The following is a 144,179-nucleotide window of genomic DNA, read 5'->3' as shown; positions in this document are numbered from 1 at the left end:
TATTTTGATTCAAATATCAGATTTCAAATCATTTCACCCATAAGTATTTCAGTATGTACACCTAGAGGATAAGGATAATACTACCATCACACCCAGAATATTGTCATTCCCTAATATTATTATTAAATAACCAGTCAGCATTTAGATGTCCCCAATCTTGTATAATAAAAGCCTGATATGCAAATTGTCCCCTTGGGCGGTCGTTCGACTGCTCGCTATGATGTGCGCTGACCACCAGGGGTGGCACAGAACATGGCGACATGGCGCTGGCAGTTGCGGGGGCGGGAGGGGGGGCATGTAGTAGAGGCGCTGCCGGCCCCAATGAGAGCGGGACCGTAGTGGGATGGTGGAGAAGGTGAGCAGGCGGCACCAGGTCAAGGCGGGTGTGAGTGGGGGCCCAATCACCCTGCCAATTGCCCTGCAGACTGCCACCAGCAGTGGCAGCAGAGGGTGGGGCCACCGCCCGGCTCCCAGGCAATAAGGGAGCTGGGTTGGGGGCCTGGCCCTGATCGATCATCCCACAGGCAGGATGGTGGAGCAGGTGAGGGGGTGGTGCCAGGCCAAGGAGGGGTGCCAGGCGGGGCTGCGGGGCTGCGAGGCTGGGGTGCACGCTGGGGCCCAGTCTCCGCAGGCCACCCGGAGGGACCCCACCTGTGCACAAATTCATGCACCAGGCCTCTAGTTACATTATAAACATTTTTCTTACTGTTTATTTGGATGCAGACTCAAACAAGTTTAAGGACGTATTCTAATTGGCTTGGTCTTAGTTATGTGCTCATACCTGTACTAGTCTCATTGAGGTGTGGCCCACTGTGATTGGCCAAGCGTGAGTCAGGTGCCCATAGCCATAGTCAGGGGGAGAGGATTTTGATCATTACATAATGTTTTGTTTTCCAACGAACCTCATCAGCCTGCCCCTATAATACAGTTACATTTCCTCTTTAGTGTCAGATTGACTGATGGCTAGTAATAGCCACTCTGAAGAATCCCCACAGCTCTTTCTGAGACTTTTCAGGGTTCTCCTCCTGTATATTCCAGAATGAGCTCCTCTGGCTTTTGTCCCTGTCACGGTCATACCTTGCTGCCGCCTCTGGTTTGGTGCCCTCATGGTATTGTGACTCTTGGGAAGAGTCCTGCATGAGTGACCGCTACTTTTACCCAGACACCTCCCCGGGGGAAGGGACGCTGCTCTCTGACTTGGTGGCCAGGCTCTCCAGCTGCTGGGACAGTGGTTACTCATGGGATCTTGGGTCTCAGGCTTACTAGCCATACGTCTGTGTTTTCATGCAGATACCTTACTGCTAATCCACCAGGTGTCTCTAACTAATCCTTACTTATCCCTCATGTGCTGACATGAAGTGAACTGTCTCTGAACAGGTTTTCTCTCGCTGTAATCTCTGGTCCCAGCAAGTCTCTTTAGTCACCAATCTGACCACACATTTCTCTTTCTCTGCGTCAGCTTTCACAAGCGTCTACGCAGCCTCCATTCCAGATTAGCTTTATATATGGAAACTTCCTTTAATATTAATGTGTGCAATGATTTACTAACTAAAGATCAAGTATTCCCTGAGAGTAAAGAGTAAATCAGGAGCTGATCAGACGTGAATGCAAACCCGAGAGTTCATTTTGACTTTGATCCGACTGTCTCTGGTAGCTGGTTAGTAACAGTCCTCAAGTATGAGGACTTAAGTAAGATTCTACTACTTGGGGAAGGTTCTAACGACTTTCACACTCTGATGATCAGGAGAGAAAACATCAGCCTCAATGAAGGAAGGAGAGGGCAAGGAGCTGGGAGCTGGCTGCCTCATGGGTGTGGGACCGTGCAGCTGTGCTGAAGGGCCATGGTTTGGTTTAAGGCTCTGCTGTCCTTGTCTTGAAATTCTTAGTAATTTTCAACAGATGGGCCCACATATTATTAACCTCAAATTATGTAGCTGGTCTTGTAAGGGAAACACTTTGAAAAGAGGGTGTGAGCCTTTCAGTGTTTGACCAGATGGTGTGTTGGCTAGAATCTAGCACTGACCAAGTTCATATACGGTCAGAGATATTGACCCAAATGCCACCCACAGGAAAAAAAAATTGTTTATGCTAAACTATGTGACAGTCAAAGAACAAAGTGAAGTGAAAAATACATATTCTGTGGGGGAACCCTTCTGAACTAATAAAGACTTTGATTCATTATCCTTCCTCTAAAACCCTGAATAATTTACAGGACCTGGAAAAACAGCCTGGGGTTATTATTCTCTTAACACAAATCTTCAGTTTGCTCAGCCATCAATTTTTCTTAGGGAGAGTTGCCATGGTGAGGTCTGTTATATCTGCCAATCACTTCTACACACCATTCACTCAGAGAGTAAGTAGCTGAAATTTATCATAACAGGGAATACAAAGAACAATCCTTTTAGCCATATCAAGTGAATCATCCATCAGGATGAAAATGTTCAAAGTAGCACAAAGTCAACATCATAATTCCACCAGTTTTTACTCAGTGCAGAACATGAAAGTATCATGGCATTGGGTTTTTTAAAACTGGAGTTTCTAGCATGGACCAAAGAGACTGGTGTTTCCAGGCAGTTTCAGGCGGCTTTCAGTTTGGGTGAAGGCAGACACTCCTGTGGCAGAGATGGAAAGTTACTGTGGGGAGGTGCGAAGCAAACCAAGAGAATGTCTTATCCCTGCAGGCACTGTAACCGTGCTTCACCTGGTTCATAGGCGGATGCTCAGCCACCGTGCCATGCCGGCCGGGCAGGGGATATTTTTTAACTTGTTAAATATTTTATTTATTCTGATAGCCAAACACTTACTTTCCATCCACTGTGGTTCATCGCTTGTCGCCTAAAGATGTCATATACAAGATCACTTTGTCATCAAATGTGCTTTTTTTCTATAAATCTAATTTAATTTCCTATTCCTATTTTTAAATGTAGGAACATATATTTGTACCCATTCATCTTTGGTCTTCCATTTGATTGGCATGCTGGTCTTTCTGGGAGGGGTGCATGAAATGAGCCTGCACCCCTTTGCCTCTGTTTATATGTTACCCACTACTCAGTAGCTGAGGTTCTGAGGGGACAAGAATAGCCATTTCCTGGTTTGGTTGAATGGGAAGGTTTTCATGTGCGGCTTGCAGCCATCCCCAAGTGCTATTTTGACTTTGGCGAAAGGCCCAAGTTATAAAGCATTCTGCAAGTCTCTCTCTGCGAGGGCACCCCCCTCCTATCTAATTACATAGCAGAGAGGAGAGTGGCTCTGGAGAGCAGTCCACAGATGCTGAGAGCAGCTAATGAATCACTTCTGCACCACCACCTGTTCTTCACTCAGGACTGTTCTTCAACATGGAATTCCAGAGCAGACGTGATTTCCTCTTCGCTTTTGTTCTGTAACTGGGCTGCAGCTGCTTGCTTTTTGTTTGCTTTTTAAATCTTTTGCAGTTGCCTCGCTTTTTCACATGATGCAGTCTAAAAAGTCACAGTTTACTGAAACTCTGTAAGTGACTATGTCCTGAAGAAGAAGTTTAATTTCTATTAGAGTATGACCATTAGGCCATCAGACCTGAGTATAACCATCAGGCCATCACTTAAATACCTCTCAAGGATTTGTGAGTCAGATGTGTCAAAAGATAATTCAGCAGACACCCCATATATATGTTTGATGTTAATATAGTCATAGTTAATACCCAGCTTTCTTATGACGAGTAGGTGTGTGGTAACTCTTTTTCTAACTGGTTACTTATAACCTATCTGAGTCTTTATATTTAAAATGAGTTTCTGTAGACAGCTTAGAGTTGGTTCTACTTTCATTAGCCAGTCTAGCAATCTATGCCTTTCAACCTGGAGTTGTCCGTTTTACATTTAATGTAATTTTACATTTTTTTAAAAATACATTTTTATTGAATTCAGAGAGGAAGGGAGAGGGCGAGGGAGATAGAAACATCGATGATGAGAGAGATTCATTGATTGGCTGCCTCCTGCACACCCGCTACTGGGGATTGAGCCCACAACCCAGGCATGTGCCCTTGACCAGAATCGAACCTGGGACCTTTCAGTCCACAGTCCGACGCTCTATCCACTGAGCCAAACCAGCTAAGGCGTAATTTTACATTTTTTTTTTTTATGGTTTGATACTACCAACTAAATATTTGGTTTTCATTTGCCTCATCTGTGCTTTGTTTCATTTTTCTCCCCTTCTTTCTTTTGGACTAAGTTCTTTTTAGTATTCCATTTTATCTCCTCCATTGCCTTATTTAGGTGCATCTCTTTATATTAGGTTTTACTATTTTTATGCTTTTCTTTAAATCCTTGAACAGATTTATAATAGCTCTTTCAAAGTCCTTGTTTACTAATCTCGGATCTATTTCTATTTATTGATTTTTCTGATGGGTGTGGATTCTATATTTCTGCTTCTTCAAATCGTTTATTAGATACTGGGCATGGTGAGTTATTCCTTTATTTAATATTCTATTATCAGAAAGATAATTTACCTGTGAATCAACTTGATGTCATTGAGGCTTATATTTAGGCTTTGTTAGAGTAGTCTTAGTTCTCAAAAAGTTTAGCCCAACTCCTTAAATGTGGCCTTTCTGGTGTCTCTTTTGAATGCTCAGACATTCAACCAGGCATCCCCGCTCTGGCTGGTTAGAATTTAAACATCTCTTAGTTCTGTGGACACTCGAGTATTTGTTCAGTGTTTAACTCCCTACTTGCTGTTCCTTCCCTAGTGTTTTTTGACCAGCTTCCTAGAGTCTCACTCTGTACATGTGCAGCTCTGTATTCAGCTAAAGACTCCTAAGGATCCATTTGCAAATTCCTAAAGCTCTTTCTCTGCATAGCTCCCTCTTCTCCAGCTCTTAGCAAATTCCAGCGGCCGCAGCTTCCTTGAACACTGGCCCTTGTCTCTCCAGCTCAACATGACCATGGTGCCCCACCTGGCCCTCCTTCCCTGAAGCACAATCCCACACAGGCTTCCAGGCAGAGAGCTGGGCAGTCATGCGGTTACCGTTTCCTTTCTCTCAGGCATCACTCCGCTGCACTGCCTACTGGGCAATGTCTGAACACAGTTGGTTCATGTATTTTGACTCAATTTCTAGTTGTTTGCAGTACTAGCACTAGCTTGGTCCCAGTTACTCCATCGTGGTTGGAAGCAAGAGTCAGTCAAATTTCAGAACCATCTGCCTGTTGACTCCTGCCCCCTCAGTACCTCCCCTAATACCTGGAACAAAATAGGCCCTCAATAACACCTGTGGAATGAGCGAGCTCCTTATGAGTCAGGAGAATGAGGCTACCTTTGGAGTGGGCAGGACTCGCAGGGGCAGTTTGAATGATCTGGACCAACTCCAAAGTTGCACGTTTCTGTACCAAGAACGGGTGCTTGGTACAGCTGTTGCCGCCTTTACCTCTGATAATGATTACTGGTTCCCGGGTACAAAAATAACAGCAATAATCATAATGGCTACCATCTATTTCAGATTCACCCTGTGCCAGGCCTTGTGCTTGATACTTTACACATATTATTTCATTGAATTCTCACAAGAGCACACGATCATTCTCATTTATAAGGTACGTAAACGATGGCTCAGATATGTTAAATAACTTGTCCAAAGCAAGATCACTGGACCGGTAAGTGTGAGTTCAGTTTGAACTCTCAGATTGCAGAGTTCATACTCTGAAGCATTATGATGTACGGTTGGTACCAAACTTCTGTTCCACCGAAGGGAGAATCATAGGGAGAAGAAAGTATAACAAAGACAGGTGGCTGACTATGCCAGAAAATTTTATCTCCTGGTGAAGATAGTGAATTGTGATTCTTTTCCCTTGCCTCATGGATTTTGGGGTAGTAATCATAAAATAATTAAGGTTAGAAATGTGGGGATGTGACAGTGACAAACCTTATATAGAGAGGGGAAAGATCCTTTACAACAAATTATAATCCACCTGACATTTATTTCCATAGGTTGTCAGGATTATTAACATCTATAAATATATGTGAAGATGCTAGAACAAACATTTAAAATGGATGAAACAAATTGAACTAATCATCAAATAAAAGTACAATTTGCTATAGAAAATATTCTTTATTGAACTTTTTGCAATGACCCGAATTTAATCAGATAAAATACTATTAGAGTTTTTGGAATGGAAGAGTTATCTTTTAATTTGGAGTTTGTACATCATTTTAATGATGGGACACAATGTCCTTAGCTTAGTTATGTTTCATAGGTCTTTTAGGTACAACATTTTAAATATAAATCTTAAAAGAAAATACAAAATTCACTTTGAAGGGAAAGAGTGCAAGTAAAAACCACTCTCATACAGACTAATGGGGGTAAGTCAACTCAATTAGTAAAAACAGAAAAAATTAATTCATTTTAATGTTACCGCTTTCCATTATAGAAACTAATCGGAAGTATTACCACCTTTACATCATTACACCACGAGGAAGTTTGTTAGTGCAGCTCGTTAGCTTTGCAGATCTTTCTCTCTACAGTGGCTTGATTGGCAACGCTACAACTAGAACACAGCACTCCTCCTCCGAGATCTTAGCCCAGATGACTCTTTTTAAAATATATATATATATATATATATATATATATATATATATATATATATATATATATATATATATTTTATTGATTTCAGAGAGAAAGGAAGGAGAGAGAGAGAGAGAGAAACGATCAATGATGAGAGAGAACCATTGATAGGCAGCCTCCCGCATGCTCCCACACTGGGGATCGAGCCTGCAACCCAGGCATGTGCCCTTGACCAGAATCAAACTTGGGACCCTTCAATCCGCAGGCCAACACTACACTGAATGGCCAGATTATTATGATCTCTGAACGCATAATAATCTGGCCACTCAGTGTATATCCTATATAATAAAAAGCTAATATGCAAATTGTCCCCTCAACCAGGAGTTGGACCAGCAGGCAGGCCGGCCAACCGCCCATGTCCCCTCCCCCTGGCCAGGCTGGCCGGACTCCACCCATGCACAAATTCATGCACCTGGCCTCTAATACACACACACACACACACACACACACACACACACACACACACACACTGAGTGGCCAGATTATTATGCGTTCAGAGATCATAATAATCTGGCCACTCAGTGTATATCCACTGAGCCAAACAGGCTAGAGCAAACCAGATGACTCTTGACCACGATCCATGAGCCTCTGCAATCTGTGTCCTAGACTTCCAGGAGCCAGGTCTCAGGCTCAGGAGATCAAGAGAGGGCTTGCAGCTGGAGGGAGAGATCTGAAGACCCTAGCCACAGTGGAAGCTAGAGAAGTGGGTAAAATTTTTCAGGGAGAACGTAGAAAAAAAGAACCCCCATACATAAGCCTAGAAAATACCAGAATTTAAAGGGAAAAAGAATACTAGGACCTTGGCTGGCATGGCTCAGTGGGTAGAGTGTCAGCCAGCACACTGAAGGGTCATGAGTTCAAACCTGAGTCTCAGGTTCGATTCCTGCCAGGTTGGGGCATGTAAGACTGGGGCATATTCAGGAGGCAACCAATTGATGTGTCTCTCTCACATCAATGTTTCTCTCTCTCTCTCTTTCCTATTCATCCCCTCCCTCACTCCCTCCCATTTTCTCTAAAAATAGAAAACATCATCAGGTGAGGATTTAAAAAATAAAAAGAATACTAGGAGTCCATAAAGAAGATTAAGGTGAAATAAATGGTAGGAAAAAAATGGGGAATCCCAGAAATGGAGGTAGGAGGAAGCTTTAAAAAAAATGTAAAAACAAATTTGTATTCTGCTGAGATGGTGCTCATGGCATTTCTGAATAAATGTAGTTTGAAAAAAGAGTCATTTTTAAAAGATTTTACTTAGGGTAGTAATTGGGATCTAGGAATATTGATTGATGTTTGCAAATGTCTAAAGCTTGTTTATTTTTGGATGTAATATATGCTATACAGAGTAAAGAAGCATTAAAGTTCTCATATTTTTTCCAGTTAAATTTTTTTTTTAAGATGTGAAGGTTTTTCTCAAAAGGTCAGCCTATTACCTTCATAGTCAACAAAACAGACTGCATTTATTAACATATTGTTGTTTCCTGCCAGCTTTTTGACAAATTCAGAAAGAATATATTACCCTATAAAATTCCTACCTCCCACTTCCTACTCTGCCCGTTAAAAACCACAGTCTGCATGACAAGAAGGCTGTGCTATCCAGCAGGAGAAGATTGTTTGCATTTGCTGGAGTTAAAACAAATGAAAGGCAGCTACTTGGTGGTATGAGAAGAAAAACATCAAGTCAGTTCTACTTTCCTCCTGCTTTGCTTCCTAGCAGTCATTCAACAGATGTTTAAAAGTGTGTCTTGGTGACAGTCACCGAGCTAGAGATTGGGAAACTGAAAATGCCCAGCTGGCGTGGCTCAGTGGTTGAGCATCGATCTATGAACTAGGGGATCTATGAACCAGGGGGTCACACTTAGATTCCCCGTCAGGGCCCGTGCCTGGGGTTGCAGGCTTGATTCCCAGTATGGGCTGTGCAGGAGGCAGCTGATCAGTGATTCTCTCTCATCATTGATGTTTCTATCTCTCTTTCCCTCTCTTTCCTTCCTTTCTGAAATCAATAAGATATATATATTTAAAAAAAACACAAAGAAGTGGGTAGATAGAGATATGAATTTGAAGAAGTGACAGAGGAAGAGTGAACACCTCCACTTACTGAGGACCTCGTGTGAGCCAGGCCCTCTGCCAGGCCCTTCATGTACCATATCACCAGGCAAACCCGGGATTTTGCAGGCCTACAACATCCCATTTGGGGGTCTCCCTGCAAAAAGCAGACACAAAAACAAACTTAGGTACAGAGCCTTAGAAGAGGCTGGAATCAGATCACATTACTATGTAATAAAAATGTCTCCCAAATTTAAACTTACTGAGGAATAATCTTGAAGTAGGAAATGTGTCTGATGAAGTGTGAAAAGGTAATAAGCACAGCCCTTTGGGGAGGAAAAAAATTAAAAAGCACTTGGCAGGTTGATGAGCCTTACACATTAGATTAGCAATAACACGATTTCTTCAGCTCAGGTCATTCTCTCTGTATTTCTTCATTTTTCTTTTGCAAATAGATATAAACTGGTTACCAGAATTGCTCTGCTGAGGATGCTGTTCAACCATCAGTGGTAATGTTTCAGAAAAAGTCTAACAGAAAAAACCCCAACATACTGGAGATCCAGTCCTCCCCAGAAACCGGGGTGTCCTTGGGATTGGGAATGAGACCTGGAGAGGGGCAACTCATCTGGACCCTTTTTCATGTCCATCTTAATGATTGAACTAAAATTATTGAACTCCTAGGGGTATCTAATTGTAAAATATACCAGGATTAGGCTTCTTGCCACTTGGACTTCAGTCCTGCTGAGTGGAATGACATGTACAGTGAGATGTATTCACTAGTAAGGACAGGAAGGAACAGTCCAACAAGAACAGATAACTGAAAACCCAACCTCCCATTGGAACTAGTGTCCCATCTCTCTCTCTCTCTCTCTCTCTCTCTCTCTCTCTCTCTCTCTCTCTCTCTCTCTCTCTCTGGGTGTGTGTGTGTGTGTGTGTGTGTGTGTTGGAGTTGTGATAAAAAGTAGGTCAAGGGGAGAGACATGGCAGTTCCAAACTGGGGGTGAGGGGTGTGGTGGGTGGACCAGGGTTTTGCTCCAGTGCTTTCAAGTGAATTGATTTTCTCATCTACTAAAGTTCCATATATGCCTGCCTACCTATGACCCAGTAATGCCAGCCTTATTTACTCTAGGTCAGTGGTCGGCAAACTCATTAGTCAACAGCGCCAAATATCAACAGTACAACGATTGAAATTTCTTTTGAGAGCCAAATTTTTTAAACTTAAACTTCTTCTAACGCCACTTCTTCAAAATAGACTCGCCCAGGCCATGGTATTTTGTGGAAGAGCCACACTCAAGGGGCCAAAGAGCCGCATGTGGCTCGTGAGCTGCGCTTTGCCAACCACTGCTCTAGAGCAATGAGTGCATATGTCCTCCAAAAGATATCTATAAGACATTATATATGAGTGATTACTTATGATTTAAGCAGGTCAGAAAGGTTTTACAGGGAAAGAGATTTTCCCAATTTGAAATGTCATCAATAGACACAGGTAAGTTTTTGTATACTCATAAATAAAATATAACAACACATCAGTGAAAAGAGGTAAACTACATCTGACATGGTTCAGTCTTAGAGACATAATGTTGAACAAAAGCTGTTGCACTGGAAAGAATATGTCCCATATGGTTGCATTTATATAATGTTTAAGAAAAGGCAAAACTAATCGACAGTGAGAGAATCAGAACAGTTGTCAACTCAGCAGGGTTGAATATTAATTGGGAGAGGGTATTTAGGAGCCTTCAAAGATGCTGGAAATATTTTATTTTTAATCTGAATGGTAGTTGCATACACACACACACACACACACACACACATATATATATATAAATTGAATTATGCACTTAAAAATTTTATACATACCTGCATGTATGTTATAACTCAATAAAAATACTTGTTATAAAGCAAGGATAGAAAATACAAGCAGCGTAGGGTCCATCAAGTTTGAGAAACTGCTATAGCAAATACACTATATTTATGCACAAGAGAAGAAAATATTAATATTGAGAAAATTATTTTAAAAAGGAACTATAAATGCATGATGTTAAATATGTATTATTTTAAATGGTTAATTAAACAGAAAAATTATTGACATTATAAATATTCACTGTTAGAATACACTTAACATATTTAAATGACATTTCCAATTCTCTTAGAAATGCAGTTGGTTTCATTTGCATAACTTGACTTTCCTAAGGAGCTGAATTCTACCCTGCTCTTCTAAAATAAATCTGACTCTGCATCCTTTTCACTTCATTAATTAACATCTAATTTATAAGCATCTCAACTGTCGAAGCATTTTCGCAACTAGGGCAAACTAAAATAACTATGGATGTACTCAAACATCTTGGCAATACAAATGGTCCTTTCCCGTTTGATTTAATAATTTCAAAATCTCTTTCCCTGTAAAGCCTCTCTGACCTGCTTAATCACAAGTAATCACGCCATTCTTCATGTTCCTGTAACATTTTGTTCTAACCTCTATCATAACACCTGTCTCTTTATAAATTATATTTGCTAAGCTGTGAGTTCTTTGAGGACAGAGAACAAACCTATGAATCTTTTAATGTCTTTTGCCTTGCACACTGTGGGCATTCAATAAATGTCTATTGAGTGGCTGAATGCGTTAATAGACAGTTCTCTCTAGAAACTGTCCCTGAAAGATTTGGGATGCATTTATCAAGTCTAAAATTAACTCAGCCATCGATTTCCCGAACTCCACACCTCTACTCCCACTGTCCCTTCTGCCTGGAGTGCCTTTATCCTACACACCCATCCCCAGCGACCCTCTCTTAAATAACTCCCCTTCGTTCTTCATGATTCTCAGGAGCTGAGAACATCGGATCTCCCACCACACACTGGATTAGGTGTCACTGGTGTGTGCTCCCACAAAGCATGTGTGGATCTCTACCCAGCTTGACCACACTGAACAGCTATCTGCTTTTCTATCATTTCCCTGGTGTGCTCGGCCAGACCTCAAAACTCCAGGTCAGGGTTGAGGTCCCGCAAAAAAAGTGCAAAGGATATTCAGAATAAAGGTACAATTAAGTAGCAGATACTGCTTCCTGGTACCTCATTCATTTTCAATGATGTGCATCTGAAGTGACAGAGACAATCTCCCCTTCCCCGGGGTGGGGGGCGGGTGGATAAGAAACCCTGTGGGTTGGAGATCTCAGAGCCACAGGCTCAGTCTCTCCTCTCTCAGTGGGGGGAGTCATGCCAGCACTCAACGGGCTACCTTGTGCCAGACAAGGCACATTTTTGCCACTGCTTCCTTTTGTGGGGACCTGAGGATAAGGTGCTCGGCTCACACTGTCACTGGCCACCCACTTCCAGGGACCACCTGGAAGTCCAGTGTTCCTTATTCAAGCTCATTTTGCATCTGTGCGCCCAGGGGGGGAGGGGCACACTCTTCTTAGCCTTGATTCATCTTAGATGGCATCGCTGTGGTCACTCTTCGTGCCTGTTGCTCTAGCAAAGGGCTCAGCTTCTTTCCCAAGCCAGGCGTCCGTTCATAACTGACCAGCTCCACCATCTGATCGTGGCAGCACCTCTGCTGCAATGGAGGCTTCTCACCAGCCTACTAGCATGTCCCGGTTACAGTGCAGTGGACAGTTCCCACCAATTCTGCGTTAGCTGCCTGCTGCATGCCTAGATTGGTGCCAGTCCTCAAAGAGAGAGGCCACCTCTGCTGGGACTCCCCTTCCCAGGAACCTTCCATGGAATGAATGGGAGAGGGACCCCTTGATTTCAGAGAAAGGCTGTGATAGCATGGTTGTTGGGACAATGCTCAGGAAGGGGCCAGAGAGAGACTTTACTGGTACTTAAGCGTAGGCCTCTGTTCCTAACCTTTGAACCATGTCCTCCTCCACCCAAGCCTTCTCTAAATTCATCTGTGTTTTGGTTCCATTTGGTAATGGCCAAGGGAGAGACTTGGTTGTAGCAACAGGTCTTCTACCTCAAACTCCTCCCAAAATGTCCTGTGCATTTAGGGCACAAGTTCAGCTGCTCCAGGCTGGAATGCTGTGGGCTAGAATCCAGCCTCCATGGTGGCTGGGAGAACTGACCTTTATCCCATCTTCTCTCTCCCTGCCAAAGCACAAAGCACTCTTGCCAACCCTATTGGCTCCCTAATGAGCTGCACCAGGCAATAAATGGCTGGTCCGAGATCAAAGACGGGAAAGAATGACAATTAAAGTTGTTTTCACTCATGCCAGTAATGGGGCTGTGTAACAGAGCTAGATATAGGCAATCAGGTGTGTGGCCTTACCTCCCACTGCCGCATTCAATCCTCATAGAAGTGTCCCAGCAGGAATCTCAGGTGGGAAGAGGAAATAATCAGTCATGAGCTTGGTAGGAAGTTCATGAGCTTGCCTTTCAAATATTAGCCTGGGCTCCAGGCTCTACCTACGAGCAGATAAGACAATTCTGTGTTCTCCTCCTGAGGCCTACAGAAGGCTTGGCCCTGGCCAGCCGAACCCCTCTATCCTTTGAGCTCCTTGAAGGAAAGAGAGCCATGTCTTGTATTTCTGTGTTCCCAATACTTACCACTGCACTCTCCTGAGAGGTGGCACCCTGAAAATGTTTGTTAATCACGTGAATTCACTGATTTGCTTTCAGTTCCACACCCTAGGGTGGATAACTGTCTCCAGAGAGGGTGAACGAAATCCAGAAAGTTCCATCAGAGGGTCCTGAGAGTTTCTCCTTTGCTCTAACATCCTAAGGTCTCAGTCATGTAAGAACGGGAGCCTGAGCTTTCCCACTTGTTCCTTTGTCTGGAATAATCATCACAAAGACCCTGCCAGTGTCCAGGAGCTCAGAGAAGCCCCTTCTATCTACTGGAGGGGAGGAGCGAAGGAAGCGAGGCCTTGTCTGGTAGCTGTGCCTGGTCCCCGGCTCCTGCGGAACCTGGAACCCTCTGTGCCGCATCATAAAAGCTTCTCTGAACAATTAGGTTGGCAAGTTGGAGCACAGGGCCATGGAGGGCAGCTCAGCTCTCAGGTGTGCAGTAGGCTCTGGGGATAGGACCAGGAGGCTACCTGCCCCCAACTAATAGCGAGAAAAAGTGGTTTTCTACCTTTCTTTCTCTCTAGCTAACCTGACAGTGGGGTCCACTCGTGACCTGTGAGTCAGAGAACCGGGCTCATTATTTCTGCTCTATAAAAACTCCTGAGCCCTGGCTATTTCAGTTGCGCTTTTTTGTTCAGTTGAACATAAAATGTCTAAAGGGAGCTAAGCCCACACTAATTCTAAATGCTAAGTGGATGCACTTGATGTACGAAAGGGAGCATATTTCTGGGCTCCAGGGTATAATGAGCAGTTCAACGTCAAGGTGGAGGATCAGTGATAAATAAAACACAGAACACTACATGTGTAAATTTAATTAGCATCATTAGCAAACTCGCCATATCCTAGGCAGCACTGTTATTAGACCACAAACAAGGATAAATAAATCACAACCTAACATCCAACCAACCAACGGACAAAACAAAAAACAAGGAAAGATCAAAACATAATTTTAATTGATTTCTTAGAGCCAATGCTCTGTAGCTTAATAACATCGCCACAAAATGAAGCTATTTGAAAAATTAGATCTCTGCTGTATTTCTAATATTGTAGTGAGGGTTGCAACGGCTACAATTTCAACCAATACTAGGGAAAGTACAGTTAGCATTGTCGAATGTGAGTCAGTATACTTTTCTTCTTCTCCCTAAAATTACTATCTAAAGCCTCCTACTGTTTTAAATGCTGAATTTTTGCTCCAGTTGATGATATCCTAGGCAGACCTTACTCAGAGTACCCGATACAGATCTGATCACGTATAGTTCATTCACTCATTCCTTCCATTCAAAGGAGGGTCCACTGTACATGAGACACTCAGGGACCAGTTTCCAAGGACTGGGTTCTGGATCCACCTCTTCCACTTATTGTGACTCTGAACTAGTTACATCACCTTTCTGAGCTCAAATTCCTTCATTTGTCTGATTGGGGGAAATGGGAATGCAAAGGTTTATTGCTCCAACGAATTGTAAAAGAAATGGCATTTCACTAAATGGGAAACCTGGTTCTATCTGCTACATTTAGATAAATATAAATAGGAGGCTCTCATCTATCCATAATTTCATGTGCTACTGCTGGTAAACTTATCAAGGCAGTGGGTCAGGGGTGAAATGGTGAAATTATATCACAAGTGTTCCATGTACCAGTCTAACAAACAATGTAGTATTAACCCTTTATAAGGAATTCTTTCCAAAGCCTTTGAGTTTTTGTGTTTTTAGAGTTAAGAATTTATATTTCTGACTTCAATAAGTTGTTAAATGTCTTCAAAGTTTTAACAAGTTTATGCATCTCTTAAAAATTCCTTCATTTGTGAAATTATATGTAAGCTTACAGAATGCTATAAGAGCATCTCCAGGTAACTTTTTTTTTTTTAAGGGAGGGTGGGGGATGGGAAAGGCAAGGGTGTGCTCTGGGGAAGGAAAGTGCCTCTCCAGGTAACTTTTACACTATGAAATTACTGAATTCCACGTCGAAATTCTCTTTAATTACTTAGACACTAGGGAGACTGCATTAACTCTATCTGGCCACAAGACAACTACCAAATACAACTCATTGTGCACCTGAGACTCTAATACCAATGCTCAATGATAAACAACTTAATTATCTGCCAAAAGTGATGGTAATAATAACCCTGTCTAAAGTGTGTGGTACTTTTCTTTAACATTAGCAATATAATATAGTAGACACTACTCTTCCTATGTATCCCCTTTATTCTCACACGACTCCCACACTCACAACACTTCTGACACCAGATGTGTGGGTGGTTCTCCGCCACCAAATAATTCTCTGCGACACCAGCCGAGTGTCCTACAGTTTCACTCAAATCTGACACTACCCGCCCGGAGACAGCGTCAGATCCCACAGGTTACGGGCTTAGTCCCACAAGACTTCCCTCCCACCTCCCCATGTCAGATGCCCATACCAAGTTCAGGTTGTCACCTGTGCTTCTGACTAATCGGATCTAAATCAGAGGTTCCCATACCCTCTCCTGGGTTCCATTAGTTTGATAGAGCAGCTCACAGAATTTAGGAAAACAGTTTACTTACTGTTTATCAGTTCATTACAAAAAGATATGATCAAGGATGTCGATGAACATCCAGATGGAAGAGATGTGTAGGGCAGGAATGTGGGGAGGGGTGTGGAGCCTCTATGCTCTTGCCGACTCGCCACTCTCCCAGCACCCCCACCTGTTCACCAACCTGCAAGCTCTCCGAACCTCATAGTATTGCTTTTTTTTTTTTTTACTTTTTTTTTTAATTGTTTAAGGTATTACAAATAGTAGTATATGTAGGCATGACTGATCATTAACTCCATTCCAAAGTCCCTCTTCCCGCTCCATAGGATGTGAATGGGGCTGAAAACACCAAGCTTCTAATTATGGCTTAGTCTTTCTAGTGATCAGGCCCCATCCTGGAGCCCACCAACAGTTACTTCATTAGGACCAAGACACTTCTCTCACCCAGGAAATTCCAAGGGATTTAGGAGCCCTAGGACGGGAACAGAGTGGGTCAAAGATCAAATATTAGAACAAAGATGCTCCTACTTTTGTCATCACTTAAAAAATTACAAGGGTTTTAAGATATATACATATATTTTCTTCTATTATCTCCCAGTAGCATCATAGAAATATCAGCAAGTTTCTAACAAAGCAATTAATGACCCATGTGATACATGTCAACTCATTCCAAATTAATTTTTCATGACTCTTAAGTTGACAATTAATTTTACTGCTTATGATATGCACACTATTCTGCTCATTATAAAGTAAAAAAGTCCATCAAATTGATTTATGAGTAGATTATAAAAAACTGATTTCTGTGAGCTGGTTACTTATTGATGAATATCAAGCCCATCGATAAGAGAAATTACTTCTGACAGTGTGAAAGTAGTTCTTACTTTACCTTAATCTGCTTTAAGGTAACAATTAATATTACTTTAATAAATAATATATTAAAATAGTATTTTCTTGGCAGTGGCTAACTTCCTATTCAGAGAAATTTAGCAAAGGTGTGGTAACACTCCATCCAGGAAAAATACCTGAGGAAATCTGCCCATTGAGAGTTTCACGTTCCTTCCATGAGTGACAGGCACTTCAGCTAGTCAGATGTCATGTCACCCTCCAGACAGAAATCTCAACTTGTTTTAAAACAAAAGGGCAGTATCTGAGTCTTAAGCATATTGATCATATATCTTTATCTTCACATACATCATAACTTTTATAGCAGGATACAGAAGGGTATCACAGATTCCTTTCTGTGACTGTAACTTGTAACTCTTCTTTTCATTAATCACAACCTTCCAATTATTTGCCTAAGAGTAAAGGACAAAGAGCTAATCTACACCACCCATGTTTATAATAAACTAGAGGCCTGGTGCACAAAATTTGTGCACTCAGGGGGTTCCTCAGCCCAGCCTGCGCTCTCTTACAGTCTGGGAGCCCTCGGGGGATGTCCGACTGACGGCTTAGGCCCAAGCTCCTTAGCACTGCCATGGAGGCAGAGAGGCTCCCGCCACCACTGCTGTGCTCGCCAGCCATGAGCCAGCTCAGGGCTTCTGGCTAAGTGGCACTCCCCCTGTGGCAGTGCACTGACCACCAGGGGGCAACTCCTGCCTTGAGCATCTGCCCCCTGGTGGTCAGTGTGCATGATAGCGACTAGTCATTCCACTGTTCAGTCGATTTGCATATTAGCCTTTATTATTATATAGGATGATACGAAAAATATTTATCTGATGTATAATATGTACCAGACACATCCTACTTCCTTGCTAACTGAGCTATTGCTATCTGAGGATTTGTTGTAATGCCACACAAAAAGCCCTACAAATCAAAACAGAAATCCTGCAAGAGTGGCTCCAGATGTGCATGTCAGTGAAAACATTGAAATTATGTGCACATGAGATAAGCATGTGTGCACACACATATCCACACGTGCACAAACATGGATCTGTCTGAATGTATATACAAACAGCTATGCCTGCAGAGAAAGAGGCCTGGAATGAATGATACCTTGGTAGAGAAAGTACACCTACCATCAAGACTATGATTTCTTTTTTTCTTTTATTTTTTTTGTGCTCCTTTTTTTTTTTTATTAAAAAATAGATCAAGAAAATATACACACTTCAGCCCACCTGCCAGAGTGAGCTTTGTAAAGGCCAAAGTGCTGTAGGGAGGGGTGCCAGCTCTGGGTGCCCAGGCTTTCTCCTTTGGAGAAAAGAGGTGTCCTTGCCAGCATGAGAGATCATAATCTGGACCACATTGTGGAGCAGGGCAAGGGCAGACGGAATGGGGGGGGAGAGGGAGGCGGGGAACAGCTAAAGCGGAGATGGCTGAGGGCAACTGGAGGCCCAGATGGAAGGACAGAGCCTGCATAGCACTGCCACCCACACAAGGTCCTTGGCCTTGTCCTCCAAGGACTCTGCACTGCCTGGCCTCCTCTCCCCTCTGCCATCCACAGGCCCCGGACTCTTTCCAGCCAGGGCAGCTGCAATCAGGCATTGAGAGCCTTCCAGCGCTCACTGTCTGTGCTGTTGATGCTGCCGGTATGGCAGGGCATGGAAGCGATGTCATCCAGGTAGGACACTCCGCTGGCTGAGTCGAACTGTGTGCTGGCAGCACCTGCTCCCTCCGGGCCCTCCCGCCGGGTTACAGCATAGGGATGGGGCAGATGCATGTCTGGTTCCTCAGTCTCATCCACTTGGCATTTGTAGGAGAAAAGGATCTTGGGCTCCGAGCCGAAAAACCCCCGGAGGAAGGCCACGTAGATGAGGGGTGCGAAGAAGCCGAAGTAGAGGAACGTGGTGGCGTCCACACAGAAGGCAGGGAGATGCGGTCCTTCAGAGGGGTCTTGGGAAGCACAACCACCAGAGAGTACACCAGAAAGAAGAAGCAGGAGCTGACCAGCCAGAAGTGGCGGCCCCCGTGCCCATAGATGTTGAAGTCCTCAGCTGGGAGGTGGGCATCAGGGTACAGGATCTCCAGGGTCCCCTGGGTGACAGAGTAGGCCAGGGACAGCACAGTGGTGATGGCCAGCACACGCTTGATGCTTGACTTGCTCTCCAGGTGACCAAAGGCAAGGCCCAGGATAACCACACTCAGCTCAATGGCCAACAAGAAGAAGCGGGTAATCTCCCACAGGATCTTATCAGCAACAGTTGCAGCATCCGAGGTGCTGACCGTCATGCTGACCACGGCCCGGGCAATGCCCACTAGTGCCACCATGAACACCAGGATATTGAAGGTGATAAAAATGGGGCTGGAGGTGATGCAGATCTTGGCCCGAGCAAATGGAAGCTTCCAGAGCAGGAAAATGAAGAAGAGCACATTGGGGATGAGCAGCAAGAGGTCCCAGTCCCGGACCCTAGAGGTGCCAATGTCCTCGTACAGCAGCAGCAGGCAGCGATGTGGCACACTGATGTTGGGAGCCAGGGGCGGGGACAGCACTGTGCTCCCGTTGGCCCAAACCACCTCCTGCACGGTTTCCATCTTGCCAGCACCCAGCCTGAGGGCTCCGGGCCCGCGATCAGGCCCCGCTGCCACAGTGGCCCATCCGCAGCCGCTGGTGCGCAGACCCGGCACAGACCGCGGGACTCCAGCCTCCAGCACCTGGGGCAGGCGGCCGGCTCCGCGGAAATGACAGGTCAGAGGGGAAGGCGAGAGGTGGTCAACGAGCTGGGCCCACCGGCTACCAGGACACCATGAGGCTCCTCCTCGCAGCGGCGGCCCGGAAGGAAGGAGGACCATGATTTCTAAGGGCATTGTCTGCCCTTCTTTCTTTGAAAACCAGGGAAGACCCTGAGATGTATGACCCTCCCCCACTTCGCTTAGCAGGTAGGCCAACAGATGAAAAACTAGAGGCCAAGAAGTGCAACCATGACACAGAGCTAGTAAACAGCTGGGCTGAGACGTGAATGCAGCTCTCTCTGACTCAGCACCCCGCCTCCTATGGTTGATAAGCTCAGCCTCTGTCCTGCTTCAAACCAGCATGGAGGAGTTTATGTTGCTAGGCCGTGTTCACTACTGGCTTACCAATCGGTGGTGCCCCCCTTATCTGTGGGCAATCTGATTATCCTTACGATTTAAAGGAATGTGAGGAAGCTGGCCTAGCAAAACCTTGTATTTCAAAGTCATTTCTATGAGATCTGGCATTTTATACAACTTAGAGGCTTTGGGATAAAATATGAATCACAAGAAAGAAGTCATGTATTTCAGGTAAAAAGCAGGGTTTTGGTGTTTTGTTTTTGTTTTGTCTGAAATCCAATAAAATGAGTAGGGTTCAAATGATACTTCCAGAATCTGAACACTCCCTTCCCCCATGCTTCTCCTCGGTCTGAGCCACCTCATCTCTCCCAGCATTATCTCAACAGCTTCTCGGTTAGTGACCTGGAGTTCCTCCTTGCCCTCTATACTCTACACAGCCACCAGATCAAGTCACCCCTTTGCTCAAACCTCTCCAATGTCCTCTAATTTCTATTGAAGAAAAAGCCTATGTTCGGACCATGGCCCCAGCGCATTCCAGGATCTGGATGCCTTCCCTTGCCCCTCAGAGCTTTCCTCTTCTGCTCTCTACACTTGCTGCTGCCTTTGCTGGGAACATTCTTCCCCAGGTATTCACATGGCTACCTCTCCCCTTCAAGTGTTGGCTCTGGTGTCACCTCTATGCCTCCTCCCTTGACTGCTGTACCTAAAAAGCACCCTGAACTCCCTAGCACCTTTCACCTTCCAACATACTACATCAACTTGTCATGTATTGTCTCTAGAAGATAAACTCCATGAGAGCAGGGATTGTGTAATTTGCTCCCTAAGGTAACCCCAGTGTCTAAAAGTGCCTGGCCCATTGTAGGTATTCAAAATTAGCTGATGAAGGAATCAAGAATGTGTGAGTAGTAAGCCACTTCACCTTTAATATTAAAATTGTGATTTATACAGAGCACCTTCTTCATAAAAGGCCTTGGTATACTTTTCTTTCTTTCTTTTTTTTTTTTTTTGTCAAAACAGTACTATCTTTACCATTGCAAATACTTTTCCTAATATTGTCATTTCTTAAACAAGCACCATTGGTCATTTCTAAACTAAAGTCAACAGATACTGATGTCTTCATATATTTAACAAGAGGCCCGGTGCATGAAATTTGTGCATGGGCGGGGTGTGTCCCTCAGCCCAGCCTGCACCCTCTCCAATCTGGACCCCTCTGGGACCAGGCCTACCGGGATTGGGCCTAAATGGGCAGTCGGACATCCCTCTCACAATCCAGGACTGCTGGCTCCCAACTGCTTGCCTGCCTGCCTTCCTGATTGCCCCTAACCTCTTCTGCCTGGCAGCCTGATCACCCCCTAACCACTCCCCTGCCAGCCTGATTGGCCCTAACTGCCCTCCTCTATAGGCCTGGTCACCCTTAACTGCCCTCCCCTGCAGGCCCAGTCACCCCTAACTGCCCTCCCCTGCAGGCCTGGGTCTCCCCCAACTGCCCTTCCCTGCAGGCCCGGTCACCCCCAACTTCCCTCCTCTGCTGGCCTGCTCACCCCTAACTGCCCTCCCCTGCAGGCTTGATCGCCCCCAACTGCCCTTCCTTGCAGGCCTGGTCCCCCGCAACTGCCCTCCTCTGCAGGCCTGGTCCCCCCAACTGCCCTACCCTGCTGGCCTGATTGCCCACAACTGCCCTCCCCTGCAGGCCTGGTCCTCCCCAACTGCCCTACCCTGCAGACCTGGTCCCCCCCCAACTGTGCTCCCCTGCAGGCCTGCATCCCCCCAACTGTCCTCCCCTGCTGACCTGGTCTCCCCCAACTGGCCTCCTCTGCTGGCCCAGTCACCCCCAACTGCCCTCCCTTGCAGGCCTGATCCTCCCAACTGCCCTCCCCTGCTGGCCTGATAACCCCCAACTGCCCTCCCTTGCAGACCTGGTCCCTCCCAACTGCCCTTCCCTGCAGGCCATCTTGTGGTGGCCATCTTGTGTCCACATGGAGGCAGTCATCTTGTGTGTTGGAGTGATGGTCAATCTGCATATTACTCTTTTATTAGATAGGATAGAGGCCTTGTGCATGGGTGGAGGCCAACTGGTTTGCCCTGAAGGGTGTCCTGGATCAGTGTGGGGGTTCTCTTGGGGCATGGGGCGGCCTGGGTGAGGGGCCTGTGGTGGTTTGCAGGCTGGCCACGCCCCCCAGTGACCCAAGTGGAGGCCCTGGGATCTGGGATTTATTTATCTTCTATAATTGAAACTTTGTATTCTTGAGTGGAGGCTAGAGCTGGCCAGGAAGTTTAGCTTCCTCCATCGCCGGGGAAACCCAAGCCTCCTGCTCACTCCAGGCCACAGCCATTTTTGTTGGGATTTATTTATCTTCTATAATTGAAACTTTGTAGCCTTGAGCAGAGGCCTGGGCTGGCCAGGGTGTGCAGGAAGCTTGGCTTCCTCCATTGCCAAGGAAACCCAAGCCTCCTGCTCACTCCGTGGCTGCAGTCATCTTGGTTGGGTTAATTTGCATACTCGCTCCTGATTGGCTGGTGGGCATGGCTTGTGGGTGTAGCGGATGTACGGTCAATTTGCATATTACTCTTTTATTATATAGGATGCAAATATGTGATGTTCACAAACATCACATTGATAACTTGACCTTTGAATTGATTTCACTGTATCTTCCATTTCTTTCATTCCAGAGTGGGTACAAAGTGTTTATAACAAGATGTTGCTTACCACTTGCAAATTGTTTCTGTCATCCTGGTAAGATACTTATTTTTAAAGTAAATGGTCTCATGATAACACAAAATGATGCTGCCAAAAAGGTCTATGTTGTTGATGCTGCTGTTTTTGTTTTATTTCCCTTTTTTTTTTTTTTTTTGCAAGGTTTCCCTCTAGTCATTGGTTCTTTTGAGATTTGATTTTAGGTCTACAGGCCATTCAAATATGTAATAATATTCTAGCATTGGTTTTACAAGAGAATTTACAACTTATTTGCATATATTATCCAGAAGCCAGGTTTTATGTCATATTCATGTGTACTGTTGCTCAGCTAAGAAATAAAACTGTATAACTTCGTCTCTTCTGTAAAACAGCATTAATAGAAAATGCAAGGAAATAGTGCTCAGCGTGGCGTGGCATCACACTCAGCTTCTATGGGAGGGTTTTATGCGTCACAATCTGTCATGAGAAAGAGCAGGTGGACTGTAGTTTTCTAACTACCTGCAAACATTCCTTAGTCAAATACTAGTCCTGATATTGCTGGAAAGATACTGTGCTTTTTTAGATATAATTGACATTGACAATCACTGGACTTTAAGTAAAGCAGATTATCCTCTGTAATGTGCTGGGCCTCATCCAATTTATTGAAGGCCGTAAGAACTAACACAGCGGTTCCCTAGAGATAAAGGCACTCTGCCTTCAGGCTGCAACACAGAAATTCTGCCCAAGTTTCCAGCCTCTGACTGCAACGTTGACTCTTACCTGAATATCTAGCCCACCAGCTTAGCCTACAAATGTGAGACTTTCAGCCCCCTAATCACATGAGTCAATTCCTTAACACAGAAAAATAAGTGCTTGGTAGACAGATGATAGATGATAGATAGATAGATAGATAGATAGATAGATAGATAGATAGATAGATGATAGATAGATAGATAGATAGATGATAGATAAATGATAGATAGATGATAGATAGATGATAGAGAGATGATAGATGATAGATAGATAGATAGATAGATAGATAATAGATAGATAGATAGATAGATAGATAGATAGATAGATAGATAAGAGAGATCCTCTGGGTCTTATTTCTCTGGAGAACCTAATGAACCACGTCAGCATGTCCCACTTACACTGATCCTGGGTACTGCTTCTGGCCATTAAAATAAGGCCACCACCACCCTGCCAATCTCCGCACTGAGGCCACTCTGTCAGAAATAAGGGCTTCGCCCTCACAGGTTTATTTACCTTAAACTCACTCAGAGAAATCAGGGCTTGCCATTGTTCCTGGATTCATTCTGCCAGCAAGACCAGCTTTAACAATGCCAAATCACAGGACATTGATGTCACCAGGTCTCAGGGACAGCACAAAACCAAAGTCTATTCAATAGCTTAATTATTCAATGTAACACCAACTCCTCAAAGTGAACTCAGTTACCACATTCAGAAGGCAGTAGCTGACAGCCTTTTGCTTTTCATTGTCTCCCAAAATGAAATAGTAACAAACAGCATTTAAAAATACCCTACAGGCAGCCTGAATGCAACGAAGTGGGAACTGGCCAGAGCTTTATTGCATCTTATTCCAGGGAGACAGGAGGTGTATTACACAGATGCGTGGGAAAAAGAGCAAGGATGTGCACTCAGGTGTGGGTGCGCGAAGGCCACCAGCTTCCTTGGGAAAACAAGCTTCCTGAGGGACCAAGAGAAAAAGATGGTTCGTCGTGTTTTTGGAAAATTCAATAAAGAAGCTTTTTCTAGGATGCCCAGTGTTACTAGCAGTAAAGAGAAATATAAATTATAAAAAAAAGAAAACATGCCCTGACCGGTTTGGCTCAGTGGATAGAGCGTCGGCCTGCAGACTGAAGGGTCCCAGGTTCGATTCCGGTCAAGGGCATGTACCTTGGTTGCGGGCACATCCCCAGTAGGGGGTGTGCAGGAGGCAGCTGATCAATGTTTCTCTCTCACTGATGTTTCTAACTCTCTATCCCTCTCCATTCCTCTCTATAAAAAAATCAATTAAAATATATTTTTAAAAAATGAAAACATCACCACCTATCAGATTTACACAAATGAAAACACTGGTTACATGCAGTGGCGATCGGGATGTGGTAAAGGCAGCACCTTCGCACACTGCTGGTACCGGTTTCAAGGATGACATTTTGAAATAGAAATCTGCCACTATCATTCCTAGTAACATCTACAGTGCGGTCACTGACCTGACCATCACTGGGAAATGAAAGCACCGGAACGTAAGGATCTATGTACCAGGACATTTATGAAAACATATGTGTAGTTTTATTTTTAATTTTGTCTCTTTTAAAATACATTTTTATTCATTTCAGAGAAAGGAAGAGAGATAGAGAGATGGAAACATCGACGAGAGAGAAATATCATCCATCAGCTGCCTCCAGGATGTCTCCCGTTGGGGATGGAGCCCAAAACTGGGGCATGTGTCCCTACCGGGAATCAAACCATGACCTCCTGGTTCATAGGTCAGTGCTCAACCACTGAGCCACACCAGCTGGGCTGTGTACTTATTTTTAAAAAACTGAAAATAACCTACATGGCTATAAAAAAATGGTTGCATAAATTAAAATATCCTTATTATAAAATGTGAAGCATCTACAGGGTGTCCCAAAAAATGCATACACACTTTAACAGCTGATAGCTCGATTTTGAAAATGAAATGTATTTTAATGAACACTGCCTTTATAATTATTCAAAGTGTGTGTGTATATATTTTTTGGGACATGCCATATTAAAAGTAATGAGTTATTTCTACAAGAATTGGTGTGGAAGGCTGTTCACGAAATGTAGTCGAGTGAAAGCATAAGTAGTAGAGAGATGTATAGAGTGTGAGTCCATGATTATTTTGAGAATCCGATATTTAAGTCCACATGTGTGTTTGCAGATGTTTGCATAGAGAAAGGTGGGGAAGAGAACATTCCCAAGTGGTAACTTGATTCAGAGGAGATGGAATTGCCTAAGGCGTGGGGGAGGGATGTGGGTGAGATGGCTAATGTTTCATTGTTATGCTTCTGAATTGTTTGGCTTTGCATTGTTTATGTTTATTAATATTCTATATGTTGATGTTCTGAGATCTTTAAACACTTTTCTGGCTGGGGAGGAACTGATCCTCTCTGGACTATCCAATTCTTTTTTTTCTTTAAATATATTTCTTTATTGATTTCAGAGCTTGGAGAGAGAGATAGAAACATCAATGATGAGAGAGAATCATTGATCGGCTGCCTCTTGCACGCCCCTTACTGGGGATCGAGCTCACAACCTGGGCATGTGCCCTTGGCTGGAATCGAACCTGGGACCCCTCAGTCCGCAGGCCGACGCTCCATCCACTGAGCCAAACTGGCCAGGGCTAGACTATCCAATTCTTAGAGACAGCAAAGGGCTCAGCAGGACAGTCACCCCTCCTCTGTCTGGCCTTGCACCCCAGGAGGCAGTATCTCTGCCTTCATTACCCCAGGACCAGGTGCTGGGCATCTAGAACCACCTGTACAGCTTCGACATGCAGGAATTACAACAGTCCCTGCTTATCTGAGGGACACGTGCCAAGATCCCAGTGATGCCTGAAACCACAGATAGTATCCAACCCCTTATATACTGTTTTTTTTTTCTATGCATACATACCTGTGATAACATTTAATTAATAAATTAGGCACAGCAAGCCATTAACAAAAATAACTAATAATAAAATAGAGCAATGATAATAAATACTGAAATAAAAATAGTGTGAATGTGGTCTTTCTCTCAAAATAGCTTATTGCACTGTTCTCACCCTTCTTGTGACGATGTGAGGCGACGAGGTGCCTGATTACATGGGAACTTTCACCTTTCCACTTCAAGGCAGCACTTTGGGGCTTCTTTCTGGCAAGTGCCAGTTGCCAGCATCCGTGCTCTCACACTTTGGGGCCGTTAGTAAGTAAGATAAGCACTGGGATCCCCCTCCAGCCTACCTGATAAGGGACCTGCTGTTACGTGACAAATGCAGAGGAAGCGTCCACAGGGTGGAGACACTGGACCCGGGATGGGTCAGGCCTGGATGTAGGGGGACTCCTGAGATTTCACCAGGAGACCCAGAAGTACACGCCATTGAAAGCATACGGATTATTAAAACGTATGGGTATTCCTTTGGAGTCCCTGGTATTCCCATCCATATCCCCACTGTAAAGTTCAGCATTTCCACCCTTTATTCTAAGGCTGTTTTACCGATGACAATGCAACTACAATGAAATCACCGTATTGCTGAAGTCTACAGTTTCCAGGAAACTTCCTTCTCCTTCTGCCGAAGCTTTGCTCCCCGATGGGCTGGAAACAGGCATCTAAAACGGGTTTCTGCGACACCTCTACACTTCAGCTGAGGATTTCTGGTCCTGTGGAGACACCTGTCCTTCCCAGCTCCGATGACTGGTTTATAAATTAGGCACACCTCGAAGTGGATGTGTTCACAGAGAACTTTTCAATTTCAGAAATCAGAAGAGGCAAGCTGGTGACCTTAGTAACAGCAGGTCCCACTGCCACTCACTAAGGACAAGAACAGCTAAGGTTGGTCATGTCCAAGGACATTTTACTGTGCAAGTGGGAGACGCGTTCTCGGGCAGAGTGAACAGGTGCTTGCCTGTGGATGCAGACCTTCAGACTCACCCTCTCCCCGAGCTGCTGGTGGAGATGCAGCTCTCTCTGTCTGTCCACCCCTCCCCCAACCCCCAGCACCTAGCCCAGAGCTGCTGAGAGGAGCCTGAGGCAAACACCTGGCTGTTTGTACAAACCCTCGCTCTTATACCCACCTTGCCTATGAATGGACTTCCTTCATGTTGAACAGTGAGCTATGACCTTTGGGTTTGGGATTGGGGTGAAGCGGGCAGGCACCTGTTTCAGTTCTAAGCAAAAGGCAAAAGGAAATGCCTCAGGCTCGGCCTTTTTCCCTAGAGCACTACTCGGGATGGAAATAAAACACTCCTTTGCCTTGTTTTATCTATGTGGATAGACCACCTCATGAAGCTGCTGAGATATTCAGTCATATCTCTTATTTATGAACTAGCATCCCCTTTTAAAATTCTCTGGAGCAGCTTTCTAATAATCACTTATTATTTAAAAATGGGTTCCGAGTCCAGTTTTCAGTAATAGTAAATAGTAATAAAAATAAGGTTTTAACATAAAGATGCTTCGATCTTGCTAAGTGCAGTTATAAAATATGGCCTTAAAAAGTTTTTACCAAACCACTGTGATATTTCATAAAGAAAGATGGATCTATTACAAAATTAAATCCTGGTAATATTTTTGGGTACAAATTTTTAAATTACCCTCTTTATGTTACGCTGAAATATATAGAAGAAGACAATAAAATTAAATAACATACATTAAAGCTTTATTTGGTCCATTTATATCCTTCTGCATAGATGGAGAGGAGACTGCTATTCCTGATGAGCCACCAGTGACCCTTGTACCATTTTCTGAGTTTTCATGATGAGAGTCTCACCCCGTGGTATATGAAAAGGAGAGTGTGGCCCAGCCAGCATGGCTCAGTGGTTGAGCATCCACCTATGAACCAGGAGGTCACGGTTCAATTCCTGGCCAGGGAACATGCCTGGGTTGCAGGCTCCGTCCCAAGTGTGGGGCGTGCAGGAGGAAGCTGATCAATGATTCTCTCTCATCATTGATGTTTCTATCTCTCTCTCCCTCTCTCTCTCTGAAATCAATAGAAAAATATTTTTTTAAAAAAAGAGAGAGAGAGTGACTGAGATGGTTGAAGCAGTTCACTTGGGGCGGGCAGCACATCACCATCTCATCCAAGCTCCGGAGCAGGACTGTGAAGCACGGATTTGACTTTATCATCCTCATCTTCCCTACCCGTCTGTGACCCCATCCCTGCTCCTTCTATTCCTGTTTGGTCTTCTATTTCAGCTGTCAAAGTGGGTAGAAATCGCCTGTGATCCCCTGTGGGGATTCTTGCATTTTAATAGTGGCTTTCCAAAATAGAAAGACCTTTAAGTTGTATTAATTTTATCACCAAAGCGATAAATGCTGACATTTCAGGCATCAGGTTAAGGGAGGCCAGTGAGAGAACAAAGTGGAGGACAAAGTGCACCCCCTTTCGCTGGGAGGAGAGAGGAGGAGGATAAAATGGGAGTGGCTACAGAAGCCTTGTGAGGCCTCTCTCCAAGGTGCCCTGGCCACCTAACTGTCCCTCCCCACGAAGCCCTGGATACAGAGCTATCATTAGAAGTATGAGCTGCTGGTGGAGATGCCTCCCATCCTTTACTTTTTGTATGATTCGGCCTCTTTGTCTCGAGCTTTTGGCTTCATTTTAGGAAGCAGATGTTTAACCTCCTGTTTCTTGAGCTGCTAATCTCTATAATTAAGAGTTCTGAAAGAGTACGGGAGGGGCTGCAACCTAGTTCTTGGATAAAATTATATCTGTGCGTGGGAAATGTGTTTCCTTCTGATTACTTTAATTACCATCTTGAGGGTCTATAGCATTTGTTTAGCATTTAAATTTTAACAACATAGCTTCACTTGGAAAAGATTGCAGAGATTCTTGAATGACTTCTTTCCAATAAAATTTCAGTTACATACTTGTAGCCAGTGAATTTTAATGGACTATTTTCAAGTTTTAAATGTTTGACAGACTAAGTTGGGCAATGGCTCAGCTCTGCCACATCAACCACTCAACCCTGAAATTTTAGTGGCTTTGATAAAACTGCAGCTTCACATAAAGTGAGGTGAATCCGTTGTCTGTCTCCCAGTTTGAAATGACATCGTCTGGGCATGGGACCTCCAAGGTCACCTTGGCAGGGGAGGAGAAGACAAAAGGAGTGTGTGACATCTTTTATGCATGGGGATCTATAGTAACTCACTTCTTCCCAGATTTTAATGAGCAGACCTTCAGTCCAACATAACTGCAAGGGAAGCTGCCATAATTAGTAGAGTTGATGGATGTTTCTTAATCCAAAACATTCACCCAAAGGAAGCAGCAAGGGATGAAAGACAAGAGGGGAAATATATTTAAGTACCATCAGCTTCTAAATTAAACAGAAGTGTTTAAAATAAGTCCACAAAAGAGCAGGAGGAAGACTATTTTAGCAGTGTTTGTTGGACGTTGCTTTAACACTATATTGAAATCCACTGAAGATATTGAGGATGGCACTGATTTTTACTTAGAACACATGAAACAGTTATAATTGGGTGGCTATGTATGGAGCAAGCAATGAGGATGGGTTCGGAATGAAGTGGAAGTTATGAGTGGCCCCATTAAGGAAAAGACTGAAGGAGCATAGGCAGCAGAGTGGGGTATGAAAAAGAGAATAATGTTCAAGTTAGTGGTTTTCTAGAAGGGACAGAAGTAGTTAGATTTTCAGACTCAGCAACTTTCCATCACACATTGCTTCTTCCCTCATTCATATACCCTACTAGTGGCCTGGTGCACAGATTTGTGCAGATTGAAAGGAAATTAATTAGAATTTAGAATAAATATTTTAATATCAGGCTTCCTCCTCTCTGGTTCCCGGGTGTGTCACTCAAGAACCGCTACTGCCAAGTCATTGCAGCTCAGCAGTAAACCAGATTTGGGGCTGACAGTGCCCCAACAGCAACATAACCCACAGCCAAAGGTGGAATCACACAGCCCTGTGAGGAATCAGGCTCCCTCCTCTCTGGTTCCGGGGTGTGTCACCCGAGAACCGCTGCTGCCAAGTCACTGCAGCTTGGCATCTCCTGCGTTGAGCGTCTGCCCCCTGGTGGTCAGTGCGTGTCATATGTACCGCTGGTCAGCCAGTTGGCCAGTTGGACACTTAGCCTTTTATATATATATAGATATTTGCCTCAATATTTCTTTTTTCTTTTCTCCACTTTCCCTGCTTCTCCTAATTGGTAACAATTTTTAAAAATGAAAATTAATCCAAAAAAGACAAGATAGAAGATTAGTCTCTACAAGCTAATGTTGCCCCAATTTTTATAAAGGAAACAGAAATACATCCAGAGACCTCAGAAAACTAAGCCCGTGGTTCACTTCAGTCATGAATAAAATATAGTTCCTTTGCTGAAGTAGCTCACAATTGGATAGAGAATGTGAACCATGACTATCACATAATATGACATAGGACCTTAGAGCACAAAGCACAATGGGAGTATAAGGAGGAGAGTGAACATAGCTGCCTGGGAGAACAGGGACTTACCATAGAAGAGATATCTGAGTGTGTTTCAAAGAAAATGAGACACATGCAAAGTTAAAGAAGCCTGAACTAACACGGCTTGGTCTATAAGCATGAGCCAGGTTGGATGTGAGAAAATGACAGGGGACAATGCTGGGAACATAATAGACTGGGATCACAGTGACCAAGTTCCCCAAAATCCAAATTGCATATTTGAGCATTATCGGGCAAATGATAACCAGCCATCACAGGTTTTAAAGTAAGAAAGTAGAGTGGTTATATGAGCAGCTTCCCAAACTGGTGTTTGTAGGACAATGTTCCTCACCAATGTCAGTGGTCAACATGGCTTAGGAAACACATCATAATACTAGTATATCTTCTTGGAGACTCACCAAGAACTCTAATGGGCGTAATACATGTTGAGAATTCCTAAAATAAAGACCCTTGTTAACTTTGTTTAGCTCAGTATTTCCAAAATAAGATTATGTGTATTTGTTTTCTATTGCTGTGTAGCAAATTACCACAAGCACAAGCTTAGCGACTTTAAGACAAAACCTATTTCTTAGCTCATAGTTCTGTAGATTGGAAGTCCCAACTTGGCATGATTGGGTTCTCTGCTCAGGTTAAAATCAAGGACCCAGGCTGAGTCCTCATCTGAAGGATCTGGGGCAAATCCACCACCAAGCTCTTTTATTATTTATTTATTTATTGGTTAATCCTCACCAGAGGATATTTTTCCATTGATTTTTAGAGAGTGGAAGGGAGCGGGAGAGACAGAAACATCTATGTGAGAGAGACACATGGATTGGTTGCCTTCCACACAGGCCCTAACCAGGTCTGGGGATCAAGCCTGCAACCAAGGCACATGCCCTTGACCAGAATAGAAACCAGGACCCTTCAGTCCACAGGCCAACGCCCTATCCACTGAGCAACACCATCTAGGACCCAAGCTCATGCTTATTGCTGGCAGAATTCAATTATTTTCCATTGCAGAACTGACATCCTCAGCTCTCAGCTCCTTCTGGTTCCTTTCAGGCTCCTCCCACATAGTCCGCCCCAACCTCAAACAGTTCACAGAATGGAGGTTTGCTTTCTTCTAAGCCAGCTGGGGCACCTGTCTCTATTCTCCTTTCTCTGACAAGGGGGCTCATATGATTAGGCCAGTCCCACCAGGATAATCTTTCCCTCAAGGTCAACTGATTTGGGATTTTAATTACATCTGCAAAATCTCTTCATAGTAGTAAGCAGATTAGTGTTTGATTGAATAGCTAAAGGCCAGGAATCTTGAGGATCCATCTTAGAATTCTGCCTATAACAATAAGCAACGTTTTCTTAAATGAAAATTTTTTTAGGATACTGAAAAAAATAAATGTTCCACAGCTGCCTAGTTTGATTAAAAACTGGATTGAAGTTGTTGAAAGAATACTCCGCAGAAAGCACTGGAAATTAGAGGTGTGAAAACATGGAAATGGGCTAAGAGGCCATTGTGATTATCAAAACAAAATGTATTTGGAGCTAGACTCAATGTAACTGGATGAGCAAACAGGTAAAGTAGGAAATTAAAAACGTTTAGGTTTTTAGCCCAAAATATTGAGTCAATTGTGATGGTATCAAACATAGTAAAAATTGAGGACAAGAAATGGGATTGACAAGGAAAAGATCATGAGTTGTTTTTTTTGTTGTTTTTTTTTTGTGTTTTTTTTTTACAATGTTTCATTCGGTCCAATGCATGGGAGAGGGCTTCAGAGTGGTTAAAAGAATGGCTAGTAGTTTCGGGGAGAGGCTCAGGCAAAAGCCAGACCCCAGGGGGACGCGGAGGGGCCCCTCAAAGGCCTCTGGGCTCCAAAGGCTCCTAGTGGTGCTTGAGGTGAGCCTTTGGGAGAGACCCGCCCAGCCCAGCCTGGGGCAGCCTGCGGAGGTGAGTCAGGTGTCGCCCATCTCCTTGATGAGTTTCACCTCCTCACCCCGGAAGTGGTTCTGCAGGAAGTCACGGAGAGGAGGGTCTGCGGGTAGAACTGGGGCCTGCAGCTTCCGAAGGGCCTGGGTCAGGCTCCTCTCCAAGGCCAGGCGGCCTCCAGGGCGCCCTGAGCTTTGCCCACTCGTCCTGGGGGGGCTTCAGCACGTCCTGGAAGGGAATGTGGCCCCCGCGATGCTTTTGCATCTTGGAGCCGCTCAGCGCCCTCATGCTTCTCCGCCAACTCCAGGAAGAAGCAGCCCAGGCCCTGGAGAGCCACATCCTCACGGTGGGAATAGAAGCCCCGAGAGAGGTGGGTGTGGAGGCCGCAGAGGCAGGTTGGCCAGGCAGGTGACCGCAGCCTCCACTGGGTGGAATAATTGATGAATTTGGGAGCTCATGGTTATTCGGCAATAAGGAGTTAAGGTAGAAAAAACCCGGTGTGTTGGCTGGTCCCGGAGGTGGTTCTGAAGGTGGTGACTGGATGAGATGCAGGAGAGAGGCCAGAGCTGGAAGAAGGGTGTCCCTGGGTCTGTTTCGTCCAAACACTATTGAAGCAAGAGACAGACCCGGGACCACCGAGGGCCCTGCCGAGTTTGTTTTTAATATGTTGAGTTTGAGGCTGTAGGTATAAATGGGAAGAGAAAAATTTGAGACTTTGAGGAAATACAGGGACTGATGATTTATATTTGGAAGTTATCACAATGAATAAGATTTTCTAATTTGGGTAAATAGAGGAAGAATGGAATAGGACTGGGGATGGAGTAAACAAACAAGTTCATTAAAATATAAGCAATGCCAGGTTAAATCCATAAAGTCATTTACTTATTCAGGCAGGAGAATGCTATAGTCAAATTTATCTTAACATTAACAAGGAATTTATAAACTATCCGATGAGATCCCTGCAGATTGATGAAAGTAATATGGGGGCTTTAAGAGCTGCATAGATATCTTCTTTAAAGCCATGATGATTTATTATTCATTGTCAAAGGAATCAGTAGAAAAGAGCACTGGTCTTGGAGTCAGGGAAGACTTGGACTTTTCCACTAAAAATGAATCCACATAATAGATTAAACAACACACACGTGCACATGCACACGCACACACACATACACTCACACACACATACACACACATACATACACACACACACATTTCTTGAATAAATGAAAAACTAGTTGTATGTCCTTGAACCTTTTAACCCACTTTCCAGATCTCTGTTTCTCATCAATATACATGTTGCATTAAATAGTCTGAAAAAATCCTTTTATCTCCAGAACCGTAAGGATTATAAACTGCTGGGGGTGGGGTGCCTCCTGCAAAGCTCGACACAGTTCTTGTCTTTATTCTGCCCCATTTAACATTTTTATCTAGGATTTGGATAAGTACATTTTTAGCAGTTATGCAGCTGGACAAATCTGTGAGACCACTAAGTGACAGATGGTTGGCAAAAATCTGGAAACAAAAACACACTTAATTAGCCATACTTTGACTAAATAAAGATTATTGTGGGAACCTAGACCATACTTCTCAATAACTATAATAGCAAAGATTGTAACATGTGCCCGGCTGGCATGGCTCAGTGGTTGAGTGTTGACCTATGAACCAGGAGGTCACAGTTCAGTTACTGGTCAGGGCACATGCCTGGGTTAAGGGTTTAATCCCCAGTCAGGGGCATGCAGGAGGCAACCAATCAATGATTCTCTCTCATCATTGATGTTTCTATCTCTCTCTCCCTCTCCCTTCCTCTCTGAAATCAATAGGGCATGAGAGAGGGGGAAATGGGGGGGGGGGGTAATGGGGGAATAAGGACACATATGTAACACCTTAATCAATAAAGAAATTTTAAAAAATATATTGTAGAGTGGTTTTCAGACAAAGCTCTAGCATTACCTCAGCTCACGTGCAGTGGGGCGCCAGGAAGAGCTAGCAGGGGCATTGCCCCCCTCTCCCCTCAGTGCAGGCCCTGTATGCTGCCCTCCACCCTACTGTTCCCGTGCTTCAGAATCACTTACTCTCTCATTGTCTACATGGCCTTCCCCTTGAACCAAAAGTTAAGTTTAAAATACAAATGGGACCTAAGACAGAAGAGATGATTTGTTTTATATGTATTTTTTTGAATTTTTATGATAATATATTCCTGCATTATTTCTCAACCTCTGTCTCTAAAAATTTTCAAAAATAGACCAAAGCAAATTAATGCATGCTCACCGTAAACGTTAATTCAGAAACACAGTTAGTAAAGATGGAAAGTCCTTTCCTTTGGCCCTCGGCCAGTGCATGGTTTGGAGTGGAGCCTCACAGACCGCTCTCTATGCTTATACAAATACACGCATACATAGGCAGGGTCAGGTCACCACAGAACCTATCAATCTAACTGGGACACTTTCAAAAGTGGGAGGGAGCACTATTAATCACTACACGTGGGGAAAAGGCACAAACCAAGATGATTCTGGCAGACCTGGAAGGAAGGTCAGTCTGCATATGCACATGTGGGGTTTTGCCATTGTTGTTGTTTTCTACATCAGTGAGATCCTACTCTCCATGTTGGACTGGCACTATTTTTTTTTTCATCAGCCTCACCTCTGGAATCCTTTTTCATCAGAAGATATAGGTCTTTCTTACCTCACCCTTCCTAATGGCTGCAACATATAGCATGGTGTAGACGTATTACAACTGACTTAAAGTCTTACTGATAGGCATGACCTTTAAAAAAATTTTTAAACTAGTTATTTGGTTTTCATAGAAATGATACCTCTACATGGTGGAAGAAGAAAAATCAGACATCTAGAGTGGAAGTTAGAGTCTCCTCAACTATTTCCATTCCCCTGAAATAATCATATTTACCTGCTTTTATTTCAGTGCTTCTGGTGGTTAATTTCATAACCTAACATAATTTCATAACACCAATGCCTCATTATATTGAGAAATTAAAATGATTCAAGTCCCACTAATACATGAATGAGTGTAGACCTTCATAGCTACCTGCATTTCAAATGTCTTCATGCAGCCCTGGCCAGGTGGCTCAGTTGGTTGGAGCATTGTCCCATACACCAAAAGATTGTAGGTTTGATTCCTGGCCAGGGCACATACCTAGGTTGCCGGTTCAATACCCTGGGTAGGGCATGTACAGGAGGCAATCAATCAATGTTTTCTGTCACATCAACATTTCTCTTTCTCTCTCTCTCTCTCTCTCTCTCTCTCTCTCTCTCTCTCTCTCTCTCTCTCTCTCTCCTGTTATCTCTTTTAAAAAAAATTTCAATAAGTAACATATCCAAAAAGGAGGACCTATGTAATACTTTCTATATATATAAAAGGCTAATATGCTAAGTGTCCGACCATCTGGGTAATGATGGCACATAGCAAAACCTGGCTTCTTCTCCCTAGTGACTAGCCTCCTCGCAATTTCTTCAGCCCAGGAACATGACTTGCTTCATAGCCAGGTGGGAACATCTTACACTGTAACCAAATGTCTGTGAAGCATTCTCCCGTGCTTCATCTCATTTGATCCTCACAGAAGTCCTGGAGTAGGTAGATAGGAAATTTGGTGGAATCCTATTTTCTTTTTATTAGCAGGAAAATGAAGATTTAGAAAGCTTAGAAACTTGATCCAACTGAAAAGAAGTAAGAAATGGTGGACCTTGAAAATGACTTCAGGTTTCCTCACTGTGCAGAATATAGTCAAACACTGCTGCAGTTAAATATTTTACCCTTTTTTCTCCCTGTGTGATCTACAATAATAATCGGCTTGGTGTTCGTATTTACTGCTGTGTTGCTGACAATTACCTGAAAGAGAAGTTGGGGTGCTTCACTGGGCTGGAAAAAGTTTAGCTACATCAGAAAGCAGGTCTAATTAAGCAAATTTATTCAATATGTATAAAAGGCTAAGTTGACTCACGCATGCGTGATACATATAAAGCTCTTGCTGGCACCAATTGCACGAGTGTGTTTCCATCTGTCATTGTCAATTGTGAATTTGGTTGACACTTCTATTATAGAGAAAGGGCAAATAGCAATATTAAAATATTTCTTCTAATCAATTTCCTTTCAATGTGCATGAATTCATGCACTGGGCGACTAGTAATAAATAAATAACTAACATAACCTTGGGTATTTAAAAAAAAAAATGTCTTCATGCAAACTGATTGGCACAAAAAATGTCAGAGTTTTTGTCCAGAAGGATATCCTCTGGGGAGGCTCTCCCACCTGGGGCAGCTGTTCATTCCTCCCTGGAGAGGCTGTCTTTCCTACTTCCTCCAACCTCATCGCCCTCAAACACAAGGTCATCTTTTCTGAGATGCTTCTTGTAGGCTGGATGGATTGGTCATTTGTGTGGAATTTTTATTTATCAGCTGGGACTCTCTTTACCAATATGTATCTGCCTATCCACTTGTGGAGAGTATGGGGAAAGGAAAGAAAGACTCCCCCAAATGCACACCTGTAGGCAGCACATCTGCTTTTGCTGAGTCTGTTTTTCTGAAGTCAAAACCTGTGAGCACTACTGATACTTCCTCTTTGCCTAGAGGGAGGGTGGTACCTAGTACAAAATTTCCCTATCAGAGAAGGAAGGTGACTCAGGCCCTAAGCTTGTCACAGTAATCAGGTTTAGAATTGAATGATTGCATTAAAGGGATTAAAAATCTTTTCCATTTCCCTGATTTAATCTCTTCTATTAACTTAATAGAAATCTTGGTCAGGGAAATCAACCAGGAATACAATGTCATTTGCTAATGAAAAAATTGCATCAAAATAACAAGAAGGTTATGATCCAGCTGAATGTATGTATAAAGCTCCCTGCACAGTGTAGGAATACTCTGAACAGATGAAGGAAGGAAGGGAGAGAGGGAGAAAATAAAGAAAAAAATAATAACTCAAGAGGATATATGAGCCATCATAACAATTGATTTATGCAGCTAAAATTATGCCTCACTTAATTCATCCCTTTAGTGAGAGTGAATTGCAATGTAATATCCTAGAAGTTTTATGTCCATGGACTATCTTTTTTTTTTTTAATATATTTTATTGATATTTTACAGAGAGGAAGGGAGAGGGATAGAGAGCTAGAAATATCGATGAGAGAGAAACATCGATCAGCTGCCTCCTGCACACCTCCCACTGGGGATGTGCCCGCAACCACGGTACATGCCCTTGACCGGAATCGAACCTGGGACCCTTGAGTCTGCAGGCTGACGCTCTATCCACTGAGCCAAACCAGTTTGGGCTGGACTATCTTGATTCTATGGCTTTCACGTGGATGTATCCTGGTAGGCCTGTTTATACATGTGGAGTTTGATTGATGGCCCACGGAGCATGTTGACTGAGTTGAGAGTTTCCTTACTAAGAAAATGCCAACAGACCATGTACCTTGGTCCCAAACCTGTGGACCCTGGACACAGAGAGGAGCATATTAAATTTGGAAGGTGGTATTTAGAAACTAGAGTATATAGCCCTGAAACTAGCATACTTTGTTTTCTTCTGAAGAAACAGAAGGTTTGCGGGGAGGAGTGGTCTGAGTATTTTTACATAGAGACTTTCAGCTAGCTTCTGGAGATGTTAAGACCTAAATGTAAGAGTCTTATTCCAAAACCATAAACAACTTCGGTGGACTCTAAATTTTGGATCTTGGTTTCTTCTTTATGCTTAAATATTTGTTATTTCTACTGTATGTAAGACACTATGCTGTGGGTTCCAGGGACTTAAAAAAAAAAGGAATACAGCAGAGACCTTCATCTCCAAGGGGAGTGTGGGCGACAAAACTGAAGTGCAAGGAAGGAAACAGTATTTGGGGTGATTGGTGGAGGGCAGAGATGTAGAGTGATGGCTGAACATGACTTAGCAAGCCAAATGTTCCATATTAGAACCCTATTAGGTAGAAGAAGCTTTAAACATTATCTCAGTATTTGGTTGTTAATGGAGTATTTTCCAGATACCAGGGCTGAATAGAAGTTTGAGTAGCGAAGTGAATTTAAAAATCCATTCCAGTAGATCCAAGGTGGCGGCAGAGTCAGTAAATGTTACACTCCCCTCCTCCCAGGACCACACTGGAATTACAGCTAAACTATAGAACAATCAACCAGAATAACCAACTGTAAGTAGCTGAAGAGAAGTCTTCACCAAGGATTAACATAAGAAGCCACATCATGCCCTGACCGGTTTGGCTCAGTGGATAGAGCGTCGGCCTGCGGACTCAAGGGTCCCGGGTTCGATTCCGGTCGGGGGCATGTGCCTTGGTTGCGGGCACATCCCCAGTGGAGGGTGTGCAGGAGGCAGCTGATCGATGTTTCTCTCTCATCGATGTTTCTAACTCTCTCTCCCTCTCCCTTCCTCTCTGTAAAAAATCAATAAAATATATTAAAAAAAAAAAAAAAAAAAAAGAAGCCACATCGAGACTGGTAGGAAGGGCACAGGTGCAAAAAGGGCTGACCCTGCTCCCATGGGTGGCAGCTGAGATTCTGGAGGGACAGCTCAGCTGCCAAGATTCCCCCTGAGAAGTGTGGGGTCTCAACCCCACTCTGGGCTCCCAGCCCAGAGCACCAGGGCTGGGAAGAGACACCCACATGACATCTGGCTGTGAAATTCAGTGGGGATTCTGTCCACCTGGGAGAGATGGGAGTCCACTAGAGACACAGACACCCTCTTAAAGGGCCAACACACAAAATCCCATTCACAGTCACTCACCCTGGGCTCTGGCAGAGGAAGAGCAGAGCACACTAGAATCCTGTAAGGAAGGACTAGGGTTTGTGGCTCTGGGGAGAGAGCTACAGGGACAGTCGACAGGATCCTAAGCTGAGTTCTTCACCAGCACCACAGACACCATCTTTCTTGGGTGGAGCACTCCCCTCCATACAGCATCAGTCTGGGGCCGCGATTTTCAACTGGTGTGCCGCAAGAATTTTAAAACATGCAATACTGACTATTCAGTCAGGGGCATGGACCTCTTTTCCCTTAGATTGTCAAATGACAACAGCCAACACAACCATAAGCATCCAGTGTGAATGAATCAAGATTATATCTATTTTTTTGTCACATTGGCAAAAAATATTATATGGTTTTGGTGCTCCACAGAATATTAGTAATTCATTTCGGTGTGCCATGAGATGAAAAAGGTTGAAAATCACTGACCTGGAAGAATGCAATAGCACCACCCTCTGGTGAGGATTTTAAAAAATGACACACTAGATCTGATGTATTTAATTGATACCTTCGGAGTATTTCACCCCAAAGCAGCAGAATATACTAGTACATTCTTTTAATGTGCACATGGAACATTCTTTAGAATAGACCACATTTTACGACACGAAACAAGTATCAATAAATGTAAGAAGATTGAAATCATATCAAGCAGATGAGTGGGTAAAAAAGCTGTGGTACATTTACACAATGGAATATTACTCAGCCATTAAAAAGAAGGAAATCTTACCTTTTGCAACAGCATGGATGGACCGGGAGAGTATTATGCTAAGTGAAGTAAGCCAGTCAGAGAAAAACAAGTACCATATGATTCCACTTATATGTGGAACCTAATGAACAAAATAAACTAACAAAGTGGAAACAGAATCAAAGAGACAGAGAACAGACTGACAGCTGTCAGGGGGGAGGAGGTCGGGGGGCTGGGTGAAAAAGGTAAAGGAATTAAGCTAAAAAACAACAACTCATAGACACAGACAACATTATGATGATTATCAGAGGGAAAGGGGGTGTAGGGAGAGGTAGAAGAGGATAAAGGGGGAATAAATGGTGAAGGAAGGAGACTTAACTTGGGGTGATGAACACAGAATACAATATATAGATGATATAGGATGTACACCTGAAACCTATTTAATTTTATTAACCATTATCACCCCAATAAATTTTAAAAAAATAAATTTAGAATTTAAAATAAATAAATAAATAAATAAATAAATAAATAAATAAATAAATAAATAAAGACCCACTCCAGTGTCTGGGTTACAGGTACTGAATCCTTCCAAGTGCTGTCAATATCTTGAATCAATAGTTACCTCCCATCTCTGTTGGAAGGCAAGTGCTTCAAATGTCATATGCTAAGAGCTGGGTGATGAGGAGTTAAGAGAAGGATCTGACCCTCCACTGAGTCCTCCAATGAACTGTTTTCACTTCAAGGTCTTCACAGACAGCTGAGATAAATGCATTTTGACATGTCCTTGCTGGAATTCAATGGACAAGGGCATCTCTGTGAAATTCCTGGAACCATAAGACTAATAAACTGAAATATTTTACTGCTGTCAGGTTGAAAGGCTCTTGGAACATTGAATTGAAGCAAGAACATTAAGTTTAGGCTTTTTAATCTTTCGCTACGGGGTAGGACCTGACTGATTAGGACAATGAGATGGAGATGAAAATATACCAAAAGAGCTTTTTAGATCATCTTTATTGTACTTTGTCCCATCAGCATATTCCCCTATGTTTGGCATTCAGGGCGACCAGTACAAGTAATCGGAACATACTTGTGAGTCCTTTTCAATGGTGTTGAGAGGACAAGGACCAGCAGGACAAGTAAGACTGCTTATTTGGGAACGCTCTCCCATCGTGGGTGATTGATTTTCCATGATTGTTCTCAAACGTAAAAAGATAAAATCATAAATCACAAAAATAGATCTGGAAGTTGGGAAGAATAAGAACTGGTTTTTTAAAACATATTTTTATTGATTTCAGAGAGGAAGGGAGAGGGGGAGAGAGACAGAAACATCAATGAGGAGAGAGACACATCGATTGATTGTGTCCTGCATGCCAGGGGCCAAGCCTGCAACCGAGGCACGTGCCCTTGACCAGAATTGAACCCGGGACCCTTCAGTCTGCAGGCCAAGTTCTATCCACTGAGCCAAACCGGCTAGGGCAGAACTGATTTTTATTGATCACATACCATCTGCTAAGCACATCACGTTTCATATCTCATTTAATCCCCCAAACACCCATACAGGTAGACAGTCTTACAATAACTTGTTATATGATGCAAGTTAAATATCTCTGTCCTTTAAAACCCCTCAAGTGTTACTTGAGAGCGTAAATTCTGATTACCTGAGGGTGTCTTTTGATCTTGAGATGGGGTGAAGTAGTGTATATATTGGAAATTCGAGTGCAAAACTCTGCTTAAGATGGAGAAAAATCAAAAGGATAAGAAGGGTGATGAAAAAGAAGGGAAAGAAGAAGCTGTTTGTTTCAGCAATAGAGATTTTTTTTAAAAAGAAGGAGAAGGAGGAGGAGGAAGAGGAGGAGGAGGAGGAGGAGGGGAAGAAGGAGAAGGAGAAGGAGAAGGAGAAGGAGAAGGAGAAGGAGAAAGAGAAGGAGAAGGAGAAGAGAAGAAGAAGCTGTTTGAGTGATCTGACGATGGAGGGAAGGAAACCTAGAGGCTGGCCACTGAGAAGACACATCAGGAAGGAAAACAAATGTTTATAGGATTTTAAAAAATAACAGCTTACATGCTAAAGGCTTATACTATAAACCATTTCCTCCATTCTTACTCCCCTTCTGCCCCCCTAACCCCCTACTTTATAAAACCTACACTGGACTCGCTTTGTAGATAAATGTTAAGTCTTACTTTAACGAGAGCATGACTGAGCACAGAGGTTGCCAAGGCCAGAGAGGAGAGGAAGCAGCAACTTCGAACTTCATAGAGTTGGGGCAGTTGAAACACCAAGAGTTTTAGTGACTTACTCCCTAAAGTCATAGCTAGGGAGTGGAGCCAGGACCTGACACCAGGCCTGTATATCACAGACTTCATCTCCTCTTATGTCAATACCAGTGCTTCACTGATGTAGTCCCTGGACCAGCAGCAGCCATGCAAGGGGACCTGTTAGAAATGCAGATTCTCGGACCCACACCCACTGAATCAAAACTTGGGTGGGACCCAGAAACCTGCATTTTTAACAAGCCCTTCAAGCCCTTATTCATGCTCAAGTTTGAGAACCATTGTTCTGCAGTATAGACTCTCTACCACACTGTCTTCCCCAGGGACTTGGAACCATCAAGGTCAACCTCTTCATCCTGCAAACAGAATGTTAAGATTCAGACATGTGAATTGACTTTTCCAAGGTCAAAAAGCTAGTTTTTAAAAAAAATAGCTGAAACTAGAACTCCGATTTTTAAAAAGTTTTAAGCCAATCAACTCTCTGCATGTTTGTCAAGGTCTCCAAATAACTCCCTCTTGACAAGTCCCGTAGGAACTTCTCAATTCCATCTAACCAGTCCTCTTGGCAGTGTTTTAAAGTATTGATCACTCTTCCCTGGAATCTTTTTGATCACTTGGCTTTGATGACACCTTCTTGGTTCACTCTGGTTTACTCTGAGAAAGAAAAGAGCAGCCCCTGACATCAGAACCCAGCCTGGTGTTCCCGGTCAGGCCCTACTGTTCTCTTCTTAATCATAAACAGTTTCACAGAACACAAACCTCAGACAAGGCCGCTCTGTGACCACTAGACATCAAACCAAAACAAAAAAAAACTGCTTCATAGTGCTGTCTTAATATAGCCCTACCTGTGAACATTGTCCAACCCTAAAAAGGCCAGATACACCCCTATCTTGGCTAATCCAAGAAACTGCTACTTCTTTATCAATTACAGCTCTACCTTCTCTGTAGTCTTCCCTTATTCTTCACAGGTTTATTCAGAAACCCAGTAATAGCCGAAACTGGTTTGGCTCAGTGGATAGAGCATCAGCCTGCAGACTGAAAGGTCCCAGGTTCGTTTCCAGTCAAGGGCATGTACCTTGGTTGCGGGCACATCCCCAGTAGGAGGTGTGCAGGAGGCAGCTGATCAATGTTTCTCTCTCATCGATGTTTCTAACTCTCTATCCCTCTCCCTTCCTCTCTGTAAAAAATCAATAAAAAATAAAAAAAAGAAACCCAGTAATAGAATTATCCTCTCTTCCTGAGAGCACCCAATCCAGACCAAAACTCTGCTTCACTCTCCCCTCCCCAAACCTCCTAACACACAAGTCTAAATCTGCTGAGTCACTCTAACATCCCCTTATTGAGACAATCTAGCTCCCCTTGGTGTGTGTGCTCCCTTGTTTCAATGAGTAATAAACTCAACTTTGTTTAATTAAAGCTATGTTCCAGGTGTCTTTTTAAAAATATTTTTATTGATTTTCAAATATATTTTTATTGAGAGGAAAAGAGAGGGAGAGAGATAGAAATATCAATGATGAGAGGGAATCATAGATTGGCTGCCTCCTGCATGCCCTTTACTAGGGATTGAGCCCACAATCCAGGCATGTGCCCTGACCGGGAATTGAACCGTGACCTCCTGGTTCATAGGTCGATGCTCAACCACTGAGCCACGCCAGCCAGGTTTCCTGGTGTCTTTGGTTGGAAAGTGTCAACACTGCTGCTTTTCTTTGTCTCTTTTGCTGAATCATCTTTCTCTTCCAAGTGTCAGAGCTTAGTTGATTTTTTTCTTTTCTTTTCTTTCTTTTTTTTTAATAATTCATTTACTTTTTTGGTGGAACTCCATTTTTGCTTGGAAGAGCAAATGACAAAAAAAAAAAAAAACTGTGGTTATTCAGACTTCGGTATTTGGCTAACATTTTCTTGAAAATAGGATAAAGTATGCCTGTTACTTCAAAGAAAACCAACAGTGTTTATTGCTAATGATAAAATTTAACTTTTATTTAAAAACTAAAATTTTGAAGAACTTGTATTCACCATAATGAGCTTGTCAGCTTTCCAATACTTAACAACTTCTCTGATAAGATCAGTGGTTATATTAATGAGTGGATTTTTAAATTTTGTATAATGAAATGTGTTGTTAAAAAGCATGAGTGAAAGATCTATCAAAAGCATAAGACAGATTAATGGATTTTAATGAATCACTGAACAAAAATTTCATTGATAAGATTTCAGATTCCAGCCAAAACCGGTTTGGCTCAGTGGATAGAGCGTCGGCCTGCGGACTCAAGGGTCCCAGGTTCGATTCCGGTTAAGGGCATGTACCTTGGTTGCGGGCACATCCCCAGTAGGGGGCGTGCAAGAGGCAGCTGATCGATGTTTCTCTCTCATCAATGTTTCTAACTCTCTATCCCTCCTCTCCCTTCCGCTCTGTAAAAAATCAATAAAATATATTAAAAAAAAAAAAAAGATTTCAGATTCCACATTTTTACTCACCTCTATGACATTAAAACTTATCAGGTTGTAGTGTAGTATCAAAGGAAAATTTCCACACTTACCTGAAAAGGCTATTAAAACACTCTTTGTTTTTCAACTACATATCTGTGTGAGGCCAAATCTTTCTTCATATACATCAATCAAAGCACCACATCACAGCAGATTTCAGAAGCAGATACAGAAACCCAATTCTCTTTTATTAAGCCAAACACTGAAGAGATTTGCAAAAATGTAAAATAATGCCTCTCTTCTCACTATTATTGAAAATTATTATTATTTTTATAATAAATATGTTATATATGGTGAAATATAATACATCTTATGGTTATTTTTAATGAATTTAAATATTTCTAAATTTTGTTTTAATTTCTAACATGATATTGATATACATATCTCATATAAATAAAAGCTCTCAAAAGTCCTCTAATTTTTTTTATTAAGGTATTATATGTGTACATATCTTACCATTGCCCCCCCCCACTCCCATACATGCCCTCACCCCCCAATGTTATCCGTTGGTTACTCTTATATGCATGCATATAAGACCTTCAGTTGATCTCTTATTTCCCCAACCTCTCCCTAACCTTACCGCAGTAATTTGACAGTCTGTTTGATGCTTTACTGCCTCTGTATCTATCTTTTTGTTCATCAGTTTATAATGTTTTTCATTATCCCCAAATGAGTGAGATCATGTGGTATTTTTCTTTCATTGACTGGCTTATTTCACTTAGCATAATGTTCTCTAATTCCATCCAGGTGCCTACAAATGGTAGTAATTCCTTCTTTTTATGGCAGCATAGTATTCCATTGTGTAGATGTACCATAGTTTTCTGATCCAGTCATCTGCTGACGGGCACCTAGGCTGTTTCCAAATCTTAGCTATTGTAAATTGTGCTGCTATGAACATAGGGGTGCATATATCCTTTCTGATTGGTGTTTCTAGTTTCTTAGGATATATTCCTAGGAGTGGGATTACTGGGTCAAATGGGAGTTCCATTTTCAGTTTTTTGAGGAAACTCCATACTGTTCTCCACAGTGGCTGCACCAGTCTGCATTCCCACCAGCAGTGCACGAGGGTTCCTTTTTCTCCGCATCCTCGCCAACACTTGTCGTTTGTTGATTTGTTGATGATAGCCATTCTGACAGGTGTGAGATGGTATCGCATTGTCGTTTTGATTTGCATCTCTTGGATAATTAGTGACTTTGAGCATGTTTTCATGTGTCTCTTGGCCTTCCTTCTGTCTTCTTTCGAAAAGATTCTATTTAGGTCCGTTGCCCATTTTTTTATTGGATCATTTATCTTCCTTTTATTAAGTTGTATAAGCTGCCTGTAGATGTTGGAGATTAAACCTTTATCAGTGATAACATTTGCAAATATGTTCTCCCATACAGTGGGGTTTCTTGTTGTTTTGTTGATGGTTTCTTTTGCTGTGCAAAAGCTTTTTATTTTGATGTAGTCCCATTTGTTTATTTTCTCTTTGGCTTCCGTTGCCCTAGGGGCAGTATCAGTGAAGAAGTTCTTTCAGCATATGTCTGAGAATTTACTGCCTGTGGATTCCTCTAGTATTTTTATGGTTTCCTGTCTTATATTTAAGTCCTGTATCCATTTTGAGTTTATTTTTGTGTATGGTGTAAGTTGGTGATCTAGTTTCATTTTTTTGCATGTATCTGTCCAATTTTCCCAACACCATTTATTGAAGAGACTGTCTTGACTCCATTGTATGCTCATGCCTCCTTTGTCAAATATTAATTGCGCATAGTGGTTTGGGTCGATATCTGGATTCTCTATTCTATTCCATTGATCTATATGTCTGTTCTTGTGCCAGTACCAGGCTGTTTTGAGGACAGTGGCTTTGTAATACAGCTTGAAATCTGGTATTGAGATCCCTCCTACTTTATTCTTCTTTCTCAGGATTGCTGTGGCTATTCGGGGTCTTTTTTTATTCCAGATGAATTTTTGGAGAGTTCTTTCTAGGTCTGTGAAATATGTCGTTGGTATTTTAATGGGGAGTGCATTGAATCTATAGATTGCTTTGGGTAGTATGGACATTTTAATGATGTTGATTCTACCAATCCATGAACATGGTATGTTCTTCCATCTGTTTACATCTTCCTCTATCTCTTTTTTCAGTGTCCTATAGTTTTCCATGTATAGGTCTTTTACCTCCTTGGTTAGGTTTATTCCTAAGTATCTTAATTTTTTTGGTGCGATGGTAAATGGGATTGATTTTTTAGTCTCTCTTTCTGTAAGTACACTGTTGGTGTATAGAAATGCCATAGATTTTTTGGCATTAATTTTGTATCCTGCTACATTGCCGAATTCATTTATTAAGTCTGTTAGTTTTTTGATGGAGTCTTTCGGGTTTTTTATGTACAATATCATGTCATCTGCGAATAAGGACAGCTTTACTTCTTTTCCAATTTGGATGCCTTTTATTTCTTCTTCTTGTCTAATTGCAATGGCTAATACTTCCAGTACTATGTTGAACAGGAGTGGTGAAAGTGGGCATCCCTGTCTTGTTCCTGTTCTTAGGGGAAATGGTTTTAGTTTTTGCCCATTGAGTATGATGTTAGCTGTGGGTTTATCATATATAGCTTTTATTATGTTAAGGTATGATCCTTCTATTCCCACCTTGTTGAGAGTTTTTATCAAGAAAGGGTGTTGGATTTTGTCAAATGCTTTTTCTGCATCAATTGATATGACTATGTGATTTTTATCTCTCAATTTGTTTATGTGATGTATCACATTTATTGATTTGCGGATATTGTACCATCCTTGCATTCCTGGGATAAACCCTACTTGGTCATGGTGTATGATCTTTCTGATGTATTGCTGGATCCAATTTGCTAGAATTTTGTTGAGGATTTTGGCATCTACATTCATGAGGGATATTGGCCTGTAATTCTCCTTCATTGTGTTGTCTTTATCTGTTTTTGGTATTAGGGTGATGCTGGCTTCATAGAAGGAGCTTGGAAGTGTTCCTTCCTCTTGAATTTTTTGGAATAGTCTGAGGAGGATAGGTTTGAGTTCTTCCTTGAATGTTTGGTAAAACTCTCCTGTGAAGCCGTCTGGCCCCGGGCTTTTGTGTGCCGGAAGCTCTTTGATGACTGCTTCAATTTCTTCCATAGTTACTGGCATATTGAGCTGTTTAGATTTTTCCTGATTGAGTTTTGGAAGGTTATATTTTTCTAGGAATATGTCCATTTCTTCCAGGTTGTCCAGTTTGTTGGAATAGAGTTGTTCATAGTATTTTTTAACAGTCCTTTGTATTTCGGCGGGATCTGTTGTTATTTCACCTCTTTCATTTCTGACTTTGTTTATTTGGGTCCTCTCTCTTTGCTTCTTGGTGAGCCTGGCTAGAGGTTCATCAATCTTGTTTATCCTTTCAAAGAACCAGCTCTTGGTTTTGTTGATCTTTTGTATTGTTTCTTTGGTCTCTATGTTGTTTATTTCCACTCTGATCTTTATTATTTCCTTCCTTCTGCTTACACTGGGCTTTTCTTGTTGCTCTTTTTCTAACTCTTTGAGTTGTTGGGTTAGGTAATTTATTACCATGGTTTCTTGTTTTTTGCAGTAGGCTTATAGAGCTATGAACTTCCCTCTCAAGACTGCTTTCGCTGTGTCCCATAGATTTTGGATTGTAGTGTTTTCATTGTCATTTGTTGCCATGATGTTTTTTATTTCTTCTTTGATCTCTCTGGTAACCCAGTCATGGTTTAATAGCATGCTGTTTAGTCTCCATGTGTTTGATTTCTTTGGGTTGTTTTTATTGTAGTTGATTTCCAGTTTTATGCCACTGTGGTCTGAGAAGATGCTTGATATGATTTCTATCTTCTTGAATTTGAAGAGACTTTGCCTATGTCCCAACATATGGTCTATCTTTGAAAATGACCCATGTGCACTTGAGAAGAATGTATATTCTGTGGCTTTGGGGTGAAATGTTCTGAAGATGTCAATTAATTCCATCTGGTCTAGTGAGTCATTTAGGATTGATGTTTCTTTGCTGATGTTTTGTTTAGAGGATTTGTCCAATGGTGATAGTGGGGTATTAAAGTCTCCTACTATGATTGTATTGCTGTCAGTCTCTCCCTTGATGTCCTCCAGGAGTTTTTTTATGTATTTGGGTGCTCCTGTATTGGGTGCATATATGTTTACCAGAGTTATTTCTTCTTGTTGGATTGCTCCCTTTAGTATTATTAGATAAGGAAGTGGCCTTCCTTATCTCTTGTTATGTCCTTCACTTTGAGATCTAATTTGTCAGATATAAGTATTGCTACCCCAGCTTTTTTTTCAGTTCCATTTGCCTGGAAAACCTTTTTCCATCCCTTCACCCTCAGTCTGTGTGCGTCTTTTTTTCTGAGTTGGGTTTCTTGTAGACAGCAGATATATGGGTTGTGTTGTGTTATCCAATCCGTTACCCTATGTCTTTTGATTGGGGCATTTAATTCATTTACATTTAAAGTTATTATTGATAGGTACTTATTTGTCGCCATTTTTATTCTTTACCCCTGTGTTCCTTCTTCGCTTCCTATTTCTTTTCTTTTTTACAGCAGACCCTTTAGCATTTCTTGCATTGCTGGTTTGGTGGTAATAAATTCCCTTAGTCCTTTTTTGTCTGTGAAGCTCCTGATTTCACCTTCAATTTAGATTGACAGCCTTGCTGGGTACAGTATTCTTGGATTCAGACCCTTCCTTTGCATGACTTTGTATATTTCATTCCATTCCCTTCTGGCCTGATGAGTTTCTGTTGAGAAATCAGTTGCTAGTCTTATGGGGGTTCCTTTTTATGTAACTTTCTGTCTCTCTCTTGCGGCTTTTAAGATTCTTACTTTGTAGTTGGTGTTTGCCAGTTTAATTATAATGTGCCTTGGCGTCGGTCTTTTGGGGTTCATTTTGCTTGGGACTCTGTGAGATTCTTGGATTTGTGTGGGTTTTTTCCTCCCTATATCAGGGAAATTTTCTGTCATTATTTCTTCAAACAGGTTCTCTATTCCTTGCTCAGCTTCCTTTCCTTCTGGAACCCCTATTATGCGGATGTTGTTTTGTTTCATGTTGTCCCAAAGTTCCCTTAGGCTCTCCTCCTGCCTTTTAATTTTTTTTTCTAAAAGTTGCTCTACTTGGGTATTTTTTCCCACCTTGTCTTCTAGCTCACTGATGCGGTCCTCTGCTTCTTCTAGTCTACTCTTGATGCTTTCTATTGAGTTCTTTACAGCAGCAATGTCATTTTTCATTTCTTCTTGGTTCTTCTTCATTTCCTCTTGGTTCTTGCTCATATTGTCAAATTTGTCTTCCATTCTTTTCAGCCACCTTATGACCATTTCTCTGAATTCTTTCTCTGGAAGGTTGCTTGCCTCCATTTTGTTTACTTCCTTTTCTGGTGATGCCTGCTTTTCTTTCATATGTGGACTGTTTCTTTGTCTCCCCATGGTCTCTCTTCTCTGGGTGTCTGATTATGTAGTTCTCTCTCTCCTGAGTTGATTTAAAGGCACAAAATACAGCACTACCAGGTACAACACACAAGGCACTGAATAGAAATGTATTCACAATATTAATAACCTCCAATAAAGGTGACCACCAGAGAAAGGCAAATTAGGGGATAGGAGAGAAAGAAGAAGAGGAAAAAGAAAGAAAGGGAAAAAAAAGAGTGTCAAAATGAAATTGGGAAAAGGGAAAAAAAAAGTAATAGAGACAAGAAAGAGACTAAGAGAGAAAGGGGAACAAACTATATATATTGGGGATAAAACTCCAATAGAACAATCACTAATCCCAGCAAATGCCAGCAACAAGTTCCTGGGGATTAATACAAACTACAACACCAACTAATATTGAGTGAGGCAAGGGAAAACAGAAGCACAAAACAAACAAAAAATAAACAAACAAAAGAAGAATAAGCAAAACAATCTTACAAAAAAGCATAAAAATTCGATATAATCTACATTCAAGCGAACAACAACAAAAGGACAGAGAGAAAAACAATTTTTTGGATAGTTAAGACAGTGAAGAGAGAGGTGTGTATGAACTTGGAGCAGGGGATTGGAGATTAGATATGTAAGTAGGGTGAAATTTTAACAAGGGGTAAACAGAAAGAATAGGGAAAATCTAAAACAGGAAAGGGGTAAGATAAACAGGACACCGAAAAGGGGAAGGTTAGGAAGAGAGTGATGGCATAAAGGTAGAGTTGAGATAGAGTAAAACGATGCTAAAGGAAAGATAAAAATAGAATGTAGAACACTAATCCCAAAATAAAATGAAGAGAAAATAAAATGACACTTAAAAAAAAAAAAGATAAAATAGCAGTAGTAATAATACGGGTTGAAAATAAAAATGTAATAATTAAAAAGGTAAAATCAAATGAGGAAAAAAGAAATTAGTTTCTTGAGTAAAAGATGCAAAAAATGAAAATAAAAAAATAAAAATAAAAATAAAATGTGGAGTAGTGAAGGTCATTCACTTCCTCTGTTGTTCTGTTTGGCACACCTGTTTCTCAGTCCAGACAGTATTGCAGTTCCCTGCGTTCCACTGCTCTTCAGTGATGTAAGCCAGTCCTGATTTTAAGCAGGCGGTGTGTCTTAATTCGTATTCCTTTATTTTTGATTACACAAGAGTCAATTTGTGATTCAGCCCCTGGGTGGCAGTGTTTCTGGATTGACTTCCGGGTCTATCTATGGCCTCTCTAGGCAGTGTTAGAGCCTTCTTTCCCTGTGGCACTCACTACCGGTTTGTGGGAGTGGGCTGCCTCAGAGCTGGCTCTCCGATGGTCACTCCCCGCTCCGATCCCCAGGTTCCAGAAAAACAACTTTCCCCTGCAGTCTCCCAGGGTGTCCCCAACTGGGTGATCCTATGTATTGGGCTTAGTAATCAGAAGCAAGTGTTTGAAGAGGAAAAAGCCCAAGTGTGCGAACTCCGGGGCTGCGCATAAGTCTAGGCAGCCCTTGAAATTCTTAGGGTGTCCCTGCACGTCAGATCAAAATGGGTTGCTTTTTAGAGAGCCCTTCTGTTAGCAGCTCTGAGGACCCCCTTCCACATTCACAGATCACGCCAGCCCCAACAGCCGCGGATTTTTCTAGGCACAGACTTCCCTGGTCCTCCAGCTCCCGCAAAACGCGCGTTCCTCTCTCCCGCCAGGACCAGAGACCTCACCTTATCCCAGGCAAAGTCTGACCTTTCCGTGGTGGAGTGTAGAGCTCCTCTGAATCCGCGTGTTTGAGCCAACTGGGGACCGGTGTTCTGGGGCTCGCAGCTATTCCGTGGGTGCCGCAGTTGTGGATTCTCAGGCTTCCGATAAGCTCCACTTTCCCGTTCAAGATGGCACAGATACCGTGTCCAAGCCCGCAGCTCCGGGAGGGGACCCAGCCGCAGTGGGGGCTGCCAGGTCAGGGGAACCCCGTCTAGCAGTCCCCCACCTTCTTCTGGAGTTTAGCTGTCCCTTAACTTGCCAACAAACACTACTCGTGCGACCCTCAGCTGTTCTTTCTTTCTGCTCTGGGACAAGGCTCGGAACACGTCTGTCTATTCCGCCGCCATTTTTCCTCCCCAAGTCCTCTAATTTTTAAGAGCAAAAAAGGATCCAGAGATCAAGACATTTGAAAACCACCATTTTAAAGCATTTTGTCAAATTAATATATAAATTTAATACTGATGAAACTATAATGCTAATGGTTTATTTTATGCAATTCAACCAATTCTGAAGTTCATTTGGAGAAGAAAATGTGCATGAATAAACAATGAAATTTTGAAATAGTGAATCAATGAATAGGGACATCCCCACTTACACTTAAACATAATATAAAACTATAGCAATTATAACTGTGCAGTATTGGGTGCAGAGTAGGTAAATAAATCAATGGGACAGAAGAGAAAAGTACAGAAATTGACCCTTATAATATGAATGTGGAAATTTATTATGTTGAGACAGAATTGGGTGAAAACATAATATTAAATCATGTTTTGGTTAAAGTTTTTGTTGCCCCCCCCCCCCCAAAAAAAAAAAAATTCGCTCAAACTAGCTTAAGATAAAAGGAATTTGGTAAGGGTATGTGGAGTTCACAAACATTGCAGTGAAAAACTGAAGAAATAGATTCCAAGCTAAATTTCCAGGAATGATAATCAAAACTGCACCACAGGACTAAACAGCCATGTGATTTTATTCCTTACTTATTCACATGACAGCATATTTCTTGATTTTATAATTGAAAAATAAATATTTTATATTTTCTCTTCTATTTATAGAACTAATTACTGAGCCTTCAGTAATAGAGTCAGCATCACCAATTGCCACTTACCTAATTTCTCCCCAAATAAGTATATTCCTAATTTTCCATCTCCATACAAGCATGAATTTGTGAGCAATTAAAGAAACCACAAGGGGCAAGAAATGCATGATGGAAGACTGTAAAAACCCTGTGTTTCCTGAAATAATGCAGCCGTATTGATTTAGAGCAGTTGAATCATTACCATCTCTTCTGTAAATACATCAATCAGACAGAAATAGCTTATGAGAACCAAACCTCTTCCTGCTTAAAAGTGCTGTGACTGTGGGCTAACTAAGAATCATAGAAGGCTTGAAATGGCAACAAAATGAATTTAGGTCAAATTTAAATTTATATTTCCCATCTGTGAAAGTTATTAAATGTTTGAAGAATTCTAAAACTCTGATGAACACCTTTTCTAAAAAAAAAAAAAAAAAAAAAAAAAAAATTTGCACCTTTCTTCATCATCATCAATAGCACTTTAGCCATTTCATGTACATTTTTAAAATGCCTCCCATATGCCAAGTTCTGTGCCTGTCACTGGAAAGTATAAAGATAAATGAGACATGGTCCTACACACAAAGAATTTATCAAACCTGTGGGAAAAATAAACTGCACTTATTCATTCATTCATTTGTTGACAAGTATTACTAAGTGCTAATGAATGCCAACCATTGGGCAGAGACTAAGGATACAATGGTGACCAACACTCACCTATGAAAGTGCAATAAGAAAATAAACTTCGGCAATAGTTTAGAGTAGAACAAGATTATTCTGCCTGTGATATGAACCAAAGCTTTGTACAAGGGACATGTGAACTGAGTCATATGTAGGAGTTTACTAGGTAAAGACATGGAAGGAGGGAATTTCAAGTTGTAGAAACAGTAGGAGCAAAAGGAAGAGAAACATGATGGCACAGTGCCCAAGGCATAGCTGAAACTCAGTACATGGTAAACACAATGGGATATAGGCTCTAAAAAACAAAACCCCACCCCATGTCTCAATAGTTCACATCACAGATTCAAGCACCTATGAATCTAATAGGTCTGTCTCCGTACAAGGTGTGTGTGTGTGTGTGTGTGTGTGTGTGTGTGTGTGTGTGAGAGAGAGAGAGAGAGAGAGAGAGAGAGAGAGAGAGAGAGAGAGAGAGTAGGGGGAGGGAGAGGAAGAGAGAAATTATGTCACAGAAGAGGTTGCAGTGGAAAGGAATACACCACTTCCGCCCTCATTCTATTAGCCAGAAGTAAGACACACAGACATGGTCCCATTAAACTGCCAAGGAGCCTTGGCTGCTTAGTCTCCCTGTGGGCCAAGGAGGTAAATGGACCTGGTTTGTTGATCGCTTAGCATTCTTTCTGCCACAGAGACCAGATTATCTACAAACATTCATTTAAGAGAACTATTGTATGGCATTTAAGTGTTTAGTATTGAAGTATTGACACACTGAACATTATCACCATCATCATGTATACTGCAAGCAAATGTTGAATAACTGTTTTTGAAGGTGATGTGCTACGGGTAGACTCTGAAAATGCAATAAATGATAGAAGAGAAACAACACAATATAACTGTAGTAAGTGTGGAAACCCCTTTCACGTCCCGCATGGTTCAGGGTTCCAGTTCAGGGTTCGGGTTCTGGAGAAGGCCGCACACAAATGAAAGAGACTAGAAAAATATTAATTTGGGAAATGGGGGCCAGGCGGAAGCCCACCTCTAGTGGGAGGACTACGCTTTGCTTTGGCCTTTCCATCCCTTTTATTCAGGTTTGGGATACACCCATTGCCCTTAGGCAGGCAATTCTATAACAGGCAGATTATCTTATCAGTAAGGATTTACATGATTATTTGGTGGGGAAGTTGCCTCAGCTACCATTGTCTCAATTAGATAGGGAGTGGTTGGCTCTGACCTTTCAGAGCTTCAAGGTTGACCAGCCTTCCAGGTTCCTTGTCCACACCTTTCTAATTAGTGAGACAATGATCGGTAAGTCCCAAATACAGAGCCACTGACATTCTCTGGACTTCCTTCTGCAGTTTTAAGGTAGACTTATAGGCATAGAGACAGATGCACAATATTGCCCTTTGGAAACTCAGAGCTGAGAAAAAGACAACAGAGGACCTTGAACAGAGAGAAGCATTTGCTCTCGAAGGGAAGATGCAATTCCTATGGCTGTCATAGTGATTTATGCAGTAAGGCTTCTGAAGGAAATTACTTGATCTCCTGACAAGGAATGATCTCCTGATCATTAAGAATATTGGTGTTAGAGTTAGAGCTAAATTGTTTTAAGTCATAACCCCATCATTTATTGGCTTTGAGCAAGTTACTTAAACTTCCTTAAACTCAGTTTCACCATTTTTTAAAAAAAGGATAGTAACACCCATATAATAATGCTGCTTCAGGCTCTACTGAGAATTACATGAGTTAATGCATCATTGTAGTTCGTCCAACACCTGGCACATGATAAACATTTTGAAGTGAAATATTATGACATTAAAAATTCAGATTACTTAACAGCATGATAATGTAGCATGAAGATGCAATGAAAAGTAAAAATGGATGTAATGTCATCCAAATTTTGATTTTTAAAATATTAGATTGTTGACACAGAGGGGAAGAAAATGCACCAAAATGTTAACAATGGTGTCTTTAAGTGGTTCAATTATGGACTTCTTTGCTTTTTCACACAGTTTTGAATTTTCATATATTTTTAGAGTAAACATTTGTTTCTTCCATATGTACTCTATATCTCAAAATTCCTTACATCTCTTCAATTTTGTATGCACACATAATTGCTTTATTAATGTGATGTGATTATTTTATGTTATTTGTTCAAAAAGGCAAGAAGACCCCCCGAGAGATTCTTAACTCTACTCTTGCATTGGAATAATTGGCCAGCAACATTAAAAATTCATCTGCTGAGAAGCAAATCATTTTTTTACTCCTAGACTTTTTCTCTCTCAGTAAATAGTAAAGAGCTAAAATATCTCTTCAAACCCTTGTTTTTCTCCTTCTTTCTCTAACATGTACCTGGATGCTGAATCAATACATGTTGGAAAAACTCCAAATAATTTCTAACGACAATCAGAGACACACAACTCTAGAACTCCAAGCAATTTCAGATTTTTTTAAAAAAAGATGGAGCTAAAATATACTCAATTTATACATGTACTGTAGTTTAGGAATGTAGGTATAAACTGAATTTGGGCGGGGGGGGACTCTCATTTTTATTTTCATGTAAGATGGCTTTCTCTTTTGCATGAACATTTCTCTAGTCAAGTTAACCCTTGAGTGAAGATAATTCTTTTAACATGTATTCAGTTTGGATATAGGAAAATTGTGCCTGACATTCTCTTAAAATGTTCTCTTCAGGTTATACTGTTTAATTTCCGATCAGATAGAGTTGAGTTCATGAGGGAAGGCTACCTGCATTACATTACACTTGCCTGCATGTGGCCGGAATAGTAAGTGCAGAAAAGCTTTTGCCTTGGAGAATGAGAGAGCCACTGTCCAAAATGATGGACAGGATTGCTCCTGCAATAATAGAAAATGTACAGGCCCAGGACTTCCCCACCTGTCTGCCCTTGGCAGGGACTTCAACTTCTGGGCATTTCACGTGCACTCTTCCTCTTAGGGAAATATTTTTTCCTGTTTTGTTATTTTTGTTGGATAATGTCTATTTGTTTTGCTTTCACACAAAAACAAAAAACAAACAAACACACACACACACACACACACACACACATACACCACAACCCACCCCCCCCCCAAACACCTTATCTGGACTTTTGTGGTGGTTTTGATTACTTAGTTAGATTTTTATGCTTTTAATTACCTTCCTACTGATTATCTTTCTTTAAATTGAATTTATTGAGGTGGACATTAGTTAATAAAATTATATAGGTTTTAGGTGTACAAGTCTATAATAGATCTTCTGTATTTCGTATTGTGTGCTCACCACCCTAAGTCAAGACTCCTTCCCCTACTTATTATCGTTATTTGCTTATTTTACTTCCTTTTCTTCTTTCATGTTAAATGGGCAAAAGGAAGTACAAAGTCCAGGACAGCAGGTATGAGCACAGCCTTATGCCAAACCTATTCCCTCTGATTTTCTGTGCCAGCTTCTTCCTGGTCTCTAAGGCATAGTTTCTGCCCGGGTCTCAGCTGAACTCCTTGAAAAATGGGATGAGCCAATCTTTGCCACGTTAGTTTATATCTTGGCTTAACCACTATATCCAAACATAACCAGCTTCATCCCCATTATACAGAAGATGAAGCCATCCGGAGAAGGAAAGAGAAGCAAGAATTTCAAAGGCTGTGTTGTGAAAATATCAGCCTCATTGTCTGTCCACACACCTGAAGAGACTTGGTGTTCCGCCCTTTCTCAACATCCTTTGTCAACACTACCTCAAAGGATGCCAGCCCTGGACAGACTGTGAGGTGTTTTCAGGGCCTGACCTGTTCTCTGAAGCAGGATTTCCTCTGCAAACATTGGCGCCAAGTGGGCTGGCCCTTCACCTGCCTGTCCAGAGACGACAACAACAACAACAACAACAACAACAACAACAACAACAACGGTACGCCTTGGAGGAGCCCTGCTTTCAGGCAGTTTCAACTTTGGGAATCTTTTCCTCTTGTTGAGTCTCAATGTTCTTCCCTGTAACGGGCTTTTGTCTTGTTTATTCCCAGAAGATAAGAATTACTAGTAGTCTGACAAGTGCAAATATTTTTTAGCAAAATTTTCTTATTGCCCAGTTTTCTGAAACAATTGTACAGCAAGTTAACTTCTAGTAACATGTCTTAGTACCTAATTTAAAATACTAATTTTTTTCAAAAGTTGTACTCCAAAAATATCATCGGAGAAAAATAAAAACCACTTCAAAATTCACCTACCATTTCCCCCAGAATATCAAATCTCTAGTAACTACACGCGCACACACACACAGACACACACACACACACGAGAGAGAGAGAGATGCACACATGTGTACTCACGCACTCAGAGTGAAGCTACTTCTCTATTACTCCCAGAGCTGACTTTCACATAAACTCAAGGTTACCATTCGGTAGGTAGATGCAATGAAGATACTTAGCTGAGGAGCAGACATTTGATTTTACCTAACAAACATGATGTAAATACAATAAGTAATTTAGCTACAAGATGGGGCACAGATGGCTGTGTCATTCACTTACCACGGATAGCTTTTCGGTAAATAAATGCTGTGGTCATTGTGGCTTCTATACTTAAAACAGCTGGACTTACTGCCACTTCTGCTCTTGAGAATTTAAAATCCTATCCTATATAATAAAGATGTAATATGCAAATTGACCCTCATGCCCTCACGTCACAAGATGGCTGCCCCCACATCATCACAAGATGGCCACCCCCATGTTGTCACAAGATGGTCGCCCCCACGTTGTCACAAGATGGCCACACCCCACATCATGACAAGATGGCCACCCCCATGTCGTCACAAGATAGCTGGCAGGGGAGGGCAGTTGGAGGTGACCAGGCCTGCAGGGGAGGGCAGTTGGGAGTGATCAGGCCGGCAGGGGAGCAGTTAGGGGGCTATCAGGCAGCCAGGCAGGCGAATGGTTAGGAGACAGCAGTCCCGGATTGTGAGAGGGATGTCCAACTGCTGGCAGGGATCAGGCCTAAACTGGCAGTCGAACATCCCCTGAGGGGTCCCAGATTGGAGAGGGTGCAGGCTGGGCTGAGGGACACCCCTCCCCCAGTGCATGAATTTTGTGCACTGGGCCTCTAGTTTTTCTTAACGGAACAAGAGACCTTTCCACATGTTGATACTGCTTCTCACACAGTTGATCAATAGCAGCAGGCATACAATATCAATAAAGCCCATGAGGAAAGAGCTGTGGCTACAATTAGGGATAAACTGTGCTCCAAAACTACATGTAATCTCTTTCCCTCAACAATATGCAGAAGAATATGAAAATAAAAGTTCCATCACCCAGATAAAACCACTCTTAACATTCGGTATACTTGTCTAGTATTTTCTCCCAATACATGCAAATATTAAATATTTACAAAATAGCAATTCAAAAGCTTTTTCACTTAGCATATTGTTTTCCAGGTCTTTGAATTGTCTTCAAAATAATGGCTCTGTATTTTTCTATATCCTGAATGTTCACTTTTTAAAATATATGACATCCTCTGTTGTTGGAGTTTGTTGTTTAGTCTTTCTTTCTCTACTGTGCAAATATTTCATATTTCGATGCCCTGCTCATTCCAAGCCCAAAACAAACAACACATCGGGAAAATAATCAGACCTGAGATTCTCATCTGAGAGTGCTTCTGGAGAAAGAATTATGCAATAGCACCATTAAAACAAAGATATAAAACAAGCCAGGAGACCTGGGTCACTTCCTGTTCCAGCAAAAAGCTGACTCCAGAAGCTACAGGATCACAAGTAGAAGGCGATGGAAGAGCAACACGGCAGCACTCAAGAGAAAAGGATGCAGAAGCAATACCCAAATAACTACAGAGATGGAGCGGAAGGCGGAAAATGACATAAAGGGTAGTGCAGGGTGACCCCGTTTCCCGTGTGACAAAAGAAACGTTGTTTTATATCTTCAGCAAACTTAATGATCTATAAGGAAGAGGGCTCATGGATGTGAGGTGGTGAGAACAGCAAAGTATTAGTGTGTATGAGAACTTTTGCTATAAAGTAGAGGATGTTCTTGACCATGCTACTAGGGTAACAAGAAATTACATGTTGTCATGCTGGCAAAGAAAACAGGATGTGTTTGGAGATAGAACACCCATGGACTGTGGTCATGGAAACAAAAGCAAACAGCATGAAGTGGCAGTGTGCTGAGATGAGCATTTGAGGGTATGAAAGCCTGCTGTGTACTGTATTCGGTTCTGCGCCAACACAGAAAGTGTCCTGCACTTACATGTCAGAACTAGATGCATATGTTCCCTCAACAAAAACTTATTGATCATCTTCTTTTGCACAGCTCTGGGCTAAACTGAGGCCACAAAGATGAATCCTACACCATGTCCCCTCTAGGAGAGACAGGGGACACATGAGCTCTCGTGACACGCTGTAACTTGCCTTCCTGATAGTTGTTTCAGTTTGGAATCACACATTTTATGTGTAGTACACGTGATTGTGTGACTGATGCCTGTCATCCCACCAAACCGTAGGTTATAGGCAGTTAGGTATTTTACCTGTTTTGCTCACCATTGTTTTCCTAGCACAGTGCCTGGCACATCGTAAATGGTCAATGAAGACTTGGTTGAATAAATAAATGCACCAAGATAGTATCATGCTAAACTAGTTAAAATTATTCAATAAATATGGAATGACTTAGAAAGGAGGAGAAATGTGGGTAAAAACACAGCAATATTTTTCAAAGTCTTCATTATAGTAAGACTAGATAAGGACCCAGAATGGTTCAACAGCCAGTTCTTTGATCAGGGCTTTATGTAGTCGATGCTCAGAGCTGAAATGAATGAGAGAGTTACATAGCATCATGCAACCCATTTTGAGACTCATTGTAATATATGAAAATGAATGAGATCAAATATATGCATTGAGCTCTAAGTGCCCAGAACTGTGATAGGCAATGAGGATAAAATAAATAGTGGTCAAAAGCTCTAGGAAAATAACTTAGCTGAATTCCTATAGACATGCCATAATTAAGAAACCAGAAGTGTGAAGTTGAGGGCTGCATATGCTGCAGAGATCTTATGATTTTCCTTGAGCCCTGGGAGGTGCGTTGGGGCCAGGCTGTGAGGGGTGCTGTACCCTACTCTATGGGATTTCATAAGCAATGGAAAGTTGGTAATGGACCTCAAGCAGAAGGGACATGAAATAATTTGGTTTTCGTATTTACTGATTCTATTTTCTTCCATATTTCCATTACAGAAACGGTTAAAAATAAAAGCCGCTGAATTCTGGATATAGTACTTTTCATAATGGTTCCAAGGAAAAATGTTATTTTTGTGGAAAAAGATTTATTTTACCAAAAAAAAAAGTCAATTGAAAAATGTGATTTGATTTGTAGAAATGTGTTTTCAGATAACATCTCTAAGAAGGTGTCTCCTGTGTTTTATTAAGAGGAAAGAAGGCCACTGAAGGGTAGACAGGCTAACACTTCCTGTACTGGCAGCGGTAGAAACAGTCACGTGTTATCATGCGGTTGTGCTCATTGAGGTTATGAAAAAGAGAAACGGGTTATCTACACCTTACTTTGTCATGAGACTACAAGAGGAAGTAAGGAAGGGCAAGTAATAATGTCCACAGCAATGAGCGATTCAGAAGGTGTTGGAAGACCGACATGGAAACACAGCAGCCCCGGGTCCTATGGTAAGGTAAGCCGCTCAATTGTCAAGGCATCCATTGCTCCTACAGTGCCACTCGGTCATATGTGCAGCTCACTTAACTGTGTTTTTGCTTCTCCAGGGGCAGTGAACAGAGTGGGTAGGAACACAGGCCCTGGAGCACTCACCACCAAATCACAGGGGTGGGGGGGGCGGTCTGATTGGTACTGATCATCCTCTATCTGGCAACCTTCTTTGGCCTCAGCCTTGTAGGCCACAGGACAGACTAGATAGCGCCTTCTGGTGGTCACGAATCCTTGGCTGAGTTAGTCCCATGATGGGTAGTATGGCACCCTATATGTAAGGGACCACTGGCACTGCCTTTCTCAAAAGAGGGCAGGACAAGCACTCAGAGAACCATGGCCCGCAATCTGTTCCCCAAAAGCTGTGTGCTAGACACAGAGTGCATAAATGAATGGAGTTGACTAAAAAACATACTAACAATCAGATGTAGTAATATACTATACTAAAGGCCCGGTGCATGCATTCGTGCACCGGTTGGGTCCCTCGGCCTGGCCTGCGGGGATTGGGCCAAAACTAGCTCTCTGACATCCCCCGAGGGGTCCCAGATTGCGAGAGGGTGGTTCTCAGGTGAAACACCCTGGAATTGGACTCCCTCCTCTCTGGTTTCAGGTGTGTCACCTGAGAACCGCAGCTGCCAAGTCACAGCAGCTCAGCAGCTCCTGCATTGAGCGTCTGCTCCCTGGTGGTCAGTGCACGTCATAGCTACTGGTCAGATGGTCTAATGATCGGATGGTCGCTTAGGCTTTTATATATATACTAGAGGCCCAGTGTACAAAATTCATGCATGGGGGGGTGTGTCCCTCAGCCCAGCCTGCACCCTTTCCAATCTGGGACCTCTCAAGGGATGTCCGACTGCCCATTTAGGCCCGATCCCGGTAGAATCAGGATTAAACGGGCAGTCAGACATCCCTCTCACAATCCAGGACTGCTGGCTCCCAACTGCTCGCCTGCCTGCCTTCCTGATTGCCCCTAACTACTTCTATCTGCCAGCCTGATCACCCCCTAACCACTCCCCTGCCAGCCTGATTGATGCCGAACTGCTCCCCTGCCAGCCTGATTGCCCCAACTGCCCTCCCCTGCCAGCCTGGTCACCCCTAACTGCCCTCCCCTGCCGGCCTGGTTGCCCCCAACTGCCCTCCCCTGCTGGTCTGGTTCCCCCCCCCCCAACTGCCCTCCCTTGCAGGCCTGGTTCCCCCCCCCCCAACTACCCTCTCCTGCAGGCCTGGTCACCCCTAACTGCCCTGTCCTACAGACCTGGTCCCCCCCCAACTGCCCTCCCCTGCAGGCCTGGTCCCCGCCAACTGCTCTCCCCTGCAGGCCTGGTCTCCGCCAACTGCTCTCCCCTGCAGGCCTGGGTCCCCCCAAACTGCCCTTCCCTGCAGGCTTGATTGCCCCCAACTGCCCTCCCTTGCAGGCCTGGTCCCTCCCAACTACCCTCCCCTGCTGGCCATCTTGTGGCAGCCATCTTGAGTCCACATGGGGGCAGCCATCTTATGTGTTGGAGTGACATTCAATTTGCATATTACTCTTTTATTAGATAGGATAGAGGCCTTGTGCATGGGTCAGGGCTGGCTGGTTTGCCCTGAAAGGTGTCCTGGATCAGGGTGGGGGTTCCCTTGGGGCATGGGGCGGCCTGAGCGAGGGGCCTGTGGTGGTTTGCAGGCCAGCCAAGCCCCTGCCACGGTGACCCAAGCATAGGCTGGAAGCAGGTATCTGGGATTTATTTATCTTCTATAATTGAAACTTTGTAGCCTTGAGCGGAGGCCAGGGCAGGCCAGGACAGGTGGGAAACTTGGCTTCCTCCATCGCCGGGGGCAACCCAAGCCTCCGGCTGGCTCCAGCTCCTTGGCCGTGGCCATCTTTGTTGGGATTTATTTATCTTCTATAATTGAAACTTTGTAGCCTTGAGCGGAGGCCAGGGCAGGCCAGGATGGGTGGGAAGCTTGGCTTCCTCCATCGCTGGGGGCAACCCAAGCCTTCTGCTTGCTCCAGCTCATGGCTGCCGCCATCTTGGTTGGGTTAATTTGCATACTCGCTCCTGATTGGCTGGTGGGCGTGGCTTGTGGACATAGTGGAGGTACAGTCAATTTGCATGTTTCTCTTATTAGATAGGACTAAAGGCCCGGTGCACGAAATTTGTGCATGGGGGGATGTCCCTCAGCCTGGCCTGCACCCTCTTCAATCTGGGACCCCTCGGGGGATGTCTGACTGCTGGGTTAGGCCTGATCTCACAGGATCGGGCCTAAACCAGCAGTCGGACATCCCTCTCACAATCCAGGACCGCTGGCTCCTAACTGCTCGCCTGCCTGCCTGCCTGATTGCCCCTAACCGCTTCTGCCTGCCAGCCTGATCGACACCTAACTGCTCCCCTGCCGGCCTAATGGCCCCCAACTGCCCTCCCCTGCCAGCCTGATAACTCCCAATTGCCCTCCCCTGCTGCAACCTGACTCCTCCGTGGGGACCCGCCTCCTCGGGCCTGGCCTCCGCTGTGCACGCAGCCATCTTGTGATGGTCATCTTGTGACGACATGAGGGTGTGATGACCACCTAGGCTATTATTAGTATAGATATATAGATATTTATTATTACATAATTATATACAGCAATACAATAGTATATATTATATGTAATAATAAAGGAACTGACTTAACTAAGCAATATAAAATAAAGTACAAGTTTAGAAAGAAACAGAACACTTGAAAACATTGCTAACACACTTCATGATTAATTATAAGAGAAAAACCCACTGTTTCTATGGAGACTGCATTTATTAGTAATCTTATGTTGGCATCACTAGTATACTTATTATAGTTTTGTTTCCTTTTTTCCTTTTTTAATACAAAATGTTCATTTTAACAAGCTAAGTTAGGAAATGTCATAGGGTTGGTTATGTCTATCTGAGAGTAAAAATCATTTAATTTTTTTCATGAAAATTATCAAGCATCACAAATGAGGAGATAATAATATAATAACCCCCTCCATGTACCCACTTAGCATCGGCAGTTGCCAATGTCTGACAGTCATATTTTGTCTATGTCTTCCCCCTTTTGTTGAAAGATGAAAGTGAAATTCTCATGTACAAAGGAACAAAAATGTTACAAGGCCCAGCTTCAAAGAGGAAATGCTATGCTTCCAAGTGTATAAATTTTCTTTATAGAACATTTTTCTTTCCATTCCTTCAGCCATTACCCAAATTCTGTTAGTGGCCATGGAAATGCCTCCTATGATGGCCTCAAAGAAAGTAATCTCTTTATTTTTTTCCTGCCTCCAAATAAGAAAATGATAACTCAAGTCCACAGTCCTCTAGGGATTCCACAGATCTGCTTTAGCCAGTCTGTGAAATCTCAGGAAATGTATGCACATATTTTTACATTTATTTTTTTATACAGGAGAGTTCCAAAGCTTCTATCAGATTCTAACACAGTCCTGTTACCTACAAATGGTTAGGAACCTCTGCCTCTGCATGTCCTGAAAGCATGGCAAACATACTTCCTCACTTGCATTCCTTTGCCAGTTCATATCAAAATCTGGTACCTGTCACCACCTCCAGGATGCCTTCCCTGACCACCTCACCTAAAACTGATTTCCCTCATGTTTTCCTGCAGAATTTAAACCAAGCTGCTTTCGTATTTATCACATTCCGTTGAGATCTCATTCACTCAACAAGTATTTATTAGGCACCTACTGTGTATGTACCATGCACTATACTATACTCATTTAGGTGTGCTTTCTCCTACTGCACTGTTAGAAGAGGGCAAGGACTATCATGGTATCCAGTATGTATCTGCATCCCAGGAGGTATGGTTGTTGTAGCTCCATTGAATGGAAGCAAAAATGAGCAGTGGCACTTCTGTGGGCTGGCATTCAGCTCCAGAAGAACATGTAAAACCAGGCTCATGATTTTTTGCTTTTCTTTTTATATGCAAAAAGATGACATTTCTAGAAAAAGGAAATGTCAATTTGAATATCCTGGGCATAGTGATAAAGATGCCCAAGCAAAGGTTTCCTCCCCTACACCAATATACCTTGGCACTAGAGAACTATTCCAGAATCAATCTATATATGCTGACCTCCACTCCCTCTTAGTTCACCAGTGTCTATGTGAGACATACACTTATAATTGGCTCCCCACAAACACACACACACACACACACACACACACACACACACACAAACACACACACACAAACACGCCTGGAAAAACAACTCAACATGAAGTCCCCCCACAACCATGAAGTCAGGAGCATCAGCCTCACACGCCAAGGGCAGCAGAGCAGTTACTAAACATGCTAATTTTTCGATATTGGGCACCAGCATCTTGGAAAGTACACAGGCCCCTGGTCATTACTGAGTTGTTTAATAATAGAGGTTGAAGATTATCATGCTAAAGACGTGGCAGAAAGATTTTAGGTAGAACCTTCTAACCGAAGTTCCATCCCTCCTTCTGATAGATGCTACTTGGATGGGGCTAGTTTTGCAAAACTATTAACAGATGAAGCATCCTGTTTTAGTGAAAAGTCTAAGCGAGGGCACCTTGGACTTAGCCCCTTTGATGTTCAGTTATCCAGTGTGCTCAATGGGGACATTCCCCTTGAAGTAGTTGTTGGCAAGGAGCACACGTGAAAAGATGCCCTAAGGTTAAAGCGTCACGTTGTTGTCAGGTATTGCGTTGCTGCGCTCCCGGCGGACCAGGTGTATTCGCCCCGGCGTCTTCTCTGTGTAGGACGGGCCACGCCAGGAAGGACAAACCAGAAGGGCCCGGGGAGGAAGCAGGAAGGTCCCCCCCATCCCGTGGCAGAGCCTCACTTCCCGGGCACTTTTGGGCGGGGCGTTCCAACTGACTAGCGGGGAGGCGACACTCCTCGGGCTCTGCTCCACGCCCACCGCCTCTCCGAGGCTGTCCTCGGCCCGGGGCCGGACACCTCCGGAGTGGAGAGGGTGGGTCGGGGAGGCGGGGATGGCGATGGGGGCGGGGAACTGCGCTCCCGGAACTGCGGGCGGTCGCCTAGCTGCTGCCGCCCCGACCACCTGAAGGCCCCCGAGACCCCCCCCGCCCCCCCTCCCAGCAGCGCTTCCCGCGCGGGGCGTGCCCGGAGAAGGGCGGGGCGCAGTCGGGATCGGGCCACGGCAGGAGGAGGAGCTTGCGGAGGGGCCACCCCCGGCTCTGCCCGCGGATCCACTGCCCCGGAGGCCTCCCTCCAGGGCCCTGGCTGCAACTTCTCTTCTGTAGCCCTCTTCTGCGCCCGGGCGCACGCGCGCTCCCACTGGGGCCCCGGCGCCCACGGCGCCCAGCTACCCCGCGCACCATCCGTCTATTTTTCCTTACTGCTTTCATTCTCACACTCTAAAATAGGTCACGGGGTGGAAGTTACACCTGGTACAGCCTCCGCCTCTGATGCAAAAGCAGCTTTTCCTCCCCGGCTCCGGGAGAGCATTGCAACTATTCGGTTCGGTGGAGCTTCCCGCCCCCATACGGTGCAGGAAGCTCGCCGACCGCGGCTCTAACAATGGTCTGCAGAGGGGAGCGGCGGGAAGCCTGCTGTCCAGCCTAGTTCAGCCCGGCTCTGCGCCTGCCCTCCCTCGGGGACCTGGAGGAGGGGGCGCGACAGGTCGGCTCACTTGCGGAGCGCCCGCAGCTGGAGTCTGACCGCCTGGGTGAGTTTCTTTTGTCGTCCCTGTCGCCGAGAGTGACCTGTTTACCTTGAAAACTTAGACGTGATCCACACAGGCGAGCCTGCCCTGCAGATGGGGACTGCGGAATGTGCTTCCGAGGTCCACCGGGTAAATCAGAGCTCTGAGCTGCAGGGGACATGCTTGGTGTCTTGAAGGTGAAAATGAATTTGTGTTTTCCTGGAGTGCATGTGTATCGTTTCCTTTTGAAGCTCTCATTTGGGAATGGATTTTTAACTAGCAGCAGGCGGTGAACTAAGATGACTGGAAGTCAGAAAGTTTTTCAGAATATTTTTTAGTTGATCTGAAAGAACTGACTGACACAGTCAAAGAGGATGGCAAAAATACAGCTTAAGAAGGTATATCAAAACGGGATGGTAGGATTTGTATAATGTTTGCTAATATGTATGTTTGGGGGTATTGCCTGAGCTCTTTGTGATAAATGTGATGAGCTTGCAATGCTTTATGGAGAAAGGGGGTAAGGTTATAAATATAAACATCTACGTGCACAGCTTTATATATTGGTTGGCATGTGTGCATGTAACTGTTCATGGAACAGCTCATGTGGGCAAAGAGCCAGAATATATCTGTATCGTTTTGTGGTTAAGGTTATTGGCAATGTTACAGGTAACGATTGGCATTTAATCCCTTGTTTCAGCCGCTAAAAGTACTATTATTCGTGTGACTTATAATCCTATCGAGTCCTTGGATGGCGTTACTGGCTAATAAATGGTTAATTTGTTCTGAAGTTGAGGGAAGGGAGAATTGTAGATTTTTCAGTCCTTGACTTTCAGCTGGCTGAAAATGCAGTGTACCCGACTCAGATTGGTGAGGGCGGCTTTAGAGTCGCCCAAAGGGGAGAGAATTGCCCACGACATCTTCTTTTTTAATATACTTTTATTGATTTCAGAGAGGAAGGTAGAGGGAGAGAGAGATAAAAACATCAATGATGAGAGAGAATCATCTATCAGCTGCCTCCTGCACGCCTGCTACTGGAGATGAAGCCCACAACCCTGGGCATGTTCCCTGACCGGGAGTCAAACTGTGACCTTCTGGTTCATAGGTCAAAGCTCATGCCTTCTAAAGGAAACCTTGGCCATTTGGAAAGCGCCTCCTCGCTAAGGAAACTGCGCCAGAGAGCTACTGCATTATGAATGCATTTGGTCAGATTTGTGAAGGGCACTCTTTATAAACTCTTTTCTAGATTAAAAAGAAATCCTCTTTCTAGAAAGATTCAATTACTGTAACGATGTTCTTTGGAAATAATTGGTCCTTTTGTGTGTGTTCTTAATATAGCTAAAGCACCAAGGTAGTTCAAAGGTTATAATACAATTTTATTTATTGGAGGGTCTGAGGTTGAAAATGCTATCCGCCTGGTTAACTCTGCCTTGAAATGGAGGGGCAGAGGGCTGCCCCATCAACCTTCAGTCACTGTCCATGTGTACCTCTGAAGCCAAATCTTATGGTGGTTAAGGACCATAAAGAATGTATTAAATCTCAGGATATATATATATATATATATATATTTTAAATATATTTTATTGATTTTTTACAGAGAGGAAGGGAGAGGGATAGAGAGCTAGAAACATCGATGAGAGAGAAACATCGATCAGCTGCCTCCTGCACACCTCCTAATGGAGATGTGCCCGCAACCAAGGTACATGCCCTTGACCGGAATCGAACCCGGGACCCTTCAGTCCGCAGGCCGACGCTCTATCCACTGAGCCAAACCGGTTTCAGCAGGATATATTTTTTTTAATATAGTTTTACTAGAGGCCTGGTGCACGAAATTCGTGCATGGGGCGGGGGTTGTCCCTCAGCCCAGCCTGCACCCTCTCCAATCTGGGACCCCTCGAGGGATGTCCGACTGCCCGTTTAGGCCCAATCCTATCGGGCCTAAACAGGCAGTCGGACATCCCTCTCACAATCCAGGACTGCTGGCTCCCAACTGCTCGCCTGCCTGCCTTCCTGATTGCCCCTAACCACTTCTGTCTGCCAGCCTGATCACCCCCTAACCACTGCCCTGCCAGCCTGATTGATGCCTAACTGTTCCCCTGCCAGCCTGTTTTCCCCTAACTACCCTCCCCTGCAGGCCTGGTCACCCCTAACTGCCCTTCCCTGCAGACCTGGTTCCCCCCAACTGCTCTCCCCTGCAGGCCTGGGTCCCCCCCAAATGCCCTTCCCTGCAGGCCCGGTCACCCCCAACTTCCCTCCTCCTCTGCCGGCCTGGTCACTCCTAACTGCCCTCCCCTGCAGGCTTGATTGCCCCCAACTGCCTTCCCTTACAGGCCTGGTCCCTTCCAACTGCCCTACCCTGCTGGCCTGATCACCCACAACTGCCCTCCCTTGCAGGCCTGGTCCCTTCCAACTGCCCTACCCTGCTGGCCTGATCACCCACAACTGCCCTCCCTGCTGGCCATCTTGTGGTGGCCATCTTGTGTCCACATGAGGTCAGTCATCTTTGACCACATGGGGGCAGCCATCTTGTGTGTTGGAGTGACGGTCAATTCGCATATTATTCTTTTATTAAATAGGAGGATTAGATAGGATAGAGGCCTGGTGCATGGGTGGGGGCCGGCTGGTTTGCCCTGAAGGGTGTCCCGGACTAGGGTGGGGGTTCCCTTGGGGTGTGGGATGGCCTGGGTGAGGGGCCTGTGGTGGTTGGCAGGCTGGCTACGCACCCCCCCCCCCCTCCGTTGACCCAAGCAGAGGCCCTGGTATCTGGGATTTATTTATCTTCTATAATTGAAACCTTGTAGCCTTGAGCGGAGGCCAAGGCAGGCCAGGGCTGCAGAAGCTTGGCTTCCTCCATTGCCAGGGGCAACTCAAGCCTCCTGCTCTCTCCAGCTCCGTGGCCACAACCATTGTTGTTGGGATTTATTTATCTGCTATAATTGAAACTTTGTAGCCTTGAGCGGAGGTCAAGGCAGGCCAGGGCTGCAGAAGCTTGGCTTCCTCCATTGCTGGGGGCAACTCAAGCCTCCTGCTCTCTCCAGCTCCGTGGCCACAGCCATTGTTGTTGGGATTTATTTATCTGCTATAATTGAAACTTTGTAGCCTTAAGCAGAGGCGGCCAAGGCAAGCCAGGGCAGGTGGAAAGCTTGGCTTCCTCCATTGCCGGGGAAATCCAAGCCTCCTGCTTTCTCCGTGGCTGCAACCATCTTGGTTGGGTTAATTTGCATACTCGCTCCTGATTGGCTGGTGGGCGTGGCTTGTGGGTGTAGCAGAGGTACGGTCAATTTACATATTACTCTTTTATTAGATAGGATTGATTTCAGAGAGGAAGGGAGAGGGAGATATAAACATCAATGATGAGAGAAAATCATTGATCAGCTGCCTCCTGTGTGGGATCGAGCCAGCAACTGGGGCATGTACCCTGACTCGGAATCGAACCAGGACCTCCCAGTTCATAGGTCGATGCTCAACCACTGAACCACGCCAGCCGGGCTCTCAGAGCATTTCTGATAAGTGAATATATGAATACTTATATGCATTTCACTTGTAAAGAATTCCTATGTACCTTTAGAAAGCTAGTTTTCAAAATCTGAAACACATTATGATGAGGACTCTGTCACTGCTTGGAAGAAGGCATGAAGGGCCAGACAAGCTTGGCAGTAGACAGGACCTTACTGTTGGGGGAGTGGGGGGAAAGGCAACTAAATCCTTGTGTTTGCTGCATGTTGATGTCCTGAATTGTGTTTTAGATAGGAATTGAGTGAGGCTCTCATTGTCATTTAGCCCTTGGTATAATGCATTGTTGAAATGCAGCTGTCAGAACTTGTCTGTGCAATCTTTCGTCTTTACTCGTAGATAAATTAGGAAGTGTTCTGAGGAGAGTGGCATGAAAGTATTAAGACTCTGGGGATTTATTTAAGGACAGACTGAAGGAACTAAATAGCAAGCCTGATTCTAGCATAGTTCAGTCCCTGGTAGGGCTGAAATTATAGAGGTGCTAAGTGACCAGTTGAATGTCCTTCAGTTTTTGCAATTCTCTTCTTTTTTAAAAAAATATATTTTTATTGATTTCAGAGAGAAAGGGAGAGGGAGAGAGAGATAGAAGCATCAATGATGAGAGAGAATTATTGACCGGCTGCCTCCTGCATGCCCACACTGGGGATCGAATTCACAACCTGGGCATGTGCCCTGACCAGGAATCGAACCATGACTTCCTGATTCATAGGTCAATGCTCAACCCCCGAGCCACACCGGCCGGGCACAATTCTCTTCTCTTGATGTCATAAGAGTACATAGCATAGACCTCTGGCCAATAGGTCTCCAAAAGGAGTTGACCTCATTCACTTTGGGTACTTCCCTCTAGCAAGGACTGTGGAAATAACAGTGTCTTTGAAGAAAAAAACATGTGTCAATGAGGCGGGAACAGTAGGCCTGGGCTGTGACACACATTTTCTTTTTTTAGGTTAAGAATTACAGTCTCAGTAGAATTCTTAATTCCTTTGTATAAACATCTTACCTTGGATTTTTTTCAGACTACTCTATTGAATTATAAAAAGGATATTTACTATCAACTTTGTAGCTGACCAGAACCTAGACCATAATTCACTGTCAGCTCTTTGCATTACTGTCTGACTTTAGAATGATATATAGCCCTAGCTGTTTTTTTGCTCAGTGGTTAGAGCATCAGCCCGTGGACTGAAGGATCGCAGGTTCGATTCTAGTCAAGGACACATCCCTTGGTTGCAGGCTTAAGCCCCAGCCACCCCCACCCCCACCCCACCCCCCACCCCTGCGTGGAGGCATGTGCGGGAGGCAACCAATCCATGTGTCTCTCTCACATCAATGTTTCTCTCTAAAAATCAATGAGGAAAAAATATTCTTGGGTGGGGATTAACAACAACAACAAAAACCATATATATATATATATATATATATATATATATATATATATATATATATATTCTATATAGGATAGCTGGAAATATACAAAATAAGTACATTTATACCGTTTGACTCTGTCTATTCAAGAGCTTAGAGACTGATTCACTTCCGGAGTCTGGAGCTGAGAACTGCTGAGCCCCACTCGGAGAAGCTGTGACATAGGTCCTGCTGCTCCCACCCTCGGTGGATTGCCATTGGGAACATCCAGGCAAGGTCATGTGAAGAGCAGTGGTCTCAGGTCCCTACCAGGCTGTTGTCCTTAAACCCTATTCATAGTGTGTTCTCAGGATGGTACTGTTTAAATCTAACATTACATTTTCATTTGATTAATGGTAAGGGAAAAGAAGTAGTGTTAATATTTCTGTTATAGTAGCATATTAATGAACTCTAATTTCAGCATCTCTCCCCACCCCCAATTTTCCTCTATCATTCATGCAAGCAAACAGTCAAGAGGAAAAGCTGGATTTTCCTCCCTTTGGATTATAAGAATCATGAATTCTTGTCTTTAGCTTTATGGGGCTAAGTTAAAGATTAAGTGATAGGACACAACTCCTTTTATGGATCAAAAATCAAAATGACACTTTGATTTGCTAAGTGTATTATGTAATAGAAAAACATCCACATTTGCAATCACCAATGTGCTGAATTAAAGTAAGTAAAGAGAGCACAAGATTTTTTGAAAGCCAAATTTGAGGAGAACCAGGAAGACTAATATTTGAACATCACTGAATGATTTGTTTATTCACTGACTCAGGAAATGGAACCTCCTTTGTATTGGAATTGGTGCAAGATGTATGGCTCTGCCCTTGAGAGGCTGGTGGTCTGGGGGAGAGAGCAGTAAAGGGTTTTGGTGATCTGAGACTTATCACAGTGTGGAGAACAGTGGCTGTTTCCAAGAGAAAGTGGTGTGTTCTGTCCTGGTGAGGTAAAAAGTGGAGTTCATTGAAATACCAACATTCTGCTTCTTGTCTCTATGAAATGGACTCGTCTAGCTATCTTATACCAGTGGAATCAAACAGTGTTTGTCCTTTTGTGTCTGATTTATTCCACTGAGTGTAATGTCCTCAAGGTTCATCCATGTTGTAGCATGTATCAGAGTGTCCTTTCTTTTTACAGCTGAATACTTTTTCATTGTATGTATGTACCATGTTTTGTTTATTCATTCATTTGTCGATGGATGCTTGAGTTGCTCCATTTGGCAATTGTGAATAGTGTTGGTATGAACATGGGTGTGCAAATATCTCTGTGAGCCCTTGCTTTCAAATCTGATTTTTAATTGAAAACAATTATAAGTGGAGAGGGAAAAGCATCCTCTTTCCTTTACAGCAGGGGTTGGGTACGTCCAGCCTGCGGGCCATATAAGGCCTGTGAAATCATTTGCTGTGGCCCTGCCAACGCATTAGGGGTGAGTTAAGTAAATGTTTGACCCAATATAGCAGGCTAATTTTAAAGTTGATACTTTTGTGTGGCCTGCAAATGATGTAATAAATGTCCAAGTGGCCCATGGCAGACAAAAGGTTCCCCACTCCTGCTCTGTAAGATCTTTCTGGTCATACATCCTCAGCGTAGTACTCTGTCAGACAGGAGTCCTGCTATGGCTCTGCAAAATTCATCAGAAAAAGCAGCTGTTGCAGATACTATAAACAAACTGCCTGCCCGGCCAGTGGGGCTCAGTGTTTGAACGTTGACCTATGAACCAGGAGGTCACCGTTCGATTCCCTGTCAAGGCACATGCCTGGGTTGTGGGCTCGATCCCACAATAGGGGGCATGCAAGAGGGAGCTAATTGATGATTCTCTGTCATTTTTTTATGTTTCTATCTCTCTCTCCCTCTCCCTTCCTCTCTAAAATCAATAAAAATATATATTTAAAAAATAAACAAACTGCCTGCTGAACAAAACACCCAGGTTCTCAAATTTCATCCCCACACAAGAAAAGAAGCTAGTTTTCCTCTCACAAGTACCCTTATGCATTATACAAATGTTTCTAAGTGAAAGGCCAGCATCTAAAATGTCAGAATCAGGGTCAAGTGAATGATGCAAGCAAAGAACTAGGAGGTCAACAGCATGAGGTTAACAACAGAATGACCAGGGACATCTTGGTAGCACAGGGGACCGTGAACTTCCTGGAAACAGGCAACAGAACCAGCAACCACCTGTTGATTTGGCGGCTGAGAGGAAAGGACACAGGCTACAGCAGAATGCGGACCTTCTGATACAAAGAAAAATATCCTTGCTCTGGTTGTGGAAGTAGAGATCAGAATGTCAATGTCAAGACTATTAGTGTGTCTGAACTCAATTTAGACAATCCCATTATGAATATAGAAGCATCAATACATAACCCTTTGTCTGAAATTTTAAGCACTTTTATTTCCACTGGGGATTTTCAGTCCTGGCAAGTAATGTTGACATGTCTGAAATAAATAAGGAAGGTGTATTTTTTTCTTTTTTAAATATATGTTTTATTGATTTCAGAGAGGAAGGGAGAGGGAGAGATAGAAACATCAATGATGAGAGAGAATCATTGATCGGCTGCCTCCTACATGCTCCCTACTGGGGATCGAGCCCACAACCCAGTCATGTGCTCTGACTGGGGATTGAACCGCGACCTGGTTCATAGGTCAACGCTCAATTACTGAGCCATGCCAGCTGGGCTCTCTCTTTAAGTCTCTATGGCAGATGTAGCCCTCTATATAGTCAATAGAGGAAACTCATTAATCTATAACGGTACCCTTGAAGGAACTTGATGACCTTTTAGTCATTAGAAGTAACCTAGCTTCAGAAAATACATCTGCAGAAGTTATCTGTCAAATCAGAAATGATAGCTGAGAGCCAAATAGGTAATAAGGAGCTTTGCGGGGGGGAAAATGGCCCCAAAGTGAATATCTTATGCTTTCCAGAATGAATAGTGCCCATAAGTCAGCTCTCATTAGACTGCACCTGTATGGGTGAGGACTGAAAAATCAGCAGGCAAGTCCATATGAAAACCTGCACAGGGATGTTTTAGCAGCTTTACTCATAATTACCAAAAATTGGAACTAACCAAGATGTTCTTCAGTAGGTGAGTGGATAGATGAGCCATGGTATTTCCATACAGTTATTCAGCAGTGACATCTGACAAGCTACAAAAAGCCTTGGAGGAACCTTCATGAATATTGCTAAGTGAAAGAAGTCAACCTGAAAAGGTTAAGTGCTGTATGATTTCAACTCAATGACATTCTTTAAAAGGCAACACTGCGGAGACAGTAAAAAGACCGGTAGTTGCCAGGGTTTTGGAGGGGAGGCCGATGAGTAAGTAGAGCACAGGGGATTTCAGGGCAGTGATACTAGAAATGTGGGTACATGACCATTTGCATTTGGCAAAACCCATAGGATTGTATAATACCTAATATAACCTAATGAACCCTAATATAAACTATGGGCATTTGTTGGTAATAATGTGGTGACGTGTAAGGTGGTTGGGAACAGAGTGCCAAGTCAAGGAAATTCATAAATGAGAGCAATGCTGTCCGTCTAATCCCTGTTGAACATCTAACCTTCTACTCTGCACCCTACATGCACAAACTTCCCCAAGAGTGAACCCTACTATAAACTATGGGCATTTGTTGTTAATAATGTATCAATATTGGTTCATCAGTATTGCCAATATTCAACACTAATGCAAGATATTAATTAAAAATTGCTTAAAATAAGCCCAGCTGGTGTCCTCAATGGTTGAACATCAACCTATCAATCAGGAGGTCATGGTTCAATTCCCGGTCAGGGCATATGCCCAGGCTGTGGGCTTGATCCCCAGTAGGGGCTGTGCAGGAGGCAGCTGATCAATGATTCTCTTTCATCACTGATGTTTCTATCTCTCTTCTCCCTCTCCCTTCCTCTCTGAAATCAATAAAAAAAATACACACACACACACACATCTATATTTGCTTAAAATATATAATTTTAAAATTATCAGGCACTTCACCTGGTGCTAGAGTGGAAGATGTAGAAATGTTAACGTAAGGGGTCTAGGTGGTGATGTGTCAGGTGGTTGGGAACAGAGTGCCAAGTCAAGGAAATTCATAAATGAGAGCAATACTGTCTGTCTAATCCCTGCTGAACAGCTAACCATCTACTCTGCACCCTACATGCACAAATTTCCCCAAGCTCCCAGCAGGTGCGAAGATGGCACTGAATCAGACTTCTGAGCAAACTATTCCTTGCCACCCAGTTTCATGTTGGTTAAGGACCCAGACCCACAGAATTCAGTGATAGACAGGCCTGAAACCAGAGCAAATGCCAGTCCGGAGGCTGCAAGGCTGGCCATCATCAAGGCCCTCCAACCTTCTACCATTCATTTTTCCTGCTCAGACATTGACTAGATTCCCCATGCAGGAAGCCCTGGAGAGTTTGCATCGAGGTGGCAGAAATACAGACCTAGATCTTGTTTTGCTAGGAACGAATGTTGTGGTTCCTACATGACCATGGAAAAGTGGGCTACACCATACGCCATCCCCTTAAAAAAGCTATTTAAACACATGTTCACACTCATTTGTATGCAGTATATGTAGGAACCTGCAAGAAGAATGTTGAGCCAGCTGTTTTTATTTATTTTGTTATTTATTTTTTAAATATATTTTCATTTATTTCAGAGAGGAAGGGAGAGGAGAGAGAGAGAGAGAGAGAGAGAGAGAGAGAGAGAGAGAGAGAGAGAGAGAGAGAGAAACATCAATGATGAGAGAGAATCATTGATTGGCTGCCTCCTGCATGCCCCCACTGGGGATCAAGCCCGCAACCCGGGCATGGACCCTTGACTAGAATCAAACCTGGGACCCTTCAGTCCACAGAGCCAGCTATTTTTAGAGATATTTTCCTAGCCAAAGTAATGTATGATCTTTTGTCGTATAATTTGTCTATTCTACTTATTAAAATTTGGGCCTTTGGAAATGAATTGACAGTATGTGCCTGCAGAAGCTTTTTATTCTCATTGCGATGATATATTCTGGCATAAAATTGTTGGGTTTATGTATAGGATACCACATTAGAATGATAGTGAATCTTTAAAAAGCAGAAGCTGCCCTAGCTAGTTTGGCTCAGTGGATAGAGCATCAGCCTGCGGACTAAAGGGTCCTGGGCTCTATTTTGGTCAAGGGCACATGCCAGGGTTGTGGGCTCAATCCCCAGTAGGGGGGCATGCAGGAGGCAGCCAATCAATGATTCTCTCTCATCCTTGATGTTTCCATCTCTCCCTTTTCCTTCCTCTCTAAAATCAATAAAAATATATTTTAAAATAATAAATAAATAAATAAATAAATAAATAGCAGAAGCTACTAGAAATCCTACCACTTGTGCAGCTAAAAGCAGGTCAACTTAACACTCTGGCTCTTTGTCCTTGATACAAGATATGCCCTGATTCAATTGCCAGGTTATAAACTTCTAACCACTTAGTTTGGTGTTGTGAATTATTTCCAGTGTGCTGTGTGTTATGATTCATCCATTCAAACAGAAAATTGAAGACTGATTGAATAATTTAAAAATGGAGAGGAAAATTACATTATATTTTGACATGGAAATTTTATTACAGGTCAATAACAATCACTCAAGTGTTTATGCAGGTTTTTGAAAACTTTGTGCAGCAGCTACTTTAGAGAAAGCTGTGGCTGACTGACTCCTGTTTTCCTAGATCTGGTTCTTTAGACTGTGTTGTGATGAGGTGGACGCTGGGTTTATAGAATTAGCATATATGGATTCTAGTCCTTAGTCCTTAAGAAACTAATATAGTTTTCTTTCCCTTACTGGTTGACTCTCAGGTATTTGAAGCCAATGGCACTGGTTTTCACCAATATGACACGGAGCTTAAATGTCATTCCACACACAGCTGCTATTTCCCTTGGCCCCACCACGTCAGCATGATGCTACTTGCCACCTTTCGTGTTTCCTCACATCATTAATCCTTCATTTGAGAGGCACCTTCGCTGTTGGAGGTTTCTTGTTTGCTGGATGACTATTGGCTTCAGAAAGAGTAGATTCTCAACCAGCAAAATGACCATCCTGTGGAATTCAATCCATCCGGTGCCGTTGCTATGAAACCTAGTGATAGAAGCATGTGTCAGGAAAACCCGAGGGACTCGTGATATTGAGTGGGGTTGTATGGCACTCTATACAGAGGAGAGCGGAGGAGGAGGAAGACAGCAAGGCTTATGGAACCCTCTTGAAAAAGAAAAAAGGAAGTGTTTAAAGCATGAGGGCAGAAGCAGGGTCTGGGATCGGCTTGCATTTGTGTGTGGTTTTCTGTTTTTATTTAAGGAGCGGGAACTCCATCTCTGCTGACTGAGGAGCGAAGGCCATGGGGAGAGAGACTGAGGGTGGGAAGAGAGAGGACAGGCTAACGGCCCAGGAAAGAGATCAACAGAGGAGAGATGCTAGCCTTTGAAAGGACCCATAATTCTGAAACAAAAAGGATGTGTTAGCTTTTAGGGGGGAAATTGAAGAAATTTACATGTTCTTAGTGAGGCAGGAGCAGAGTTAAGGCACTATTTGTCAATATATCTGTCAATAGCTCAGGCTTTCTGGGGAAATGGAGGTAAGTTCAATCCTATATAATAAAATCCTAATATGCAAATCGACTGAACAAAGGAACGGTGGAACGACCAGTCGCTATGATGCATCTGCCTCCCTGAGAGGGAGGCGACCAGCGGTGACAGCAGAGATGGGGTGGGGGTGGGGTGGCTGGCGAGCTTGCAGGTTGCCTCCCGCAAACCAGAGGGACCCCTTCCCCCCCCCCCCACACACACACACACACACATCCGTGCACAAATTTAGTGCACTGGGCCTCTAGTGAAAACAATAAAAGGTTAAACTTTGGTTTTATATCCATTTGCCCATGTTTGACTATTTTCTCATGCAACCTCTCATTTTCTAACAATTTAGGAGGCCATCAAACAAAGATGATTGGAGCAGATTATTTGGCCTTATTCAGGTAAAAGCTACTTTAAAAAGCTCATCATTATTGTCATACGGATTATTTTTGCTATTTAATCGCTATTTATTTTAAATGTTGTGTTTATTTTTTTAACATTTCACGTTTCAACATTGGAATTGGGGTACATTATACAGTTGATGGCATATCTTTGACTTCCTTGGTAAATAACTGTGCATATTATAAGGTAGATGGTATCTTAGTCAGCATGGGCTGCCATAACCAAAGACCCAGGCAGGATGGCTGAAATGTTACCGGGGGTCTCAAGCCCACCTCACCCTGGTTCTTGTCTTGCTTGTAGGAATGAATTCTAACGAGGGACAACAAATAGCAGGCTAAGCAAGTGAAGTTTTATTGCAGAAGAAAATACACTCAAGTTTAATACAAGCAAGCACCTCAGCTGGTCTGAGCGCCCCACCTAATGGGGGTCTTAAAAGATCATATATCTATATATCTTTATTCTTTAGGTTTCTAGACTGCCCCAGATGTCCGGGCCATCTGGAAGGGTTTCAAGTCTCCCCTTCCTCATTATTGTGGCTGCCCTGTAAAAAAATGCGATATGTACTATACTGACCTTGTGCTCTTCTTAGAATTACTTTTAGTTTGGGGCATGCTGTCTGGTATGAGCTAATGTTCCCTTTTTGTTCCCCTCTAGCCATTGTAAGCAAAATAGACTTCCTCTTCTTCCCCCCCCACCCCCCGCCCTCCATCCCAGTCTTTCATCTAACTAGCTGCCTACTTTAACAGAAACACTGGAAATTTATTTTCTTACAGTTCTGGAAGCTCTAAGTCCCAGGTCATGGTACCAGTCCATCTGGTTTCTGGTAAGAGCCCTCTCCCTAGCTTGCAGATGGCCTTCTTCTCGCTGCGTCCTCACATGAGCTTCCCTCTGCGTGCACCTGGAGAGAGCTCTCTGGTGTCTCTTTTTAAAAGTACACTAATCCTATGGGATCAGGGCCCCAGCCTTACAACCTCATTTAACCTTGATTACCTGCTTATAGGGCTTATCTCCAAATACAGTTACACTAGGGGTTAGAGCTTCAACATATGAATTTTGAGGAACATAAAATTCTGCTCATGAAGGGCACCCTAGACTCCATTAAGTGTTGTATTTCTAACAATATTAATCTTAACAAGCCATCACCAAGAAATATTTCCATCTTGCATAGAAGTGTCAGATTAAATCTTTTGTCCTCTTTATTTTTTAATTTTTGAAACTTTTTACCAGATTATGATGAAACCTTGTGAAAGTTAAAAAATGGCATTTATAGTCTTAGTTAGAAATAAGAGACTATGTATCATTATAGGTTTATTTTTGGAAAAACAAACACAGTCATAGAGTAGAGTATGAAAACTGAAAAAAAAAAAATTAAACTTTCCAAAACTGTCTGGTTTATTCTGGGCACAGACTTAATAACTCCTGCTGCTAGGAGAAGTATAATTTACTGACATAAGAAAGCTTAAAATGTCAAGTATAGTCTGATAAAATACACGCAAGCTGTCTGCAGATTAGAACATTCTTTCAACTGATGTATTTCCTACTTCTGTGCAGCTTTCATAATTGTGGCACTTAGAATTGAAAGCTCTGTGCGTGATGTAAACATTCAAACCCTCCCCTGGAATTGGTTTCCATAAGTATTAAGCAGGTGTGGGTTGCTACAGACAGTGGAAGGAACTACAAGATCCAAGCTACTAGGAGCTCAGGGTAAATGAAACAGAAGTAGCGCTGAAGTGAACGCACAGCAAGGAGATGGTTTTGGGAGTCCTGGTTAAAAAGCAGAGGCAGCCCTAGCTGGTTTGGCTCAGTGGTTAGAGCACCGGCCCGCAGACTGAAGGGTCCCGGGTTCAATTCTGGTCAAGGGCACATATCTCGGTTGCAGGCTTGACCCCCAGCCCTAGTTGGGGTGCATGTGGGGAGGCAAACACTCTATTTGTCTCTCACATTGAGGTTTCTAGCTCCCTGTCTCTCCCCCTCTCTTCCACTCTCTCTAAAAGTCAGTGGAAAAACATCCTCGTGTGAGGATTAACAAAACAAAACAAAAGAGGCAGAGGTGGACAGAGGGCCAGAACTTAGCAGGAGGTCACAGGTGCAGCAGCCTTTGCCAGCCGCCAGATCATGACTCAGAACCAAGACGGGCCAAGAATGGTCAGTATAGAAATCACCATATTTATCCAAAGCTGACCCTTCTGATGACCCAAAAGTTCCTTTCTTTTTTTTATTTTAAATATATTTTTATTGATTTTTTACAGAGAGGAAGGGAGAAGGATAGAGAGTTAGAAACATCGATCAGCTGCCTCCTACACACCCCCTACTGGTGTATAGGACCAAGGTACATGCCCTTGACCGGAATCGAACCTGGGACCCTTCAGTCCGCAGGCCGACACTCTATCCACTGAGCCAAACCCGTCAGAGCCAAAAGTCCCTTTCTTCATATTTTAGGTAGAGTTTCAAAAGATTTCATTGCCCTAGCCAGTTTGGCTCAGTGGATTGAGTATTGGCCTGCAGACCAAGGGAACGTACCTTGGTTGCAGGCTCCTCCTGGGCCCAGGCCCTGGGCAGGAGGCAACCATTCGATGTATTTCTCTCACGTTGATGTTTCTCTCTGTCTTTTCCTCTCCCTTCCACTCTCCATACAAATCAGTGGAAAAATACCCTTGGGTGAGGATTAACAACAACAAAAAAGATTTCCTTGTCTGGTTTTTTGTTTTAAGCCCAAAGCCAATCAAAAGCAGCAAATGTGAAAGTAGAGGAGACAGAGTGAGAAGTGGTTGCTGACGGCAGGCAGGCACCAGAGCCTCCTGCACTTAGCAGAGATGCTGACACTGTCAGGATCCCAGGGAGCAGCGTTGCTCTGTAATTCTTGGTCGTAATGTGCCCCTGTGTCATCAAGAAAAAATGCATTCATTATAGGCTGTCTAGAAAGACATAAAAGGTATGTGGTACATATTAGAACGATTGTTATAAAAGTGATTAAAATAAAGAATACCTTGGTACTGAAAAAGGATCAGCCTCAGCTATTTCTAATGTTAAATTATGTGACACGGGCTTCTATTAAAATTGGCCTAAATATTGAGTTCAGTGCCTATTTATTTAGCATAGGACTTCTCTGACTAATACAAGAGATGGATGGCACACGCTACTGCCGTCCCCTCACCTCCCATTCCCGAATGATGCGGCGGGAGCTCAGAGAGCAGTCTGGCTTCTAGGACTGTGACCGGAGACTCGGACCCTTGGAGATGGGCTGCACCGCTTTGTTCAGGAGCCGGCACAGGGGCAGGTGCATGGCAGGGGGCTACAGCCTCATCTCCCCAGATCAGAGGAGCAAAACAGAGCTTCCAATACTTTCATTTCCCTGCATCCATTTCACAGGGTCCCTTTCAATTTTTACATTCTGAGGTTATAATCCAAAGGCATTTTATGATCAGGTAGTGTTCATCGTCAGGACCAATCCCAATGTTTAATACTCCAGAGGCATGGGAAGTATAGGAAATAAAATTTTAGGTAGTGTGAAAATAAACTTCAGAAGAAATCCTTGCCTAAGGATATGTTTTTATTGATTTGAGAGAGAGAGGAAGGGAGAGGGAGAGAGAAAGAGAAACATTGACGTGAGAGAAAAACATATATAGGTTGCCTCCCAGCCTGGATATGTGCCCTGGCCAGGAATTGAACCTGCAACCTTTTGGTATATTGTGAATGTCCCACGTCCCGCATGGTTCAGGGTTCAGGCTCTGGAAGAGGGGCCGCACGCAAATGAAAGAGACGAGACAAGAAACAATAATTTGGAAATATTGGGGGACCAGGCAGGAGCCCAGCTCAAGAGGAAGGATTCTGCTTGGGCTCCGGTCTTGCCATCCTTTTATTCAGTTTGGGATACACCTATAGCCCTTAGGCCGGCAGTTTCCAGTAACAGGCAGACTATCTCATCAGTAAGGATTTACATCGCCGTCGGGTAGGGAAGTTGCTTCAGCTACCATTGCCTCGACTACACAGTGGGTGCATAGCTCTGACCTTTGCCAGAGCTCAAGGGTCACCAGCCTTCCAGGTCCCTGTCCACACCCCTCTGCTAGTGAAGACAATGGCAGCTTCCCGCAGTGTATGGGATGATGCTCCAGTCAACGAGCCACCCTGGTCAGGGCGAACAGTACACGAAACGTTGTGTGGGGAAGCAGAAATGCTCTGTGGGTTTTGTACTCACATACTGCTTAACTCTAGGGTCCTGGGGAAGTCATTTCCTGTGTTTGTTTTCTCCCTGAAATAACCATCTGAAGATACAAATAGTGCCCTGGAATCTCAGATCCATTAAACGAAATGCTAATGTGTCGGGCAGAAGCACAAGTGAGCTATCATCCAAGGTTTTGGGAACAGGTGTGTTCCATAATAGGACTAGAGAGTGGCAGAGCTAGGACTTGGCCCCAGGACCTTAGCACATCCAGTCATATTCCTGCCTCCTGCTCCACCCTACCAGTTCCACACGGAGTCTGAACCTCAGCCACCCGCAGTGAAGTGCTTACTCCACAGGTTTTCCTTGTGATAGAGTTAACATTAAGGTGACGTTTCCCGGTTGGCTTTCGGCCAGCTCAGGCCATCTCCCTTTAGATTCTTTTTAACTTGTCTCCACTAATGCGCTGTACCTAAGTGAATCCTTCCTAAGTAAAGCGGCTCTTTAACACTGGTCCTTTCCAGGGAAGGGAAAGCCTTCTGAGTTTTCAATTTTTCTCGTTAAGTAAGTATGGAAGCTGTCACTTCCACAGTAGAATTGCAATCGTTAATCCACTTAGAATGCCAGAAGAGCGTTAAATACATTTTTTCAGAACATTGTCTTTATAGCGATTGTGAATATGAAAGTAGTAACTGGGTCTAAGCTATTAACAAATTTTGAATTTGCGCTCTGGCTGGGGGATTTAGTTGGTTGGAGCATCGTCCCATATACCTAAAGGTTAAGGGTTCGATTCTCTGTCAGGGCACATACCTAGGTTTCGGGTTCAATCCCATTGGGGCACATACAGGAGGCAACTGATTGCGGTTTCTCTCTCATCTCTCTCTCACTCTAAAGAGACAATGATATCGATGAATTTCTGTTTTAAATGGGATACTACCCAAATCACAAAAGACACACATAGTAAGAGTATAGGGGGGGCTGCAAGGAAGAGTATAGGGGGGTCTGCAAAAATGCGTGACTTCACTGGGATGCAGCCTGTTGGATGCGGATGAGGTGGGAGGGGGAACAGGGTGGGCAGACCTTCCCAGTTTCTGTCCCTTTAACCTAGAAAGCCATGGGCTTGCTCTTTGGAATGGCTGTAAATATGCAAATATTGATCCTTTAGCAATTTCTGATTTATTTGTCATAAAGAGCTAGCATACCTTCTCATTGATTACCCACATCTCTCCCTGCTCTCTAATCTGAGTTCTGGGTTTTTATGGAAGCTATCAGCTTAAGAGCAATCTTAGGGACTTTTCAAGGTGCGAGCTGATACCCACCTTGACTCAAAGTTCAGCTGCCTCCTCTGCGGGGGCAGGGGGCGGGAGGGCGAGGGGGACGGGAGAGGGTCCTCAGGATGGTAGGACAGGCAGCGCAGAAGGTGACCCTGGACCTGCACCCCCACCTCTCCCAGTAGGCCTTTTCCAGGTACTACAATTGCTGAGCTGTGATGAATTTACAACATGCCACTTCCTAACCGACTGGCCTGGCCTGACCGGCGTCCCAGAGAGACGCAATAGATCTGTAGCACTTAGGAGTCACAGAGACACTCCTACTTACCTGCTTATGTAAAACCAGAGCCCTGGCTCTGCTGATGACTCCCGCTCTCCTGTGCTCGCTGACCGAGCTGTACTTCTGTGCTCACATCGGCTTGTAAGTTTATGTGTTATTGATGTATAAATAAATACACACGCACACTGTATTTTGCTTCTGTGAACAAAATTGCATGAAAATACTAGTGACAACCACCACCAACAAAAAAAAACACAATTTTACTCCGTTAAGTTTTGTAAACATCTGTTATTGTTAAACACAGCAGTCTGTTCTTTTACTGACCTTGAACTCCTGGTTCTGAGATCTGTTTTTTATGTAAGCCTGTTTTCCCTCTGTTCTCTTTATTTCTAAAGTGGCATTTAATCAACTTTTCTATTGCACTCCATGCTTCATCACACATAACAGCAAAGAGAGTGCTTATGGCGGGGCACTCACCTCGCGTGCACCATTCTTCCAGCTCACCTCACGGCTCCGCGTCCCGTGCAAAGCACCTCTCAGTCAGCCTGCGCTCCACTGTTCAGATCTACTGTTGGGATCTTGCACTGACCTGGGCTGTCTTACGCCTTTAGACGTCAGTGAAAGAAAAGAGCCAGCTGCCCCGACCTGGTCTTTTCTGACCTTTGTCATGAACTCCAATGTGTTAGAGACGTTTAGTGCAGCTGCCAATATTAATACTATGCCACCGATTAGGGCAGCCTTGGGCAAACTACAGCCCGCGGGCCGGATCCGGCTGTTCTATCTGGTTCTCTTGCTCTCCCCTCCACTCCTTTACTTTGAATTTATATTAGTTTACACAAACACTCCATCCATGCTTTTGTTCCGGCCCTCCGGTCCAGTTTAAGAACCCATTGTGGCCCTCAAGTCAAAAAGTTTGCCCACCCCTGGATTAGGGTCTTGAAAATATCAAGCCAAGTTTAGAAAGTATTAGCTACAGCCTGGCCGGTGTGGCTCAGTGGTTGAATGCCAACCTATGAGCCAGGAGGTCGTGGTTCAGTTCCTGGTCAGGGCACATGCCCAGGTAGCAGGCTCAATCCCCAGTTGGGGGCATGCAGGAGGCAGCCAATCAATGATTCCCTCTCATCATTGATGTTTCTATCTCTCCCTCCCTCTCACTTCCTCTCTGAAATCAACAAAAAATATATTTTTTAAAGTATTAGCTACAGAAAATTATAATTTCATTCGGAACTGGAAGTAGGAATTGGCACCGGAGCTTTGTATTAGACTGCGTGCTGTCAGTCACTTCGCACTTTTCCAGGCTCAGTCTGTGCGGAGCACTGGGTTTGGGGACTGAGAGAAGAAATTCAAGTCTGGTGTAGGCTACGAGTGCTTTAAAGTTATGGTGTGCTTTGGGGATGTTAAAGCACGTTTCATATGAAAATCAGAGCCTTAAAGGAGGAAGGGTAATTTCTTTATATCTGAGAGGAAGTAACAGATACCTAGAGAAGCTAAGTGACCTGTCCAAGGTCACACTGCCAGTGACAGCCCTGGGCCCAGGTGTTTCTCTCCCTGGACAGTGTTTTTGGATCAGAACAAAATGCTCCGAGTTCTACCTTTGAAGTTTTCTTTCTGAGCTTTAAGATGTTGTATTGGTGTTTCCATTTTCAAGTTGTGTGTTTTGTTTTTTATTTATTTTTATTTCTAAATTTTTTTTTATTGATTTCAGAGAGGAAGGGAGAGGGAGAAATAGAAACTTCAATGAGGAGAGACAATCATGGATCGGCTGCCCTCTGCACGCCCCCCACTGGGGATGGAGCCCACCACCCCGGGCACGTGCCCTGACCGGGAAGCAAACTGGGACCTCCTGGTTTATAGGTTGACGCTCAACCACTGAGCCACGCTGGCCGGGCAAGTTGTGTGTTTTATGGACGGACTGTGAAGGAAAAACTCTCCTGTGTGTGTGCTCTCAGTACTCATACTGACACGCTCATCGGATGTGTGGGGTTCCCCTGGCAACCAGCCCCCTCCTTAGGGACTTTATAAAGGTCACCTCATTAACATAAACTCAATGTGTAGTAAAAAGGGACTTGTTATTTATTAATAGCAAAAGACACTCATTTCACCTTTCTGCTCCGGAGCTATTTCAGGAACTGGGGGTAGAAACAAAACATAATACGAGATGATGGCCCTATGGCTCTTATATAGGGAATTCCAAGCGTTTTAGGACCAATGTGCCAGGAACAGTGGACAAAGGCCAAATATGTATTTCTTTTTGTAAATCATATCTCACTTGAATCATTGTACAACTCTTTCATGGATAACATGCCAACATGCACAAGAAAAATATGGAGAAACCTCCACTGACAAAAATGATTAAACAAGAAAAGAGCGCAAGAAAAGCAGAAAATGGATATTGCTAAGAATTTCAGAAAGAGAGTTTTACCAAGTTCAGCTACTGATTGCCTTTCTGGATATATTTGCACATGGTTATAACTTTTACATACTCCAAGCATATTTTCATAACCAAATTGTTTTTTTGTTTTTTTTATGTTTCAATGTTTCCTATCCATTTATCTAACAAAGGTGATTGGGCACCTGCTGTGTGCCAGGCGGTGTTCAAAGAGGTGGATGCATACATCAGTGAACCCAAAACGCTCGATTTCAAGGTGTTTACAAACTGTTTATAACCAACTCCAGCAGGATGTTGAAATGGAATTCTTTCTTGTTTTCATTGTTTTGCACAGTAGTGCAAAAACATGGCAGAAAGAACTAGTCAGCATACAGCCGGGAAAATGGAAACCACCCTAGTTAAGTTGACAGGAAATGTATAAGGAGTTGGCTAACAGGATATAACAGGACTGAAAATGCAGAGGGGACAGATGAGGTAGGACAGCAGAGTCAACGGCAGTTGCCACCCTGTGTTGGGGAAACAAAGAGAACAGGCATCAGAACCTAGATGCTTGGAGGGGAGTCCCCGAGTGGAGACCCAGACTTCAGAGAAGGGGACGGTGGCCGGCTAGTGCGGATTTATGGAGCCCCGGGGAGTTGGGACACAGATCTCTTGGCTGGGGTGCTGCTTGGCCAGGCAGGTATCTCATGCAGATGAAAACTGACTAAAAGGGAGGCAAATACAAAAAAAAAAAAAAAAAAAAAACAGACATAAAAGGGTGCAAAAGGGCTGGTTCTGGGAAAGTGGAAAGCCTTGGGAACCAGCTGCTGCTGGAAACTAACGCTGCTGCCTGGGTGAAGGGGTGTTGCCGGGTAACTGGCAGGAACAGGAAGCAACCAGAAAGGGGCTGGCCCCTTCCCCCCTCCCCCTTCCGGCCTTCCAGGCTCCCTCTGATGGGCCCTGCTGGCAAAGCGGAAATGTTTGCAGAGCCCTCACCCCCACAACACAAAGCAGTGTGGAGGGACCACGATAGCCATGGGCCCAAAGGCGATAGCCATGGGCCCAAAGACGGCAGGTGCCAATTACTCTCAAGTTCTGAAATTCGCTAGAATAGCCGCCAGGACTTCAGGGGAGCCTGAAATTGGTTGTTTTTAAAATTGTGCTCAAATATACAAAACATAAAATTTACCCCAAACTCAGCTCTTCAACCCAGTGTTGGTTTGTGACAATGTTTTCATCAATCTGTAGTGGAATGAGAAAATTAAAGAAGGTTTAGTCAGTTTTCATAAAGCTAAATTTTACTCACTTTTTTTTTTAATATATTTTTTATTGATTTTAGAGAGAAAGGGAGAGGGAGAGAGAGTTAGAAACATCAATGATGAGAGAGAATCATTGATCGGCTGCCTCCTGCACGCCCCCCACTGAGGATCGAGCCCGCAACCCCAGGCATGTGCTCTTGGCCAGAATCGAACCTGGACCCTTCAGTCCGCAGGCCGACGCTCTATCCACTGAGCCAAACCAGCGAGGGCTAAATTTTACTCACTTTTAAAGAACATCTTTAAAGTTTGAAATTATGGCCTCCCAACTTTTGTGTGGGTAAATTGTCCATTCATCTGTGTTCTAATGGGGACAGTAAATTATAGGTTTTAAATGTGTGCGTGTGTGTGTGTGTGTGTGTGTGTGTGTGTGTGTGTGTGTGTGTGATGGTCTAGCCTTTGGGTAAAGAATCAGCTGGTCCCTCTGGTTCCCCAAATATCCCTTTGAAAATTTGGGGGTCTGTGAAATCCACAAGAGAGAGAAATCCTGGACTGCTAGGTTAGGGCCTAAACTCGGGGTGAGGAAATGGGGGAAACGATGGGAGACACATCAGAGGAGTGAGACACAGGTGGCATCTGTAGGACAAGATGCCTGACAGTCCAGAGTTTACTGCACTTGGTGTGCACATGACTCTTCCTGTACCTCAAATGTACAATCAGACGTGTTTATCAATAATCCCGTCAGCAGCTCTTTGGGGTCAATTGTATTGGAAACACTTTATGACATACACTAATACATAATCTGTCCTCACCTTTCCCCTTCATTCCATTCTTAGGAAAGCATCACCTAATTGGAAGTTTTGTCATTTGTAATGGACTGCCATGGTCTTCAGGTGAAACTCCTTCTTAAACAGTCGTTTGGCAGTTAAATGGCTGTGGCATTCCTTGCCGCCCACCTGACCTGCCGGAACCTCCTTTCCTAAGAGGAAGGGGGCGCGGAGCTCGGTTTCTCTGGTCTCCTTTCAGAATAACAGAGCAGCCTTCTCCCGGCTGCTGTGCTGGGCCTCCTTCATCCTCACAAAGACTGAGAGCCGGTTTGGTCAAATTGACACCAGTTTGTGGGGGTATATTGTCCATTCACGTATGTGCCACTGGTGACAAATGTTTTAAATGTGTGTGTGTGTGTGTGTGTGTGTGTGTGTGTGTGTGTGTGTGTGTGTGATAGTCTAGCCATCAAGTAAACACACTATACCCCCACAATAATGGACATTGTACCACACAATGACACCACTGAGGGATGCTCAGTGTTACATTTTCATTTATCTTGAATCTCATCTATTTCATTTCCTCATTCTTTTCTGGCCTTCTCTCATCTACAAAGTCAGAATGACTTGTAATCGCGTTCCATTGAATAGGGCCGAGTCCTCTCCTGTGGCGGAGCCACCTTTGATAACAGCTCTCACCATCAACATTGTGCTGCGAGTTCTGGTCTTTTATGTGTGTGTTGTTGTTTTTTGTATTTGCCTCCCATCACCAACTGCTCTGCCATGCACACGTGCACGCACAGTCCCCACCAAGATGGTATCACCTTCATTTCCTTCATTCAGATTTTAAAGGTGAAACCTTACTCCTAAGTGAATTCAATTTAGGCACATAGTGCTCGAACTTTTCAAGAAAAACAAAGTATTGGGGGGGGGGATATTTGATCCCTTTCCCTTAGGGTAAACTCCCCTCATTTCTTTCCACTTTCTTTCGATATCTATTTACTCCAGAGTAACCTGTTGGAAATCCAGAGAGGGTCATATTGTGCCAGTGCCACAGGTTTTATTGTTTTGAAGTCTTCAGTGTGTTCTACGCATAAGATTTCAATCAGAAATGCCAGGTGTGCCTTTCTTACCATTTCTCCGATAATCTCTCTGTTGCATCATTAAGGAGTTCTGTGTAACATAGGGAATATTCATTAGAACAGCACCCTCATTATTTAGAGGGAATAATACTCAGAGACAATTATAAAGGATAATATTGCATGCTATCTCTACTTTTCTATTAAAAACTCATATGCTTGCTGCCTACTCCTGTCATTTTTGTCATTCTTCCTCTGCATTGCTGTTGTACTAGGCTGTAGCTTCTTGAGAGTGGGGACCCGCCCATCTTTTACTCAGTAGGTTCTTGGCCCGTATATTTTTAATTAAATTTAATGACAGTAGAGACAGCACATGGCTAACCTCTCCTTTAATGCTAACATACAAGGGTCAAATATTGGTAATCCTTGATGTTCTAACCTCATTCCTTTTCTCACTCGGCACAATCTCTCTTCATTTAATCCCCTATGGTTCTAACTGCCAAGTCCTAGGGTAATGCTGATTTTTAAATGATCTCTAGTTCAATTTGTTCTCCTGGGCTTCATGTTCATCTTTTTTGGTTGTCCTTCAGCTACCATAGGAACAACACATGAACAAGCCTGAACCTCCCCTCTGATGGGAATGGTAGCACCATCTAAAGGGCCATCTTTTACATCCTCCTATTCCTTTCTTCACCTGTTCATACAGTAGACATTTATTGAGCACTCTGTAAATGGAAATACCACGCAAAGACTCAATGATCATAAGACACATTGCCTCCCCTGAAAAATGCTTAAATCAATCACAGAATATAAGGGATATATACAAGCCTATCTCATTATATAAACCTAGAGGCCTGGTGCACGAAATTCGTGTGTGTAGGGGGGGGAGCGTGTGTCCCTCAGCCCGGCCTGCGCCCTCTCACAATCCGGGACCCCCTTGGGTAGGGTCCCTAGGCCTGGCTGGCGATCAGGGCCTATCAGGGCTTTCCTTCCCCTGGCTGACAGCAGCTGGCCCCGCCCCTGCCACTGCCACTGCTTGCCATCTGTGTGGTGCTGCCTTCTTCCCCCACCACTGGTAGCCTCCCTCTGCAGGCGACAGGCCTCCCTCTGCGGGGTGATTGTAGGGCGATGGCGGGGCCCCCCAGACCAATCGCATTGCACCCACCTTGTCTGGCCTGGCACCAGTGCGTGTCGTAGTCTGGACGGGCATTCTGCTGTTCAGTCGTTCAGTCGATTTGCATATTACGCTTTTATTATTATAGATTTTTACTGATGAATATGGCATTTCAAAGTTAGTTACCAACATCTAGTCCATCTTATATCCTATTTCCTACAGGTGCATACTAAGGCAAATCTTTATTTGATATATTCAATGCATTCCCAAGGAAGGGTTTATCAGAGTTTACATATAGCATTACCAAAGTTTCCTTTTGTTTGCCTTTTATTCTATCTACCACTTTATTTTAGGATGGTGGTACACCTCACTGTATCAGCCTTATTATCACCATATCCTCCTCAGCGTGCTCTTTGCTTTAACTCTTCATCAGTCATCCATTCCTATGAATTTGATCCTCTCTCCTTAATATTTCTTGTATTTGTCCTAACGTGCTTAATGTCATGCTCTGTCTAAAGTATTTAATCAGGATCTTTCTCTGTCTTCATTGTGAACCTGGCCAGGTAATACCAGTCTACACTATTGCCAGAGAAGAGTTTAAAAACCCAAATCAAATTTTGTCATTTCTCTTGTTAAAATAATTCAGTGGTTCCCCGTTATGTTCAGGATAAAGTCCAAACTTCAACTAGGCCCTGTGTGGTCTGACTCCCACTTACCCTTCCAGGCTTATATTGCACCACTGTCTTCCCCTCCTCTTTCCCTCCACCAATTGTATAGTGAAGTGTGTATAGTTAAGTGGGTTCAAATCCTGCCTCCGCCACTTACTAGCTAGGTAACCTTAGAAAGTCACTGTGTTCTCTCTGCCTTACTTCCTTTTCTATAAAATGAGGGACCTAGTTTCTATTTCATACAGTAATTTGATAGACTCAACAATTTAATATATGTTAAATGGGTATAATGGCCTGGCTGACAGTAAATAATTAATGTATGTCGTGTTTTGTGTCTTGCTATTAATTGTTGTTAATCTACTCGAAATTCATCAGAGATTATCATCGGTTTCATTTCTTCCTTTTTGCATATGCTGTTTCCCATGCTTAGAGTCATCCACTCCACCTTTACCTGACCTACCCCTGCTGTCTCCTGAGCTTCAGCTTGGATAGAAGCCTGTCAGGGCAGCTAATTCATTTAGGCACTGAAGGTTGAAGGGAAGGTGCTCAGACAGCGTTGGCTGGTGACAGTGGAGTGCTTCAGTCAGGCCAGGGGAGAGTGATTTCAAATGAGAGCCTTTAGTTGCAGGAAGGGCACAAGGCTCAATAAATGAACATGCCTTCTCTATGATTAGAGAAGCTCTGAAAGTGCATGAGGAAAGATGAGGTCCTTTGACTAACAGCTCTTTCAAGACCCTTCTTCTTTTTTAAAATATGTTTTTATTCATTTCAGAGAGGAAAGGAGAGGGAGAGAGAGATAGGAACATCAATAATGATGAGAGAGAATCATTGATGGGTTGCCTCCTGCACACCCCCTACTGGGATCGAGCCCACAACCCGGGCATGTGCTCTGACGGGGAATGGAACCATGATCACTTAGTTCATAGACTGATGCTCAACCACTGAGCAACACCAGCTGGGCAAGATCCTTCTTAAATATTCTTCCTACAAAGTCACCCTTGGCAGTTCTCAGTGGTGCAGATTCTATACCTGCATATGATTGAGAGATGACTGGGGTTTAAACATTCCAAAGACCAGAGAGCTTTTCAGAGCATACCCAGATCATTGATTCTTAAATAGGGGCCCAGATTGGGGTGGATGGGGGACAGAAGGACGTTGGGGAAAGCCACATGCACCCCGCCATCTTGAGAATCACTGTTCATAGTAAGTACAGTTTGTGGCAGTGAGGTGCACACACAAAGGATATGAAGTCTACAAACATGGTTGAGCACTGTGATCACATGAAGGTCCATTTGCCTCACTTACAGATGAGGAATCTGGCCTGAGGTTTCACAGGATGGACTTTTCCTACCACACCAGGCAGCTCTTCCGACCTCATTCTGTCCCCCTAAGACCTCTGCATTGCAAAGTGCTTTTTGGCATACCAGGTCCAATTTTTTAAAAAATTTTAGAAACTGAGAGCTTTTTGATGGGTTTCATGTCAGACCCGCTCTGTTATGAAAAGTGCAAAAAGTAAATGTGAGCAAGAAGGATAGGAGAACTTGTCAGAGTGACATGGAAGTAGCTGATAACACAAACAAATATTGAGCAGTACTGGAATGATTTAGCACAATTTGGTAATATTGTCTTAAATAGGTAGTACATTTAATTAAGCCACTGTATTCCAAGCTGACTTTGTGTGCTTGTAATTTTTCCAGGGACAAGATGACACCATTCGATTTAATTTTAGGGAAAAGTACAGTACATCTTACAGAAAGCTTAGGAATTAAAGTCAGAAACTGCTCTTAGAGTTCTGGTGTATTCCACAGATCTTAACAGTTCGTTCTCATCCCTTCCTCTCTGGGTAATCTATGGCTAGGTCCAGAGGTGAACCTGGGCTGCAGCTGGCTCCACATTTTTATTATGTAAAATAACACTTACTGTTTGTTTGTTTTTTCCTAATAGGGCCTGTGTCCCCTGCAGAGTGGCTCATCATGTGAAGGAATCTCTACTTGATGTCACCCTACTACTTTTCACGTGCATTACACATTGAGAAGGTCATGAGCAACAACTGTCACTCTCTGAGGGTGGAAACTGCCATGATTCACAAAGACAAGAAGTAATTTTCCTGTAATCACAAGATGACTCAGGTTAGTTGCTTTCAGCTATTACTACAATTTAAATAATCTGAGGTTTTTGGCCATGTCCATGTTTAGTAAACCTAATTAATCCCAATTCCTATAATTTTAAGTTTATGACCATGATATAAAGTTGGAATTTATTTTTACACTAGGTAGAAAAAGAATTTGAAAATAGTTGTACAAAGTTAAAATTACAAGAATGTACAGTATTTAGGTTTTATTAGAGTGCAAAATGCTTTTCTAGGACTTAAAAAGCATTGCTAAATGATACTTTTTTTAAATTTCATTTTATTTTTTTTAATTTAATAAATCTTTATTGTTCAGATTATTACAGTTGTTCCTATTCCCCCCCCCATAGCTCCCCTCCACCCGGTTCCCACCCCACCCTCTGCCCTTACCTGCCCCCCACTGTCCTCATCCATAGGTGTACGATTTTTGTCCACACTCTTCCCGCACCCCCTACACCCTTTTCCCCCCGAGAATTGTCAGTCCACTCCCTTTCTATGCCCCTGATTCTATTATATTCACCAGTTTATTCTGTTCATCAGATTTTTAGATTCACTTGTTGATAGACATGTATTTATTGTTCATAATTTTTATCTTTACCTTTTTCTTCTTCTTCCTCTTCTTAAAGAATACCTTTCAGCATTTCATATAATACTAGTTTGGTGGTGATGAACTCCTTTAGCTTTTTCTTATCTGTGAAGCTCTTTATCTGACCTTCCATTCTGAATGTTAGCTTTGCTGGGTAAAGTAATCTTGGTTGTAGGTTCTTGCTATTCATCACTTTGAATATTTCTTGCCACTGCTATCTGACCTGCATAGTTTCTGTTGAGAAATCAGCTGACAATCGTATGGGTGTTCCCTTGTAGGTAATTAACTGTTTTTCTCTTGCTGCTTTTAATATTCTCTCTTTGTCTTTTGCTCTTGGCATTTTAATTATGATGTGTCTTGGTATGGTCCTCTTTGCATTCCTTTTGTTTGGGGTTCTGTGCGCTTCCTGGACTTGTAAGTCTATTTCTTTCACCAGGTGGGGGAAGTTTTTGGTCATTATTTCTTCAAACAGGTTTTCAGTATCTTGCTCTCTCTCTTCTTCTGGCACCCCCATAATTCTAATGTTGGTACACTTGAGGTTGTCCCAGAGGATCCTTACACTATCTGCAAATTTTTGGATTCTTTTTTCTTTTTGCTTTTCTGGTTGAGTGTTTTTTGCTTCTTTGTATTTCAACTCTTTGACTTGATTCTTGCGGTCCTCTATTCTGCTGTTAGGTCTCTGTATAATATTTTTTATTTCAGTCAGTGTATGTTTCATTTCTGGTTGGTCCTTTTTCATATCCTCGAGGGTCTCGCTAAATTTATCGGCCTTTTCTAGGAAATTCTTGAAAAACCTTATAACCATGGTTTTGAACTCTATATCCAGTCATTTGTTTTCCTCCATTTCTTTCATTTGTGATCTGTTTCTTTGTCTCCGCATTTTTGCTGCTTCCCTGAGTTGGTAGAGTAGCTTTGTGTGGTAGGTGTCCTCTAGGGCACAGAGGCTCAGCCTCCCCAGTTACCTGAGGTGGACACTCTTGGTGCACCCCTTTGTGGACTGTGTGCTCAGCCTTGTTGTAGTTAAGTCTTGATTGTTGTTGGTATCACTGGGAGGAATTGACCTCCAGACCAATTGGCTGTGAGGATCAGCTTTGTCTATGCTGGGAGAACTTCTGTGCTGGAGACACTCTTATGAGACAAGACTTGCAAAATTACAAAAGCCTCTGTGCTCAGCTTGGATGGGGCGGAGTCTCAGGGCAGAACAGACAGTCTTGGCTTCCCATCAGCCCTGCCCTATGAGGCCTCTGGGTCTCAGTGTCCCTCGGTAATCGCTGCAAGCACCTCTGAGAGAAAGCTGCCCTCAAGTTTCGCCTGCTGCCAGACAGTCCAGTTTCTCCTCGAATGAGTCGGGGTTCCCAGAAACTTGCCCGGAACTGGAGTTCAGTGCAGTCGGGAGCTTCTGTCTCCCTCCCGCTTTAGAAAGCCAGCCACGCACTCAGCCTCCCGTGCATTCAGTCCTCTCTGTGCGCATGCGCCTCCAGACCTCTGCCTTCCACAGCTCCCATGTCTCAGTGTGCTTTCTCTTTTCCTGACTGTCCAGATTCCCCCCGAATGAGTCTGGTTTCCCAGCGTCTTGCCCGGGACTGGACTTCAGTGCAGTCGGGAGCTTCCTTCTCCCTCCTGCTTTAGAAAGCCAGCCGCGCACTCAGCCGCCCCTGCACACAGCTGCCCATCCTCTCTGCATGCGAGTCTCCATACCTCAGCCTTTTGCAGCTCCTCTGAGTCTCAATGTGCTTTCCTCTTTTCTTCTAGTTGTAGAATTTCCACTCAGCCAGCTTTCCTGTGGTTCTGGATGGTGTCCATTTTGTCTTTTAGTTGTTTTTTGATATTGTTGTGCAAGGCAGCAGTTTAGGTGTTTACCTGTGCTGCCATCTTGGTTTCTCTCTTAAATGATACTCAGTCCGCTCAGCCCCTCCGGGGTGGCAGGCGTGCGGCACAGCTGGGCCCACCCCCAGGCAGGTCCGGCCGCTCTGCGTGCCAGCCTCTGGAGCAGTCCCCTCAGCCCCCCAGCTGCCCAGGGCCGGCCTGAGGTGCAGGCAAGCCTCGATGTCAGCTGCCCAGCCACCTAGGGCCGGCCTGAGGCCCAGGCAAGCTTCAGATGGTGGTTGCCCAGCTGACGCCCGAGGAGCAGGCAAGCATCAGATGGCGGCTGCCCAGCTGCCCAGGGCCGCCCGAGGTTCAGATAACCAGGGCCGGCCAAGGCTTGCGCTGCTGGCAGTGGCAGCAGCAGAGGTGTGATGGGGGTGTCACCTTCCCCTGATCACCAGGTCACCTCCTGCCCCTGAGGGCTCCCGGACTGTGAGAGAGGGCAGGCTGGGCTGAGGGACCGCCCCCCTCCAGTGCATGAATTTTCATGCACCGGGCCTCTAGTTAAGTATAAGTAAATTCTTTGAACTGTCCTGACTAACTTCTATTTTTACTTTAGAATTATAGTTTAAATACATCTTTAAAATGTAAAACAGTTTTATTCCCTCATTTTAAATACTGTGTCTTCTGTGGTATTTATAGTAGGAGAACAATTTAAATTTTTTTAGTGATAGAAGTGTGGCTGTTGCATGCCTAGGGTATAGCTCTAAAACAGGCCTCTACTAGGGCAGGAAATCTGTTGTCTTGCAGAGGATGCTCAGGAAACAGCTCATTGAGCCATTGATTCTAATTCTACAGTTAATTACTGAGTGACTGCCCTGGGTTCAGTTTCTTCCCTCCAGGATCTTTTAATCTAGTTGGGACATATACAGAGTATAGAGTTCAAGATAGTATCAGGATAAATGCCCTAGGAGTGACAGAGATAATAAATATGCAGCACACAAAATTACTGGGGAGATTGTTTTTAGCTATAGTTATCCATGATGTCTTCGTGGAGGAGGAGGAAGCTGTGCTAGACTTTGAAGGCCAGGTGAGATTTTGGAGGGGGTAGGCGATAGGAGAGCATTTCAGATGAGAGAGAACCACCTGCTGACTTCAGCGAAGACCTCGATGAGGAGCGATAGAGGAGTTTATTGGCTCTCTGAGTCAGGAAAAGAGTGGCTCACAAGACTTCAAGGACTAGTCTCAGGGACCGGAAGCAGGACACTATGCTGCCATGTTTTGTTTTGTTTTTCCTCTCCATTTGTCTCTTATTCTGCTTGCTCCCCTGACTCCATTTTCTTCAACTTAAAGACAGGTATTTTCCCTGTGGAAGAAAATGGCCAGTGGCAGGCTGACCTTTATGCCTTTCCTACTCTGTGATGCCGGAGGCAAGGCCAACATTTCGTTGGCTCTACACTGAGATATCTTGAGGAAGGGCTCTGATTGGCTCAGCTTTTATCACCTGGCCACACTTGAACCAATGATTGTGTCCAGGATTATAGGATACCATGATTGGCCAGGGCTAGGTCACATGCCCATCCAGGGAAGGCAAGATACAAATTATCAGAAGGGGGAAGGTGGACTTGGTTGGACAAATAAAGACAATAGATATTCTAGCCTACTCAGAGTTAAATATACCTAAAGTGATATTTTAATATTGTAAATCTAATCATGTTGCCCCCAACTCACCTACCAACTTAAAACCTCTTTCTATTGCTCTTAAAAAACTCCCAATTGGATGAACTGTTGAACAAAATAGATCCAGAGACATAGGAGCATGGAACAGACTGTCTAACTTCAGAGGGAAGGTGGGGGAGGGTGGGTGGGTGGGAAGTGATCAAGCAAAGAGCTTGTAGGCATATATGCATAACCCATGGACACAGACAATAGGGTGGTGAAGGCCTAAAAGAGGTCAGTGGGGGTGGGGGGGGACATATGTAATACTTTCAACAATAAAGACTTAAAAAAAACCCTCCAAATTGGGTCTTCAGATTTTCAGTGCATTACTGTATGTGACTTCTCTTTACCTTTCAAATTATGTTCCCTTCTCTCATGACTCACCAGCAAGGCATCAGCTACAGGGGTCCAGAATTGGAATGCACACAGATTAGGAAGCCTGGCTAGACCAAACCCTATCTGCCTAGCTTCTCCTTGAACCCTGCACTTTTATTTTACTATGAGTCTTGCTAGCTTAATTACATTACCGAATTCTCAAGGAATTTGCGTATATAATTCACATGGAAATTTAAATCCACAGTGTCAAAAATGTCATACTGGATAGTCCTCTCCACAAATCAATTTCACAGTCAGCTATTGGTTCTACAGTGTATAATCTTAACTGTAAAATATAATAAAACAAAAAAATAGAGTTATATTGTTCCCATACTCTAAAATAGCTCTTTGAAGTTACTTGTTTATGGTAGAGGCCAGGCAATGGGGAGAGGACTCAGAGAACGTTCTCTGGGGGTGTTGTTCAGATACTACAAAATCTGAGCTGGTAGTTAGAGCCAGATGGAAGGGAATTGAGTTTTTGTTGATTGCCACTTAACATTTGCAAGTGCAATAAAGTTTATTTGTTCTAGGTTCTCGAAATTGTATTGCCTGACTGATTTCTTAAAGGGAAACCATTTAAACAGACTAAGTCTACTGAAAAAAATTTTTTTAGTCTACCGAGATTTTGATTTAAAAGAAAAGCACTCAGTGTTTTGGTTTTTCTTGTGTGTAGGCAGTTGTAGCCTGCCATATGTTTACTTTGTAAATTCTAGTTGAGGGTGCAATATAAGCTGTTTCAATTTGGGTGGAAGTTTTGTCAGACCTCACAAATGAGATCTGTACTCTGTTAGGAGTTTGCCAGATTTGCTGGGACTGTATGCAGGTCCATGGTAATTAAGGATAACCTACTCCTAATTTTTTTGGAGAGTAAATCCTAAAAGTCTCTTTCTTGCTATAGAAGGAATGATGAAATTAGAATACAGTTGTCCCCTGTACCTCCTAGTGGATGCCTGGAACCATCGATAATACTGAACCCTATATGCATTATGTTTTTTCCTATGCATATAGGAAGTTCACATATACATATATAAAGTTTAATTTATAAATCAGGCACAATAAGAAATTAATAACAATAACTATAATATAATAGTTTGTAATAACAGTTACGTGAATGTGGTCTTTCTCTCTCTCTAAATATCTTATTGTACTGTACTCACCCTTCTTATGATGATGTGAGATGATACAATGCCTTCGTGATGAGGTGAAGTGAGGTGGATATGATGGACAAAAGGATAATTCATATCCTGGGCAGGACGTAGGGGCATGGCAACAGATTTCATCATGCCACTCAGAACAGCGTACAATTTAAAACATATGAATTGTTTCTTTTTGGAATTTTCAATTTAATATTTTCAGACTGTGGTTGACCATGGGTAACTTAAACCTCAGAAAGCAAAACTGGATATGGGGGGGGAGGGACTACTATATTGTCATTGGATGATAATTGTAGTAATGATGGTCTTAAGTAAGAATCATCAGTGGATTAGATGCTAAAACTGGTGGGTGAGAGGATGAGGAACAGAATGTTTCCCTAGTCTCAAGAGATTTTGTTGCCGGTGGAAAGAGGGTTCTTCCACGGAGTCATGAGAAAAGCATTTTGAGGACCCACCGCTAGGACGATGAGGTGTTGTGGTAAAATTTATTGGAGCAATAACAAACTGTCCCCAGGTGCCTGGTGTCTCATCCACGACCAGATGGTTCCGCTCCATCTGCTGCAGAGTAAGTCCAGTCTCTGGGGCCGTAAACCCACACTTGTCTTCACCAAGCCCAGGAGGACCAGGGCCCAGAGACGCAGAACTTTCCTGTCCCATTGCCCTATCTGCACGTCCACTGCCAAGGCTGCACTTGGGCCTGCGTGTCTGCTAGGCCTAAACATAACACCTGCTGCTACAGAGAGAGAATGCTGGAACCAATGGGTGAACGAGCAAATGTATATTCCCTGGGGCTTGGGAGAGAGCACGCTTTCTTTCAAACTAACCAATCTCTCTCCTGGCTCTTAGCGGGCTTGGGCTGGGTCCTCCCTCTATCCACCTCAGTCTTTTCCCCAGGTTTTCCATGCTAGACTTTGCCCCTTTATATTACCATTTTGGCTCCTACTAGGCATCCCCAAAGTTTTGCTGCATCATCTGGTTTATACTACACATGTGCTTACCTACCCCTCCACCCCCCTGCACCATCTTAGCTTCTACTGCACATGTGCCTAGCAAAGGCATTTCCCCTGATGTTTTTATTTCTCACTCAGCCATCCCGGCTAATGACTGATGGCCACTTCTTCCTGCTCACTCTGGGGATTCAGTCCCCTCAGCAGAGGATGCAGATGTCCCCTGGGGAGCCTGTCGGTGCTGTGGCTTCCTAGTAAGTCAGGCTGAATGTCTGACTCAGCTCCCTAGTGAATCAGGCGATTCCATTTGTTCCCTTCCTTAACTAACTAGCTACCTACACTCATAGTATGCATGGGAAGCAACAGGAGGGCCAGGAGCAGGACTGAACTAGCTGATCTGTACCAGTAGGGCCAAATGGGTTCTTACATGATTGAACTTACTTTCATACTGAGTGGTAAAGAGCCACAATCTCAGCATCTGGCTATTTCCCTGGGCTACTCCTCACTCACATGCCACAAGAGAATAACGAAAAGATTAAGCCCCAAACAGCAGAGGCCTCTTAGACCTGCCCTTGTACTTCTCCCACTCCTATCTGATTGCCCTTGTCCTGCAGAGAAGGTCAGGGAAGGCTTTCTGGAAGAGGCGATGCTGTGCCAAGAATGAATAGAAGTTAGCCAGGGTAAACACAGCGCCTGTGCAGGCCCCTGGATGAGGGGGAATGAGTGGCGCCTGAGACACCGTGCATCATTGAGTATCACAGGCTCGTCTGATGCTGGCGAAGGATGGTGAGAAATGGCTTCAAGAGGCGAGTCGAGGCCAGGTCAGAAAGAGACTTGTAAGCCCTCCTAAGATACCTGAACTTGATCAGACAAGTATGGAATGCCTTTGAAGAAGTCTAAGCGAGGAAGCAACACAATTCGATTTATATTTTATAGAAATAGTTGTAGCAGAAATGAAGAAAGGGATTGAAGGGCCCCAAAAACACCTGCTTGCGGACTGTTGAAGTAATTCGGGTAAAGAAATAAGTACCCTTTCTAAAATAGCATCCGTAGGGATGTAGAGGAATGGTTGAAATCCAGAGACACTAAAAAAGGTAGAATCAGTCGGGCTTTGTGACTGGATTGGAGTGGTGAGCTGCATGTTACACATTTTAAAAAATCTGTTTATCATCAGAACGATTTTATCCAAGTGAATCTTAGGTATGTGCTTCCAAAATTTAGAACTGATCTTGCACAGGAAATGACAATGACTAGCTAATTCCCAAACCATTATTTTTGAAGATTTGCCAGTAAAACTGATGCCGTTTTGAGTCTTTTGACAGCTGTGGTGAAGGTTTTTCTCTTTGCAGCTTCGAGTAAAGATCAGCACAGCCTTGGGCAGTTGTAGGTTCCCAGGTTTAGGACATGTGCCTCCTCCTTCAGCTGTCTCTGACGGGCCTTTCTTGGGGTGGCCCTGTCTCCCCAGGATGGACCATGAGGCGGCCCAGCTGGAGAAGCAGCACGTGCACAGCGTGTATGAGAGCACCGCCCGGTACCTCAGCGACCTGCAGGGCAAAGCCTGGCCCCGCGTCCGCCAGTTCCTCCAGGACCAGGAGCCCGGCAGCCTCATCGCCGACATAGGTAACGCAGGGCCGGCTGCGTGGTGAGAAATAAGTGCCATCCTGTCTTTCTTTTCAGAGTCGGTTTTGCTTGCTGTGAGAACCGCAGTCTGAAATGGTGCCCTTGGCATGCCTGTAACCCAGCTCATTCCCTTTATTTTTTTAAGATACTTTTATTGATTTCAGAGAGGAAGGGAGGAGGAGAGAGAGAAACATTGATCGGCTGCCTCCTGCATGCCCCACACTGGGATCCAGCCGGCAACCTGGGCATGTGCTCTGACCGGGATAGGTCTAGGCTCAACCACTGAGCCACATCCCAGGGCAGCTCATTCACGTTATATCAGAAATTCATACAATCAAGACACAGAGTAGGAAACGTCCTCAAACTTACATGTAGACAGTGGCGGCGATCTCTTCAGCGTGTTGGGGCACATCCTCCAACATCGGTTGACTAAATCAGGATTAAACTGACTGCTTGGGAAGGTGACTGTTGTAACTTTGGAGATGGTCACATGTGTACATAGTGTGTTCCGGTGGCTCACCTCGAGTGGCTCTCATGCCTTCCACAGAAGACCCAGAGATCATAAATTTCCTGTAACCTCTTATTAATCTCATGGATTTTTTCTCCTGAACTATTCTGTGGGTGTTTCATTATTAGAACCTGTCTTTAGATAGACCATGGCTTTGTAATCATGGATTTGCCTGGCAGATCTGGGCTAAGGATGTTTCTGCATTGAGTGGTAAACCGCAGGCCGGTAGATCGTAGACTGAGGTCTGGGATCCCCATTTGAGGCTGCCCACCCAAAAGTGCCTTGTAACTGCGTGAAGATTACACCCAGGGAGCCCTAAGTCTGCACTTACACACTCTGCCTGATTTGACATTCACTCTAAGTGCTAGGAAGAGAAGCACATGTACCTGGCCAGGGCTTTTGACTTGTTGAAGATGGTGTGAGCAGTGTGGAATTTGGGGAAGGGGTGCATGTCATGTAGAAATAGAGTCTTTGAAAATATCTCTATCATGTCAGTGTTTTGTTTTTGTTTTAATAAATCTGGTTTCAGAAGATACAGTGACTTTGGAACTCTTACCATCCATAGTCTAAGCACAGTACCAGGATCTTAAAATCAGCTGGTAGGAAAAGGAACTATTCAACGCGTGGCTTTAGGACAACAGCATGTACATACGCTACTTTCTCATCCCTTACATCAGAAATTCCAAATGAAGTACTGAGGGAAGTATAAGAAAATGAAATCATTAAAGAACTAGAGGACAACTAGTTTATTATAAAAGAATAAAAAGAAATAACAATTTATATATTTTTAAATATATTTTATTGATTTTTTACAGAGAGGAAGGGAGAGGGATAGAGAGTTAGAAACATCAATGAGAGAGAAACATTGATCAGCTGCCTCCTGCACACTCCCTACTGGGGATGTGCCCGCAACCAAGGTACATGCCCTTGACCAGAATCAAACCTGGGACCCTTGAGTCCGCAGGCCGATGCTCTATCCACTGAGCCAAACCGGTTAGGGCAAAAAAGAATAATTTAAAAAGATAAAATAGCCCTAGCCGGTTTGGCTCAGTGGATAGAGCGTCAGCCTGTGGACCAAAGGGTCTTGGGTTCAGTTCCAGTCAAGGGCACCCACCTCGGTTGCAGGCTCCTCCCCAGACCAGGAGGCAACCAATCGGTGTGTTTCTTTCACGTTGATATTTCTCTCTGTTTTTCCCTCTCTCTTCCCCTCTCTCTAAAATCAATGGGAAAATATCTTTGGGAGAGGATTTAAAAAAAAAATAAAATAAAATAAAAAACAGAGGCAAAAGGCCTTTCTCTGTATGATTTTTTTTAAAAGTCAGAAAGCATTAAAAAAATACAGTTGATTGTCATTTTTCACAGTATTTATGTTCCATAAAGTTGTCAAGGACACTGAATTAGTGAATCCTGCGTTGTAACCCTCAGGGGAAGTACAGGATTCAGTTCCTGTGAACCTGTGGTCACATTTTTGTCAACTGGTCAATACCTCACCTGGTTCCATGTGTGTTTCTGTTTATTATTGATTTGCTAACAGTGAACTCACAGGCAACAACCATGTCGGATGCCTGGACAAAGCGTATTTTGTCCATAAGGCCCGTCTCAGCCTTCCTGCACTTAGAAACCGTAGGCAGCACTTCAGCACGATGCTGAATTTTAAACAGTGAAGTCAGCCCCCAAAAGTACGGAAATGCACAAAATGCGTGTGGTGCAGAATACAAAGCAGAGGGAAATGGAAGCATGCAGACACTTTCCGGTCTCTCTTCAATCCTACGACAGGTCAGCATTTAATGAGACTTTGCAGAGGACCCGGTGGTTGGGAACCCGTGCTTGCTGCAGCATCAAAGATCTTCTGATTTATTTCTTGCACTTTTACGATAGTGGGGTGACTAGGCTTGGCCGTCTTCTGGCTTTCCTCATTAGGATAAAACCTTCCCTCTCTAGCATCTCCGTGTGTGCACTTAGGAAATGGATAACCGCTTCAGATTTGGGATCTCCACTGCTATCCTTAAACATGAATACCATTAGAGATGAATTTAGGATGAGTCATGCTGGGAAGTTTTCAGGAGATGCTGAGATTTTTAAAAGACTTCAGTTTCCTCATTATTACCGGTTGCTCTCTGAACACTTCCTTCTAGCACTAATCATCTATAAATCTGTTTTTATTCGTATTTTTGAAGTAATTTTCCTTTCATTTCTCTAAATGTAACCCCTGAGCCAATAAAAAAAAAGCCAATAAAAAACAAGATTTTTTTTAAAAAACATGACCATCATCTTTGTAATCAGGATTTCAGTTTTAAAACACTCTGTGGATTATATTTTCCCCATGATTGCTCTTAAATATTGGATACTTTTTCTCACAAGCATTCTTAGGAACAGTGGCCATGAGATCTGAAATATTTATGAGACCTCAACCATATACATGGAAATACTAACATTGAAAATATTATTTTTTATTCATAAGCCATCCACTGTCTCACCTGGCATCAGCAAACCTTAATTATGCTTGTGGTGTCTCATGTAATTTTGAACAGTTCCTATCAAGGAGGAATTATTTAAAAAGTGTGACAGCTCTGCTGGCATGGCTCAGTGGTTGAGCATCAACCTATGAACCAGGAGGTCACGGTTCCATTCACGGTCAGGCCACACGCCCAGGTTGCAGGCTCGATCCTCAGTGGGGCGTGCAGGTGGCAGCCGATCAGTGATTCTCTCTCATTACTGATGTTTCTATCTCTCTCTTCCTCTCCCTTCTTCTCTGAAATCAATAAAAGATACATTTTTAAAAAGTGGTATATTTTAGAAGCTGCAAATTAATCATCTTTGAATAGTGGTTATATTTTAGAAAAATGTGAGACAAAAATCTACAGGTAATTCCAGAAGGTACAAATCTCAGCTCTGTTGATATCTTTAAATATTTCTGAAAAGGAATTAGATGACGTGTCTGTGCTAGACTATTCCAGGTACTGGATTTGGAAGGCTTTGTTTCAGGATGGTGATTCATTCACGGTACCATCTTCTTCCCTGTAATATCACTGAGATCTGATTGACCTAAATCTCTGGGCTGTGTACATGTTGAATGACTTGGGTCTCTGCCATCAGAAACCGAATGTCAAAAATGGTCTATTTAAGGAAAGAATAGTTCTTTCTTAGGTTGTGTTCTGAGTCACGTGAAACCGAGCACTGACGGTAGGGTGGATGAAAAACTGTGGAAATCTTTTTTCCATTCAAATGAAAATTTTTGAAAGCCTGTTTTCTTCATAGCCGTTTAAAAGTTTGGGCAGTGGTTTGTTTTATGTAACCAGTAAGCAGTAAGAGTGTCTAGAGCAGTGGTTCTCAACCTTTCTAATGCCGTGACCCTTTACTACAGTTCCTCATGTTGTGGTGACCCCCAACCGTAAAATTATTTTCGTTGCTACTTCATAACTGTAATTTTGCTACTGTTAATGAATCATAATGTAAATAAATATCTGTGTTTTCCTGTGGTCTTAGGCTCTACAGCAGCAGTTCTCAACCTGTGGATTGCGACCCACAGGTTGAGAACCGCTAGCAGGGTCACCTAAGACCATCGGAAAACACAGATATTTACATTATGATTCATAACAGTAGCAAAATTACAGTTATGAAGTAGCAACGAAAATAATTTTATGGTTGGGGGTCACCACAACATGAGGAACTGTATTAAAGGGTCGCGGCATTAGGAAGGTTGAGAACCACTGGTCTAGAGAGAGAGCAGGAGAATAAAGGCCATAACATATAGATCTGTACATAATGAAATACGTATGTGAAGGCAGCTTTTGTAAAGGGACTGGACACTGCCCCTGGGATGCTAGGGACCTATCATTCCTTGCCATGGGCCAGCTAACAGCTGTGCTAGCATGCTACGCCCTATGGACATTACCTCGCTAAATATTTAATAAGTATTATTTAGGTTTCCCAATCCCCTTTCCCTCTTCTGTTCTATCTGAAAATATGTAAGAGCTATCTGAAGGCTTTGCTTCTGTGTTTACCTTCACACCATGCTGTATTCTGTCTCGGTTAGTTAATATAAAGCTATTTCTGTTCTTGTTATCAGACAGGCTAACCGACATTGTTCCATTCTCCTTTAAGGATAGAATGTAACACAGTTTTTCTCTTATAGGTTGTGGGACTGGAAAGTACCTTAAGGTGAATAGCCAGGTACATACCCTGGGCTGTGACTACTGTGGGCCGTTGGTAGAGATTGCCCGGAGTAGGGGATGTGAAGTCATGGTGTGTGACAACCTTAATCTCCCCTTTAGGGATCAGGGCTTCGATGCCATCATCTCCATAGGAGGTAAGGCAGCCTGGTTACACGTTCCCTCTTGGCCATGGGAATCATTTGCGTGGTTGAAGCCATTCTTACAACCCAACATCCATTCTTTGTGGAAGGGTCTATGGAGTTCATTTTATCTAATTTTTAAAAACATATCAACTAATTGAATTATTTGACTAAACTCAAATGTACTTATGGTGGGACATGTAATTATTTTAACTAGTTAAACTTCCGAACTGTTATTTTATTCTTTTTGATGACTCATTTCAGTTTCTTTTGCTTATGAGTAAGGAAGTATTAGAGGAATTTTACTCATTGAAAACAGTACTTTGTTATATTGCAATGTAGCCGGATCTCCCAGCATGAAATGGACATTTCAAAGTCATATGACCTATTTTAGGCCAGAAGTGTGCTCTTTATTAGCAGAATCTTGTAGGACTAATGCCACCTGGAAGGATGTGTCCTCCAATCTGCCACTTGCTGGTAGGCAAGTCCCGGGGGAAGACAGCCCACCTGGTCCCAGATTGCGTTGTTTTTGTAAGGCCACTCAGCGCTCTCTGCCAGAGATTGCTCATAAATCTAGGGCGTATGTTTCTCAGATCCTCCCAGCAAGTGTGCCCATAAATATACATGCCAAAACTTAAAAAAAAAAAAAAAAAAAAAAAAAAACACAGCAAAAACCCTTGCCTGAAATTTACACAGGCTCATTTTACTCAAAACACATATTCCTGCAACCTGATAGGTTAGTCATTTTTAAATATGCTTGGGGCCCTTGCTGATCTCATGGCAAATTCTTTTGCAAAGCAAATTATTTGCTCCAAAACACTTTAAAAATTAATCTATTTAAATATACTAAGCTTTTTAAAAATATATATATTTTATTGATTTTTTACAGAGAGGAAGGGAGAGGGAGTAAGAGTTAGAAACATCGATGAGAGAAAAACATCAATCAGCTGCCTCCTGCCACCCCCTACTGGGGATGTGCCCGCAACCAAGGTACATGCCCTTGACCGGAATCGAACCTGGGACTCTTGAGTCCGCAGGCCGACGCTCTATCCACTGAGCCAAGCCAGTTAGGGCTATACTAAGCTTTATTAAAGCAAAGGGAACCTATATAAAATGGACTGACCAGATAAAAACTCGGCATAAAATGGTTTGCTCTCTCTTGAAGTAGGTGAGAAGTGGATTTATTCAACATTAGATGGGGACTGTATCTTTGTATATTGAGGCCTGGATGCCCTAACCTTGGAACTAGTTAGGATCGGCAGGAGATGGTTGCCATAGAAACCTGCTCTGTAATAGCCCTGCTTCTTTGTAGTTGAAACTGTTAAGTGCAAAATGGGGACATTTGTAAAGACCTAGAATCTGACAGAGGTCAGAGAGGAGGATTCCTTGCTCTTCGCTAGTTTACATTAGTTTTGGGGCCTGCAAGGCCACCTACATCCAGGCCAGGCTGCTGAGCCCCTGTTGTGGGCATGGGCTATTGACCAGCTTCCTACTTTGGGGAAACGCCCTGTGTGCGCAGGGTCAAGTCCTCCTCTGCTTCCACTTGAAGTCCCATGCCTTGTCCCAGAGGAAGTGGAGCATACTGGTTGTCATCCTCTGATGAGAAGTGTTCCCTTAAGTGGAAACACAGCCTGTGCCCTGACCATGGTGGGACCGGCCGCCTTTCAGTGCACAGGATGACACCCAGCTGAGCCACACCGGGCAGGGCGCGATACGTTTTTTATAGAATGTGGCCTAGTAACATGTTTATGATGATAGAAAGACAGTTCTGCTTGACTCTCACTTTAACTTTGCAGGGATTGAAAGTAAAAATGATGACCTAGAAGTTAACTTTTAAAAAAAATATATTCAACCATTTTCTATTACATTAACATTCTTAAAAATGATAAGCAATCATTTGGACTTGAGCTTGACTGGCTACCTTTGCACTATCTAAGTAGAAAAACATTTTAGCATTTTGCTCCACTCCTATTTGATTTATTAATTTTATTAACACTGATTAGTGGTATTAATCCTTCAGAGCTTTGGAAGTACCAATCATTCGTTAAAGTAATGAATTACTTCACAGAATTCTACTGGTGGCATTTACCTAACTTAATGCTTCCTTGCAGATTTTATCAATTCACATTGTTCACCCTCCAGTTAACACAATTCATAGGATTTGGGAACTGGAAGAGATTTTACACATTATTCATTCGAGGTGTCATAGATGAAGAGACTTAAAATCCATATAAGTTAAATAATTTCCCAAGATCAGTTGTCTACTAATTACAGGAGTCGAAGCTAGCAATTCTGTCTCTCCCAAAGCCACGCCCATGCTATTTCTACCATACGCCCTGCCCTGTAAGAAATACGGAGATTTGACTACATGACAAAATTGCATCACTGTTACATGGAAAATACTAACACATAAATGTGCAGGCTTACGTATGTACATACACATTGAGATCTAGTGTCTTCTTTTTTCAGTTATACATCATTTTTCTACAAAACAAAGAAGAATCCGAGCAATAAAGGAAATGGCCCGCATCTTGGTTCCCGGCGGCCAGCTGATGATTTACGTTTGGGCTATGGAACAAAAGAACCGGCACTTTGAGAAGCAAGACGTGCTGGTTCCGTGGAACCGGGCCTTATGCTCCCGGCTCGTCTCCGAATCCAGCCAGCCTGGGAGGAAGAGGCAGTGTGGCCACCTGGAAAGAGGCCACCCCTACCACCCGCCTGGCTCTGCGTGCAGCTGCTCTGTTTGTTTCAAGGAGCGACGGGACTCCAAACGGTCCCACAGCGCGGACTATGAGCCTGTCAGGGCCAGGACTTGCTGTGCAAACATTTCGAAGGAGGCCGGGGAAGAGAACGGCTTCTATAACACATTAGGAAAATCTTTTCGCTCCTGGTTTTGCTCCAGATCTTTGGATGAGTCAAGTCTGAGAAAGCAAATTGAAAGAATGCGACCCTTGAAAAACACAGAAGGTTGGGCCACCAGCACTATATCCATCCAGCCTTCCAGACGCTCTAGTGTAGACAGGGATCCCCAAGAGCCATTTCCAACAAGAGAGCAAAACTCAGATGAGGACGTGTTTGTGGAAACGTCTCAGAAGCCTTTGGAGTGGCTGAGAGCACCAGCCACAGTGAAACATCTCAGCAGAGACCACCAAGGAGAAACTGGGAGAAATGGGGGTGGGAATGGTCTGGGAAGCACCCATACTACTGAGAAGTGTGCGGCGGCGGGTGCGTTAGAAGAAGGGAAGCCTTCTGCTCGTAGGATACTGAGAAGGATTTCTATGCTTGATTCCACAGATTCCATCCCAGATGACACAATTCCTACTGAAGGACAACAGCCAGACGTTTTGGACTCCAGGGCCTTTATGCGCTACTACCACGTGTTTCGAGAAGGCGAGCTCTGTGGCCTGCTGAGGGAAAACGTGTCAGAGCTCCAAATCCTGAGCTCTGGGAATGACCATGGCAACTGGTGCGTCATCGCTGAGAAAAAAGAGACCTGTGATTGACTGGATCGTCTCGGATAGCTCCTCCAGAGATGAGCCACGCTCCTTTCACCGGCGTTGGGATGGCTACCTGAATTCGCATCCACTTCCATTACTTTTTAGCCCATGCATGCTCTGGTCTGTCGAGACTATGGAATGGTCATCTTTTGAATCTTGGCATAAGCACAGATTCTGGCATCTGAAGCATTTGGCGAAGGGTATTGATGGAAGAGATCTGAAGAAGCAGTGTGAAGTGAGCTTCAATACAGTTTGGGGGTTTTTTTCCCCCTTAAAGATGAAACTATTATGAGACTACATGTGTATAGTTTTTCAGTCTTATAAACTGATTTTAAAAGATTCTGTTTGTAAGTATACCTTCCAAAAACGGCTTTTTTATAAAGTTAGGGAGTAATTTCTGTTCCTCAGAAGATATTTTAGATCTGTGTGCCAGATAACAGATAAACCTGTTCCATTGCACAGATGGAAATTGAACCTGTTGATAAATTGTTTTGTTGCCAAGGCCTTGCTTCAACTTAGTCTTCAGAAAGGTGAAAAACAGTAGAGAGAGAAAAGAAGTGTTATTGGACTTTTCAAAACGATAAGCAGTCTCGAGTCAAGCTAAGTAGATCACAAGGTTATCAATGTCACTCAGAAGTTTTTAAAGGCAGTTAGCGTAGAGAGAGGTGACTGGGGTACTTGAAGTTGGTATTTTTCTGACCTTGTTAGAGGCAGGAAGATCCAGTTACGGTAAGACCAAGATTGACTAAGGAAGCGTTTTCACCTAGAACAGTGGTCCCCACCTTTTTTTGGCCATGCCCCACCTCAGCATCTCTAAAATCCTGATGCCCCCCCTGTGACATAAAATTCTTATTATTCAAAAAGTGAACTCCTGTTCACATGGAGGAAGCCTAAAAGGACATGAACTTGGTCTAAACAAGCTTCCAAAGAACATGGCATCCATGAAAGAGAAAAATAAAAGAACGAAAGGATAGGTGAAGTCCTGAGGAAGAAATCACTAAAAAATTGTTTAAAAGTAATAATAATATGAAGTGATATGAAAAAAATAGCAAATAAAGTTTCAAAACATAATAGAGAACTGAAATGCATAAATACGTCACAATATATATTTAGATACTGTATATGAGGCCCCTAGAACCATAAAAAATGCAAAAAATTCACTGTTAATAACTCATTCTCGAATTGCCCCCCTGTGGGGCGCGTGGCCCATGTTGGGAACCACTGACCTGGAATGATGACCTTCTTTGGACTGAGTGGATATTTAGGAAATGAGAATCGGGGTGAAGCTCTCTTTGGCTCTCGGTATAAAAGACTGTTAAGGGAGAAGATATTTGGCATTGGTGGGAGACCAGGTGTTGAACTTTTAAAAATAAAACCCGGGTATTTATCCTTTTGAAAGTGACCATTTTGTTAGTTAGTTAGTTATATTAGACATTTAGGCAGCATCAAGTCCTATTCATTAAAGTTGAATTCCTGCCACTTCACAGACAAGCCAGTAGTTTGGGCCTCTGTTTAGATTTAACCAGGGGTCTGTTTAAATCCATGTCATGGATCCTGAAACATAGATATAATATCAGGACGGGACTAGAGATCTAAGAGAAGCGGGAATAAGTTGACCCAGGAATACAGCCTCAGGTGGTTCCTTAATGAGGAGAGAATTGACACATAATTTCAACAAGAGCTTTTATACTTTCTGGACCATTGTAATCCTGAATGAAAATCCGATTCTTGTTCTCTTTTCCACTAAAATTAACTGAAACAGTAAAAGATTTCATTTGGTTTCTTTTTTCCTTCAGTGGTTGTACTCTGACTTAATAATGCTACTTTCAAAGAAACTTAAAGAATGATTTTTAATGCTTAGCTGAACATTATCAATGTTAAGAACTCATTTGGCTTTGAAATAAGACTGCATCACCACCTTTCTGATTGATGGGGGGGTGTGGTGGAAATGAGACATGGTTTGTATCGTTCAGTGCAGTTTGCATTAGCGAGACAATGAAAACAGGCAGAGAAGTGGGATATAAATTAGAAATTAATTTAGTGTCATCCATTTCTTTTTTTAAAATACATTTTTATTGATTTCAGAGAAGAAGGGAGAGGGAGAGAGAGATAAAAACATCAGTGATGAGAGAGAATCATTGATCGGCTGCCTCCTGCATGTCCCACACTGGGGATCGAGCCCACAACCCAGGCATGTGCCCTGACTGGGAGTCGAACCATGGCCTCCTGGTTCACAGGTCAACACTCAACCACTGAGTTTCTTAAATTAGGACATTAAACCATGAGTATAAGTGGTTTTATTGGTAGAAAGAAAAGATCCTCGGAGTCAGAGAAGTTCTTAAAGTTAAAGCTTGATGGCCTTTTTATTGCGAGTGGATTTTTCCTCTCTTTGAAGCCTGTTGTCAGATGTATTTTTAATCCCAGTCCTGCTGCGAGAAATCAGTCGGAAGTCTTTCTGGGGGTAGCCTGCCACTTACATAAAACTCAGTTCATTGGACCGCTCCAAAAGCTTTGAGCTAACCCATATGAGCAGCCACACACACACACACACACACGTTGTAGAAAATGATTCTTTAGAATGGTTTTTAATAAAGACATACTTTCACATAATTTTGATAGGGCTGTAAATGAAAAACCATTAATAATAGCAATCTTTCACTCTTCGTCTGCTGAGCACAGAATTCTATGCATCTAGACCTTATTTTGTATGCAAATATTTAATTCCTTTAATATTTAATATTTAAAGGCTGATAACGTCTCTTTGGTATATTCATGTGAAAAGCATTCTTAAATCTAACTTTTGCCTTTGGATAGATATCCATATATATCATATATATATATATGGCAATGGAAGAGCCTAATGTAAGTATCTTGATCAGTTCAAAGTCTTGCTCATCTTTAAAATTGTCCTCCAAAGGAAATGGAAGTCATAAATGAGCTTAAACACACACAGGTTATTTGCGAGTGTTCAGTCTGCCTTAACTTGCTCGATTATAGATTTTGCTGCTCTATCCGAAATGATTCAAAAGCTCAGTCTCCATTATTAGTACTGGTCCAACCGTGTTCCCACTCCCTCTCTTTTACTTGCCGGCATCACTGCAGACTCCCCCGATCAGAAGTAGAGGGATTGTTGGGGGTGTTTCTAAAAACCTTTGCTGGCTTCTTGGTGCCTCACTGGCTGATTTGCGGAAATCCATATAAACAGTCAAATGATTTGGGGAAAGTGCATTCACATAGACAGAGGATGCAATCAAAATAACGTTGTGGTGGGAACCATGCAAGAGGCCTATTCAGATTATTTTTAAGTTGTCACTGCAGTGATGAAATGACACCAGCATGTTGTAGTAACTAGCAGGCCATCTAACAGATATCTTGGAGCATCGTGTTGGCCCTCCTTTCTCCTTGTTCATCCTTATGCAGGATGCTGTGTCATTCCTGTCTCTAGTTTGCCTTCCTGTGTCCTTGCAAATTCTAAATGTCAAGATTTCCCTGCATTTTAACTGAGCATCAACTGAATGGGCAAAAATTAGACTCTAGTAATCCAGAGAAGACTAATCCAACTACAAATCAGCTAGAAACATCAATGAACTTGTATATTAATGGCCACAAAAGGCATAAGCATTGGTGGACTTTTTAAGTAAAAATAAACAGGTTTGAAGGAGGACGGAGGGCCTAATCTAATAGTTGTTCAACTTGGCGGGGCAGCTTAAAAGTGAGCTGTGCACACCCACTTCAGGAGGGAGAGGGGCGAGTGGAAACACTGGCCAAGCAGCTACAGTCTAAGAAGGACAAATTAGGGCAGGGCGGAGCTTTTGTCTCCTACTATGTAGAAAATTTGAAAAATATTGATAACAGCTAACTTTTCTTAATATCTAACATTTATTGTATCTGTAATCCTAGCCATAGCCCTCTAAAATAAGCATATTTATTGTTCCCATTTTACAGATGAGGAAAACTGAGACAGAAAGAAATTGCCCAGCATCACAGTCATACCCATAGTAAGGATCACACATCTAGTGAGGGGCAGGGCTGAGATCCGACCCCTGGCAGTCTGACTCCCAGCCAGTACTCTCAACCACAACGCTATGTACACCTAGTCACAGTATCTATATATATATAAAAGCCTAAGCAACCATTATGACCGGTCAACCACTGGACTGGTCAACCAGACGCTATGACGACACACTGACCATCAGGGGGCCTCAATGCAGGAGCTGCCTCCTGGTGGTCAGTGCACTCCCACAGCCAACCTTCCATGGCCAACTAACCTCCCGTGGTCCCTCCCTCCAGCCGGCCCCAATTGGCCCTGATTGCCGGCCAGGCCGAGGGACTCCACCCCTGCACGAATTCGTGCACTGGGCCTCTAGTTAGATTGTAAGAGCCTTTCAAGGTTAAGCAAAGATTACACAGCTAATCAGTAATTCCATCACTGTTCTTTACATATTTTCACCCATCTTTTATTATTTTTTTTTCTTCATTTTCAAGTCTGTTTCCATTTGATTTCAATTGAGAAAAAATAGCCTTGGTCACAAAATGTTGTGTGATTACTTCTCTCCAACTCTTCAATATTTTAAAAATGGTATTACCATCCTGGCCGGTGTAGCTCAGGTGGTTGAGCCTCACCCCATGCTCGGAGAGGTCGCCTGTTCCATTCCTGGTCAGGGCACATGCCTGGGTTGCAGGCTTGATCCCCAGTGCCAGGGCATGCAGGAGGCAGTTGATTGATGTTTCCCTCTAAAATCAATAAAAACATTCTTTTAAACTCCACTTTTAAATAAAAATTGTGTTACTGTTTTCCCATTTTATTTTATTTTTTGTTTGTGTGTTTTTCCATTTTATAAGTGAGAAATTGGAGGGCTATTCAGATATTTCATTCATGCCATTTGTTTACTGAACCCTGCAAGTTCCCAGATATATGGGTTATGTGGCAGTGAATATCAGATGTGCTGTGTGTACACAGAATATTAGAATTAACTGAAAGGTATATTCATTGTGTACCTACTACCGAGTTACATGGTTTAGTTTGAGAAAAACAATACACAAAATACTCTTGGGAAATCACAATGTATATCGGCATATTTAAGGCATACCCTGAAGTAAACAATTTACTGAGCTTGCCCCAGGCATATTAACATCCTCTAGCACAAGCATTCTGTGGAAAGCATCTCAGAAAATAATGTGTCTAATAGAATAAAACACACTCCTTAGGAGGTCATTCATAAGTTGACTCTAAATTATTTTCAGCCTCGTCTCCTGAAATTGCACCCAATTTTTTCTAGCCTGCAATCTGCTGTTTTAAACAATGCATTCATTAGAAATCACATAATGACAAGTAATTATCACATCCCCTAGATATAAACTTGGATTTCAACTGCCACCATTGCAATCCTTCTCCAAAGAAAAAGGCAGGAAGCAGGCTTCCTTCCATCAATTCAAAGGTCATATGAGATAAGTGCTATCATACACCCATCCAACAGATGGAAAAACCATGGGAGTGGAAGGGAAGGACAGAAGCACCAACAGACCCCAAACCAGAAGGCTCAGCTCCTCTCATCCCAACCTTAACATTTCAATTCCTAGTTTGAAGTTATGGACTCCATATTTGCCACCTCAATTATCTACAAAACTGGAATGAGTATTTTTAAAAGAACTCTCACCAACCAAGAATTAAAATGATCATGCACATAGAAAGCACAAGGCATGGCATGAAGAACACAAACACAGAAGCCTAAGAAAGCTAATCAAAGAGAAAATACTGTGAATTGTCCTATTTTGGGTTCCCCACGAGTCCCACAGTGCATGACGCATTCGTAGGGATGTGCATCATTTCAGTTTTAACACACCTGCTGTCCCCTCTAGATTTGGGTCTTCCACATTGATCATGCACTAATAATCACTCTATCTGGATGGGATTCGAACTAATTAGTACTAGAGGCCCGATGCACGAAAATTCGTGCAAGAGTAAGGCCTTCCTTCCCCCGGCTGCCAGCACCGGCTTCCCTCCAGCACCCAGGACCCGGGCTGCTTCACTCCAGCCCCAGCTTCATCAGGAAGGACATCCGGTCTAATTAGCATATTACCCTTTTATTATTATAGATGACCAATCCAATGGACTACTAGTGAGAATCAACTGTCAAATAGGATCCCTTGCCCGGCCAGCATGGCTCAGTGGTTGAGTGTCGACCTATGAACCAGGAGTTCGCAGTTCAATTCTCAGTCAGGGCACATGCCTGGGTTGCGGGCTTGACCACTAATAGGGGGCGTGCAGGAGGCAGCTGATCAATGATTCTCTCTCATCATTGAAGTTTCTATATCTCTCTCCCTCTCCCTCTCTGAAGTCAATAAAAAAGTATATATTTTAAAAATTGGATCCCTCTTTTGGCAATATATATAATATTGTCTTCAACTAGAGCTGGGAAAAATAAAGTTTCTGAACCAAATTCGTTATCAAAGGGTCCATACAGCCCTAGCTGGAGCATCAGCCTGCGGACTGAAGGGTCCCAGGTTTGATTCCGGCCAAGGGCACATGCCTGGGTTGTGGGCTCGATCCCCAGTAGGGGGCATGCAGGAGGCAGCCAATCAATAATTCTCTCTCATCATTGATGTTTCTATCTCTCCTCCCTTCCTCTCTGAAATCAATAAAGAAATATATTTTTAAAAAATAAAGGGTCCATACAAAACAATATATTTTCTACATGGAACGTTTCTTTTTCTCTGGTTGTTACCTCTGAAGAGAAAAAACCGTGGGTCACAGCAGTTCATCTGTAGCCAGTGTTGAATGTTGAATTCCCTGAAGAAGTTATGTTAATATTTATGGTCGCTTAGCAGGAAATTTGGTTGAGTGACAGACATTTCTCTAGTGAGCTAACCATACCACTTCCATTAGATGTTTTATTTGCACATGTAATGCATTAGTAAAGGACTGTTCTACTGTTTATTTGCACAGAACCCTGGCACTACTTAAGTCTCACTAAAATGGACCCCAGTGGAATTTCTGAGACGCTTTGAATATGGATGTGAAAACTGTCCCATTTTCTGTAGATGTTCTCTTCAATATGTATGATGTAAATATCCATATTCCTAGATGTTCTCTTCAATATGTATGATGTAAATATCCATATTCCTAGCCGTCATTACTAACCAAGAAAAAGCAGCCCCCTTAGGCACTTGTCAAAACATTAAATTACCAATTACCATAGAAATGTATTTCGTTGCATTGATTTTTTTTTGTTGTCGTTTTAGGGAAATTCGAAGATAATAGTTATGTGCCTCTTCTGATGTTGACATGTATTTGTATCAAAAGTACAAAAATATTTTTTTCTACAATGTACAGTTACTTGAGCTTTTTCCTGAAGAAGCTAACAATAGTTTTAAAAGCACAAACTGATGTAAAATATCTTTATTGTGACAATTTGAAGATACTGTATTTGCATCAACAATGACGTTAGGATCTTTTTGGTAATAAGGATTATAAAGATGGTCCTGTGTGTGCTTATGAAACGTATTAGTTATTCCCGTTGTGTGTAAGCGTTTCCACAGGCGTCCCTGGATGAGCAGGTTTGCCTTTCAGCTCCTCTCACAGGTACCCTCCTCCATCAGTTCAGCCCGCTCTTTATCCTTCCACAGAACTGGGCCAATTCCTGTTGGAATTCTGTTATCTTTGTCGAACGGAAATCAAACTAACTGTTCAATAACAGAGTGTCTTTAATTGGTTAATAAAGGGATATCGCTGACTTCTAAAATCTTTTAAGATGAATAAAGACGTATTCGACTATCTGAACGCGGGGGTGTGTGAAAGCATGGTTGTAACATTCAAACAACGTCACTGTTTTAAGTTCTTGGGATGCGAGCCTGCCTGCTCCCTGTGCTGACCTTTCCCGCCTGCAGGTGGCGCGCTCAGTGTGAGCGGGGGAGGGAGCAGGGCGGGGCGGGGCGGGGCGGGGCGGGGCGGGGCGTGGGCTCTGCACAGCTCAGCGGGGCTGCGGGCTGCCTCCCAGCACAGACGGTGCCTGGCCTGGTGCCACCTTGCCCACCTCCCACCCATTCCCTGGGATGGAGGAAGCCCCCACGTCTCCGCGGGCTCGGTTCGCCCCTCGTGGCGGCTGCTTGGGAGACAAAAATGAACAGTGCTGACAGCAGATGAAACAGACGCGGTGCCCGCCTTTCAGAGAGAATCAATGAAACCTCAGCCGCGTGCTGTGTGCTCAGCAGACATCTCTCCGTTTAAAAACTTCACTCGTGTATTTCTAGTATCACATGATCTGACTGATCTCGGGGAAATAATGATCAACATAAACTGATGAACAAAAACAGACCCGGAGACAGGGAAGCATCCATCAGACTGTCAAACCTCAGAGGGAAGGCAGGAGAGGGTGGGGGTCAGGGGGAGAGATCAACCAAAGGATTTGTATGCATGCATATAAGCCTAACCAGTGGTCACGGACAACAGGGGGGTGGGGGCATGCGTGGGGAGGGGTTTGGGATGGGAATGGGGGGATGAGGACAAATATGTGATACCTTAATCAATAAAGAAATTAATAAAAAAAAACTTCACTCGTTATTTTTAAGTCTTCTATCTTTGTGCTCATCTTCCGTTTTTGAAATATCTATGCACCGATTCAGCTTAAAAGCTATCTGGTTAACAGATTTAAAAAAAAAAAAATTTTTATTGATTTCAGAGAGGAAGGCAAAGGGAGAGAAAGAAACATCAATGATGAGAGTGAAGCATTGATTGGCTGCCTCCTGCACGGCCCCCACTGGGGATCGAGCTGCAGAGCCCACAAGCCCGGCATGTGCCCTGATCAGAATCGAACCCAGGGCCCTTCAGTCCGCAGGCTGACTGAGCCAAACCAGCTAGGGCTGCTTAACTGATTTTTTTTTTTTTTTTTTTTTTTTTTTAGCAGACTTTAGTGTTCTTGATGGTTGGAATCAGAAGTGAACTGTCAACTTTAGTGCTGCTTTTTACTGTACACGTCACTCCCCACTCAGTCCCAGGAAGGCGCCCCCTGAGCAGACTCAGCAGGTGGAAAACCACCGGGTGCCTGAGCTGCCAGAGACCTCAGTTGTCACTGACTTGGAGAAAGGGGGCCTGGGCCAAGCCAAGAACAGACCGCTTTCCTCGCCACACAGCGTTTATTCCTGGGGGAAGCTGTGGCCCTTAGCATCCATCCAGATCCAGTCACACCGCAGCCCCCAGCTCGGGTCCCATCTGCAAGGGAGATGGCCCCAATCCCACTGCTCCACGTTGATCTCCTACTTCTTTGCCACCCTACGCCCTATACATTAGGGTATTGCTACTCGCAATATTAGTAATTAAAAACCTCCCTGTATCACCTACCATTTTCCCCCTTATTCTCTCTCTCTCTCTCTCTCTCTCTCTCTCTCTCTCTCTCTCTCTCTCTCTGTTGAAGTTTTTGAGCGGATGCTGCAGAAAGAGCCCAGCAAAGGTGTGGGTGGGGAGGGCGCTGAGATGTGGAATCTGCGGCGGGGAAGAGGAAGCACAGCGAGGAGTGGGGACAGTAAGCTTAGAAATGAGCCCTGACCGGTTTGGCTCAGTGGATAGAGCGTCGGCCTGTGGACTTAAGGGTCCCAGGTCCGATTCTGGTCAAGGGCATGTACCTTGGTTGCGGGCACATCCCCAGTGGGAGGTGTGCAGGAGGCAGCTGATCGATGTTTCTCTCATCGATGTTTCTAACTCTCTGTCCCTCTCCCTTCCTCTCTGTGAAAAATCAATAAAACGTATTTTAAAAAAAGAAAGAAATGAAAGTAAGATCCATGCAAAGCTAAGACAGAATGAGCTAGAGTGTGATGAGAGCCAGGGAGCAGAAAAGGAATAAATGGCTCCAGTTCCCACCTGGCTGCCTGGGAGGCTGAGAACCTTAACAAACACAGCAGCCCCGCGGAGGAGCCGGCCCAGGCCTCCGCGCGGCGTGGAGCGCGGGCGCCCTCTTCTGGAGAGCAGAAGCCGCTGCAGCGCTGTGACGTCAGCGTTGCCCCAGCTCTGCTGAAACTCCCTGCAGAACCCCCTGATGCTGAGTCCATGCTCACTGGGAACGAACAAGATGGTAACCGGGTGGCAGTTCAGACACATCTGGCTGTGCACAGACAAGAGGCTGTCCAAGCACGTTGCTCCATCTTCCAAGGCATACCATCTCAGAGTTAGAAGGCGTGTAGTGATAACAAAAGAGAATTCTACTTGAGTAAGACTGTAATCTGTGGAGGACCAAGGATGGCAGGTCTTTGGGGAATATTAAATATGTTCAGAAGCCAAAAGGACTGAAATTGTGATATTTTTTTTTAGCCGCTAAAGCTACATTGGAATACCTAAGGCTATCAACTGTTGCAATGTGGAGGGTTTGAACAACTTCAAAATATTACAATTGCAATTTGGCAAAGATAATAGGAGATGAAAACTAAACTTAATTGGTGGGGACCAACTCAGGAGGTGTTCCTTGCTAGGTACACCCCACCAACCAGCTAGGTTGTCCACCTCTCCACCCAACCCCCTAATGTTCACATCTGATCCCAGGGCATATATGTTTCCAGGGCCATTGAGAGGGACTGTCCACAGGGGGGGAGTCAAACGGTGGCTGAGTGGTTGCAGGGTGGAGGGTGGCATGTCTGTGCTCATCTGAGACTCATGAGGAGAAAATAGATGGTGGCCTTCCAGGACCTGCAGCACCATTACCCTCTCATCTCATCTCTTCTCAGCTTCCCGCCCTCCTTCAGCTCTAACCTTGCTGCCTCCTTGCTATTCCTCACACATTTCAGGACTCAGGGGCTTTGATCTTGCTGTTTCTTCTGCTGAGGATGCTTTTCCCTGACATATAAGCAAGGTTCCCTTGACTTCCTTTCAGCCTTGGCTCAGATTTCATGTCCTCCAAGTGGTCTCCCCAACCAACCCATGTCAAAGTACACAGCACACTCTTAAACACACACACACACCCTATTCCTCCTTCATGCCTCGTTTTTCTCTACAGCCCTTATCGTCTTTAAATAGCACATTACGTGTGCGTGTAATTACTTCACCCCACCCCCTCCTGGAGGGTCCCAGAAAGACCGTTTCTGTTTCGTCGTTCTGTTGGTTTTGTTTTTTGTTTTGTTTTTTTCTCGCACCAAGAACTCTGCTTGGCCAGGCAATCACTCGATAAACACTGCATGGGCTACAGCCAGTTCCTGGGTCTGTGGTGTCCGGTGTTCACCCACCTGGAGACTTACCTGGCCGGCCGTGGGGTGCCTGGGCTGGGGGGAGCCAGTGGGGAATCTGCAGCTTCAGTCACCTGCACCTGACACCCTGCTTGTCCCTTTCCCAGCCTGGGGAGCCTCATGCGGGTGGAGGAAAACCACACGTTGCCTTTCACTTAGACAGGGGTTGTAGAGTTGGAAAACCAAGAATGGGCTGTCTCAGGTTTTCGGTTTTGAAGGGACCTACCCCTTTCTCAAAGCTGAGGGTGACTGCCCCTGGCTGGCTGCCTGGGGAGAGAGTCCTCGGGGCTCCAGTGCGAAACTAGAGAGAGCACAGTGAGCTTGGGCCAGGAGAGAGAGAGCAAACGGCTTCCTTGTTGGGGTATTTTTGTCTGTTTTAATGATTAAAGTAGAGTTGACGTAAGTTGTTATACACTGAGTGGCCAGATTATTATGATCTTTGAATGCATAATAACCTGGCCACTCAGTGTATATCCTATACAATAAAAGGCTAATATGCAAATTGTCCCCTCGACCAGGAGTTCGACCAGCAGACAGGCCGGCCAACTGCCCACGTCCCCTCCCCCTGGCCAGGCTGGCCGGCCCCCACCCATGCACGAATTCATGCACTGGGCCTCTATAATATATATATATGTATATATTACACACACACACACACACACACACACACACACACACACACACACTGAGTGGCCAGATTATGTGTTCAGAGATCATAATAATCTGGCCACTCAGTGTAGTAGCTTCGGGGGTACACATGGTGATGCAACATTTGCATTCCCATGACATGATCACCACAGTGAGTCTAGTATGACCACCTCTCTCGGAGGGCTATCCCCCTCTCCTAGGCTCTGTCTCTTGTTGCTGTTAAGATGGACTGGCTTGCCCTCACCTGTTTGGCTCAGTGGATAGATTCTTGGCCTGCAGACCAAAGGGTCTCAGGTTCGATTCCAGTCAAGGGCACGCACGTACCTTGGTTGCAGGCTCCTCCCCGGCCCGGGCCCTGGTCAGGGCTCCTGTGAGGTGTGTTTCTCTCTCACATCGATATTTCTCTCTGTCTTTCCCTCTCATTTCCACTCTCTATAAAAAAAAAAAAAAAAAAAAAATCAATGGGAAAATATCCTCGGGTGAGGATTAACAAAAAAAAAAAAGACGGACGGGCTTGACCAAATTGCGTGGCCCCTCCTGAGCATCAGGTTCCTCCCCTGTGCAATGTTTTCACCTGTGAAATCAAGTGAATGGTAACAGTCCTGGGTGAGTCGGACAAGGACAACCTGCGTCGGCGGTTCAAAGCATCAGGAAAGAGCTGTCAAGGGGGGCGGGGACGGCTAGCTCGTGGGCCCATGTAATATCCTGCCCAAGTGTCTGGCACAGATACTGTGTTTAAAGGACAAACAGGGCGCTGGCTGGGTCGCTCAGTTGGTTAGAGCATGGTCCCCATACGCCAAGGTTGTGGGTTCCATCCCTGGTCAGGGCACACACAACAAATTGCAGTTCCCCTCTCTCTCTCTTAAATCAATAAATACATTTTTAAAAAGTAATAACTGGAGAGTGATGAAGCTCTGACTTTGGTCCTTTTCCTTCAGAGTTGTGAAAAAGAAAAACATTCGTTTTGTATTGGTTAGGACAAAACAAACTTAAAGGTAAAAAGAAATATAGGAAGTGAGCATTTGTAGCATCAACAGGTCAACTTCTGAATTTCTAGTATTTTCTGATAATCTATCCAACGAGGAATTGCCTGGTGGTAATAAGACTAAGTCAAGCCCTAACCGGTTTGGCTCAGTGGCTAGAGCGTCGGCCTGCGGACTCAAGGGTCCCAGGTTCGATTCCGGTCAAGGGCATGTACCTCGGTTGTGGGCACATCCCCAGTGGGGAGTGTGCAGGAGGCAGCTGATCGATGTTTCTCTCTCGTCGATGTTTCTAACTCTCTATCTCTCTCCCTTCCTCTCTGTAAAAAAATCAATAAAATGTATTTAAAAAAAAAAAAAAAGACTAAGTCAAGACCAGGTCAAGGCCAGGAGCAGGCAAACCTGGGAGGTGTCTCCACTGAGTTTCCTCGTCCTGCCCCCATCCCCTCACTGTGCCCACCCTGGTTGCTCAGTGTCCCGGCAGATGTTGGGGGCCCCAGGCCATGTCCAGCCGTCCAGGGACGCGGCTTGTGCTGCAGGCCACACATCCCTGGGCAACACCTCAGGCCTGGAATGGTCCATGTCCAGAACCTGGCTCTCTCCTCACCAGGCCGGGCAATCTCATTCCTTCAGGCCCAGCTTTCTAACCCACGTGAATGCATCGGCTAAGGCCGTGGTCGGCAAACTGCGGCTCGTGAGCCACATGCGGCTCTTTGGCCCCTTGAGTGTGGCTCTTCCACAAAATACCATGGCCTGGGCGAGTCTACTTTGAAGAAGTGGCGTTAGAAGAAGTTTAAGTTTAAAAAATGTGGCTCTCAGAAGAAATTTCAATCGTTGTACTGTTGATATTTGGCTCTGTGGACTAATGAGTTTGCCGACCCCTGGGCTAAGGGAAAGGCTCAAAGCTATGCACTCAGTTGAACTTGGCCTCCTCCTGGGCTGTTTCATCCGCGGTCACCCACGGGGCTGTCAGTCACAGCCTGCTGTAGAGCTTCCCCGGGCTTTCCTCTGCGTGGGAGTGGTCTCAGCCCGGCTGCAGATGGGAAACGCCTCGGGAGCATAGCCCCTGCCAGTGAGCAGGATCCACTCAGAACCCACTCACTCCGATCTTCCACTTTTCAGAAGAAAAATGAGAGAAATTCAGAAGTGGACTTGCTGATGCTACAAATCCCCACTTCCTATATTTCTTTTAATAAGTTTGTTTTTTCCTAAACAACACAAAACTAATGCTTTTCTTTTTACAACTAAAAAGGAAAAAAGACAAAAGTCATAGCTTCATCACGCTCATTATTCCTGTTGTCCTGTTTGCCCTTAATTTTTATTTTTTAAAATGTGTTTACAGAAGGACAGGGTGCTGGGAGGGGTGTGCAATCTGGAGTAAAATCCCACCTCCAGGGCTGCAGCTGCTGGGCTCCTGCGTGCTCTGTGGGAGGTAGACCAGTAGACCAGGATGGCCAGGGACAGCTAGAGGGCACTTTTCCAGCACTCATCAGAATTAACGTGCTGTCCCTCTCATCAGGGTGATGCCCTAGGATGTTCCTGGAAATGTAAACACACATAAAAACCAACAGGGGTTAAGGGACAGGGCTCCCACCTAGGGAGAAGTGTTACACTTTCTAACTCAGCGACTGGGCGTTATTTAATTGAAATATATTTGATTTTAAATTAAATAAAAAGCATGCGTGGATACACAAAATGTTTCACGCAATGCCAGCCTAGAGCCAGGAAAGTCGTTTAACTTCATTCCGTCCAGTGGTTCCCATACGATTTGACCCGGAAGCTCGTTTCCCACATAAAAATATATCAACACCCGCCCTGACCGGTTTGGCTCAGTGGATAGAGCGTTGGCCTGCGGACTGAAGGGTCCCAGGTTCGATTCCGGTCAAGGGCATGTACCTTGGTTGCAGGCACATCCCCAGGAGGAGGTGTGCAGGAGGCAGCTGATCGATGTTTCTCTCTCATCGATGTTTCTAACTCTCTATCCCTCTCCCTTCCTCTCTGTAAAAAATCAATAAAATATATTTAAAATATATATATATATATATCGACACCCTACAGAGCATGCTTTGGGAAAGGCGGCCGAGCTTTTAAAAGGAGACCCAAACACACCCATCAGCAAAAGCAGGTAGAACGCTGTCACTGGGCCACGCCGTGAGCGCCCGGAGCTGCTCCTGCTCAGGTGCTGACGGCTTCTGCCACCTGCGGTTCTCGGATCAGCAGCTGGGACACGCGGCCACCGTGGAGAAGCTGGCCCTAAAGAGGTGTGGGTACCATGCTAGAGCTTAGTAAGTGCGCGTCCCCTGAGTCCTTAGAAATGGCATTTTACAAAAACCCCCCTCTAATCAGCGCCCTGTGACAGCAGCTCTGTGGGTCTGGGGAGAGGACAGAGCTCTCTCCTCTAACGACACTAGCACACTTCTCACTTGCTTCTCTTTTCACTAGTTTCTCGACATGGAGAGCAGGGGGTGGCGCCTTATAGCCCTTATCTGTAAAATGAGCATAACGATATTTATGCTGCAGAGTTTTGTCAGCCAGAATTTTAAAAATAAATAAAATTAAAAAGTAAATGTGGCCCAGCCTGCGTGGCTCAGTGGCTGAGCATCTATCTATGAACCAGGAGGTCATGGTTCAATTCCCGGTCAGGGCACATGCCCGCCCGGGTTGCAGGCTCCATCCCCAGTGTGGGGCGTGCGGGAGGCAGCCGATCCATGATTCTCTCTCATTGATGTTTCTATCTTTCTCTCCCTCTCCCTTCCTCTCTGAAATCAATAAAAAGTATGTTTAATTTAAAGAAAAGTAAATGTGTGTAAGTAAAGTTTCTAAAACAATACCAGCTTCCAATAACTGAAAACCATTGGTATGTATTGGGAGCTGCTCTGGTATTATTTCTATGCCTCCGGTTAACAATAAACTCTGGAAGGATGGAAGGAATCGTGGATTCGACGTGTGTACAATCACCAGAGTTCATCACAGAATCGTAGTGTTTGCGGTGGACGGAAAGTTTTAAAAGGGTTGGAAGGGTTCTTAGAAATTATCTTTTGCAGATGAGATGAAAAGAAACTGAGGCTGAGAAAAATTAAACAACTTGCCAGTATTTTCCACGGGAGCATAAATTACCAACACCCAACATGTGGGTCCTCCGAAACGTGGCTGGAAAGTTAAAAACGGAACATGACTCATATCTAAAGTGAAAAGACCCATAAATGCTCACTTCGCATGGTCCCAGGGATTCTGTAACGCACACACATTTGCGTGGTTAATAGCAAAGCTGAACTTTAATATACTGAGTGGTCTGCTGCCGATGCTCCCAGTCCGCTGTTGAAATCCGCATCTGCCTCGCTTCCACAGTCAGCAGGCTTTCCTCATCCGGCGTTGCAGGGAGGAGGCAGCAGCAGCAGCAGCACAGCCCGCCACTAGGTGGCGCCACGCCCACTCGTGGAGGCTCTGGGGAAGCCAGCCCCGTGTGGAGCAGCCCACGCTTGTAGAAAACAAGACAAGTGAACCGTCCTGGTCCCATTTTACATGTTCAGACTCGGACACAAAAGCAGATGAATTAAATTTGCCATTATCCTGCATACTTTAATCGAACTGAATTTAATAAAAATAGAACAGAGCTGGAGAAGAGGCTGCCAGCCCACATTTCTGGGCTGCATTATAGCCTGAGGGCAGACCCTGACAGAATCCAATCTCCAGGCTCTGACTCCGCCTTGGAAGAACGGGAAGTGAACACATTTTGGATCTTCTTTCTCTGGAGCAGTTGATCATGTGTAATACCATTTTTAGAGAAGATGGGAGCAGAATAATAAGAGCGGGGGGGACAACCATTTCTAGAAGAACTTAAATATAAGAGCCTATGATTTAAGAATAATAAAAGGAAATGGAAGAGAACCAAGAACACAGAAATTAGACCTGGCTGGTTTGGCTCAGTGGATAGAGCGTAGGCCTGAGTACTGGAAGGTCCCTGGTTCGATTCCAGCCAAGGGCACATGCCGGGGTTGCAAGTTCAATCCCCAGTAGGGGGCGTGCAGGAGACAGCCGACCAATGATTCTATCTCATCATTGATGTGTCCATCTCTCTCTGCCTCTCCCTTCCTCTCTGAAATCAATAAAAAATAAATTTTAAAAATAGAACACAGAAATTAAAGTCAGAAAGAATGTTCCAGAACAATAAGGTGTGTGGAGTCAGAAAGGGAGATTTTGAGCAGACCTCGGAGTTACAAAATACCAGTGCTGGAAAGAGGCCTGTAAGGAAGCAGAATTGGGCCTAAGAACTAAATAATTTGCCCAAAACGACACAGATCATTAGTGGCTGACAAGCCCTGGACCTGTACTCTCTCCATGAAAACATGTGACCCCCGCTCTAGCCAGTTTGACTCTGTGGATAGAGTATCGGACTGTGGACTGAAGGGTCCCAGGTTGGGTTCGGGTCAAAGGCCTGTATCTCAGTTGCAGGCTCCATCCCTGACCCTGGTTGGGGAGCGTGCAGGGGGCATCGAATGGATGAGTCACTCTCAGATTGATGTTTCTCTCTCTGTGTCTCTCCCCCTTTCTTCCACTCTCTCTAAAAATCAATGGGAAAATATCCTCGGATAAACAACAACAAAAAGACATGTGGCCCCTCTTCATGCCTTCATTCACAAAATCCAAGGCAATCCACGCAGAACCAGCCTCTTTCCGCCTCATGCGCACGTGTGCACACATGCCACCCCGCTCACAGCACAGCGGATGAAGGAAGCCGTCTGAAGCGTCCACGCGGGCACAGCCGCCACAGGTAACGTGTCAGACGAAAGGCTGGAAGCCGGCCCTGTGCACACTCACCGGAAGCCCAGCTCAAGCTTGTGACCCCGTTTAGTAATCAGTTCCACGCACAGAAGGCAGAACAAAAACAGAAAGAAAAAAATCCTTTCCCTCCGGAAGAATTATTTCAATGCGCTCCAAGAGAGGCCCAGCTGGTTTATAGAATTTTGCAGGGAATTTGGTGACTCTTCGGTGACGCCATTGTCTTGTCCTCATCAGCCTAGGAGAGGGGCAGCGTGTTGTCCCACGGCAGTCACTGGGACAATTCAGACCCCAAAGCCCACGTGGACCTCAATTGTGCTTATGGTTTAAGTGAAAGTATTTTGGACCCAAATATTCCTGATAATTACCACATGTACTCCGGGCTGATGGGAAGTGCTGGGCAGACCTGCGGTCGGCCACCCATTTATTAGCTGTGTGGTCGCGGGCAAGGTACTTAACTCTTCTGAGCCTCTTTCTTCTGTCAAAATGGGACTGAACAGCTATTACCTCACAAGATAGTTCTTTGTCTTATGATACAAAGAAGCATCTGTCAATATGAGTCTCCTGCCTGGCCGGCATGGCTCAGTGGTTGAGCATAGACCTATGAACCAGGAGGTCACGGGTTCCATTCCTGGTTGGGGCACATGCCTGGGTTGCAGGCTCGGTCCCCAGTGACCTATGGCTACTCTCTGTTCCCCTATTGCAGCACTCAGTAGGATATCCTATTTCCCCAAGTGCTCTAATTTACAATTCACTGTACCATCTGTTTTCAACAATAAAAACATTGTTATATAACTATTATGTTCCAAGCACTGCTCTAAGCACTAAAAATACAGTATTCAGCAAAACAAGCAAAGTCCTTGCTCTTGTGGCCTTTTTTGTCCCTAGAAGGGGAAGAACAGACAATAAACTCGTAAATACATTAATGTGCAAGATAGTTTCAAACAACGTTAAGTCCTGTGATAACCACAAAAAATGACCTGGTGTGACTGAGAGTGAGGAGGTGAGCCAGTAGTGAGATGGCCCCAAAATGAGAGCTGAGTGGGTGCACCCGATGGGAATGTCTCGGGGAGAAATGGGAATGGGAAAGAGAAGAGGGAATTGAAGACATGGGTCTGTGGATTTAAAAGGAATGCTCCTGCCCGACCGGGGTGGCTCAGTGGTTGAGTGTCGACCTATGAACCAGGAGGTCACGGTTCAATTCCCAGTCAGGACACATGCCTGGGTTGTGGGCTCATTCCCCAGTGTGGGGTGTGCAGGAGGTAGCCAATCAATGATTCTCATCACTGATGTTTCTATCTCCCTCTCCCTTCCTCTCTGAAATCAGTACACACACACACACACACACACACACACACATATTTTTTTTTTTTAATTAATTTTTTTTTAAGGAGTGCTACGTTACCCCTTCTGGGAGGATGGTACCTCACCTGTCTTCTGAGCCAGCCACTGGGAAAATGACTTAAGAAGAGCTGCTGGGCTGGGGTAAGAAGCCGCCCTGCCCTCAGGGCCAGCGTGGGAGTGCTGACGTCACTCACTGCTACTTGTTCAGCCCAGAGACTGATGCACAAGAGAGCAAGCATGGAACTGGGGTTATCTGTACGAAGATGCTCTGTTTCCCTGGTTGCAATACCCAATCACACTGACACCGAGAGCTGACGGTGGCTTCTGCTTCAAAGTATCACAGAGCCGCTTCTAGAACACATTAGCATCATCATCAATGCAGTGTTCACCTAATCCAGGCACCCGGGGCCAACACAGACCAATAAAAACAAAGAATCACACAGGCTAGGAGGAGTGGCTTGCAGGACCTCCTGGGAAAGCAGTTTGCGGAGGAGGAAACAGTATGCCACTCACTTGAGAGTTTCTCTAGAACTAATTCCTGCCTCGTTTTCCTCTCCCCTTTACCCTAGCAAGACGCTGCTGGTGTTCATGCTGAAGACGCAGTCCTCTGCGAGGGGCAGCCTCTCAGGCCGCTTCCCAGCCTCTCCTCAGTCCCAGGAGCGGTCTCTCTGGCCTTGGCCTCAGCCTTCCACTTCCCCTCCCCCGCAGACCAGTTTCCTTTGAGTGCCGGCTTCTTCCCCCTCCCCTCTCCCCCCCCCCCCTCCCCGCTTCCCTAAAGAGCCACTCTTTCATTTCACGGGTTTCACGCTTTTCCCATAAGTGTGAATTATTGTTACCCCGACAAAGGTACAGATTTTTTCTCTCTTTCCTGGCTCATTTCTTTTTTAGCGATCCATGTTTTTCAGAAGGGACATAGGAATGGCTGCCGTCTCTATGCAGAACAGTGCACTTTATACCGACTGGGAATATTCAATTTAAACTGTGAGAAATCTCCCTTCGGTGGAAATGCTCATCCAAGGCCGTGCACTCAATCCCCTCTACCATTAAATCATAAAATATTGCCCCTTCCCATTAAATTATAAAATCTGGAGGGCGGGACTATTGTTTGTGATTATGCCCTTACAGTCCCCGCCCTTGCAAACCCTTGATGCTTCCACTGTAAGGATGTTAGAAAGTCAGTTCACGGACTAGCATCTCTGTGATGTTCCCGGAGGCAGTTGGGGTGGTGTGACGATAAGGGCAGTGGGAGGGTAGGCTTTTCTCTTATCTCTGTTCCAAGAACAACGGTATTGCTTTTTTTTTTTTTTTTTTTCTCTACAACAGTATTTCTGTAACGACCCTCTCCCAGTCATGTAACTTATACGGTCCTCTGTGGGGCTGGCCCCACAATTTTTCTTCTTCTTCTTCTTCTTTTTTTAAATAAAGGATGGGCTTCTGATTCTTGGTCTTGTTATTGAATGGTGATTATTGAGGAAATGAGAAACTTCTTCAATCTCACCTTTTTTAAAAAAATATGTTTTTATTGATTTCAGAGAGAGGAAGGGAGAGGGAGAGATAGAAACATCCATGATGAGACAGAATCATGGATCGGCTGCCTCCTGCACACCCCCTCATGGGGCTCAAGCCCGCAACCTGGGCATGTGCCCTAAAAGGGAATCAAGCCGGTGATCTCCTGGTTCATGGGTCAACACTCAACCACTGAGCTACGCCAGCTGCGCCAGGCTCCACACTTCTTACAGCTAAACGTACACTCCACATTGGGCAACTCGCCAGCATCGCAGAAATTAGGTACACGACAGGCTTCACCTCGGGTCCTCCGCTCCTGTGTCCTTGTGTCCTGACCACCACATCGTCATCACTGTTGATCCGTCTTCCTTGCTGAACTTTGACCTGTGTCCTGGCTACATTTGGTCTCCTAGAAATAGACCCCTGCATATACTGTAACAAGCTGGCCCTGCATGTCTGCCACAGGGACATTTTTTACATTTGAAAATTGCGTGAATCATAGGACGCCTTTGCCTGGGGCCTCAGGGGACGCGGCAGGAGAACAACACGTCTTAGTAAGGAAAAGGCAAGTCCGAGTCACCAGGGAGCTGACAGGTTTTCGCGGCTGCCTAGCCTAGTTCTAACACCAGCGTGCACGCGTAGTCAGGCCAGAATAGTTAGCCTTGCCCACCTACTGGCCGGGGTAATTTGGGGATGGGTAGTAGCCAGGGGTGGGGAGGCTAGCAAGAAATCACAGAGAAGACAAAAAAAGCTGAAGAGTTGTCCAGTTTTCCTTTGTCCATTCTTCCCAAAGCCCTATTCAGTCGTCCCCCCTTATTCACAGGGCATGCTGGCAGAGGAGGGCAGTTAGGGGCAATAGGGCCGGCAGGGGAGCAGTTAAGGATTGATCAGGCTGGCAGGGGAGTGATTAGGGGGTGATCAGGCTGGCAGGCAGAAGCGGTTAAGGTCAATCAGGCAGGCAGGGAGGTGAGTGGCTGGGAGCCAGCAGTCCTGGATTGTGAGAGGGATGTCCACTGGGATCAGGCCTAAACATGCAGTCGGACATCCCTTGAGGGGTCCCAGATTGGAGACGGTGCAGGCTGGGCTAAGGGACACCCCACCCCATGCACGAATTTCATGCACCAGGCCTTTAGTATACTATAATAAAAGTTAAATGAAAGTGGCCTCTCTCCCCCCAAATATCTTACTGTACTGTACTCACCTTTTCACTTAAAGGAAACACTGCTGGGCTTCTCGTTGGCATATCTGAATTACCAGCATCACTACTTTTATGCTTTGGGGCATTTATATTTTTTAAATATATTTTTATTAATTTCAGAGAGGAAGGGAGAGGGAGAGAGAGAAACATCAATGATGAGAGCGAATCATTGATCGGCTGCCTCCTGCACGCCCCCTACTGGGGATGGAGCCCGAGACCCAGGCATATGCCCTGACCAGGAATCTAACCATGACCTGCTGGTTCACAGGTTGACACTCAACCACTGAGCCACGCCAGCCAGGCGTGCAGCATTTACTAAATGAAATAAAGGTTGCTTGAACACAGCTGACTGAGAATCCATTTGATACTGGGAATGGCTACTAAGTGACTAACAGGTGGAGAGTGCCTACACCAGGGGTCCTCAAACTTTTTAAACAGGGGGCCAGTTCACTGTCCCTCAGACCATTGGAGGGCCGGACTTTAGTTTAAAAAAAAACTATGAACAAATTCCTATGCGCACTGCGGGCCCGGGACGCGTCAGCTGCTAAGGAGGACAGGCAGCGGTACCCGGCGGGCCGGATCAATGTCCTCGGCGGGCCGCATGTGGCCCGCGGGCTGTAGTTTGAGGACGCCTGGCCTACACCATGGATACACTGGACAAAGGGATGAGTCACATCCGAGGGGGAAGGACTAGGACAGCTTGAGATTTCATCATACCACCCAGAATGGCGCACAATTAAAAACGAATGATTGTTTGTTTCTGGAACTGTCCCTGTAATATTTTCAGACCAAGGATAAGTGAACTCTCAAAAAGTGAAAACACAGGTGGGGGGTGTATTGTACTTCATAGTGAATTCATCCACTGTAAAGGTAGGAAGAACAGGGTGCCCTCCAGCTGGTCACTTTATCCCTATTCACCCCAGATTCTTTCAGATCCTTTTAAAAAAAATTTATTATTATTATTATTATTTAATCCTCACCCGAGGATATTTTTTCCATTGATTTTTTTTCTTTTCTTTTTCTTTTTTTTTTTTTTTTTTTAGAGAGAGAGAGTGGAAGGGAGAGGGAGAGACAGAGAGAAACACCGATGTGAGAGAGACATTTGGATTGGTTGTCTCCTGCACATACCCTGACCAGGGCCAGGAGCCTGTAACGAAGGTATGTTCCCTAGACCGAAATCATACCCAGGACACTTTAGTCTGCAGGCCCACACTCTATCCACTGAGCAAACCAGCTAGGGCCAGATCCTTTTTTATTTTTCATCTCGAAGAGTTTACATCTTAATATATAAACTAGTGACCCGGTGCACGAAATTCGTGCACATTAAAAGGGGATTAATTAGAGGAAATAATTTAATATTGCTATTAGCCCTTTCTCTATAATAGAACTGTCAGAGATGAAAGAAAATTAGTAAATTATATATGAAAACCTTCCTCCTGTCAGACTCTGGGGCACACCACGGACCCCAGAGTCAAGTCCCTGCCCACCCACATGCACCCCGGCCGGCCCCTCCCCATTGGGCTAGATCCAGACCCGGCCAGTCCACCCTTGTCAAGCCCTGCTGGGCAGAGGGCGCAGTCTCAGGTCCCCTGGCCCAGGGCCAGGACAGGGGGCATGGCCTGAGGTCCCCCAGCCCAGACCGGGGCAGGGGGCATGCCTTGAGGTCCTCCATCAAGCCCCACCAGGTGGGAGACATGGCCTAAGATACCCTGTCAAGCCCCTCTGGGTGGGGGGCATGGCCTGAGGTCCCACATCAAGCCCCGCCAGGCGGGGGGGAGTAGCAGCCTCAAGGCCCCTGGCCCAGCACCATGAGGGGGGCACAGCCTCAGGTCCCCCGTCAAGCCCTGCTGGGTGGGGGGCACGGCCTTAGGTCCCCTGTCAAGCCCAGCCAGGCATGGGGGTGCAGTCTGAGGTCCCCTGTCAAGCCCCACCTGGTGGGGGGCACGGCCTGAGGTCCCCCAGCCTGGTGCTGGGGCAGGGGGCGCAGCCTGAGGTCCCCTAGCCCAGCACCAGGATGGGAAGTGTACCTTGAGGTCCCCCGTCAAGCCCCACCAGGTGGGGGGCGTGGCCTCAGGTCCCCTGGCCTGGCACTGGGGCGGGGGTGCGGATTGAGGTTCCCCAGACTGATGCCAGGGCAGGGGGCACGCCCTGAGGTCCCCTGTCAAGCCTCACAAGGGCGGGGGAGGGCGTAGCCTCAGGTCCCTGCTGATTGCTCATTAAGGCTCCTTATGGGAACTTGGCCTCAGCTGTGGGTGCAGCCATCTTTGTGATGGAGTGATGGTCAATTAGCATATTCCCTCTTTATTAGATAGGATTAGTAAGAAAAACACTAGGATTCTCAAGAAATAAATGGGTAAAGGACATACAACAAACAATTCACAAAATTAGTATGTGCAAAAATGCTCCCCAGAGTGCCCGTTATAAAGTAAAAACTTAAAATACAGGAAACGGCTGACATAGAATGGAATATTATGCAGCCGTTTAAAATCAGTTTTACAGTCACGTGCTGCCTATCCCTAATGACGGGATACTTTCCAAGAAATTCCTCATGAGGCAATTTCCTCCTGTGAGCATCAGGGAGAGATGCACACCTGGGTGCCACAGTCGCCTACTGTAATGACACTGTCACACGTCTGGCGTGCTGTGGGCTTGTTTACACCAGCAGCACCACGAACACGGAGGAACTGGAGGGAGCGCCCTGACAGTTGGCTTTTCCTTTTATGATGCAGGAGCCCGACTTAGGCTTTGATCGCAGGGGCCTCCACTTCCAGGAAGGCTACCTGGAATGCACCTTGACTTTGGTAACTGACCATTTCGGCTACTTGCTTTTTTTCTCTTCCCTGTGCCTTAAATTCTTGCCTTTCTGTTTTAAATTCACCAATAAAGTGAGCCCTGCCCCCCAGGCCCCCAAGCTTGATTCCAATGAAAGTAGGACCCCAGCTCCCTCCCTCCACCCGCACCTTGCTGTGTGCCCCCTGGGTGTCTTGAATGCTCCAGGGCCTGTACGGCTTTTTTCTTCAAAGTCACCTGATGAAAAAATAAAAATGAAAAAGTCACCTGGTGGTTCTTGCTGAAGGGCATCTTGCGATGGAGTCCCACCAGCCGTCACAGGGGTTTAGAAAGAGGAAAAATCTTGGGACGTTCACTGGTCCTCGTGGGTGTCCCAGGCGTTTCTAGTTAACAAATAGCATTATTATCTGTACACTGAGAACTGCACCACACAGTAACGCTCTGCCCTAGGACACTGCTGGTGGTGGGTGGCTCTGCAGTCGCCTTCCTGTCACACGTCATGTATGTGGTCGGCCCTTGTCCGAAATGTCCTTATGTGGCATAGGGCTGTTCACCCAGCTTCATTCCTCACCTCCAGCTCCTTGGCTCTGCAAACATCTGGTGCACCTCCTAGCATGCAGAAACAGAGCTTTCTGTTGAGTCCGCGCAACCCCTCACTTTCAGTGTCTCCTTTTATACTGTGAGAACCCTGCTCAAAGCTCCATCAGCCCTGGCTAAACCAGGAGCCCGTGGTAGTCACGGGAGAAAGAGAAGACAGAAGTCAGAAAGATCTGATCAAAACGTGCTGCTGCTGACTTTGTATACCGCCTGGACCAGACAGTAGGGTGGTGAGGGCCTGGGGGGGGGTGGTACTAGAGGGAGCCAATGGGGGAAAAAGGGGACATATGTAATACTTTCAACAATAAAGATTTTAAAAACTTTTTAATAAAAGAATGGATAACAGAAAAAACACACATGCTGCTGTTTAAAATCAATATTAAGTGACTACAATAAAAGGCACATTTTGGCTCAAATCTAAATTGTTCAAATATTTTCCTTCGATTTTTCCAGTTAATTTTTTCAGCATAACTAAGCTCAGAGAAAAGAGAAATAAGAGCTAAAATCCTAACCAATGTATAATTTCAATTGTGTGAGATCAGCTCATTTATTTTTAGATGCAAATGTATCCTGTTCTGTAACCTTCCCCCCAAGGCCTCCAAGGAAGGCAGTAAGCATTTCTAACACGAGATAGAAAAACGCTGAGGTGGCACATTTTGGTTGTTTTTCTTTGGCTCTGCACATCCATAGGACGAAGCATTCAGATAGCTTGCCTGAGCGCACCCGTTAGCATTGTCATTGTTGCTACAGCGAGCACGCTCAGCACTGCTGCTGAGGAAGAGGAAACTTCCCTCCGTTTAATGCCCAGAAGAGAGAATGTGAGTGCGGGAGGAATGGACTAGACACGACACACACATGACGTTCACCCTGGGAGGACAACAGATGGTGTTCATCAATCAACTGCCTCGATTTGGTGAGGATTCCTCCTCCATGAGAGACAGTGTGGAAATAAGGGAAAGAACAGTAAATTCAAAAGCATTTTGATGAATTTAATTTCCATTTTGGTTAATGGCGCTTTAAAATGATCACTCCACCCTGGCCCAGTAGCTTAGTTGGTCATCCTGATACACCAAGGTTGCGGGTTCAATCCCCAGTCAGGGCACATATACGAATCAACCAATGAATGCATAAATAAATGGAACAACAAATCAGTCTCTCTCTCTCTCTCTCTCTCTCTCTCTCTTTCTCTCTCTCTCCCCCTCCCTTCCTCTCTCTCAAATCTATATATATAAAAGCCTAAGCAACTGTTTGACCAGTAGCTATGATGTGCACTGACCACCAGGGGGCAGACGCTCAATGCACAGGCATGGAAACATGGAACAGACTGATGAATCTCAGAGGGAAGGGGGAGGGAAGAGATTAACCAAAGATTTTATGCATACTAGAGACCCAGTGCTCAGATTCATGCACTGATGGGGTCCCTCGGCCTGGCCTGCGCCCTCTCACAATCCGGGACCCCTGGGGGGATGTAGGACTGCTGGTTTCGGCCCAATCCCCACAGGCCAGACCGAGGGACCCCACAGGTGCACGAATGTGTGCACCAGGCCTCTAGTCAATAAATAAAAAAAATTTAAACTATTCTTTCCAAAACCTGAACGTGTGAGGAAAAGGTACTTATTCTCCCAACAATGTGCTGTGAACAGAACAATTGCTCCGGTTTATAGTCTGGTTAAGGGGCCATGAGACTAGAGGCAAGGTACCTGAAAGCCAGGTGTTAGTGACCTGTCCAGTCCCCACTGTGCCTGGTCCACATGGACAGTCAGGGTTCTCCAGAAGAAGAGCACCGATAAGGTGTCTGGAGAGAGAGAGATGTGCTTTGAGGAAGATGCTCACACAGTTTGCAGGGGTTGGCCAGTCCAAAATCTATAGGGCAGGCTGGCAATTCCAACAAGAACTCCTGCTGTCTGGAGGTGGGATTCCTTCCTCTTCGGGGAGGGGAGGTAAGAAATGCAATATGGAAGCTGAAATATGAAAACCAACCAGCAGAGAATTGAAGTGGGTAGTGATGTCAATTAAAAGCCATCCAAAAACATTTCTGGTTGGAGAAGGATCCATTCATGTATTCCTTATATAACTGGTACTGAGTCTCTCCCCTGCACCAGTGTTGTCGACCCTGGTATCAAGTTGTCCTATCAGACATGCTTTTATCCCTCAAAGAGCTTAAAGACTGGGGAAGAGAGAAGCCGTTCAATCAGCAATTCTAGTGCAGCTTTCTATAAGAGGGGAGCTGAAGAGGAAGTCTACCAGTGACGGAGGCTGCTCAAAGAAAGGAGCTGTGTGTCTGTGAGCTGAGTTTTTTTTTTTTTTTTTTTTTTTTTTTTAAATATATATTTTATTGATTTTTTACAGAGAGGAAGGGAGAGAGGTAGAGAGTTAGAAACATCAATGAGAGAGAAACATCAATCAGCTGCCTCCTGCACACTCCCTACTGGGTATGTGCCCGCAACCAAGGTACATGCCCTTAACCAGAATCGAACCTGGGACCCTTGAGTCCGCAGGCTGACGCTCTATCCACTGAGCCAAACCAGTTAGGGCTGTGAGCTGAGTTTTTAGGGACAAGTCATTGTTATTTAGACTAAAAAACTAGAAAACTACATGGGCTAGTCCACCTCCAAGATGGCCCCAAGGATCCTCACCTCCTGGGATTCATGCCCTTGCCCGGTCTCCTCTCCCATTGGATCAAGGCTCTTCTGCGTGACCAATAGAGAATGGTGGAGATGACGGGGTGTGGGTTCGGAGGGTAGGTTACAAGAAGCATTGCAGCTTCCGCCTTGTCCTCTTGGCTCACCTGCTCTTGAGGAAGCCAGATGCTGTGCCGTGAGGATATTCCAACAACGCAGAGCACGGGAAGAGGGGCTGAGGCCTCCCATCAAGAGCCAGCACTCACTTACCAGCCCCAGCGGGCGACTGCAGCCCTGGCCGACGTCTTCCCTGCGCTCTCAGGAGGGCGTCTGAGCCAGAACCAAGAGACATCACAAATGGTTACTGTTTTTGGTGATTTGCTTCCCAGTCACAGTCAATACACTACATCTTAAGTGAAGGCAGAGCTGAAAATGTCTAAAAATGGGAGGTATTTGAAGTGACCCCCGCAAAGGTTAGTAGGGGCCAGATACGGCATAGACGTGACACACCCCTTCTCGCCTTCTTCTCTGCCAACCCCACCCACCTTGTTCGTGCTCTCAGTGCCCATTTGGATGAGGGGGTGCGTGTTAGGAACTAACGCACAAGGCTAAAGGGAAAGCCTGGCTGGGAGAAACACTCCAAGGGAGAGCAGAGGAGGGAAATGACAAAAGCCCAAGAAACAGTAGCCACTTAGATAGAAAAGAAAAGGAGAAAGTGGAATTCCAAAAGTTAACCGAAGAGATGCAAAACACTGCGAGTGGCCAATGGCATCAAAGGCAAAGGAGAAATCGAATAAGCCTGAGAAATGAGCACTAGAATGGTCCCTGTGTCCTTTGTGAAAGCAGCTTCGTTGAAATTGTGGGAACTTCAAAACATTATATGTGACCCTCTCGCGTAGAGGTCAAACCCAGAGCCCTGACAGCACCCAGGAGGCCCCTGGCGCTTTCTCACACGCTCGCACCTCTCTAATCTCGCCTCCCCCTCTCCTCCCAGTTTCTTAGTCCTCCTCTTCTTTAGCTACAGTGGCCTCTTCCTAGTTCCCACCTCAATGGCTTTGCTTTGTGCTGCTCTGTGTTTGGAAGCTCCCCCACTAAGGCCCACACCACGTCCTCCTTTGCCACCTGCAGGTGATGCCACGTCACCTTCTGTGTGTGGCCTTCCCTGACCACCCAGTTGGAATGCTCCCCTTCCCACCCAGCGTACACTCTCTCCGGTTATAAACCATGGGCCCGAAATGGAGTCACTCGTGCTAAAGCGCATGCTAACAAACCGAGATCTAGTATCTGACCTGGGCCTCGCTGGTTTGGCTCAGTGGATAGAGTGTCAGCCTGCGGACTGAAGGGTCCCAGGTTTGATTCCGGGCAGAGGCACATGCCAATGTTGTGGGCTCGGTCCCCGCTGTGGGGTATGCAGGAGGCAGCCGATCAATGATTCTCTCTGCCTCCTGCACGCCCCACACGGGGGATGTGCCCTGACCAGGAACTGAACCATGACCTCCTGGTTCATAGGTTGATGTTCAACCACTAAGCCATGCTGGCTGGGAAAATGTCAATCTTTACTGTAGCTAAGCCTATTATCTTTTGCATTTACAATAACATACCTTTGGAATGTTACAATACCTTTTCCGGACCTGCCAGGGCACAAGCAATACCAGAGCAGAGAACACAAATCCTCTCATTGTAATTTTTACCGTTAATCGTTGACTGTTACCTATCCTGCACCCACCTATGTAAAAGATGCACCAATCCCAGAGGTTTCCCTCCCAGCTTTGCTTTCTCCCGCCTCCCTAATCCATCACCAATGAATTTCCTGTAACCCCCTTACATCTTCTCTTTTAATTATAATGTAAAATAAGGTACGAAACTTCCATTCTCTGGAACATTACCTCAATGCATTAAGATTTGACTTCCTGGCAACTGTCAACAGTTTGGCTCTGTGGGCACAAAGCGGTCACGTGCTAACCTGAGTAGCTCAGGGAAGGCCCGCGTGGTGGCCTTGCAAACTCAGAGGCCTAAAGTAACCACAAAGGATGGTCTGAAATGAAAGCTTTTTTAACTAAAAGCAGTTTAAGGGGTAGTCATGTCCTAGGCCAGGATCTTCCCTGATAAAGGTCAATCTTGTCCTTATCCGAGCCGGTCTATTGTCTTCTGCATCTATGAGAATATATAATGGGAATATCAAAGTAATTTCCTTTTCCCAGACCCCTCAAAGTACAGGCCCAGCTCTGCAGAGACCACAAATCCCCTCATCGTCATTGAGTTAATTGTTGACTGTTAACTGTCCTATCCCACCATATATGTAAAAGAAACGTGTGTCTAACATCTTACTTTTCATCCAATTCCAGAGGATTCCCCACTTTGCTTTCTCCCATCTCCCCAATCTATCACCACTGGATTTCATGTGACCCATTTACGTCTCCTCTTTAAATTGTAATATAAAATAAGGGGCAACACTGCCATTTTCAGAGCATTATCTTACTCCGTGGAAATTTTGCTACCCGGCAATTGTCGACAGTCAGACTCATATAAACTCACAAAAACAATTTACAGGTTTGAATGTTTCTTACGCTGACAAGCTTATTATGTCTCCCTTCTCTAAGATGTCAGCCCCACGAGGGAAGCTCTTCTCTCAACTCTATCCCCACAGCCTAGCACTCAAGTGTTCTTAAAACATCACTTAAACATTGTAAGAATAGGTCCAGCCAGTGTGGCTCAGTGGTTGAGTATAATCTATGAATCATGGACCTATGAACCAGGAGGTCATGGTTCACTTCCTATGGGCGCATGGCTGGGTTGTGGGCTCAATCCCCGGTGTAGGGCATGCAGGAGGCAGCCAATCAATGATTCTCTCTCATCATTGATGTTCTCTCTCTCTCTCCCTTCCTCTCTGAAATCAATAAAAATATATTTTTTAAAAAAACAAAAACATTGCAAGGATAAGACGCAGCATAAGAGAAGGCTCTGGTTTTCAAGGGACTCATGATCCAATGGGAGAAACTGACTTCAAACAACGGTGTGACAGGTGGGACATTTGAAGAGTGCGATGCGCTAGAGAAATCACCAAGGGAGGAGTGACAGGATGGTAACATCGGAGCAGTGAACCCTGGAGCAGGGGAAGTAGACAAATGAAAGGGATACCGTATGCTGATGGGGCTTGACTGATATAAACAGTTTGCAACTTAAGTGAACATCATCAGTAGGGAGGGTCTATAGGAGAGCCAGAGCTTATGGTATTCCTCAAACTCTGCATAATCTGAGAACCCTGCATGCAGGAACTCTACAGGTTAATAATAAAGTTCTTTGGCTCTAAATTTCCCTTCCCTTAACTTCCTTTCCCCTTCTAAAATCGCCCCTCCAGCCCAGCTGGTGTGGCTCAGTGGTTGAGCATCAACCTATGAACCAGGAGGTCACCCTGTTCCATTCCCGTCAGGGCATATGCCCGGGTTGCAAGCTCGATCCCCAGTGTGGGGCATGCAGGAGACAACTGATCAATGATTATCTCTCATCATTGATATGTCTATCTCTCTCCCCCTCTCCCTTCTTCTCTGAAATCAATAAAAATATAAATATGAATAAATAAATAAATATGCCCCCCCCCCGCCCCGACGTTGCCACACAGGCCAGGGTGTGCGCGTGGCTTGCTATGTGTGCGGGCACTGGGTTGCAACCCTTTCTCCCTCCCCTTCCCCCAATAATTTCTTTTTGGTGACCAAACACCTAGTCCACATGTCACAGTGAAACGCTTCCTGTCCCTGGTGGCCTCCAGGCTAATAACTCCAGCTGCAGATCTGCTAATGAACTGGAGGAATTACGCCTGCTGCTTGAGCAGCCCTTCCGCCAGTGAAGGAGTGGGGAAATACGCACCAAGTGATGACTCCAGAACCAGACTCCGATCTACAGGGGTCGACCAGGAGCAAAGGGATTAGAAATGTCCTACTTTTCCTTGGACTCCCTTCTGTTGCCTGGCTGTCTCTAGTCCTCTCCCGCCTCTTCGTGGCTTTGGGAATTCGTTCTCCCATCTTCTCGAGCTAGGCCTTCTTGATCCATAAACCTTGCCTTACTCCAAAACTCTGAGCTGTTGAATATTGGCCTTTCTTTGGAAGCATCTGGCACAGATATTTCTTTGGAACCTTGTACGCGTAACAGATATTTTTCCGTCAACAGGAGGGTGATGTGTGCTCTACTCTCACCCTCCCACACCCGTTTCCAACGGACCAGGCCAGCTATGGCTGTTCGATTCCCCTTGCTTCTGATTAGTCCTTTGAAGGCTGTATCCCATGGCCAGAATTTTGAAAACCACCTGTTTGCAATGGAAGCTGTGGCCTTAAAGAATCATAAAGTCCAAGTAGAATGAACCCTTTCTTTTCACCACGCAGGAGGGCAGGCAAAGCCCTGGGGCCAGCCTGGTAGAAAAACTGCCGGTTTTCTAGCTTAGCTTCAGGGGCCACGGGAGGTAGATACCAAGCGTGGGCTTTGGGGAGGGCTCCAAACTCATCAAGGCCCCACAGTACCCAGTGCCGGGCTCGCTCAGGGGCACACCTGTGATCAGCTCAGGTTCAGTCCCTGCTTCCCAAGAGATAAGGCGGGCGTGGGGAACCTTTTTCCTACCAAGGGCCATCTGGACATTTATACCACCATTCCCGGGCCACACAACATTATCAACTTAAAAATTAGCCTGGGGGGGGGTGCAGGAGCAGGCTGGAGGGGGTCACTGGGGGGAAAGGGGGGACATATGTTACACTTTCAACAATAAAGAATTACTTTTTTAAAATTAGCCTGCTATATGTGGTCAAACATTTAATTAAATCACCCTTAATGCCTTGGCACGGCCAGACCAAATGATTTCGTGGGCAACCAGACGCCTGCCTGCTGTACTTCCCCACCCCTGAGACAAAGCCACTCGCTAAAGACACACCCTCACTTAGTGGCAGAGGCGGGATTGGCCTTCCCAATTCTGGCGTGTTCGGTGCATTGTTAAAAATCCTAAACCACCAGATAAAACCAGTGGAACTGCAGGAAGGTGTGAGGCAAGGACGCAGAACAAGGGGGAAGGGGGAGGGGACAGAGGAGGGGGGAGGAGGCAGGGGGAGGGGGAGAGGAGGAGGAGGGGGGGAGGGGAGGGGGAGGGGGAGGGAGCGAGGCGGCAGACAGGCGATTGGTCAAATCCGTTTCCTTTTCTGCAAAACAGGAGAAACTCGGGGTCTTTGAGCCGCTTGTCACTTCCTATTCCAAGACACTTATTTGTTTGCAAAAAGCATAACATGTACAAATGTGCCAGGCTCCCATTTTGTGTTCACGTCTAGAAAGATGCAACTGCGGTCAGGAAAGGAGGGTCGTGCCCTTCCCCGGCACAGCCACACTTAGGGCACCGACCTCCCGGCGCTCCCGCAGGCGGTCCTTAGGTGGCGCACAGGGAGCCGGGAGCTGGCCGGGCCGGTGGCTACGTGACCACGCGCTCGCCACAACCTCGCAGCCCAGGTCGGTCCTGCCCTCCGGCTCCGCCGACCGGGCGCCCGGAGCAGGGCGGGTCCGGGCGGCACATCCCCTCCTCCCGCCTCCAGCGCTACTCGCCACCAAGTCCGGGAAACGCGTGATGCGGCCAGACGCACATCCGGACCAGAACCCAGTCTCCTTTCTGGGTCCAAGACGCCCAAGCCCTGCCGCTCCCAGGGGCCGGCAGCCTCACCCTTAGACCCAGGACTCGGGGCGGCTCCGAGCGTCTTTGCGCGCAAGGGAACGATGCTTTTCTTTTTTTTCTTTTTTCTTTATTTTTATTTTTATTTTTTGAACGATGCTTTTATACTCTGTGAAAATGAATGAGACCGAGTCTGTAAAGTGCCCGGAGTTCCTTGGGATAAAAGTGCTGACTTAGTCACCCATTGCTTGAGAGAGTCACTAAAAGGACATCTTAAAAATCAATGTTTCCGTTAGACGTAATATCCATGACAGTGCCATATAGTTTAACAATCAGGCTAAACGTCAGGCTGGGGTCAGAATCATTACTTCAATTTTATTTATCTTTTAAATATATTTTATTGATTTTTTAAAAATATATTTTATTGATATTTCACAGAGAGGAAGGGAGAGGGATGGAGAGCTAGAAACATCGATGAGAGAGAAACATCGGTCAGTTGACTCCTGCACACTCCCCACTGGGTATGTGCCCGCAACCAAGGCACATGCCCTTAACCTGA

General features: G+C 44.4%; 2 protein-coding genes across 9 annotated transcripts; one reads left to right on the top strand and one right to left on the bottom strand.

Moving 5' to 3' along the window:
- Positions 1–18,102: 18,102 nt before the first annotated feature.
- LOC308244590 (transmembrane protein adipocyte-associated 1-like) lies at positions 18,103–19,163 on the bottom strand (the record flags this gene model as incomplete). Its single annotated transcript, XM_080660730.1, is given in 2 exon segments — positions 18,103–18,494; positions 18,497–19,163. Coding segments are annotated over 2 exon segments (993 nt in total). The 3' UTR covers positions 18,103–18,168.
- A 46,965-nt stretch (positions 19,164–66,128) lies between these two features.
- Positions 66,129–112,415, top strand: TRMT9B (tRNA methyltransferase 9B (putative)). Of its 8 annotated transcripts, XM_080658998.1 has the most exons (6): positions 66,363–66,856; positions 78,675–78,723; positions 93,628–93,812; positions 101,864–102,018; positions 106,662–106,835; positions 109,290–112,415. In XM_080658998.1, the coding sequence occupies exons 4-6, from the start codon at positions 101,865–101,867 to the stop codon at positions 110,321–110,323; spliced, it is 1,362 nt and encodes a 453-aa protein (XP_080515124.1). In that variant the 5' UTR covers positions 66,363–66,856; positions 78,675–78,723; positions 93,628–93,812; position 101,864; the 3' UTR covers positions 110,324–112,415. The 8 variants fall into 8 exon arrangements, with proteins under 8 accessions (XP_080515122.1, XP_080515126.1, XP_080515125.1 ...); XM_080658996.1 differs by lacking the exon at positions 78,675–78,723 and having other exon boundaries at positions 66,129–66,856; XM_080659002.1 differs by lacking the exon at positions 78,675–78,723 and having other exon boundaries at positions 110,115–112,415.
- The last annotated feature ends 31,764 nt before the right edge of the window (positions 112,416–144,179 follow it).

This window comes from Plecotus auritus, assembly GCF_963455305.1.
Source record: "Plecotus auritus genome assembly, chromosome: 3".
In the NCBI taxonomy this organism is placed as follows: Eukaryota; Metazoa; Chordata; class Mammalia; order Chiroptera; family Vespertilionidae; genus Plecotus; species Plecotus auritus.
This window is presented reverse-complemented; position numbering and strand designations above follow the sequence as displayed.

Coding starts and splice junctions, on each gene's coding strand:
- TRMT9B (XM_080658996.1), top strand. CDS start 101,865: ATGGACCATGAGGCGGCCCAGCTGGAGAAGCAGCACGTGCACAGCGTG. Junction 102,019..106,661: donor CAGCCTCATCGCCGACATAG/GTAACGCAGGGC, acceptor TTTCTCTTATAG/GTTGTGGGACTGGAAAGTAC. Junction 106,836..109,289: donor TGCCATCATCTCCATAGGAG/GTAAGGCAGCCT, acceptor TTCTTTTTTCAG/TTATACATCATTTTTCTACA.